Source organism: Theropithecus gelada, chromosome 15 (genome assembly GCF_003255815.1).
Source record: "Theropithecus gelada isolate Dixy chromosome 15, Tgel_1.0, whole genome shotgun sequence".
Taxonomy (NCBI): domain Eukaryota; kingdom Metazoa; phylum Chordata; class Mammalia; order Primates; family Cercopithecidae; genus Theropithecus; species Theropithecus gelada.
The window spans coordinates 49519110-49663288 of NC_037683.1; the positions used below are offsets into that span (position 1 = coordinate 49519110).

General features: G+C 41.1%; 1 protein-coding gene and 1 pseudogene across 4 annotated transcripts; one reads left to right on the top strand and one right to left on the bottom strand.

The window, feature by feature from the left end:
• Positions 1–4603: 4603 nt before the first annotated feature.
• On the bottom strand, positions 4604–72985 carry ACO1 (aconitase 1). Of its 4 annotated transcripts, none has more exons than XM_025359388.1 (22): positions 72853–72985; positions 71170–71238; positions 51565–51683; positions 49730–49898; positions 48198–48335; positions 38584–38653; positions 38270–38453; positions 37591–37730; positions 35427–35598; positions 32753–32853; positions 31509–31625; positions 30239–30398; positions 28798–28933; positions 27074–27158; positions 26013–26169; positions 24720–24844; positions 22750–22854; positions 21881–22023; positions 20192–20339; positions 15938–16060; positions 6335–6520; positions 4604–5436 (listed from the first exon to the last, which is right to left on the bottom strand). In XM_025359388.1, the coding sequence occupies exons 2-22, from the start codon at positions 71217–71219 to the stop codon at positions 5323–5325; spliced, it is 2742 nt and encodes a 913-aa protein (XP_025215173.1). In that variant the 5' UTR covers positions 71220–71238; positions 72853–72985; the 3' UTR covers positions 4604–5322. The 4 variants fall into 4 exon arrangements, with proteins under 4 accessions (XP_025215173.1, XP_025215175.1, XP_025215174.1 ...); XM_025359390.1 differs by having other exon boundaries at positions 71166–71238; XM_025359389.1 differs by lacking the exon at positions 71170–71238 and having other exon boundaries at positions 72853–72979.
• A 57936-nt stretch (positions 72986–130921) lies between these two features.
• On the top strand, positions 130922–132080 carry LOC112608268 (annotated as a pseudogene).
• The last annotated feature ends 12099 nt before the right edge of the window (positions 132081–144179 follow it).

Consider the following 144179-nt stretch of genomic DNA (forward strand, 5'->3'; position numbering starts at 1 on the left):
CTCCTTTACGCACACACTTTCTCTCTCATCTGCTGCCATGTAAGACGTGCCTACTTCCCCTTCTGCCATGATTGTAAGTTTCCTGAGGCCTCCTCAGCCATGTGTAACTGTGAGTCTATTAAACCTCTTTTCTTTATAAATTACCCAGTCTCAGGCAGTTCTTTATAGCAGTGTGAAAATGGACTAATACACTACTGTTTAAGAACTCCAATAGGATGTGTAAAACATCTACCAGAAATAGATTTAATAAGAGAAAAAAAAATTTTTTTGAGATGGAGTCTCACTCTGTTGCCCAGGTTGGAGTATAGTGGTGTGATCTCGGCTCACTGCAATCTCTGCCTTCTGGGTTCAAGTGATTCTCCTGCCTCAGCTACTCCTCCCAAGTAGCTGGGTACAGGCACCTGCCACCACACCCGGCTAATTTTTATTATTTTTAGTGGAGTCAGGGTTTCACCATGTTGGCCAGGCTGATCTTGAACTCCTGACCTCAAGTGATCCACTTGCCTCGGCCTCCCACAGTGTTGGGATTACAGGCATAAGCCACCATGCCTGGCCAAGAAAAGTTCTTTTAGTGTGTAAATGATTCAATTTGGATGAAGGTGAATAGCCCTCTTCAGCCAACTGAGGCAGGCAGACTGAAGTGAAATAAGGAAAACTTAGCATTTCCTTGTTTGACTTTTAATAGAATAATGTCATTGCCAGGCATGGACTCAAACAAAGTAGGCACTTGGTTAACATGTATTGAATGAAAGAGATGAGTAGGTAGGCTTTTAGGAAGTGGATCTCTTGACTGACTCCCAAATGCTGGTCATTGCATTTCTAGACCAAAGGCCACATTTTAGAAACAACTAGGGAGTCTTCATGGACACATGCCCAGCCCCATTACAGCATCCTGGCAGGGTGTCCAGCCATGTGCATGTTTTGAAGCTCCTGTGGTTGAGACACCACCTGTTATACAACCACCACCTTGTTATCTCTGCAGTCCTGGCCTGTGCTGATGCTGTGATATTTTCACCCTGAAATGAAGACTCATCTCAACATCAAGGTCAGTAAAACAATTCCTGTCCTTAAAACTGATTCATTATTATTTGAATTTCAAACAGCAGACCAACCATAGCTCAGTGTTTCTCAAGAGCACTCTGTGGAGCACAGTGTGTGAGACGCCCAGAAGAAAGCACTCTGTGGTCAGGTGGGTTTCTGTGCCATTTGCTGCCACCTTCCCTGCAAACAGTGATTTACAGCACACATTGTTCTTGTGTCTGTTCTGCAGTGATAAAACCTGTTTAACTCAGTGGTTCCCAAATGTACTGACCCTGGGTCTGTTTTACTCAGGGGACACTGTTAACATCCTGTAAAAGCACAGTAGCAGGTATGCAGCCTGCATACGAAAAGACAACCAGAACCAAATTTGGCAGGTACATGCCTGGAACTCTGTTTCATTATAACATAAAACTACGAATTTCATTCAATAAATCTGTATTGAATATGTAGGATTCACTCTTGGGATGTCAACTTTTAAAAATAAGAATATCAGCTACCATTATATAATCTTTTTTCATGATAATTATGCCGTCTGGTTGAACACAAACTGGCTGGATGTTAAAATCCACTTGTGTTTATGACATTTAATAATGTCCTAAGAAGGCAGCCAGGAGAACCTTGGTTACTATTTTTCAAAAGTGGCTCTGCATTGCTCCTACATAACCCCGTGCATTACTCCAGTCCTGTTAGAGCCCTGAAAGGGAAACTGCCAAAAATAAAGTTCTTCATTTAGGTGACTAGGAACTCCCAATATTTTTGCCCTAGGGAATATTGGGAGACAAATCTCCAAGATCACAAATTATTAATGGTTGCCCCAGAACTGCTGGTGGCCATATCCCCTGGCATATGGAAGGGCCCAGAAGAGGCCACTTTACTGCAGAGGCCAATAGAAGGTATGACTGGCAGAGGGATGGGGGGTGGTTGGAGGGGCAAATGGAAGGGAGCTTGAGTCACTAGATCCAATCAAGCTCACAGTCATGGCCACCACTGTTCCTCAAGTTCTATGAGCCAGCTTGTTTTTTTTTGTTTTTTTTTGTTTTTTGCTTTAGCTAATTTCAGTTGTGCTTCTACCACAGCTAAGATTCATGCCTAATGGATCTTTCCCCTAGATTACTCCCGACGTACCATAAAAATCTGGTGGGTAAATAAGGATGAGGGATGCCCTTCGCGTGTATTTGCTATATTAAAAATATTAACTCTTAGCTTGCTGTGGATGCCAGGAATGCCTTTTTCCCTAGGAGGGATCAGGCAGTAATGAATTTGGAAAACTATCAGAACAAACATGGGAATCTTCATTCCCAAAGAATATGGGAGGGAGAACAGCATATTTTTCATTTGGATAGTAAGACGACCAGCCCTTAAAGAACCAGGTAAAAGAAGTTCGTTTATTTAGGCTTGTTAGTGGGCAAGGTTGAGACACTGGCCAAGATACCTTTTTTTTTTTTTTTCCGGGGGGGTGATAGGGTCTCACTTTGTTGCCCAGGCTGGAGTGCAGTGGAACAATCATGGCCTCGACCTCCCAGGCTCAAGTGGTCCTCCCACCTCAGCCTCCTCAAAAGCTGGGACCACAGGTGCACACCTGGCTGATTTAATTAATTAATTTTTTTTTGTAAAGTGTTGCCCAGGTTGGTCTCAAACTTCTGGGCTCAAGCAACCCTCCAGCCTCGGCCTCCCAAAGTGTTGGGATTATAGGCATGAGCCACCGTGTCTGGCAAAGATATTTTTACTGAAAAGGACAGAAGGTATACTTGGAAGTAAGGGACCCAATTCCATTAGTCTAGCCACTAGTCTAGCCACAAGAATCTGTTTCCTCATAACCACGGTCTTTGGTTGGGCTGCTGTAACTAAATATGAACTGGGTGCCTTATAAACAATAGACATTCCTCACAGTTCTGGCCGAAAGTCTAGGTTCAAAGCACTGGCAGATTCAGTATCTGGTGAGAACCCACTTTCTGGTTCACAGATGGTACTTTCTTGCTGTGTTCTCCCATGGTAGAAGAAATGAGGGGGGTCTCTAACTTGAGCCTCTTTTAAGGCACTACCCCCATCCATGAGGGCCTCACCACCATGATCTAATCACCTTCCAAAGGCCCCAGCTTCTATTACCATCACCTAGGGGGTTAAGGTTTCACCACGTGAATTTTGGGAGGATACAAACATTCAGACCATAGGAGCCACTGAATGTGGGGATCAAGACAGCTCCCCAGCTGCTCAGTAATGGAGAGCTAAGAGGGTGGAGGTCTGTTTTCTCAGCCATTCTTAGTGTTTTTATTCTAGGACTGATCCTAACATGAGGATCACAGGCTTTTTGTATAATGGAGTTCTGTTTGTATTTTTTTTTTTTTTTTGAGATGGAGTTTTGCTCTTGTAGCCAGGCTGGAGTACAATGGCATGATCCCGGCTCACTGCAGCCTCTGCCTCCTGGGTTCAATCAATTTTCCTGCCTCAGCCTCCCATGTAGCTGGGATTATAGGCGCCCAACACCATACCTGGCTAATTTTTGTATTTTTAGTAGAGACAGGGTTTTACCATGTTGGCCAGGCTGGTCTAGAACTCCTGACCTCAGATGATCTACCCGCCTCGGCCTCCCAAAGTGCTTTATAGGTGTGAGCCACCGTGCCTGGCTGTTTGTAATTTTTTTTTTATTAATATAAATAAGATCCCCAGGACTGCAAGTGCAGGGATGCTAAATAACCTGTCTTGATCCCTCATCTGGTGAGAAGTAGAAAAAGGATTAGATTCCAGACGTTGTGATGGCCAGGCCATATCCCCTGAGTGCTAAGTTTGACATAAAAAATGTGTTACAAAGATCCTGCCCTCCTGTCCCTGGACATCACAGCTCCTGCTGGTTCTTGGGCATTCAGACTCTGGGACTTACACCAGCATTCCCCATGCCCTTCCAGGTTCTTAGGCCATTTGGACTTGAACCAAGTTATACCACCAGCTTTCCTGGGTCTCCCTAAGAGTGGAACCCTGATCCAATACAATTAGTGTTGCTGTAAGAAGAGACATGGGAGAGCCCATTTTCTCTCTCTCCCACCAGGCACAAACCAAAGAAATGCCATGTGAGAACAAGCAAGAAGGTGGCCATCTGTAAGCCAGAAAGAGTGTCCTCACCAGAAAATGAAGTGGCTAGAACTTTGATCTCAGAATTCCAGCCTCCATAACTGTGAGAAAATACATTTCTATTCTTTCAGCCATTCAGTCTATGGTATTACATTATAGCAGCCCAAACAAACTAAGACATGCCCAGAAACGACTACAGGGGTGAAAATGAGCAGATAAACTTCAGGGCACTAAAAACCGATCATCTGCTTTTCCTTACGTACTCACATCATTGCTACTGCTAGTAGGCTACTCTTCCCTCTTGTCTGCTCCCAAACAGGGTAGAGCATAATGGTTCCTAAACATTTCCATTATACCTGTACAATTCTGATAGAGTTGTAAAAATGGGAGAATATGAAGGTTGTTCAGGCTTCCCTAATGACATAGTCTGGGATTCACTCTGCACTAAATGTCCCAAATTCCAGCCACAAACACAGCAAAACTCAAAGTCAACATGTTTTCATTGAAAATAGATTTCATTTCATTCAAATTAGAAATGTGTTCTGCCAAAACCGCCTCCCAACAAAGGTCTCTGCTTGATAAATGAAAAGATAGTAAAAGAAAACTTCACATTTCTTTTTATGTGGATCTATCAAAAGGTACATAATCAAAAAAACTTCAACACCCGATCTGTCCATGAGGAGTCTAGATGATTCACTCTGAAGGAAAAGGGGAGAGAAGAGAGAATCACTGCTCTGATTTGAAGTGTGAAGAGTTTGTATCTATACATGTCAGTTAACACTGGTATAATATAGAAAGGAAAATGACCTTCAAGAGAAAGGTTTCATTGAGCAGAGGGTAAGAGGAACAATAAGAGGGTAGGAGACACCTCCTGAGAAGGTTTGCTTGTGTTCAGCTGAAGATTAATAGGAAATAGTGAAAAATCAACGTCCTGTGATCAGTAACTTTAAAGACAAGCTTGGTTCTTTCTGACACTACTGACATTCCCACCATTCTAGCTTCCAAATTCTGGAAAAAGAGAAGATTAACAAAAATAGAGAATGTAGAAACTTCTGGTTTTGTGCCTGCAGGATTGGCACCAAAACCCTGGTGCTCACTTGCTCCATCTACAAGGCAGCACCCCTCCCAGGGGCAGCCAGGGAGGCCTCTCCACCAGGGCCTGGGCTGGCTGGTGGTGCGACTTCCTCCCTGGGCGCAGCACCAAGTGCAGGTCTCCTACTTGGCCATCTTGCGGATCATGTAGTTGAGGATGCCCCCATTGAGGAAATAAGTGAGCTCCACATCAGTGTCGAACCTCATGACAACCTGGAAAGTCTTTCCAGTATCCAGCTGCGGCACAAAGAAACAGAAGAATCACTGAGGGAGGCGGCGAGACAGCTCTGTTCAGAGGAGATTCTGCCCAGCCTGCCCCTCAGGTGTGGTCCACACGTCAGCAACACCAGCAGCACATGGGGACATGTAAGGGTGCTGGCCCCAGCCCAGACCCACTAAATCAGAAGATGCATTTCAGCAAGATCCCTGGGAGGCTGCTTTGCCCATTAAAGTTTAAGAATCACGCAGACTGCAAATGATTGGAGGGGAGAGGCATCTAAGAACTAGAAATGGCCTCTCAGGGCAGTAGCTATTAATATCCTTGGGGTGATATTTTCTAAACCTCTGGGGGCTCCCTGTGGACGGAATATCCAATCAGCAGAGATTTCATTAAGGTTGTCCCTTAGGCAGCTGGCCCACCTGCTTATCTGAGACACAGACACCGAATCCCCCCTGGGACCTGGTGCTGGGCACTTTATCTTTACCTTGCCTAGGGATCTGTCAGTTTTACTCTTGGGCTAATCAAAGCCTGGTGCCTATGGGCAGGCTTAGGGAGGAGTGAGTATATCTGTTGCTCACATTTTTATAGTGAAATGTTTTAGGGAATGTGAAATGTAACATTCCTGAGCTCCATCATGATCTTCTGCCTCTGGGCTGAGTGAGACCGGGAACAGCGTACAGTAGGGGGTGGGAGGTAAGAATGGAACTGAGGATAACTCTATGAATAAACAGAGAAATTAATAAATCCATAGGCATCATCCATAGAAAAGGTGCTAGTAGGCCTCCTAAGTCTAATGCAGTCCTACTGAGTGATTTTTTTTTTACCTTCCAAACCTCACTAATTTCCTTCTAACAAGACTGGTTACAAACAAGGGGACCCCTTTTGATGGGGCCTGGCATAGAGGCTCCAGCTTACCTTGACCTGAACTTTCATTCGTGGTTTGAGGTTTTCTGGAATAATGATAGTGTATCGTTCCCGCCCTGTGAGCCCCAGGGCATCTGCATTCTCACCAGGGAGATATTCAAGTGGGATCACCCCCATGCCAACCAGGTTACTGCGGTGAATGCGCTCATAGCTCTCGGCCAGGACAGCTTTGATTCCCTGATGAATAAAAGCAGAAGTTTAGACACAGTTCCAATCTTTTCTTCGGATATACAGATTTACAAAAGACTCTGTGAGAGAGCTGGCATGATGGTCGAATAGGAACAGCTCCAGTCTGCAGCTCCCAGTGAGATCAACACAGAAGGCAGGTGATTTCTGCATTTCCAACTGAGGTACCCAGTTCATCTCATTGGGACTGGTTGGACAGTGGGTGCAGCCCACAGAGGGTGACCCCAAGTGGGTTGGGGCGTTGCCTCACCCAGGAAGCACAAAGGGTCAGGAAACTCCCTCTCCTAGCCAAGGGAAGCCATGAGAGGCTGTACCGGGAGGAATGGTGCAGTCCGGCCTGATACTGCACTTTTCCCATGGCCTTTGCAACTGGCAGACCAGGAGATTCCCTCCAGTGCCTGGCTTGGCGGGTCCCACACCGGCAAGGAGCCCAGAAAGCTAAGATCCACTGGCTTGAAATTCTTGCTGCTAGCACAGCAGTCTGAGGTCAACCTGGGATGCTTGAGCTTGGTAGGGGGAGGGGCATTGGACATTGCTGAGGCTTGAGTAGGCAGTTTTACCCTCAGTGTAAACAAAGTCTCAAACTGGGTGGAGCCCACCACAGCTCAGCATGGCCGATGGCAAATCTAGATTCCTCCTCCCTGGGCAGGGCATCTCTGAAAAAAGGCAGCAGCCCCAGCCAGGCACTTATAGACAACACCCCCATCTCCCTGGGACAGAGCACCTAGGGGAAGGGGTGGCTGTGAGCGCAGCCTCAGCACACTTAAATGTCCCTGCCTGACAGCTCTGAAGAGAGTAGCGGTTCTCCCAGCCCAGCATTCGAGCTCTGATAAGGCCAGATTGCCTTCTCAAGTGGGTCCCTGACCGTGTATCCTGACTGGAAGAGCTCTGGCCGGCAGCTGGTGGGTGCCCCTTTGGGATGAAGCTTCCAGAGGAAGGAACAGGCAGCAATTGTTGCTGTTCTGCAGCCTCTGCTGCTGATACCCAGGCAAACAGGGTCTGGAGTGGACCTCTAGCAAACTTCAGCAGACCTGCAGCAGAGGGGTCTGTTAGAGGGAAAACTAACAAACAAAAAGGAATAGCATCAACATCAACAAAAAGGACATCCACTCAGAGACCCCATCCGACAGTCACCAACATCAAAGGCCAAAGGTAAATAAATCCACAAAGATGGGGAGAAACCAGTGCAAAAAGGCTGAACATTCCAAAAACCAGAATGGCTCTTCTCCAAAGGACCACAACTCCTCGCCAGCAAGGGAACAAAACTAGAGAGTGAATGAGATTGACAAATTGACAGAAGTACCCTTCAGAAGGTGGGTACTAATAAACTCCTCCAAGCTAAAGGAGCATGTTCTAACCCAATGCAAGGAAGCCAAGAACCTTGAAAAAAGGTTAGATGAATTGCTAACTAGAATAACCAGTTTAGAGAAGAATATAAATGACCTGATGGAGCTGAAAAACAGCATGAGAACTTTGTGAAGCACATACAAGTATTAATAGCTGAATCGATCAAGAAAATATATCAGAGATTAGAGAAAAAAGAGTGAAAAGAAATGAACAAAGCCTCCAAGAAATATGGGACTATGTGAAAAGACCAAATTATGTTTGACTGGTGTACCTGAAAGTGACAGGGAGAATGAAACCAAGTTGGAAAACATTCTTCAGGATATTATCCAGGAGAACTTCCCCAACCTAGCAAGGCAGGCCAACATTCAAACTCAGGAAATACACAGAACACCACAATGATACTCAACAGGACACATAATTGTCAGATTCACCAAGGTTGAAACAAAGGAAAAAATGTTAAGGGCAGCCAGAGAGAAAGGTCAGGTTACCCACAAAGGGAAGCCCATCAGACTAACAATGGATCTCTCTACAGAAACCCTACAAGTCAGAGGAGAATGGGGGCCAATATTCAACATTCTTAAAGAATTTTCAACCCAGAATTTCATATCCAGCCAAACTAAGCTTCATAAGTGAAGGAGACATAAAATCCTTTACAGACAAGCAAATGCTGAGAGATTTTGTCACCACCAGGCCTGCCTCACAAGAGCTCCTGAAGCAAGCAGTAAACATGGAAAGGAACAACCGATACCAGTCACTGCAAAAACATACCAAATTGTAAAGACCATCAATGCTATGAAGAACCTGCATCAACGGGCAAAATAACCAGCTAACATCATGATGACAGGATCAGATTCACACATAACAATATTAACCTTAAATGTAAATGGGCTAAATGCCCCAATTAAAAGACATAGATTGGCAAAATTGGATAAAGAGTCAAGACCCATCAGTGTGCTGTATTCAGAAGACCCATCTCAAGTGCAAAGACACACATAGACTCCAAATAAAGGGATGGAGGAAGATCTACCAACCAAATGGAAAGCAAAAGAAAGCAGGGGTTGCAATCCTAGTCTCTGATAAAACAGACTTTAAACCAACAAAGATCAAAAGAGACAAGGCCATTACATGATGGTAAAGGGATCAATGTGACAAGAAGAGCTAACTCTCCTAAATATATATGCACCCAATACATAAAGCAAGTTCTCAGAGACCTACAAAGAGACTTAGACTCCCACACAATAATAGTGGGAGACTTTAACACCCCACTGGCAATATTAGATCAACAAGACAGAAAATTAACAAGGATATTCAGGACTTGAACTCACCTCTGGACAAAGCTGACCTAATAGACATCTACAGAACTCTCCACCCCAAATCAACAGAATATACGTTCTTCTCAGCACCACATTGCACTTTTTCTAAAACTGACTACATAATTGGAAGTAAAACACTCCTCAGCATATGCAAAAGAATGGAAATCATAACAAACTGTCTCTCAGACCACAGTGCAATCAAATTAGAACTCAGGATTAAGAAACTCGCTCAAAACCACACAACTACACGGAAACTGAACAACTTGCTCCTGAATGACTGGTAAAAAATGAAATGAAGGCAGAAATAAAGATGTTCTTTGAAACCAATGAGAACAAAGACACAATGTACCAGAATCTCTGGGACACACTTAAAGCAGTGTGTAGAGGGAAATTTATAGCACTAAATGCCCATAAGAGAAAGAGGAAAGTTCTAAAATCAACATCCTAACATCACAGTTAAGAGAACTAGAGATGCAAGAGCAAACAAACTCAAAAGCTAGCAGAAGGCAAGAAATAATTAAGATCAAAGCAGAACTGAAGGAGATAGAGACACTAGAAGCTGTTCAAAAAATTAATCCAGGAGGTGGTTTTTTGAAAAGATCAACAGACTGCTAGCCAGACTAATAAAGAAGAAAAGAGAGAAGAATCAAATAGATGCAATAAAAAATGATAAAGGAAATCTCACCAGTGATCCCACAGAAATACAAAGTACCAGTATAGAGAATACTATAAACACCTCTATGCAAATAAACTAGAAAATCTAGAAGAAATGGATAAATTCCTGGACACATACACCCTCCCAAGACTAAACCAGGAAGAAGTTGAATCCCTGAATAGACCAATAACAAGTTCTGAAATTGAGGCTGTAATAAATAGCCTACCAACCAAAAAAAGCCCAGGACCAGACGGATTCACAGCCAAATTCTACCAGAGGTACAAAGAGGAGCTGGTACCATTCCTTCTGAAACTATTCCTAACAATAACAATAGAAAAAGAGGGACTCCTCCCTAACTCATTTTATGAGGCCAGCATCATCCTGATACCAAAACCTGGCAGACACACAACAAAAAAGAAAATTTCAGGCCAATATCCCTGATGAACATCAATGCAAAAATCCTCAAAATACTGGCAAACCAAATCCAGCAGCACATCAAAAAGCTTATCCACCATGATCAAGTCGGCTTCATCCCGGGAATGCAAGGCTGGTTCAACATACACAATTCAATAAATGTAATCCATCACATAAACAGAACCAAAGACAAAAACCACATGATTATCTCAATAGATAAAGAAAAGGCCTTTGACAAAATTCAATAGCCCTTCATGTTAAAAACTCTCAATAAACCAGGTATTGATGGAACATATCTCAAAATAGTAAGGGCTATTTATGACAAACCACAGTCAATATCATGCTGAATGGGCAAAAACTGGAAGCATTCCCTTTGAAAACTGGCACAAGACAAGGATGCCCTCTCTCACCACTACTATTCAACACAGTATTGGAAGTTCTGGCCAGGGAAATAGGCAAGAGAAAGAAATACAGGGTATTGAAATAGGAATGTCTCTGTTTGCAAATGACATGATTGTATATTTAGAAAACCCCACTGTCTCAGTCCAAAATCTCCTTCAGCTGATAAGCAACTTCAGCAAAGTCTCAGGATACAAAACCAATCTGCAAAAATCACAAGCATTCCTATACACTGATAATAGACAAACAGCCAAATCATGAATGAACTCCCATTCACAACTGCTACAAAGAGAATAAAATACTCAGGAGTACAACTCATAAGGGATGTGAAGGACCTTTTCAAGAACTACAAACCACTGTTCAAGGAAATAAGAGAGGACACAAACAAATGGAAAAACATTCCATGCTCATGGATAGGAAGAATAAATATTGTGAAAATGGCCATACTGCCCAAAGTAATTTACAGATTCAGTGCTATCCACATCAAGCTACCATTGACTTGCTTCACAGAATTGGAAAAAACTACTTTAAATTTCATACGGAACCAAAAAAGGGCCCACGTAGCCAAGACAATCCTAAGCAAAATGAACAAAGCTGGAGGCGTCATGCTTCCTGCTATCTGACTTCAAACTATACTACAAGGCTACAGTAATAAAAACAGCATGTTACTAGTACCAAAACAATTATATAGACCAGTGGAACAGAACAGAGGCCTCTGAAATAACATCACACATCTACAACCATCTGATCTTTGACAAACCTGACAAAAACAAGCAATGGGGAAAGGATTCCCTATTTAATGAATGGTGTTGGAAAAACTGGGTAGCCATATGCAGAAAGCTGAAACTGGATCCCTTCCTTACATGTTATACAAAAATTAACTCAAGATGGATTAAAGACTTAAATGTAAGACCTGAAACCATAAAAATCCTAGAAGAAAACCTAGGCAATATCATTCAGGACATAGGCATGGGCAAAGACTTGTCTAAAACACCAAAACTATGGCAACAAAAGCCAAAATTGACAAATGGGATCTAATTAAAACTAAAGAGCTTCTGCACGGCTAAAGAAACTATCATCAGAGTGAACAGGCAACCTAGAGAATGGGAGGAAATTTTTGCAATCTATCCATCTGACAAAGGGCTAATATCCAGAATCTACAAAGAACTTAAATTTACAAGTAAAAAGCAACCCAATCAAAAAGTGGGCAAAGGATATGAACAGACACTTCTCAAAAGACATTTATGCAGCCAACATACATATGAACAAATGCTCATCCTCACTGGTCATTAGAGAAATCCAAATCAAAACCACAATGAGATACCATCTCATGCCAGTTAGAATGGCGATCATTAAAAAGTCAGGACACAACAGATGCTGGAGAGGGTGGGAAGAAACAAATGTTTTTACACTGTTGGTGGGAGTGTAAATTAGTTCAACCATTGTGGAAGACGGTGTGGTGATTCCTCAAGCATGCAGAACCAGAGATACCATTTGACCCAGCAATCCCATTCCTGGGTATATACCCAAAGGATTATAAATCATTGTACTATAAAGACACATGCACATGTATATTTACTGTGGCACTGTTCCCAATAGCAAAGACGTGGAACCAACCCAAATGCCCATCAAAGATAGACTGGATTAAGAAAATGTGACACATATACACCATGGAATACTATGCAGTCATAAAAAAGGATGAGTTCATGTCCTTTGCAGGGACAGGGATGAAGCTAGAAACCATCATTCTCAGCAAACTAACACAAGAACAGAAAACCAAACACCGCACGTTCTCACCCATAAGTGGGAGTTGAACAATGAGAACCCATGGACACAGGGAGGGGAATGAACATTACACACTGGGGCCTGTTGGCAGGTGGAGGGCTATGGGAGGGACAGCATTAGGAGGATAATGTAGATGACGGGTTGATGGGTGCAGCAAACCACCACAGCACGTGTACATGTATGTAACAAACCTCCACATTCTGCACATGTACCCCAGAACTTAAAGTATAATAATAAAAAGTAAACACAACAATGAAATACAGCATACAAATAAACAAAAATGTTTGCATATATTTTGTAACCTTTGCCTTGCTACCTCTATAATTCTCAATTTACACCATGTTTTTAGTTAATGTCAGAGTAAAAAAAGTCACTACAATCATACTACATTCTATCAATGTATAAGAAATCACTTCCGTTATAAAACGAAGGATGATAAACCTAAAAATCAGTCAGTGTATGCAAATCTGGAAATACTCTGGAGTTCTATTTCTGAAATATTAGTATTAAATACCAAAGAATTGTTTAATTATCTGATAAAAATAATAAAAAAAGCTTTAAGCTTTTTATTTTTTAAGACTTCCAAGTCTAGAATATTGATAATGAGATGATTCATAGACAGTGATGACAGTAACCTTTTACCTTTGTTATATCTTGAAAAGTCACTTGGTTTTATGGACTTTTATAGGCCCTAATTTCCAGCAATTGTATACTATATTTCAGTGAAATCAGATGTCTAATATCACAGGAGAAAAAGATGCTCCAGCCTAATTTTGCCATACATCTTCTAGACTGAAGGTCACAATGATGCATTTTTTTTTTTTTTTTACATTAACTTTGTACTCTAAGGGAATTACATCTTGAATACATCTAGGATGACAGAAAATGGCGTAATTAATCTTCAGTTAGTGGTCCTTATGTTTGCCTCATAACACCGTGTTTTCTTCTATTATATTGCTTTGTAATTGTCTATTTACTGGTCTGTGCCCTACCCCACATTATAAGCTTCTTGAGCTGGTGATTGTTAAAAAAAAACAAACAAAAGACTTTGTAAGTCAGAACTGTTCTCACACGTAAATTATTTGTAAGTACCGATTAATATTTTACATACAATGTTATCCTCTAGTGATAAATAACACAACAGCTAGTCTTCACTGATTGCTCACAACGTAAAGGCACTATGTAAGCACTTAAATAATTCCTCTCATTCCACCCTCCACTAACCCGGGGATGTAGATGCCCTTATTGTCCCCCTTTACCCAGGGAGTCAGTGCTGGAATCTGGTATTTGGACCCTGGAGTCTGACAAGCGATGTAACATGTTTGAGCAAACTTACATTGTATCTGGAATCCACATCGCAAAACAACATAAAATTTTTCCCTTGATTTTTTTCCCACTATTTTAGCTGTATCAGCAGGCACAGAAAGTTCAATCAAAAAAGCAACTTTCAGAACATACCACAGATAAAGTAAACAATTACCTCTTGTGTACTGCTTTTACACTTTCTGCTTCAAAGACCAAATTGCGTTGAATATAGTCTTGATACTAAGCTTAAAGTATGTTTTACTGGGAATCTATAATCGGCAATATACAGCAATAAAGAATGGTACTCCATTAACTAGAACTCCCCATCAGTTTATTATAGTTAATAACTGTCATATAATATTAAAATACCCTAAGAGGTCTCTTGATATCTAGGGCACACTTTTAATTGCCCAACACCAGGGTCACTTTAGGAGCTTGTTGAAAACATAGATACTTGGGTACTATTCCAGATCTGCTGCACTGGAATGTCTTGCAGGGAGCATGGGTGGGAGGGGACTAGTGATTCTTATAATTTTGAGAACCGTGAACTATAGCGCAATGGTTCTCAACCACTGCTGCATACCAGAATTAGCAGGGGAGGCTTTTAAAATCCCAATGTCCAGGCCTTTCTCCTTACCAATTAAACCAGAATCTCTGGAGATGAGATCCAAGCACAGGTATTAAAACAAAATAATAGTCCCATAGTGTTTCCAAACTTGCGAAGCACTGCTACAGGGAGAGGGCAGATTCTTTGGGGCTGTAGATATTTTCTAGGGTTTTAGGGATAGGTGGATGTATTCTGGGGAAGTAGAAAGCTTTCTAAACACACCCTATTCATGTCACTAGCTCTGTGCAAAGGCCATGCTGCTGTGCTTCAGAAGCTGTAAATCATAGCTGTCCACTGCTCTCTGGTAAGTACAGTCCAGCACGGCTGAGTGGCCCAGCCTGGACAGCTACAGAACAGAAGAACGCATGGCTTCCTGGGCAGCCAGAACTCAGCGGTTCTGTAGAAAAGTCTGGACTCCAGAGAACCCCTGGGGGCCAGTTCTCTTATCCTCTATCAGATCTTAGAGTTCCCTACCTGAGTGCTGACTGCTTGGGTCGCATTTTGGCTACCAGCTCCCAACCCACTTCCTAAAATCCTTTTTCTTCTGCAATTATCTGGATCTTTTCAGTAGTTTCCAGAAAAGACAGGCCTTTGACCTACTACTAACTAATCAGAGAACATTTCTATTTTCCTCAGAGCAAAATAACCAATGAAAATAATAGGTGTGATGTTCAAAGACATTTTCAGAAGCCTGGATGTCTGGAGAACTGCCTGCCAGACGGCCACATTTTTTTTACTGTACTTCTAGATATGAACTTAGTGTTTCCTAAGTGCATTAATTTGCGAGCCATAAATGATTTAAATTGACATCAGGTAAGCCATGTTTACCCCACCCTGAAGATTCAGGCTGGGTGGCACAATTCTTTTCTGCTTTTAGGGCAAGCAAATGATCAAGAGGTAAAAGCTCTCTGCTCCCTGCATGGCCACTTCCATGGGGACACCTCAAGAGGCGCAGCCCCGAGATGGCGGAAGGTTCTAAAGAGCTGCCTGGGTATGTGCAGGGTGAGTTTCCCTCTCTCATGGAGAGCCCATAAACAGATATTCATAGGCAGTGAAGAGCAATTGTAAAAAGTGATTCTCCCAATTTTCCAGGAGACTTAGAACGCATTCTTGCCGAAGTAACTACTGAAAAAGTTCAGGCTCCTTTTCTCTTCTGTGAACCTGACAGACAATACAATAGCTCTGGCTTATTCCTGACATCCACCTGGAACAAGGTACTTGAATAAATCTGGGGTCCTCAGCCTCTGAGAATGTTATAAAAGCCATGACACCGCTCCCCAAGAAAGATATCTGTATACACTTCTGTATATGTTTCAGAGATTTCACAGACCCTACCCCAAAACTGTTCTACAGACACACCCCCAAGGTTCATTAATCAATGACAGATCCAGTTCAACTCTGCATGGCCCTTCACCAAGTAAAATAAATCCAGAGGCTCTAAGAAGCAGGCCAGGAATAAACGCTACATGCTTTTTTGAGCTTGCTCTTTCTTGACATCTTCTTGGAAAGTAAAGCAACAGGATTTGTGCCTGGGGACCCTCACAGTTCAGAGGGGAGCTGCCTCCTCGCTGCTTCATACTCACCAGCAGGAAAGGGCCCTTAGCTGCCCAGTCTCGGGAGCTGCCTGCACCATACTCTTTGCCAGCCAGAACGATCAGGGGAAGGCCTGCCTGCTGGTACCGCTCAGCAGCATCAAACACATCAAGCTGAGGAAGAGAAAAGGAAGTTTTACAGATGCAGGAGAGGCAAAGAGTGGACACAAGTCCCCTGAGCCCTGGTGAGGGCGGGGCCAGAAGGGTCTGCAGATGACCAAATCCGTGCAATCAGACATCTGGTCTACAAATTCCCAATTATCTTGATCTTTCTACTTCTACCAAATCTATATCTATATATATCTATATATATCTATATATATCTATATATATCTATATATATATATATATTTTTTTTTTTTTTTTTTTGAGATAGAGTCTCGCTCTATCGTCCAGGCTGGAGTACAGTGGCACGATCTCAGCTCACCGTAACCTCTGCCTCCTGGGTTCAGGTGATTCTCCTGCTTCAGTTTCCCAAGTAGCTGGGATTACAGGCGCACACCACCACACCCGGCTAATTTTTGTATTTTTAGTAGAGGTGGGGTTTCACCATGTTGGCCAGACTGGTCTTGAACTCCTGACCTCAAATGATCCTCCCACCTTGGCTTCCCAAAGTGCTGGGATTACAGGCACTTAAGCCACTGCACCTGGCCTTAAATTTTGTATTCTTAAAAACCATTTTATATTCTTTTGACAGAAATGCCTAATTGTTGTTGGTTTTATAAAAACATTGGAATCCTAAGGCATCAGGGGACAGAAGGAAACTAGATCAGATTTTTTCTTTTCCATTGACTAAACTATTTTAAAACTCAAAAAACAGAATCCGACCTAAACATTAATTTTGACTTGATATCAGAAACTCACTGAGGTCAGTTGTAAAAGGTAGGAAAACACAAAGAAGGTAACATGTTCTGAAATTATATAAAACGCAAACTTTTATTAGTCACCTTTCTTCTTGAAGGTCAAGGGAAGAGATGCTACAAATGCAAATGGAAGCCCAAGTAAATAAAAGGTAGAAAAAGATTAATATTTTAGTACATGAGAAACATCTTACACAAATAGATTTGTTTTCTCATAGGAAATCTGAATATCTCACTGAACTGAGACTTTACAAAGACATGGTATCATCTCTGCTGATTGAGCAGTACCATTATTTTTCCTGGCTATGTAAGTCCTAAGATAAAATTCCTCAAAGGAGAGACAGGAGCTACAGAAAACTCTCAAACAGATTTTCACAAATTCGTATTTTGGTGTACTGATGGAACCTGTGGTTAATTTCACATGGCATTACCTAAATGTGGATAGGATTCTGTATGTCTTCAGCTAGACAGAACTCATAAATATAGAAACTGTCACAGAAATGGTGAAAACCTTCTTCTGTCTAACTGAACTGTCTGGATCCTTTCAAAGACCAGAAAGAAACAACTTATCTGATATTTTCAGAGATTATAGCTTTGGGTATTAAAAATGTGAAAGTGTGTGCTTTAAAAAGTACTGCAAAGTTGACAGTCTCATGGCAAAGCACGTCATGTTACCCAAGATCAGAGGGACTAAGCAGGTCTAGAACTCAGGTCTCCTGACTTTTCTATTAAATGCGCCATGCTGAGAGCCATCGACAGCTTAGAAAGAAACAGCTCCCTGCACTCTTATGCTCATCTAAAGAGAACACAGCATTTAGCTCTTTCTTCTGTCACTGTGCCTGTGTATCTCTACGTATTATGTTTAAACTACTAGTTCTTGATTTCTCCATTTTTAAAAAATTATCTGTCAATTTCCTACTTTGAGGATTTACTTTTCTTAACAATCTCTCCTCTTCCACACATTTCGCTTCTCCCCAACCTCCCGATACAGTTCTTTTGGTAAGTCAGCATTTGGTGTTTGCATGATTATGATGATGTAAATACTATTTACAGCTGAGCCAGGTAATGTACTACGATTTCCTTTTCTTGGTGATTTAAGACATGTTTCACTGGAGTCAGTAATTTTCATTTTTCCTATGTTTTTCCTGTTTCTATGTCCTTACCCATTAATTAAGCCCTGCAGTACAAATCACCTTTAAAGACATTCAAACACATCAGGCAATTTACCATTTTAAAATCTCTGTCATGGAGCTATCATTCCTGGAGCTCTCAGTCCTGTTCCAACTTGGGCTGACTGCTTGCTCTCTGGGCTTGGTGCATTCCTGTTACAGAGGACTCTTCCTTCACCAGCATTCTGGGGATTCCCTTCATCTGGATCCTATGTCTTCCCCTTTGATTTACTCCCTCATTTTGGTGAAACACGTTGCCAAGTAGCTTCCTAAGGAAGGTATTGAGGGCTATTTTTTAAGCTTTTGAATATCTGAATGTGTCATTACTTTAAGTGCACTTGACTGGTGATCTGATGGGCGTAGATTTTAGGATGCAAATCATTTTCCTCAGTCTAAGTTTCTAGCATCAAGAAGTCTGGAACACGTCTTATTTCCTGTTGTTTCATGTAAGCTGTTTTTCTCTGGAAACGTTGAGATTTCTCCTTTTGTTGCTCTTAATTTCACAATGATATAACTTGGAGTGAGTTTTAAAATTATTTAGATGGGACTTCAGTCGGCCTTTTCAATATGGATTCTCAGACCATTCAGTTGGAGAAATTTTACTTGTAGTTTTTCGTTTTGTTTTGAAATAATTTCCTCTCTTGCATTTTTTTGGTTCTCTTTCGAACACTTCTATTTAGGCAGGTGTTAGGGCCTCCTGAGTTCAGTTCTTACATTTTTTTCTCTTATCTTTCTGTTACATATTCTAGGAAATGTTCTCAACCAATCAACTTCTCCTTTGAATTTTCTTTGTAAATTTAAAACATTTTCTTGTCTTCTGATTGTTATTTCATAGCAACAGAAAATGAACTCTTCTCTAAGGATATAATTTTTTTTCTTTGACTTTTTGCACCTCCCCCCTCATGTCCCTGTTCAAGTCTTGGCTCAAATGTCTATTCATCCTTTATTCTGTCTCATTTAAGATGAGGCTCTAGACATCTGACTAGAAGTTCTATGTCAAACAGGGCTTGTAAATGAGTGTGGTACACTGTGACGTTTATTAGGGGTCCCCCAAAGTCTATAACTACAAGTCTTTCCCCTTGGTCTCTCGGGTATTCCATCATTCAACATGTATCTTTTTTCATTTAATATTCTGTAACCTCTGCTATTCATTGAACAAGCATCTGCTGTGCTAGGTCCTGGTTATCAATGCTTATCTCTAAAGAAAGCATTTGTGTTACAAGAATACAATCAGTTACGAGTGAGGCAGTACGTGTGGTGGTAAAGGGCACTGACTTGAGCCAGACTTGCTGGGTTTTAATTTCAGCTTTTCCACTGTGTGACCTAAACGAGTTATACGACTTCTTTATGCTTCAGTTCTCAATTTAAAGCACAGATAATCATGGTACCTACTTCAAGGGGTTGTTATGAGCATTATATAAATCAATATATGCAAAGAGCTTAGGAGAACACCTGGAATGTGGTTAAGTGCCGCAGACATATTAGCTATTATTATTTTAAAATAAGTCGGCAGGGTTATTTCTCAAATAAGTTAAACAGTTTACAGGCAATTTCACAGCACTCACTGGGAAGGGAAGTGACACTAAGGACCTATGACATGCACCAGACTCTATGCTAGGTTTTATATTTCATTCCATTTTAAGCCTCACAGCTTTCTTCCAAGGTAGGTAGTATTTTTACTTCACAGGTGAGAAAAACGAGGCTCGGAGATGGAAATAACTTCAAGGCCCCACAGCTACTATAACACAGAGCTGGGAACAAACAGTCCCTGCTGCAACACACTGACCATGGTGCTCCCATTAGCACCAAAACACACCTCCAAGCGCCTCTCTACTCCTTCTTTTCATGTGGACTAGACGAATTAAATTACATGCCAATAAAGTCATACAATAACACTTCTTGATAAATACCCTTTAATTTAACCCGGTATTTCCCCTTCAAATACTTTAAATGAAATTTCACTCAAAGCTCAATTCCTAAGAAACGAGACTCGGTGAAACCACGGTTTAGAATCTTTAAGCAACAAGAAAAGGTTTGAATTTGTCAGTGATAGATTCTATGCATATAGACACCTGGCAAGGAGGACTGTAGTTAGTCTGAGGTAGGATGGAGCTGTGAAGAAAAACTAAAACCAAAAGACGAGTAACTGTAAATATCCAACCTCCACCAAGGCTGACAAATGCTAGTGTCTGCAGGAAGCGGAAGACAATACTCACGATTTCCCCAGAAGGCAGATGGATAGTCTGTGGTGCCTGCTTGTTCAAAAATCTGTTTAACAAGCGAATGTTGGCAAATGTTCCCCGTGCCATGACGGCGTCATTACCTCGGCGGGAGCCATAGGAGTTAAATTCTCGTGGAGTTAGGCTAAGGAGGCAAGCAAGAAAGGAGCTGGCTTAGTGAAGCAAGCAAAGATTAACCTTAGCTTACACCAAGAAAAGAAAAACAAACAAACAAACAAACAAAACATAGACCTGGCTATTTCTCTAAATCTCCTAAGCATTGTTCTCCATGGCAGAAAAGCTGTCCCCAAAGCTTCAACGGAGAACAGAGAGAGGTGAGAAGGGGTGGTGAGAGGCATAACTCAGTATTCTCCTGGGTTAACTGTCTTTCAAATCTGGTTAGGAAAATAAGAAGGAAATCTTAAAAAGATATTTTATTTGTTAGTAGGGTAGCCTATAAAGCTTCATATAAGATAAAGAGCTAAAATTAAAAATAAGTGAGAAAATGAAAGCAAAGAGAAGAATTACGGTAGGCAAATCAGATGGAGCCACAGATAGGGGGAAACACAACATACATTCCATAAAGTAACCAGAAATAGTTTCAAATTTGTCCCTGAGTTATCAGGAACTCAATGCAAAGGAAAGACACACAACTGGCACCATAACTTACAACTTCCATGAGAGAAAAATCAAAGCAGTGCCAAAGAGGCAGAACAGTTATTTCTGGTCCCCAAACCAGAGGAAATCTTGTCTGTGGGCCCTCAGTGAAAGGAAACTTTGCAGTGTCAGGAAACATACCTTACAATTAACACAGTGATCAGTTCACTGAGCTGTTCCTTAAAATACTAGGGGGTGGATGTGTTAATATGATTTAATTAATGGTTAGATCGAATTTAAGGACTGAGTTTAATGGGCTTCAGGAGCAGGTGAGTATGTCTTGGAATCCCTGAAACTATCCAAAATGTTGTGGGTATGTGCATTTTTCTGGGAAGGCATTAGATTTGCTTTCATTCAATTCTCTGAAGTGTTCATGCCTCAAAAGGGGTCAAAATTCAATAGAAAAAAGGCATTTGGATTCTGTTCCTCAAATTTGCTCTGGCGAATCGCTGAAAGAGCTGATTCAGGAGATGGGGATAGGAACCAGGAATTTTTATCTCACATGATTCTCGTGGAAACTCAGACTGGGGAACCACTGACCTCGAGTAATATTAATCTATGAGATAGTAGTTGATAATACTGGTATACCTATGAATATCGGCACACTACTGAAGAACTGATAAACAGATGAGTAAGCTGCAAATCCTCCAAGCAGTGCTCTGTAAACATTAGGTTTCTCAACCAGGACCTGGCAATGCATGTCAGGTTCTGCCTCTGCCTCAGGTTAAGAGCAGAGCCTTGTACTTTAAAGATCAGCCACCCTGGGGGCAGGGATGACAGCTGGGCCTAATGGATACGCTAGGTCCCTTTCCCCTTCCCCTTGTTGGGATTCACATGTTGATCGTTTCTCCCATGGAAGCTGTTAAGGAGCAAACAGAAAACGCAATTGGTTTTTAAACCCCAGGGTTAAGCCTCAGTGAACACTGAAGAGTCTGATTCTAAAGGGCCAGGTGAAAAGAGAAACGCTGGCCTCATTTACTCCATTACTCCATTTTTGCCTTTAGTCCTTCCTGCCTCACTCATACTTACCCTCTGTTAGTTAAGTAGCGAGCAGCAGGACTGTTTCTTGCAATATTTCCAGCTGGAGAGATGTGGTCAGTTGTTACTGAATCTCCCAAATTTAGCAGCACATAGGCATCCACTATAGATTTAGGGGGCTGAAGATCCAAAGTCTAGCAAAGAATACAATAAGTCAGCATTGGCCCAGGTTTTCTCAAACAAGTTACCAGATCAGTCTCAACGATGGTGGCCCATGGACCTGAACCAGATGACAGTTCCACAGCAATGCACAGAAAATTCTAGTGTTCTAGTTTTTATCAAAGATGCTAAGAAAAGTAAGGTGAATTTACTCAAAACATTCATATCTCAATCTTGAAGAAAAGGTAAAGTACTGGCAATATCCCCTCAAAAGCAACAGTAATGCAGCTGCAAATGACATTCTCTCTCTTCACATCCCTAGAACTCCTCAGATCCTGAGGACAACTGGAATCCTGACTTCTACTGCATCCCCTTCCCACAGTGACCCACCAGGAGGGCATAAACTTCTAGATCATCAGTTTCAGGGACAATGTCCCTGGTTTTTATGGGTATAAGGTTCACTATGGTGGGCAGTGGGGATGTTCTCCTGGAACAGTCCCTCAGACTCTACTAGGTTTAAGTCCAGGTGATCACCAGGGTGCCTGCGTACATCCACGCAGAACCCCTGCATAGAGAAACTGTAGGCCCATGGTAGCCAAATATCCCAGCCTCCCAACACTTTCCCTGCCAATATCTGCTTGGGTTTGCAAAGGTTTTAATAAAATGGGTAGTCAAAGCAAGAGTATGGGGTAATAAAGTAGATATGATTAGGAAAGAAATCCTTCAAAGAATTCATTTTGTTAAAAAATAAAAAGCCATACCAGGTTTTCAAAGAATGGTGGTGATTTGATATATGTAGATTTGGAATTCCAGAAAAACAGCTTATCTGATGGGGTTGCTAAGGCATTCCAGCTTTCATTCACAGTCTTAAAAAAGAAAAGAAAGGCAGATCTAATCACATCCCATTCTAGAGAAAATTTAATATGCAAACACAAAATATACATTCAAGCTAAAAGGTACACTAAAAACCATTTTTATTCTTAATAGCCACACATAAGAGTTCCTTTATACTAATAGTGTGTCACGCTAAGTAACTTAAAAATCCATAGATACTGTGGGCTGGGTGTGGTAGCTCACATCTACTAATCCCAGTACTTAGGGAGGCTGAGGTGGAAGGATGGCTTGAGGCCAGGAGTTCAAGACCAGCCTGGGCAACATGGCAAAACCATGTCTCTACAAAAATTAAAAAAAAAAATTGGGTGTGGTGGCATGCGCCTCTAGTCCGAGCTACTCGAGAGGCTGAGATGGGAGGATTGCTTGAGCTCAGGAATTTGAGGTGGCAGTGAGCTATGATCACACTACTGCACTCCAGCCTGGATGACAAAGTGAGACCTGGTCTCTGAAAAACAAACAACAACATACATATGCACTGTGATAGGTAGCCTCTGGGATGGCAGGAGGGATCCTGCCTCCCGGGATTCACATCCTTTGTTGACCCCCTCCTGTTGAGTGTGGACTGAAGCTAGTGACTACCTCCTAGATTAGGTTACTGAGACCTGCCTTCTGTCTCTCTTGCTCTGATGGAAGCCAGCTACCATGTGAGCTGTGAAGAGACCCTCATAGCAAGTTGCTGAGGGAGGCTTCTAGCGAACAGCCAGTGAGAAATGGAGGACCTCAGTGCAACAGCCCTTGAGGAACTTAATCCTGCCAATAGCCACATGAGTGAGCCTAAGAGGACCCTTCTCCAGAGACTGCAGCCCCAGATGACAACTATTGGAACCCTGTGAAAGTACACAGTGAAGCTGTGCCTGGATTCTTGATGCACAGAAACTGGAAGACAATATATGTTTGTTGTTTCAACTCTATATTTTGGGGTAATTTGTCGCATAGCAATAGATAACTAATGCATATGCTTATCAATAACTTATGAAATCATAATAATCTAGATTGTACCAAAGGGGAAATTACTCTCTGAGTGTTTTGGGAAGTGGCCTTCCAGGTCACACAGACACTGGGTAGCAAATGACAGCTGCTATGCATTAAAATTGGTTTGAATTCTGTCCACAGGTCCATTAACTCGGCCTTTGGAGGAATGCATTTAGCACAATGCCTGCCAAGCTCCCTAACACCATCTCCCACGGAGCACCTTGTGGAGGATGCAGTGTGTGAACATCACACCCACATCACCCTTTCCCACAGACAGTTCTACTCTCATTTAAACCACCAGCCGCAGTCAGAAGCCCTTGGGTCAGCTGAATGCAGAAGGCGGGGAAAGGAATAATATCCAAGAGTCTCAGAATATAATGCTGAGCCCCATACATTGCCTCCTATTTGTAAAATGTACGGAAAGTTTGATTTTAGTAGCTTGGTACTTATTGAGTGGCCTTAATTTTTTTTAAGTGTGCAAAAATGCATTCTGAGAGGTGCATTCAACCAATGGACTCCACTTAGTGACACAATATAGTGACCACCAGGGGTCCTCGCCACAGCTGACACACACCCCAGGGTGTCCGAGACAGGGGTGGGGTTTTGGAGAGCTGAACCTGAGGCCTTTCTTCTCTAGGCTGTCACTGACTTGTCCAAATCCGGGAACATTTAGGGGAGGTGGGGTTTGTAAAAATGCGAGTCACAGAAGAAAAATGACGGAGAACCCCCTCCCCAGTTATCTGAAGAAATAAATGTTACTTTATATAGTTGATACTCCCATTAGCCTTGAGGTCTGCAGACAGGACACAAAGGGAGCAGCTTTTCCTCAGATCCTCGGGGTGGGGAGGGCAGTGTAGGACCTCACCTCTATTTTCTGATAGACTTCCTTAAACATCCCCGGGATGACATACTGACGCTCCACTGCCTGGATCTCATCTCTAGTCGGCCAGATATCTTTCAGAAATACCTTCTGTCCCTTTGCATTTACTCCTGGGGAAAAATTGTTTATTAATGAGAAAACTTTCTAATATGCAATTTTCATGATTATACAGAGTCAAGCCTCATTCTCCTTGGTAGTTATGTTCTATAAAGCCTGTGTGAATGCTGAATGACTGGATACTGAATCATTGCCACTGGACGAAATACAGGATTAGGTTCCTGGGAGCCTCTGGTCACCAATCAATACATAACCTTGCTTCATGTGAGGTTTATTATTCTCCTTATTCACCTTATTTAATAGAAACTGTTGACTCACTGACATTGAACTTCCAGCCAAAAGCACTATAACTCTTCTGAATGAAGCCTATCTAAACACAATGCACATCACAGTCGGCTTGTGCTTAAGAACGCCAGACAGCACTTCAGGGCTACGCTCAACGACCATTTTGAACAGCGAAATCACCACAAAAAGCACAAAAATGCAAAAAGCACGGCATTAAGTAGACCGAGCAAAGGATCCTTATATATCACATGAGAGCTGAAACAAGAAGTCACAGTGATGCCTTATCTGATCTCAGCATAGAACATGTGTGTTGAGTGATATAAAGTTTTCACCCCTTTGTGCTGATCTGTGAATGACTGTGAACATACTACAAGTATTGATTTGGGGGTTAAAATACATTTTAGTGACTAGGCAAATCTGCAAGTATAGAACTCACAAATAATGAGGATCAACTGTACGTCTAAAGTTACGATTTCAGGGACATTGTTTTCATATTATCTATTTGGCTTAGAATAGATTGAGGCAGTCAGAGCAAGCAAGCTGATCTGAGGAAAGGAGATATTGTATCATTTCTTTGGAATTCTGAGAAGTTGAAATATCTGCAGTATGTTTCTACAGAGTATATATTAAAACAATGCCTATAATTAAAGTGAGAGCTAGAAAGGGAGGAACTACAGAAGAAACCACAATAGCAAGATGTCTATTCCTTTTGGTACCTACTTTTCTTTCGTCATCCTTGACCCTCAGTAGATTCTTGTTTTAACTACTGCAGTTAAGTCTTAGCTGTATACTGGGGAATAAAGAAATGATTCTCTTCTTTGTCTTCTCCCTGGAGGTTCTATGCTTCATTTCTTATTATGGAAAGCGGCAACTTTCTTCCAGTAATATTTCTGAATTCACTGGAAAAAAATTATAGCTGCACAAACAAAATCTTACCCAGTGGTTCTTTCTCAAAGTCAATTCTGATGGTCCCAGCAATTGCGTATGCTATTACTAAGGGGGGAGAAGCTAAATAGTTGGCCCGGGTGTTGGGGTGCACTCGACCTTCAAAATTCCTGTTCCCAGATAGTACTCCAACAGCTACAAGGTCTCCCTGTGTAAGGCAAGAGAAAAATCAGGTCATTAAAAGAGACTGACTAGGCTTCTTGTCTCAGACCATTTGCAAGAGTTTCCACATCTCAAGGATAGTCCTTTAAGCTGCCCTTTCACTTGGTTCTCTCCCACTAGAGGGGAAAAGGGTACATCGGGTGTCCCCGTGGGAGATACTCTGGGTCAAAGGAAGCAGAGACATGTTTAGTGATTTCAGCTCACGAGAAAATACCAGGTAGTTAGAAGGCAACATACTAGTTATTGCTGTCTGGGGCCCAAGAACAGGTGGGAAAGACCTAACAGTTGATAGCTAAAGGAAGTCACAATGACTTACATAGATTCTATAATTAATGCAAAGCAAACCAAATAATATTTTTCAAGGTTCAGCATTTTTGGGACAAAAATCAAGCCAAAACAATTTAGTTTAGATTCATTTGTTTGGAGACTTGTCTCACTTTGAACCAATTTTCAAATTATCCAAGTTGGTGCAAAAGTAATTGTGGCCTTCATCACTGAAATGGCAAAATCACAGTTACTGTTGCACTAACCCAATACCTATAACAAACAGCTGTAGAGCTCTTTGTAGTCAAAACCAGCAAGTACTGAGCACTTACTGGAGTGCCAGACACTGCACTAAGTGACTTATGTTTATCATCATCTTAATTCTCACAACTCTGTAAAATAGATACCATTATCATCTCCAATATACAGTTGTGAAAACCCAGGCACAGATAGGCTAATTAACTTGCCCAAGGTTACCCAGCTAGTAATTTTAGCTAAACTCAAAAGACCACACTCTAAACCACATCCCCTGCTTCCATGGACCTTCCTGAAAATACCAGCATTTTGGTCAAATTACATGAAAAGAAACAACTGCTCTGAAGACCTACAGGCACCTCTGCAATTACCTGTGTGATGGCTTCTACCACAGGTTCAGGTAAAGGCCCACTGTTGCCAATGCAGGTCATGCAGCCATAGCCCACCACGTCAAACCTAGACACCAAGAGAGAAGCACAAAAAAAAAGAGTAACTTGCAGTGAGCCTTTCTGCTGGCCACAGTTTCCAGAGACCACTGTTCAAAAAGGAATTGCAGTGCATGAACGAAGTTCAGTATAGTGCTATTTCTAAAAGTTTCATTCTTGAGAGCATTCTGATACATCATGTAGCATAAGAAAACTATTCATATTTTTTACTTATAAATTGAATAAACAACAATTTTAAGAGTTGAAATCATATATGCCATTTAATATCTTAACTACTGTTATTGTATAATCCCAAGGAGATTTGAATTTTATGAGGCACATGAATAAAATATAAGTCAGGAATAATATGGAAATTGGAGAAATTGGAGAAAGCGTATTTGGCAATGAATACGTTCATGCACTGCACAATGATGTTTCAGTTAGTGACAGACCACATGTACACAACGGAGCTGACAAATTCCTATCACCTAGTGATGTTGTAGCCATCGTGATGTCACAGCGCAAGGCATTTCTTGTTTATGATGATGCTGGTATAAACAAACTCATGCTGACGTTTTATAGTTCTTTTAGAGTGTACTCTTTTTTTAAAAAAAAAACAACAAAAAACAGTTAAGTGTAAAGCAGCCTCAGGAAGTATTCCAGAAGGCATTATTATCTTAGGAGATGACAGCTCCATGGATGCTATTGCCCCTGAAGACCTTCCAGTGGGACAGATGTGGAGGTAGAAGACAGTAACGCTGACGATCCTGACCCTGTGTAGGCCTAAAGTGTGTGTTTATCTCTTAGGGTTTTTTTTTTGTTGTCGTGGTGTTTATTTTTTTTTTGAGACAGGGTCTTGCTGTCACCCAAACTGGAGTACAGTGGCATGATCATAGCTCACTGCAACCTCAAACTCTGGACTCAAGCCATCCTGCAGCCTCAGCCTCCTGAGTAGCTAGGACTACAGGCATGTACCACCATGCCTGGCTAATTGTTTAAATTTTTTTTTTGTAGAAACAGAGGTCTCACTATGTTGTCCTGGCTGGTTTCAAACTCCTGGCTTGAAGCAATCCTCTTGCCTTGGTGTCTCAAAGCACTGATATTACAGGTGTGAGCTACTGGGTCCAGCCTGTCTTGGTTTTTAACAAAAAAGTTTAAAAAGTAAAAAAATAAAAACTTCAAAAATAGAAAAAACCCTATGTAATAAAGATACAAAGAAAATATTGTGGAACAGCTATATGATATGTTTGTTTTAAGCTAAGTGTTATAAGAGTCAAGAGTTTCAATAAACTTAAAAGTTTGTAAAATAAAAGTAAGCAACGGTTAACACTATTGAAGAAAGAAACTGTTTTTTAAATTAAGTTAGTGTAGCCTAAGTGTCCAGTGTTTATAAAGTCAACAGTAGTGTGCAGTAATGTCCTAGGCCTTCACATTCACTCTCCACTCATTCACTGATTCACCCAAAGCAACTTCCAGTCCTGCAAAGTCCATCCCTCTAGGGCACTTACCTCTTTAGATGGAATGTAAGGGTTTAAGTCTAACTACCATCTGATAAATGACTATGCAATTAGATATCAGATAATCTCACATCTGTTACAAGGTGACACAGCAAGATACATGAGGGATAAAATTCAACAAAAGCAATGGTGCAAAAGAAAACTCTCCCTCACCCAAGCTGAGACAGATAAGGCATGACTCCGCTTTCTTGTAGGTAGTAGGTGACCACGCCGCTCCCAGGAGACAGGCTAGTTTTGATGTAAGGCATCACGTTCAGGCCAGCATCCACAGCTTTCTTTGCTAACAATCCTGTGAAATGATAAACACAGATGCAGTGTGGGTGGCTGCCTGCTCTAGGTGCCAGGCACACTTCAGAAAAGAGCCTGATTTTCTTCAGTCTGCATTTCCTGCCACCACCTGACCATGCTCCCTTCCTGTTGGCACTATCTGCTGTTTTTGCTGCCAAACAGAAATCTAAAGGTTCCCTGGCCAACGGTCATTTAGATGTATGCAGTAAACTCAAAACTAGGCAAGGAAATGAAGAAAGACATTTGCTTACCTTTTTTTTTAAAAAGAGATAAATCTAAAACCATTTAGGAATATATTACAAAATGAGTTTTTAATTTTTTTAGAGGGAAAATGATCTTTCTAATTATGTTTGATTTGGATGAAAATCATAATTGAAGGAGCCCTTTTTGTAACTATATCAACTGTGTGCTGGCTGGCAAGGAACAGTCAGCCGAGAAGTAAAAATCGAATGTTCAGATATATCTTGAAGTGGAAGATCTGCTGGACTTTGGCAGATACAGAGACTGCTACTGGAACACTGGGTGCTCTGTCTTAGGAAGTATCACAGAAGTAACAAAAACATGAGCAGTGGGGGTGGGGGCATGAGGGGACAAAAAGCCACAGACAAGCTGGGGACTTGTCCACAGAAGACTGGTTTGCTCCAGACCAGACAGGGAAAGCTTAGGTGGCAATACATGGACTCAGGCAAAGAAGGTTTTCCTAATGCCTGTGTCGGCTTCATAAAAAGGAACTGTTGACACTGTCTGGTCTGTGGATGGATATAAGAGAAGCTTTAGGGATGACCAAAAACTTGGAAACTAAAGAGACCTTATAGTAGGGAAACCGCGTATATAAATATTAACAACTTAACCAGAATTGTAAAACAGGTCAGCTGCCCCAGGTTTTATCAGCCAGTGCCCTGTGCCTCATTCAGAAACACCTCCCAGCATTCAAGTCAGAACTCAATCCTGCTGCTCAGGGCTTTCACGAAGAACAAAGTCTGTGATAACGCTTTATTTTTCTTCCAAAGTCTGACATGAGAATGTAGGCTTTCCCAGAAATCTAGCTTCCTTTGCTTTCCTCTATTTATTTTCTGTGTTAATTCTCAAGACAGACTATTATGCAGTGTGCATTCTATTTTAGAAACTTTGCTTTGGACACTATTTGTTGTGTAGATATTTATGGGCCAATAAATATCTGTATCTGGAAAAGATGAGGTTCAGGGAACTACACACAGAACTCCGCTAAGGCCCAGGGCCCTGTCTTGGGCTATTTCCACCTACACATGTGTATGATGACCATGAGGATGGAGTCAAATGCACTTACCTGCCCCTAACATCACAGATGGATTACTGGTGTTTGTGCAGCTAGTAATGGCCGCAATGACCACAGAACCATGAGCAAGGGTGAATTCAGTGTTATCATAGATAAAGGTCTTATGGTCATTATGATGTTCGGGAGCCACTTGGAATCCTTTAAATCCTTGCTAAAAGAAGAAAAAATATATATTATATAGGAATATGTTTATATAAGATACACATATATCTGGCTAGAGGAAAAAACATACATATAGTCAATGGTTCTCACATTAGAAGAAGGAATACTTTGGTAAGTATAATTTTTACAGAAAAATTACTCGTTTTAAATCTTTACGAAAAGCAGTCATGATATCTGAGTCTTACTCTGCACTGAAATTAGTAACAATTACTTCCTTCCCACCTCAAAAATGTAAATGCTAAAACTACAAATTTAAAGTTACTCTAAATTGAACTCAATGACATTATTGTACAGTTTAATGGATAGGGACTGATTAAGACTATGGATTCTAACCTTAGGGAAATTTAGAAAAAGGTGCTATTTTGACCAGATTCAACTAATCATGATCAACAGTGCAAACAAAGTACAACTGAATATTTGGCATAATACTGGTGTCTCACAGATAAAATCCATCATACATCTTAATCATTCCTTTGGGAAATGTTCATTGAAAATCTACTGCATATGAGATACTGTGCTAGGTACCTTGTGGGCTCCCAAGGTGATTCAGACACAAATCCTGTTCTCAAAGGTACAGTCTAGTAACAGAAATCATACATGCAAATAAAATACCAACAATGTAAGTTAAAGAATATGGAACGCTATCAAAGTATTTCAGACCAAGCACCATGAAGTGTCCAATAAGGAAAGGTGACTTTCTGCTATGAGATTCTGAGAACCCAGTGCAGAGTAGCTGGTATCTGAACAAAGTTTTATGGAGTTCACAGAACAGAATATAATGAGTTGGAGAAGAGACTTTCAGGCAGGGAGGGGCATGCAGAAAGGTACAACAGTTAGAAAACTTTGGGTGAGTAAACAGTGTGGTGAGGGTCCTGCGAAAAGCAGACGTGCTTAAAAAGGTGGGTTGAGTTGTGTTTATGATGGCTCTTGCTGCTTGGCTCGTGGCTAATGGAGGAAGTCATTAAGGACTTCAGAAGGGAGAATAAACACCCTCAAGCGTCAGGCTGTAGGAAGATTCATGTCAAGTGGGATGAAAGCCTGGACACTGAGTAACCGGGGTAGAGTCGAGAGGATTCAACCTCTTCCCACAGGCCCCTACCTTGGCTCCAAGGCAGCTCTCAAAATCCTTTTTCATGTCGGACACAGCAACTTTGTCCTGAGGCCTTTTGGGTCCACTACAGCAAGGCACTACTGTTTTCAAATCTAATTCCACAACCTGTTGACCCCAAAGAAAAGAAATTACAGAATTTACATTATACCCACAAAGAGGAAATCCAAAGCATGCCAGAAAATTTAAAACATCACAACCATAAAAATAAGCAAATAAACTACCACATTCAAAAACAAGGAAGCCAATGTTTCTCTTAATTCTCTTAATTAATCTTAAGCGATTAATTTCACAGGATCATGATGGGCACTTAAGTAGCAGGAGACAGGCAGGCAGCCTTGCCATCTCTCAGAAAGAACAGGGTGGGTGCTGCAGAGGCCCAGTGTCCTCCACTCACCCATCCTTGGAGGCAGCTCATCGCGCTTTGTATGGCTAAGTCAGGTTGAAGGTGGGTTATCTATTGAAATCATACATAAACCATTACACTTCTAAGGTGATTTGGGAGGGATGCAGCCATTAAGTTATCAACGCCAGGAAATGGGCCTTAGTCTAATTGAATATTTCCTTTCCTCAGTGTAATAAGAAACCAAACAAGGGTCGCAGGTCTAGTTTACCTTGTGGTCTAGAAAAATGTGGATTCAGTTTACTGACATGTTTGTACCTTCACTTCTTTCTAGGTCTATAATAATGATGGTTTAGCCTTTAAACAGCTCTTGTTCCACTAGTGAAATCTTTTCATTTTTCTTTATATTTCAATAGATTTTTGAGGAACAGGTGGTGTTTGGTTACATGAATAAGTTCTTTAGTGGTGATTTCTGAGATTTTGGTGCATCCATCACCTGAGCAGTGTACATCGTACCCAATGTGTAATCTTTTATCCTTCACCTCCCTCCCACCCTTTCCCCTGAGTCCCCAAAGTCCATTGTATCATTTTTATTCCTTTAGCAGTCTTTCAGTGGTCTTCCACATTAAGAGTCATGAATCAATAGTTCAAATAGGGGGGGGACACTTAACTTACAATGATTAAACCAGTAGGAATGTAAGAAGTTATATTATTCTGTTATGTTTACAATTTCCTTATCCTTTTGGTTTTTCAACCTTTTAACAGTCCGTTCTCTTGTAATGCCTTGGCAGTGACTAATTTCTTACCAGTGCATTCCCCCAAGAAAAAACACAACTAAAATCGCAGGCTTGCGGAAGAGGAAATACATGCGCAGTGGAAGGCACTCTCATACCTGGGTGAAGTCTGGGTCTTGAGAAGGGTCATTGAAATCTCGAAACATTCCTACAGCCTGAAGATATTTTTTAATGTACTTTACTTTTTCTTTATCACGACCTAAAAGGCATTTTAAGGAGTAACAAGTAACATAGGTTAGTATTTCCTGGTTGAAGTTTATAAACTGATACTTGCATCAGCAATTATGTAAGTATGCAACATATGCTGCACTTACACGCACACCAACAGCTCTGTCGATTTTTCGGCTTCCACGCTAATGGTTTAACTCTCCCCCTGATGCTGCTTTTTATTAGGGGCCATTAATGAATGTGCTGTTCCTATCAAAGTGACTGTTTTCTGAAAAAGATTCTGGTTCTATCTATAGATAACCCCCTTCTTTTTGGGTATAGCCTTTAATTAAGAGAATCTTACACCTGAGCTAATTGTGAAAGCATGCCTATGCATTTGCCTTCAACTGGCCACAAAGACTTAGCATTCCACATGATTTTACTGTTAAAATTAAAACCCATCCCAACCCCACCCGAAACCACTGGCTACTGAGCACTTTCTGGGCACTGTGCCCTAAACCTTTTAAATGTATTACCTCAATCTCTAATCCTTTATCATAGTCTTATGATACAATTATTATTCCCATTTATAGATGAGGAAATGGTGGCTCAAGAAGACTCCCTAAGTAACTTTCTCACGTAACACAGCCAGTAAACAGCAGAACTAAAATCCAAACCTGAGCTTGACCCAGAAGTTCAAAGTCTTAACTCATGATGCTGCATCACCAGGAATATGACCTTGAGCCCTTTGCTATTTACCTCTTATCAAGATCCCGGTGTAGGAGATAATACTCATGAAGTATGACCAACGGACATGCCGTCCACAATTTCTCTGATGGTTAGAAACAGAAGGTTTGATCCTTTGGCCTACCACTGATCAGAATTTTTTGTTTGTCTGCTTGTTTTAGCTGAATTGTAAACGTCATTAGCTCTCAGCACAGGCCTCATAAATGACAGCTGTATGAGCTTCACTAATGTATTTGTATCCTGACCTGTTGTTGAGCCCGCTGTTCACTACACCCCATGCCATGCTCTTCATGAAGATGAACAGGAGAAATGTCTCTTAGGGTTTACTGTGAGAAAGGGCTACACTCTTCTGAAGCAAAATGTTTGTTTCAATTTAATAGATGTTACAAATTTGGCACTGGATCACCAAGAAGTATAATGGCCACCTGCAGCACCACGGGAACTAACCAGTTAACCTTCCCTCTAGATCCATCTCACAGCTTTTGCCCCTCTATCCAGCACACTATCCCTTCTCTTCTTTAGGTTGATTCCCTCAATTATTTATTCCGTTCTTTTAGTTCTTTATCTTTTTCACTTAAAATCCTTTGGGGGAACAAAGATGTATTAATCAATTTCAATTTATTTTTATATTTAATAAAAACTTTTTTTAAATAAACTTTTTCATCACAATCTTTGCTATTTCTAGAGGAATTTCCTCAGTTTATGGGAGAAGACTAAGATTTATTTGGAGTCTGAAAGATTCTCATGAAACCCTTCCAGTGGCTGTCCCTTCACTTCATCCAGACATCTGCGCAAGCACCTCTGGAGTACTTCAGCCACCTCCCCTTTCTTTTTCATTATCACATCACACTTACACATTTGTTCACTTGTTCACTGTCCTCCCCCCTCACTAGAAAGTAAGCTACCTGATGGCAGGGACTTTATTTTATAATCTTGTTCACTGCCATATCTTTGGGAACTAGACCAGATATTAATAATTTGCTAAATGAATGACTGAATGAAGAGTTAATGTTTTTAAAACGAGAAACACATTTTAAAGCTTTCTCAAAGTTAAAAGTCAAATTTCTAAAAATACAGAGTTAAAGATCTGTCAATGATTTAAAATGCCTTCATAAGCAGCCTCTCATTTCTTTTCTTTCTTTTTTTTTTTTTTGAGACAGTCTTTCTCTGTTGCCTAGGCTGGAGTGCAGTGGTGCGAGATCAGCTCACCACAACCTCTGCCTCCCGGGAGTTTCACCATGTTGGCCAGGCTGGTCTCGAACTCCTGACCTCAGGTGATCTGCCGGTCTTGGCCTCCGAAAGTGGTGGGATGACAGGAGTGAGCTACCATGCCTGGCCTCATTTCATTTTTTGGATATCCCTGAGAGGGGTGTTGCAGAGTGCTGTTCCTGTTTGGAGCCAGGCAGTTGCAGGCTTGGCTTCTGACTCTGCTATTTATTAGCCTTGGGGATGAACACTTCTCTGATCCTCAGTTTTCTCTAATGTTAATTAACTAGTCAATCAACCTACCCTACAGATTTGTAAAGAGGTTGACAGCAAATACATACCAGGTGCCTGGTACACAGCAAGTACCCAACAGACAACAGTAACCATTACTAAGATCACTTGTTTAATGTCAAAAAAACTAGTAGTAGAGGACCAGTATAAATATCCAGGCTTCTGTAATCTCTGAGCTCTTTCTATTGGCCATACCATCTCTATCTCATATTAACTCCTTAAATCCCAAAAACCCATTTTGACTCCATGGAGAAAAAAAAAAAAATGTGTAACTGTAACCCAGTGCCTTCTGTTGGGCAGAGGCAGAAGGCAGTGCTCAGATTCTCAGTGTTTCATCGAACTTTTACAAAGAGCCCTGTGCTTTCAGGGCCCTTCACTTACCTGTTTGCACCAGGTATGTGATACTAACTTCGTCAACTGGGAAAAAGGCAGCAGTTGCTCCATACTCTGGACACATGTTAGCAATTGTAGCTCGGTCAGCAATGGACAACCGGGCTACTCCTGGCCCGAAGAACTCGACAAATCTGCCCACTACCCCAACCTGGCGGAGGTGCTAAGCAGCAGAAACAACAGAAAAGTTGGAGATCTGACGGCCCACATTCAAAATGCAGAACTACCATCTTGCACTTCTTATAAACTAGTCTTGTCAGTAAACCCAAAAAATACATTAGCCCAACACATTTGTGATCACTTTCAAAACTTAAAAAGCAATGCCAACTAAATGCAACATGGTATCCTGGATTGAATTCTGGAGCAGAAAAGGGACATTACTGAAAAAACTGGTAAAGCCTGTAGTTAAGAGTACCACACCAATGTTAACCTCTTAGTTTTGATAAACGTGCCATGGTTATTTAAGATGTTAACATTATGGGAAGCTGGGAGAAAGATAACAGGAATTCTCTGTACTCTTTGTACTAACTCTCCTATAAATCTAAGATGATGTCAAATAGTTCTTATTTATAAAAAGAAAGACAAAGTGTGCCCAAAATACAAATGATATTAAGAAAGATATTTCAAAATGAGAAACATTCTCTTTCCCTCTCCAATGAGATCACTGGAAGCATCTGGAAGTGTTACATATTAAATTCTTTCAACCTAAATAACTACTTGCACTAGTTAAGAAAATAACTTTTCAAAGGCATAATGAACAAAATTCATGCTACAAGTATAAGTCAAATGTAACCAAAAGATCCCCATATCTTTTCCACACAAGGCACCAGCCAGGAGTGAGGCCACAGTGACTGACTTAGCTCTGCATAAAGCCAGTTTCTAGCCACAACCACATAGATGGGCTCTTTTGGTTATATGGGATTCTGCCAAATTTTGTGAGGAAGTCCTGTAGTATTCCACATCTGAAGAACAGTGCACAGACATTTGTGATAAGCTATGGTATTCAAATAAATCCAATTCCAAATTTCACAAAAATTAAATCAAACAGAAATGTGTTTTGCACTTTAAAAATAGCGTGTCCATGCAAAAGACCCCAGCCTCCAAACTATAAAAGCAGAAAAAATTATGTTTGTGATCATTAAAAACCATTGCTTTTCCAAGCATCTTCCAAAATGAAATGGCCTTCTTTTTACAAAACAAGTAAATCACAGAAAAAGATGATCTCCTCTAACAGCTACAGAAAAAGCCTAATACTTTCCAGCTTGGTGACATATGTTACAATAATGTAACTTATAATACAGAGAAGAGAATTTAAAAAGTAAAATTCTATTCATGGAACTACCTTGCTATTTGCATAAAAGGAAGAACCATGTGGAAAACATGTAGTGAAAGCATAAACACACACACGGGAATGATTCTTACAACCTCAGGATAGTGATTATTTCTAGAAATGGGGAATGTGGCTTTAGCCACAGATATTACATATTATTTCTTTAAAAACACAGAGAGCTCTGAAGCAACTATGACAAAATGGTATCATCTGTTAAATCTAGGTGGTGGGCATATGAATGCCATCTTAATTTCTGTATCATTGAACTATTTCACAGTTTAAAAATTTTCCTTTAAGAAAAAAGATCAAGCCTGTAATCCCAGCACTTTGGGAGGCCGAGACGGGCAGATCACGAGGTCAGGAGATTGAGACCATCCTGGCGAACACGGTGAAACCCCGTCTCTACTAAAAAAAATACAAAAAACTAGCCGGGCGAGGTGGCGGGCGCCTGTAGTCCCAGCTACTCGGGAGGCTGAGGCAGGAGAATGGCGTAAACCCGGAAGGCGGAGCTTGCAGTGAGCTGAGATCCGGCCACTGCGCTCCAGACTGGGCGACAGAGTGAGACTCCGTCTCAAAAAAAAAGATCGATAAAAATGACAAGCTTTTGGCTAGATCAATGCAGCAATACTAGAAGAAAATAAACATAATTATCTAAACTTAACAAAGAATACTCCCCTTACCTCATCTCCTTTTAAAATCATCAACCTGGTTTTCTAGCATTGCTAGAGCACTTGGAAACCAAAAAAGATTCCATTATTTATTCCCTCCATTGGAAAGCTACAATTGCGACTTTCCAAGACCACAGAAGAGGTTGCATATTGTTACCTTGGTAATGGTGAGCACGATGTCAGTGGATGTTACCAGAGGGTGGGGCTTCCCCATCAGCCTATAGCCAATCACCTGAGGAAGCACCATACTGATTGGCTGACCCAGCATGACAGCTTCTGCTTCAATACCACCGACACCTGCAATGAACGGCATGACCGGAAAAATGCTTTCATCACTCCTTACTCTATCTCTCAGGTATAAATTTAGTGACATTAACAGGTAATAAACCCAGATACAATGTTTAATTGGTACAGAGTTATGTTCCTATAAAGAACAGTTGTTTTTTCTCTATTTTCCTTTATAGAATTTTTAAACAAGTATTTCTCAAAGCATGGTCCCCCAAACACCTGTATCAAAATCCCCTTGGTGCCACATGCAAAGAAGAGTAAGCTTTGGGAACCTCTGTTTTTAATACCCCAGGTGATTTTCATGTACGCTAAATGTCCCTAACCCCTTGCTCCTGTTCATTCTTCCAAGTATAATTACTGAGTGCCTGCTAGGTGCAAAGTGATTCTCTGGGCACTGGAAAAACACCAGTGACAAAACTGACAAAAATACCTCTCGGAAACTTGTGGTCATGTAAATTCATGTTACTGAGATATAATAGAATCAAAGTGAATTAAAGTGCATGCCCCAAAACAGCATATATGGAATAGAAACCTGGAAGAACACTCACCCCAACCAAGAATGCCCAAGCCATCAATCATGGTAGTGTGCGAGTCTGTGCCCACGAGGCTGTCTGGGTAATAATATCCATCCTGATCAAATACCACTCTTGCCAAATATTCCAAATTCACCTGGTGGATGATTCCTGAGCCGGGGGGAATAATCCTCATGTTGTGAAAAGCCTGGGAACCCCACTGGGATTGACAAATGGAAAGAACACTATGAACACGTGAAGTACTTCTACTCAGCCCATCTTCTTGGCATCTCTCCCTCGTACCCCACATACAAAGAAAACCAAACAATGGAACCAGAACCTGCCCATACCTTTAAAAATTCAAATCGCTCTCTATTTCTTTCAAATTCCAGGTCTTGATTCTTCTGTAAACTGTCTGCCCTGTCAGAGAGAAAAATTAAATGTATACAATTTGAGGCTTAACATGTTAGTGGTCAAATTTATTGGTGGTGAAGAAACAAAATGGAATTGCATCTCCTTGCTTGCTGAGTGATAATTTCACTCGTGACTACTTACAGTGTGGAATAGGAGAGGTAACTAGTGAAAGTAAAAAGAGTAATTATTGTTTGGTTCAAGTGATTCCTACAAGGCCTTTAAATATGGTAGGCAGAAAACATGGAACTGACTTCAAGTTAAAACTAATCTAATCATAGTCTGACTCTTAGGAACAGACTCAAGACATTATATGACAACAGCAGCTTGGACATTTAAAGAACTCTTGTTTCTATACTCCTCATTCATGACCTCATTATAACACCTCTCTGACCTGGGCTGTGTCTGGGTTGGCATTTTCATCTCTATGTTGGGAGACAGAAAACTAGCAATGCTGACAGGATCAGTACCTTATAGAATCACAATCTCCTGTGTGTAGGACCAAGGTTTATGAGGAAGGTGGTGTCACCTGATAACGTCTGTGAACCACAGATTATACGCTAAGATTTACTCAAGGTCATTCAGTCCATCAGGACAACATAGGGCACCAGGATGATTTTCTAGGATTTTAAAAATCAAACTGCATTGTTTTGAGTCAAGGTAGAATAAGTCATAGTCACAAGATCGCAGATTCAGCACACAGAATGTGCTTGTAAAGTGTGTATCATAGGATTCAGTGAACACAGGAAAGGCTAGTAAAATTCATAGCTAAGACCAAAGTCAGACTTCATTAAATAATGAAGTACTGGATAACTACTTTCTAGTACCCAGTAGTTAACACTTATTGACACTACTAGGAGCCAGCAACTATTCTAAATGCTTTATGTTAATTTTCTCATTCAGTCTCCATAATATCCCTTTGAGTCACGTACAACTAATAGCCACATTTTTCAAGTGGGGAAACTGAGACATGGAGAGGTTAACAAACTTGCTCAGGACCACAGAAACTAGTAAATGGTGGAACTGGGATTGAAACCCAGGCTGTCTGACTCCCGAGTTGACACAATCCTTTAATCTCTATACCACACAGCCTTCCTGTCATAGTTACAGAGACGGTGGCAGTAATGGTGGCAGTGGTAGTACCACCACCACAGTAACAGCAAGAGCTAAAAGGCAACATTACGTTATGGATGCTCAGAGCTTTACACATGTGAACTCATCATCACAACCCCTCAAGTAAATGCTACTGTCATCCTCAGTGTCCGGAAGCAGCAGCTGATACTACTGTCATCCTCAGTGTCCGGAAGCAGCAGCTGAGGCACAGAAAGGTTAAAATTGTCCAAAGTTAGACGATAAGACGGTACTGTTATCTGAGCCGAGGTCTGACTTGCCCCGGGACTTTCTGCTTTGACCATGATACTCTGTTTCTCACCCACTCTGATCATCCACCCTCCCAGAGCCTGCCATGTGCTACATGCTGAAAATGCAATGGTGCAAAAGCTGTGTGCTCACTGCCCACTACCACACTGAGTTTGGTGAGAGGGCAACTGCAGAAGCATGTAATCATCACTGCCTGGTAGGGTGCCATGGGAGCACGCGGAATGGGCCATGAACTCAGCCAGCAGTGGGGGTTGAGGGGACCGGAATGCTTTCCAGAAGGACATGGTACCAATGTAGTCTGAAGGATGACGGTAAGTCAGCCTGAGCAAGATGGTCAGGCACTCCTTGGGGGAAAAAAGGACTGGAAGCACATGTTATTTACCTCACAGAAAACACATTTGGAGCCGGGCACAGTGGCTCATGCCTGTAATCCCAGCACTTTGGGAGGCTGAGGTGGGCAGATCACGAGGTAAGGAGTTCAAGACCAGGTGGGCCAACATGGTGAAACCCCATCTCTACTAAAAATACAAAAATTAGCCAGGCGCGGTGGCATGCGTCTGCAATCCCAGTTACTCAGGAGGCTGAGGCAGGAGAATCACTTGAACCCGGGAGGCGGAGGTTGCAGTGAGCTGAGATCACGCCACTGCACTCCAGCCTGGGCGACAGAGCGAGACTCTGTCTCAAAAAAAAAAAAAAAAAAAAAAAGGAAAAAAGAAAAAGAAAACATAGTTGGCTACTACACTGACTTTTTTTTATCTTGATATCAGTATTCTCCAAGACAAGTGTTGGTTGCTTTAATAGGATCATTTCCAGAGACTGCCTCACAGGGGTCTACAAACTAGCCCATGGGCCAAATGTGGCCCAATGCCCAGATATGCTTGGCCCTCAAATGAAGGATGATTTTTACATTTCTAAAGGGCTGGGGTGTTGGCGGGGAAGAATATGTGACAGAGACAGCATGTGGCCAGCAAAGTCTAAAGTATTTGCTATTGGCCCTTTCTAGAAAAAGTCTGCAGATCCCTGCCTGAGTGAATGAGTGTCTGTGAATGTATGTACATGTTCGAGAAGAGCAAAAGACAGAGAGAAAGGAGGGACCCCAGGATAGCAGAACAAGGCAGGACACCTGCACTGACACTGGCATCAGCAGACTCTGTGGATCCTCTCGACGAGACACAGCTACTCCTCAAGGTCCTCATCTCGACCTTCTCAATAGAATGCTGAGTGCTCCATCCCTCCAGTTCCCACCTGTCTCTACATCCAGATCTATGTTTCCAGTGTGTTTTGGGCATGCGCATCAAGAATACTTCAGGCACCACAAACTCAACGGGTCAAACCCTGATGCTGGGCTTTCTTTCCTAAATCTGTTCCTCTTCCCTGTCTGTCCATATCTAACAAGCTGTTTTCCCACCACTTAGTACCTATAGCTATCAAGGTATTTATTCCAGAAATAGCCTCTCAACTAGCTGCCCTGTGAGGCCATTTAATCTACGTTTGGTATGGTCACCTGAATCATTTCTAAAATATAAATCATCACAAACCAGTTTGAATCTACCAATGGCTTCCCATTTCCTAATAAAGTAAAAATTCCTTGTCTTAAAAACCCAAGTCCTTCAACCTGACCTCAGCCATCTTTTATAAGCTCTCTCCTAGCCTCCAGTCCAAGCTCTCAGCTTCAGCCACACTGTAGTCAGCATGCTTTTCCCACCCCCACTTTCCTCATGCCTTTGCATGCTCTATTTGCTCTGAGTGGAAGGTCTTTTCCAGCTCTTCTCTCCTTGGTAAACAGGCTTCAGGATCCAGATCAGGTGTCACTCCTTGAAAAACCTGCAGACTCCCCAGATCAGGATGATTTGCCCCTTCTCCGTGGTGACTACACTTACCAACTGCATGAAAGCTGTGTGTTCACTAATTTCTCTCCCCTTCTAAACTATAACCTGTTTCTGGAATAAATACTGGCACGTAATAGATCTGCTAAATGGATTTAATTTTTTTTTAAAAAAAGGAAAGCATCTCTGACGTTGATTTCTAGCACTACAGGTGAGATTATAACCACATGTGGCCCCTGCCTCTCCTCCCCATCTCTTTTGCTATACTGTGAGCACTTATGGACTACTAGTCATTGTCCCTGATCTTCTACCCTCCGGCACCAGGAGGATGACAGAGCTTCTCACAGCAGAAGCATGACTGATAATTGATGCGGGAACGTTTACCCCAGAAAATGCTGGGGATATCAGTTTGATGGAAGCAACATGTTCATAGGACGTGCAGAAGCCAGAAATGCTTAGACTGTTTCATGATACAGTAATTCCAGGTAAAACCCTATTTAATCAGGAAAACAAAACATCTATTATATGGAGCTTGGCTCAATTAGCCTAGTTCTAGTTACTGGAATGGATAAATAGACCTAGCATTCAGAATTTTCTACCACTCAGAACTTTCCTAAATTAGTCTAATCTAGTGAGCTTTTAATAAGGTCTCTAAATGTGAATGGCCTCACAGACTAAAGAGGAAATTTCTTAGTTACTTAATTTGAATTCAGAATTGAATGTAGTTCAGTTTCTGAGAATTACATTTAATGGAGCTCCAGAAATTCACAGACAGTATTAACATGGAGATAGCTTTCACATCAATGAAATCTGGTCAGAAACTGTTATGAAATTCTTTTTTTTTTTTTTTTTTTTGAGACTGAGTCTTGGTGTGTCGCCCAGACTGGAGTGCAGTGGTGCAATCTCGGTTCACTGCAAGCTCCGCCTCCTGGGTTCACGCCATTCCCCAGCCTCAGCCTCCCAAGTAGCTGGGACTACAGGCGCCCGGTACCACACAGGCTAATTTTTGTATTTTTAGTAGAGACAAGGGGCTTCACCATGTTAGCCAGGATGGTCTCAATCTCCTGACCTTGTGATCCGCCCGCGTCGGCCTCCCAAAGTGCTGGGATTACAGGCGTGAGCCACCGCGCCCGGCCACTGTTATGAAATTCTTGTTGAAGGAACAAAAAAAAAAAAAGGTGAGGTAACTTTGTAAAATATCACAATAATGTGTTAAAACTTCAATGTCTAAAGAGGGTGTGAAGCTAATTAGTATTATTAGTATTATTATTAGTATTATTCAAACTAGGCAAAGAGCTTATACACATGTAACTGAGATATTTACCACTCTACCACACTGTACCCAGTTTTTCTCACTCATTTCTAGAAACAGAGCACACAGTTTCACAGAGTTGAGACATCACATTTAATTCCTTACAAAAATGAGGAGAGAGATCATGAGGTTAAACTGCAAAAACCACAACTCAAGAAATAAAAACAAAATACCACCAATAAAAACACTTCTAAAAGAAATGTTCTTTTTTTTTTGAGATGGAGTCTCACTCTGTCACCAGGCTGGAGTGCAGTGGCACAATCTCGGTTCACTGCAACCTCCACCTCCCGGATTCAAGCGATTCCCCTGCCTCAGTCTCCTGAGTAGCTGGGACTACAGGCACGCACCACCATGCCCGGCTAATTTTTTGTATTTTAGTAGAGACATGGTTTTACCATGTTGGACAGGATGGTCTTGATCTCCTGACCTCGTGATCTGCCTGCCTCAGCCTCCCAAAGTGCTGGGATTACAGGCACGAGCCACCACACCCGGCCAGTATTCGCTCTAATTTTATATATATATGTGGTTTTGCTAGATTTGGTTATCAATCTAGGTCAAAGCTCACCCTTGGATTTTGCTGTTTTTGTTTTCAGTACATGATGTAAATGAAAAAGGTCTATAAAAAATTGAAACCACAGTTGATTAGAGTCAAGGTCTAAAAAAAAAAAAAAATTACAGTGAACTTGGTGATGACCCAAGTTTAAGATGTATTAACAGCAATGAGCTCTTTGAATTTTGAGTCAATAGAGTTTAGACATGAAAACTATATTACAATTCTGTCTCTACCTGTACTTTCACCTTTTAGGCGAGCGAAATGAAGGTAAACCCATCAACATTAATGAAAGTCTCCAAGAAAGATGAAATTGGGCATGAATTTATGGCTACTTTCATAACTTCTGAAGTGGGTCTTTATCCTGTCTCAAACAGGATAACATTTTATGCATATATTTTAAACTCTTCCATTTGAAACCAAAACATTAAATGAATTCACGTGATTTAGAAAAAAAGGAAGGTGGGAGAAGACATATTGCCTTAGGAGAGGTTCAGAGTCCAAAGGAAAGGGAAGAGCTGGTGAGTACATGGTCTGTTCCAAGAACCATCAATCAATTCAGGGGACAAAGTAGATTTCTCTTTATCCTGAATTTATCTGGTTTGGATGTTAGCAATATTAACTGGAGAAAGACCATTTTCTAAATTTATTTTGAGGCTGCCTGGAACTCAGTTACATCCCCAGAGAAGCAAATAAAGGTGTTTTTGTTTCCCTTTGAGTGATTTCATATTCTTAAATGACTTAATTATAAAAATAATAGCTTCTTATTAGGAAAATGAAGACAGTTACAATCCCGACGATAACTGCTTTGCAACTTGGCACCCTTTCCAATCTTTTAATTCCTGCATCATTTTCCATGTAGCTTACGTCACTCTACATATGCAATGTAGCATCTGGCTCGTTGAGCTACAATGTGATCATGTTCCAAGTGTTATTAAAGACTTCATAAAACTCTAAAGGTTACCTAATGATTCACTTCAGGGGTATACTATAATTTAATAAGCCATTTTTTGTTGGACATTTAGAATGTTTCTAGGCTTCATTTATAAATAATACTTTAATAAACATTATAGGCCATTAAGCTTTCTCTGAAGTCAGCTATTCAGATTAGCTAGATGTAGTGGTGCATGCCTGTGATCACAGCTACTCGGAAGGCTGAGGTGTGAGGATTGCTTAAGCCCAGGAGGTCAAGGCTGCAGTGAACTGTGATCACGTCACCCTGGTCTAGGGAACAGAGTGAGACCGTGTCTCGAAAAATAAATAAATAAATAAATAAAAGATATAAAGGGTATGCTTGGAAGTAGAAATTCCAGGACAAAGGATACAGAAATTTCTAAGGTCTTAACATATATTGCTTTAATCCTCATTTCTAATTTATAGTGCTATCAGCAGTGTATAAAAGTGTCTCCCTTATAACACCTTCATAATTAATGTTTATTTTCTAATGTCAACTATATTGATAAAAAAATGACATCTCAAATATTTACTTTTTTATTACTTGTGAGATTGAAAAGCCTTTATATACTGTTTACTACCATCTGCATTTCCTTTTATTATGAAATGTCCTCTTCCCTTTGCCCATTTATCTTCAGGGACCTATTATTTTCCTAAATGGATTACAGATACTCCATTTATTAAGTATATTAACAGTTTGCCATATTTTTCAAGTTATTTTCTCTTAACTTTGAAGTAACTAAATCTATAGCTTTTTTCCTTGTTTCATTCGTTGCTTCTAAATTTAGTCTCATCGACATCTGATACACACAGATTTCCTTCTCAAACTTTTAAACATTCATAAGAACTGCTCCCTCCACTAATCAGTTTCTAGCACTGTATGTGAAAAAGTTATTTCTTTTCCCACTGATAGTTGTTTTGACAACTTTAGGTAGTCATACTTCTAGGTTAAGATAATAGCCTCTTAAAAACACCTGATTGCCCTCCCTGTATCAAAACCCTTGCTGTGTAACCTTGCAGTTACTTCCACGGAAGATGGGTGAACTGTATTTCCCCATCCCAGCTTTGGGCTCAACCCTGTGATTTGCTTTGATCAGTGGCACCGTGAACAGAAGCGATGCTGTGCTGGTCCTTAGCTAGGCCTTAGAGATACTGTGTGTTTCTACTTGCCCACTTGAGTCTCTGTGGTCACAAGACAGCGGCTTTCTCCTTTAGCCTGGACCCCAAAAGAAACACACATGGAACAGAGTTGTCCCGGCTGCCCCGCAGATGTATGGTTCAGTGTAAGCTGCCAACCTGGCTACTGCAGGGCAAAGCAGAGCTGCCCAACTGTGCTCACCTAGGTCAGCTGACCTCCCAAACAACTAGAAGACGTGTAAGAAATAAATTCTGATTGTTGCCTGCTGCTGAGATTCTGGGGTTACACAGCAATAGCTGATTTTTTTACACCTGTCTCTACATTGAAATCTTCGTGGTTTTGGCTGGTACAAATTCTGCCTTTTGGAGAAAAGGACAAATGGTAGAGTTTCTTCTGACTTCATTCCCATCTGTCGATTACCATTTTGATCCAAAGGGCAAAGATGACTAGATTCTTTCTTTTTTTTTCAAGTTTAACTTCATCAGGTACTCTTTGTTTTTTGAGACGGAGTCTTGCTCTGTCGCCCAGGCTGGAGTGCAGTCGCGCTATCTCTGCTCACTGCAAGCTCCACCTCCGGGGTTCACGCCATTCTCCTGCCTCAGCCTCCCAAGTAGCTGGGACTACAGGCACCCGCCGCCATACCCGGCTAATTTTTTTGTATTTGTAGTAGAGATGGGGTTTCACCATGTTTGCCAGGATGGTCTTGATCTGACCTCGTGATCCGCCCGCCTTGGCCTCCCAAAGTGATGGGATTACAGGCGTGAGTCACTGTGTCCAGCCATCAGGTATTTTATAGGCCCTATCAAATCACTAAGTGCTTCTCTTAGATTCTGTTTTCTATGCTTTTTTGTATATCTTACAAAAGACTGGGGCTATATAACAATGTTTAACATCCTGATGCCATTTTAACCCAAAGACTCACTCCCAACATGTCCAACTTAAAGCAAAGGCTTTTAGAGAGCAAGATTTAGGGATGAAAGCTCATTAAAATAAACTGAGTCAGGAAAATTGACCATTACTACTTGGCTCCTAATCTCACAAAACTTAGTCATCTCTTCATTGGGCTAGGATTACAAACGGTACATATATTTTGATTAAGAAGTATTCACTTCTAAAGTTTAAGAGGCCAGGCCTAAGTTGCTAGTTCACAACTACAAATTCACATGTTCAGTTCTCTTCTTTGTAAAACATTTTCTTTATTTTATTTTATTTTTTTTAAGACAAGGTCTTGCTCTGTCACCCAACTGGTATGCACGGCCTAACCTCCTGGGCTCAGGTGATCCTCCTGCCTCAGCCTCCTAAGTAGCTGGGACCACACAGGCACATACCACCACACGTGGCTAATTTTTAAAAAGTTATTTGTAGAGATGTGGTCTTCCTAAGTTGCCCAGGCTGGTATCAAACTCCTAGGCTCAAGCGATCCTCCTGTCTCAGCCTTCCAAAGTGCTGGGATTACAGGCATGAGCCACTGCACGTGGCCAATGAAGACATTTTAATATGCACACCTTTGGATGCCAAGGATGTGGGGATGGATTTAAAAAAACAAAAACAACAACAAAAAACCTATTCTCAGAGTTGTTTAGTTTTTCCCCACCTAAAGGTGTTAGACCATTAGGTGTCTATATTCAGGCTTACTAAGATTCTCACTAAATTGAAGAATAATTTCAAGGTCACTCAGTTTAGGACACTAAATGCCTATTTATCTGCTCAGCTCTTGCATTCAGGGAGCTGAGAGTCTATTTACCAAGGCAACTCAAGTGACAATTTCCCTTCAAGGGCTACAGGCCCACTCAGGACACTAAATCATCTGGCAAACTGAAGAACAGGGAGCTTCGTAGGCTGGAAAGTAAAGGATTCCTAACAGAATAAAATATAAGCTGGCCTTAAAGGACAGGTAAGATTTGGCAGGAAGAGAGAAGAGGATATCCCAAACAAAAAAAGAAACACAGAGAAAGAAAGGGATAGGCATTATGGAAACCCACGTGGAGAGGCAGAGATTGCTAGATATGCAACAGTTACTTGGGATCAAAAAAGGAATAAGGTTCCAGTGGATGAAAAAGCTCAAACATATACTTGCATTGACATATACTTGTGTTGACAAGCTCTCAAGGCAGAACTTCATGTGGGTGTGTTTTCACCCCGACTTCAAGCCAGATTCAAATGCAGGCTGCTCCCACCCAAGAAGTAAAAACAAATAAAAAAAGATTAAAAAAAAATCCACCCACTCTTCCCCCTAAAACATCTTTACTGCAAAATCTATATGAAGTTTAAGTTTTTCAGAAGATATCTTCTAAAGATTTTCTTCTTTAACTACATATACACATTTTAAAAAGATTTGTATTCAAAGACTTTGCACAAAGCAGAACACTCAGGTATTCGTTTTAGTCTCTCACCTTCTGTTGAAATCAACCTGGATGGAATGATCTATTACAAGATCAGCAGGACAGACAGGGTTTATTTTCTCTGGATCTCCTCCTAACTTTTTCACAGCATCACGCATTGCAGCAAAGTCAACCACAGCGGGCACACCCCTAAGAGAAGAAAGAGAATAATGCAGAAAATAAGCCTTAAATGTGTGTAACTGGATTTTTCACCTTTTGCCTCCATTGATAATATTGACGAGGCCTTCCCTCATCAGAGGAGCTAACAATGGGTGAGACTTAGAAGAGTGAAAGTTTCTAAGCATATTTCCTCAGGCAGAAATCACATAGACAGTAGGTACCATAACTGGGTGGTCTCTGTATGTACAATGTTATCACTGTATTAAATTTAATAACAGCTATGGTCTAAATAGAGCAACGACGGGAAAGCTGGCACTTAACAACTCTGGAACTCTTACTGCTATGAGTGCTTCCCATTCACATGGTGGCTAGACAAAGACCTGGAGAAGACATTCAGATCACACCCTCAACTTTGACCAGATTTCAAGGAATGGATATAATTCAGAAAAGTTAGCTGTGAATCAAATTCATGTTAAATGAATCTTTCTCTCTTTTTTGCTTAAAAGTATAACGTTTTGGCGCTCTTCCTCTAGAAAAATGAAATTGGGTCTCTAGAAGCAATAAAATAACATCACTTACAAATGGAAATATAGTATCTCAACAAAGATGCTGCAATGGGGAGCAAGGATACCTAAAAATAGCAGGATGAGAACTGAGGCTTAACAGTTATGGTCAAGATTTGTGATGTGAGCTACAACATCTCCCCTTAGCAGACAGCACATCAGTGTTTCAAGTACAAGTATCTGACACCTGGTTTCCTGGGCAATACAATGCGGGAGAGAAAAGATTCCAAGATGGCTCTATTCCATGCTATTTCTTTCTTTCTTTTTTTTTTTTTAGAGACGGAGTCTCGCTGTTGCCCAGGCTGGAGTGTAGTGGCGCGATCTCAGCTTGCTGCAAGCTCCGCCTCCCGGGTTCACACCATTCTCCTGCCTCAGCCTCCTGAGTAGCTGGGACTACAGGCGCCCGCCACCATGCCCGGTTAATTTTTTTGTATTTTTAGTAGAGATGGGGTTTCACTGTGTTAGGCAGGATGGTCTCGATCTCCTGACCTTGTGATCCACCCGCCTCAGCCTCCCAGAGTGCTGGGATTACAGGCGTGAGCCACCGCGCCCGGCCCTCCATGCTATCTCTTTGACCTTTCCCTAGAATACCCAGGACTAGGATCTTTAAGAGCAAGGATAATGACCCTTGCCATTAGAAAAGGTGGGGTGTCTCAGTTTGTCTGAGACAATCCTGGTTTCCTCTTGCTGCTGGGGGCAATGACCCCCGCCTCCTTAGCTTTCAAAAGTGTCTGGATATGGGTATATGGGTAATAAATTATATAGTCATTGCACAGTGTTTTCGTTTGTTTAAAAGAAAACTTTTTTGAAAGGCTAACGAGGGAGGCAGAGAAGAGGAGAGTGAAGTGACATTAGGCTCACGTAAAGTCCTGTAGGATGACACGAGCAGGCTTAAATGGCACTTCTATGTTCTCATGCTGCATGACATTCCAGTGCAGAATATTTTCAATATCGTGTTTCTTCACCAAAAACTCATCACAATTCCGAATGGCTGCTTCCAGAAGAACTCTGATGGAAAATGGTAAGCGCCCTAAGAGTTAAGGAGAAAGCATGACAAAATAAACAAAACTCGTGAGACAACTTAAGAGCACTCTTTAAGGCTAATCTCTATATAAAGTTGATACGAGGCATCAGACTATTCTTCCACAAGTAAAGAGGGTAAAGTGACCAACAGTTTAAAATACATGGATATTTAATGGGTTGAAGAGATATTCAGGGCTGGGCATGGTGGCTCATGCCTGTAATCTCAGCACTGTGGGAGGCTGAGGTGGGCAGATCACGAGGTCAAGAGATCAAGACCATCCTGGCCAACATGGTGAAACTCCATCTCTACTAAAAGTACAAAACTTAGCTGGGCATGGTGGTGTGTGCCTGTAGTCCCAGCTACTGGGGAGGCTGAGGCAAGAGAATTGCTTGAACCCAGGAGGCAGAAGTTGCAGTGAGCCGAGATCCACACCACTGCACTCCAGCCTGGTGACAGAGCGAGACTCTGTTTCAAAAAAAAAAAAAAAAAGAGATATTCAGTGGTAGAAAACACCACAGACGAGGCCAAAATAAAACATTATTCTTTGGTATTAAATGGTTGTCTTGTCCTGGATTCCAACAACAGAAAGTTTCCCTTAAGTCATCCCATCTCACCATCAGTCTAGATTTTTATTGTATTACGTATTCTGTTTGTTTTTGAGACAGGGTCTCACTCTATCACCCAGACTGGAGTGTAGTGGTGTGATCACAGTTCACTGCAGCCTCAAACTCCCTGGCTCAAGTGATTCTCCCACCTCAGCCTCCTAAATACCAGGGACTATAGGTAAGCACCACCACACCCAGCTAAATTTTTTTGTATTTTTTGTGGAGACAGGGTTTCACTATGTTGCCCAGGCTAGTCTTGAGCTCCTGGACTCAAGGGATTGCCGGCTTTGGCCTCTTGAAGTGCAGGGATTACAGGCATGAGCCACCACACCCAGCCTATGTTAAATGTTAACAAGTAATGTATATTTATACATGTACATATACACAGAGTAATAGTTCTTATGAAAACTAATGCTCAAGAAATGAGAAAATAACCCCTTTACAAATGTTGTATTTAAGACCAAAGTATATGCATGTACATCTTTCAAAGGAAACAAAACCCTAAACCCTATGCAGCATAGCCAGTGGTAACTGGAGTTCCTAAAACAATATTAATTCATAAGAAAAATGGTTTTGTTTACTTATAAAAGTTCCATTTTGATATGTGAAAATTACTAAGCAATACTATCTGGAAATGTTATCTGGAAAAGACAGTGCAAAGGCAGAAAAAGGACGGAATTTGGAAGAAGAAAGACTGTTCTTGTCCTGCTTGTCTACAACCCACATACTTGTGATCTGAGCATGTGTCATTGATTCTTGGGCCTTAGCTTCCTCAGGACCTCTTATATTTTATAAACATGACCCAAAGGGTTGTTATTCAGATTAAATGATATGATACAAATGTATACTCTATAAAGTGTTATATAAATGTTAAATGTATGTAATCATTATTACCTACTTAAATTTGACTAATGTAGGAAAGGCATGTGTGTGCTTGTGCACTTAACCCAAGAACATTCAACTATTCTCTGCTACTCCCTCTTCAAACTCTCCTGAAGTATAATTAATTACATAGCCTAATCATTGTGCAAATGAGATTCCAATTGCTATCATAGCCATGTACCTACCATATCTTGGATCCTCCAATTTATTCAAATTGAAGAATTTCTTTCCTGGTTGTACAGGATCCAGCGGCTCAGCAAGGTGTGCAAATGGGTTGCTCATGATGACTGATGGCCACGTATTCCTGAAAAGAAAAGAGAACATTTAAACTCTTCTTTTGAAGCTGGACCTCATTTATACTGACAAGCATTTACCCTTTTCAACAATTTCAGTACACATTCACTTAATTATTTGTTATCTTTTTGAAGTAGGAGGATAGTGGAAGGTAAATGAATACAAGAATGATATTCTTAGCAAGTAAAATGGGCTTGTGAAAAGTTACTGTGAATGCTAGCCTTCACCTCTCAAGACAGCATAAAAACCCAAACTTCTTTTGCCTTATTTCTACAACTTTCCAACATTCTTCCACTGGCAGGAAAAAGTGAAATGAAGGACACATCTCATGGTCAATCTTGAATATATGAACAGACCTCTAAGCTGGTCTCATGTCCTGCATGGCAAGAGGTTACAAGCCCATAGCAGGTGACACTATGCAATTGTATAAAATTTGAACTTTGGAAGTGGGGAGTTAAGAGCAGTCATTTTCTGGTACTGTCCTGTGAATTTCCTGTTGTAACAATTTCTGCAGCATTTTGAATATACTTGAATGTCATAGTTAGAAGTCTTCCCAATTCATTTTTGCAGATGGTGGCAATGGTGCATTGATGTCGGGGAATGTTTAAAGCAGGGGTCCCCAAGTCCCAGACGGCAGACCAGTATCAGTCCGTGACTTGTTAGGAGCCAGGCCATATAGCAGGAGGTGAGCAGCGGGCAGGTGATGCAGCATTAAGGCCTGAGCTCACCTCCCATCAGATCACTAGATTCTCATCGGAGCGCAAACCCTACTGTGAACTGCGCATGCGAATCTAACTAATGCCCAACAATCTGAGGTGAGGTGGAACAGAATAGTTTCATCCCGAAACCATCCCCTACCCACAATCCATGGAAAACTTGTCTTCTATGAAACCGGTTCCTGGTGCCAAAAGGTTGGGGACTGCTGGTGTCACTCGTGTCCGTGTGAAGAGACCACAAAACAGGCTTTGTGTGAGCAACAAGGCTGTTTATTTCACTGGGTGCAGGGGGGCTGAGTCCGAAAAGAGAGTCAACGTACATCCAGATATGTACGTGCAGGTCACAGGGGATATGATGGCTTAGCTTTGGCTCAGAGGCCTGACAGTTGGTTTAAAGTACACTATGATGGCATAAAGGCCCCAACTCCGCAGATGGGTTTGGAGGGGGACCCTCTACCCCAGCTCTGGGCAGAAGTTCTCATGTATCTTTTTATAAACAAGGGAAGATGCCATTCTTTTCACCATATGGAAAAATGACTATTTCAAATCATTTAACTATCCATCTTAGAGCAAAAGACACTGGGGCGGGAGTCAGAAGGCTTGCTTTCTGGTCCTACCTCTTGGACAAAAAATTCTTGTATCAATCGATTCCTCAATATTCTTAATTTTAGGATATATTAGAATAGCTAACATTTCCCTGTTTAATCCCAGGGTTTTTATAAGTAAATATTTAAATATTTAACATGTTTATGAAATGACTGATATAAAATAATATATAACTGTAAAATGAGAAAAAAAAAACCCCACCATGGATAAAGGAAAGGACTGAGGGGATAGAAGGTTGGAAGTGTGCTTTGTCTCTATAGACAGGCCCCTATCCTCACAGGACACAAAACGGACTGGGCTTCTTTTAAGAGGCCTGGGACCTAGAAATCAGGACTGGGAGGAAAGCTTAGTTTTTACTATGTTTCTTTTAGTATAGTTTGCATTTTTAACTATGTACACACTCAACTTAAAAAAAAAATACCTAAAAATTTAAAAGAAATAGACATTTGCACATCTCCTCTGGCCAAAGTCTGGTAGGTAGTAGGTAGTTCTGGGGAGAAGCAGTTGATTGAGAAGCAGCCTGTGTCTTCCTGGATTGCTAGTGCAGGAGGTGGGAGGACATGCCAGAGGTACTGGTAATGGGCGCAAGACACTGAAGAGGAGACAGCCAGGCTGTTTGCCCAGCACCTCTTTCCTGGGAACTGCTTCTCCCACCTAGTCTCACATGCTGTATGCAGCAGCTGCCATTTGGTGGGAGAGAGGAAAGGTGTCTGACCCAATCTGGCCCAATCAACTTCCTTCTCTGGGGGTTCTGGAACTGAAACTAAAGAATGGGCAGCAAAGGCTACTGGAATACACCATAACTGTGTTTATAAAAGTATGTACCTTAGGCCATCTGCATTAGAATTATCCAGGAATCTTTCTTGTGAAAAATATAGATTCCTGACTATCCCCTGCCCACCCACTGAACCTGTTCAAGCATCTAGGTGATTCCAACACACGTTCAGCTTGAGAATCATTGGTGGGCACCGTGGAGTGTCACCAGGTGAGGCACTTAACACTTAATTCAGGAAGCAGAGAGGCAGCACAGAAGATACCGAAAAAGGGAGGGCACATTCTAAAACAGGAGTCACAATCAAAATGCCTCCAGGGCTCAGAAAGAGACCTGTGCACGTGAGGCAGGCTGCACAGGGACTAAACAGCCTGGGTGATCTGTGCCCATCTAAGCGGGCAGAGGCCACCTGGCTCCAGCCGAGAGGGTATGAAGGAATGCTTGCCCAGTGTTGAGAGATCATCTAATTTTCCAAGTGAGACTGGTAATCTAGATTTTTATATGAACTCTTGACTTATAAAAGTTGGCAACTAATTTTTTCTAAACTGTGAGTCTGTGGCATGATGGCAAAACCAAACACACCTGAGGGCCCTGTTCTATCAGCGGTGACAGGTAAGCAGGCGGGCAAGTGCATGGCAGAAACTGAAATGGAAAAAAGGGGTGGATGGATTAAAAGCTGAAGAGGCAAAATTTAGAGAAAATGGCTGCTGGGTGAATGGGAGAAAACCTATGGGGAGAAGAAATAAGGCTGAACTCCAGGCATGGAGGATTGACGGCTATTAGGACTGTTTTGGGAGGAAAGATGGTGGCTTTAGTTTTTGAGGTGAGAGTGCATGTAAGATAAAGTGCCACACAAATTCAAGAGATTTGTGACTAATTCTCACTCAACGAGCAGCCAATCAGGAGGGGGGGAAACCCTGTAAATAAGAAACCTGCTAGCCTGTCCGCAGAAGGAGAAGTTTACAAATCTGTGGGCTCAGAAAATGAAACGAATAATTCCACTGGCTGAAATTCTGAATATACTTAAAAAGGCAACAGTGCTACTCTCCCTTTCATTTGTCACCCATGCTATACTCCCCAGACTTACCTTTTCCACCCTCAAACAGTAGCAACGGCAACAATAAAACTGCTATTTTCCTAACTGGAAAAACAGAAGACTATCTCCACAGAAGCCAGAGTCTCTGCAGGCAGGGGAAGCTGTGGGAAACGCACACGGGACTGAGCAAGATGGGTCAATCACCTCTTTAAATGGCCTTAAGTGTCCGAATCATCCTATCTCTGTGTCGAGTCCTAAAGGAGCCAGATGCCCCAAGTCTGCCAAAATTTTTGGCAGTTGTTTATTTGTACCCATATTTGCCATTATGCAGTGGGGACCAAATGTGTCAATTTACTTCCCTGTAGCTACAAATGTCTGGGCCATAACACAAGAAGCCTCACATGATTCCTGCTACTCCCACCACGCTACAAAGTCAGCTGGTATTTTACGATGGATATAGTGACCAATATGTTGGCTCTTGGAGAAAATGGCTTGTTTTAAAGCGCACTACCATCTGCCTCCTTTTATCCTTGGAAGCTAGATAACTGTCTAGTTTCACTATATTAAGGAAGTAAATTCTATCTGCGGAAGGGAAGAGAAGAACCAGTTAGTTATACCAGCACATGCCAAGTGCTTTACACCGTCTTCTCTACCTGGCAACACCTCCATAAATGAAATCATATCATTATTCCCATTTTACAGATGAGGATACTGCAGCTCAGAGGGATGAAAAACCTTGCCTAACAGCATACACCAAGTAAGAGGCAGAGCTAGGTTTCAAACCCTGGCTCTTTCTGCCACCCTACACCACCTCTCTACCTGCAGCCACCCTGCTCTGACGATGCCTGCCATCGTCACCCGCCAGCCCCTAAAGCTGGGAAAGTCATGGGCAATCCTCGCACAAGAGACTCAGTTTTGAATGCTGCAGTTGCCTTTACTTCTTTCCAGGGGGCCCCCTTGCAATCAGGTCTGAGCCAGGCACTGTCACCTGTCTCCTGCCACTTTGTGCTGAGCCACAGGTCAGTAGAAAGTAACAGCAGCTCCATTTGGGCAACCAAAGACTAACTTTGTTTGGAAAACACTCCCTCCATACAAGCCTAGAGGACTCTGGAATTTGGAGCCACTTTAAGGTTCCACCCATACTATCACTTGTCTCAAATCTCCTGGTTTAGTAACTCCAAGAGAAAGCCAAAAACAATCATGTTTCAAAGAGGTGTGAGAAGAAAGATCTTTGGCTGGGTAATGGGTCTAGATCCAGAGAAGAATCCAGGCATCATGCCTCCTATGCCTGCCTTTCCCTGGCCAGACACTCATCCCATCCCTAATCCTTGAGTATTATCACTGATCCTTCAGGCTCCAAAAATAACCCCAACATCTGGGGTTTCATCTAGGAACCCCACCATTGGCCAGGAAGCCCTCCCTATGTCCCACATCCACATAAAGCACAGGTCCCACTCTTTCAATTCCTTTCTTATCTCCCACTCTCTCCTCCTGCTGCTTTGTTCGTGGCTCTTTTCTATTTTATCTGATCTTCATTCAACAATAAAGGATAGGAATGAACAAACGAAGACACCTAATGTGGATTTTTTTGGAGGTGGCGGGGTATCTAAATATATACAGTGTTTTTCTTTTTCGAAAGAGTGAAGAGTTAGCATATATCACACTATTTGGGGTTGCTGCTTTCTTTGTTCTATAGAATGAGATGATACTGCATGGTGGCAAGAAGAAAAAAGAAAAAAAAAAGGAAGGAAGGAATGGGAAATGGTATCTTTTAAAGTACAAGGTGGGGGCAATTATTCAGAACTTCTCCCTCCGGGACGCTTGTCAGAATGCTGAGGATGGCTGAACACTTGTCCCTGGCCACTGAATCAAGTAAGACAGATGAACAGTTCTTATACAAAAGGAGTAAAAATGGAGCTACTGTATCTGAAACCCTTGACTACATGTAGTTCACATTCTGAAAGTCAAGATAATTATTTGGTAGAGAAACAGTGTCTTTCAAAGCTAACCCATCCTGAAATACTAGCTGGGTGACTTGTACAGGGTCATGATTAGCACAGGTACACTCTATGCATGCAAGAGTAGGGGTAGGCGTGGACGGTCTGAACACCAGATTTTTAAAGGAGGTCACTAAAAAATAACAAATATTAGACAAAGGCAGGCAGAACTAGGGTAAGACATTTAATAAATAAGTCATGCTCCCAGTAAAAGGGTGGGAGGAGTGAAGAGCTGGGGTTCTTCCCCAACCACAGTCTTGCTACCAACTGACCTCTGGCTCAATGGAGGACACTTGCAGGTGCCTTGGTGTGGCGCCTTTTGTGCATACATGGCATGGCACCAACCTGTCACCATTCCCTAGGGACACCTTAACTTTAGGTGCTAAGGAGGTAATGAGACAGAGAATGTTGAGTTTTTGGTAAAGAGCCTTAGCAATCATATAGCATTCCTCCGAGGAAGACAGAGAAGCCCTGAAAAGCAACTGACTGCCTAGGGTCACAGGACTCATAAGTGGGAAAACCAGGAAAAAAAAAAAAATACTGAGTTTCCCTCCAATGAAATGCAAATTTCCCTCAGGGAGAAAAAAAAAAAGCTTAAAATCTTTCATAGGTAGAGTTGAAAAAAGTACTACTTAGGTGTATCACAGTCTTTTGGTGCTTCTGTGATATTAGTTCTACAATCACTCACTAAAACTTCCATGTGTTTCAGAATTCCAGAGAACTGACAGCTAAACTTTGGAAAAACAACTTAAGTTTAGGTTTCTGATGATCTGCCCTGGGTGCCACTTTTTTCCAAAAGACACACTAAGGGCAAATCAATTTTACTGACACAATATTGAATATACAATCTCTTACTCAGATTCAAGATAAAAAATGTTAGTAAAGGTTCACATTAAAGGATATGAGAATTTTAAAGTTGCAAAATAATATATATATGTATATACTAGGATCTGATTTAAGTGAAAAAAAAAACTTCAAGATCATTAGTGTATAGTCATTCATACACACACACCATTGCATATGCAAATATGCAAAAAAGAAAGACATAAAGTTAACATGGATTACAAATAGAATAACACATTGTATATAAGGGAGACTTTAGCTTTCTATGTTTTATACCCCTGTATTATTCAAATTCTATTTTTGATAAGCATGCATTCATTTACTACTTCTTAAAATACTGGAGCAGTCATTTAAACTTTGTACATAAATACCTATATTAGCACCTCTATAAAATGAGAACTTGACTTCAGCAATAACCTTTGAAAGAAAGAATTGTTCATAAAGTTCCTGGAACTACAAATGCAGGTCTTTCTTTAATAATGACTAGTGAAGATGTATTTAAATTTCTGACTATAACTCCAGATAAAGTCCACTTTACTCCCCTCAATATGTTCTTTGATATCCACCAACAGAGAGAAAGAGCTGTGAAGAGAATCCCTGAATGGCTCAAATTTAGCCTTAGATGAACAGTGTCACACCTCATTTGAGTCAAACAGGCTAATCCAAGTGGGGCCCTCCCTTCCCACCCCAACCCCAGCTCCCTTTCCAATCTCACAGCAGGATACCAAATTTGTTACTGAATCACATCTTCTTGGGTAGTGATAACTTTAAAAAATTTTACACTAAGAAATAGATACGGCCAGGCACAGTGGCTCACGCCTGTAATCCCAGCACTTTAGGAGGTCAAGATGGGCGGATCACCTCAGGTCAGGAGTTTGAGACCAGCCTGGCCAATGTGGTGAAACCCTCTCTCTACTAAAAGTACAAAAATTAGCCAGGTATGGTAGCATACACCTGTAGTCCCAGCAGGAGGCTGAGGCAGAAGAATTATTCAAACCCGGCAGGCGGAGGTTGCAGTGAGCCAAGATCACGCCATTGCACTCCAGCCTGGGTGACAGAGCGAGACTCCAACTCAAGAAAAAAAAAAAAAGAAAAAGAAAGAAAGAAAAAAATAAATTGATGCTCACTGTAGAAACAACAGAAAATGCAGGTGAGCAAAAAGAACAAAATAAAATCCTTTGTAATATCATGATTTAGAGTTTCATTTACCATAACTTTTAAATGCATTTGAATTTTTCAAAAAAAAAATGGACTAGACCTCACATTGTTTTGCAAATTGCTTTTTTTCCACTCAACAATAAACCTCAAATATCTTAATAGGACAATCGTGTGATTTTTACAGCACTTTTAACTATACCATAAACATCTATCCTTCAGATATATAACAATTTCCCTATTATTAAAAGACTTAGGTTGTTTCCAAGTACTAGCATTCAAACAATGATGCCTTGTATACTCACATCGTTAGTAGGTCCTTAAATCATTTCTTTTAAACAAATTTCTAGCTTTCAGTTCCTAGAAGAGAGCTGAGTGAAAGGATCTGCACATCACCAGGATGCCTGGAAAAGGCTGTACCAATTTTACGACCCTTCTCCGAGGCAGTGAGCAGAGGTACTCAAACCAGGCAACCAAATTCATATTTACCGTTTGCTAAGTTGAGACATTAAAAAGCCAATCTTGGTATTTATTTAATAGTTAGTTAAATTGAGTAATTTTCCATCTGTCTGTTAGACATCTAAATTTCTTCTTTTGTAAACTGCCTGTCTGCCAGACAGGTCAAACTGAGTAACACTAAGATGACCTCTGCTGATCAAATGTTCTCATCTCCAAGGGGACTTAACTGAGCTATTAATGTGGATGCCTCAGCTCTGTAACTCTGGAGAGACTGAAACTGTCTTTGGCCTCTACTTGGTCTTGAGATATGGTCAACATTTCCCTTTATGTGAATGACAAACAGCCCTAAAATCTGTTGACAATTTGACCCCATGCTTGGGTGCACTGTGAGCCTAGTGAACTATAGCAAGGAAAGGGGATGATTATCTTAAATCATGGACAAAATCCTATTTGGGGCAGTACATTTTGCTTATGAGTAACTCTACATTAAAATTTAAATATTAGGTTGGCAGCTATTTTCTTTCAGCATTTAGAAATATCAATCTGGGTTGACGCAGTGGCTCATGCCTGGAATCCCAGCAATTTGGGAGGCCAACGTGGGTGGATTGCTTGAGCGCAGGAGTTTGAGACCAGCCTGGGCAACATAGCAAGACCATGTTTCTACAAAAAAGTGAAAAAACTAGCCAGTCACGGTGTCCCACACCTGTAGTCTCAGCTACTCGGGAGGCTGAGGTGGGAGGATCACTGGAGCCTGGAAGATTGAGGCTGCAGTGAGCTGTGATTGTGCCACTGCATTCCAGTCTGGGTAACACATCAAGACTGTCAAAAAAGAAAAAAGAAAAGAAAAGAAAAGAAAAAACAAAAAAAAGAAATTCCGAACCCTGGCAGCAATCCTTGCGAACAGGTTTTGTGAGGGAGACTGCACACAGCATATGGATGGATGCTAAACCATCACTCTTGCTAGAAAACCATGTCAGACCATACACCCACCCAGCTGACAGGGAGTGATTCAACAGTAGCATTCAAGAGGAGTGCTATGTGATGATGTTTATCTATCATAGCCAGATTTGTAGAGATGTTTGGAACAGTCAACTTACTTTAAGCTAAATGCCAAGGATCAGAAAAAATAAGATTCTCCTTTTAGGGTCTCCACCCCATCTTTGGAATATATAAGTCTATGAATTTGCTACTTGTGTTATCAAAGTTTAATTTTCCTAAGATAATTAAATATTATACTTAATTACCTTATGATAAAGACAGAGGCATAGATATTAATGGGTCCCACAAGCAAGCGCAGGATTTCCACACAGCAGCAGGAGGATCACAGGAGACGAACAAACCCAGGCAGCAGAACTGTCAGCAGTGGGCTGGAGAGGATGAGGGTTTGTTTTTTTGTTTGTTTGTTTTGGGGGTACATATCAGTTTCCAGGGGAGCTTGTATAGTTTGAAAGAGCCTTCAGACAATCAACTGAGAATCATCTCTCTAAATCTAATCATCTAGTCTAAAGTACTGGCAGCACATCCCCCGATCCTTTTTTTTGGGCTATCTAAAGACACATAAAGAGTGGATTTAAAAAAATCTACACAAACAAAAGAAAAAGATTTCTCCTGTATTTTATGTGGTTTGCCCATCTGTTTTCCTCTCTTCCCACACCTTCTGAAATATACCTGTCTTGAACTGCCATGGCTTCCAACTCTAAAGTCAAAGTACTATCACTGCATCTCTAAGGTTCACTGCAGTTCATTAAAAAGGTTAGCTATATTTCATTTCTGTTTAAACAGAATTAATTGGCCCCACTCCTAAACTAACTTTTGTGTATCTAAACATCATGCTACTTATAAACAATATTTTTGTCAAAAGTAAAATTCCAAGGATATCTATGTGAATATAAACAACACCGAGCTCAGAATCATCATGGCCAGCAATATCACCAAGGCTTGTCAACTGGGTTCTTTCGTAAGAGGAGAGCTAGAAATATTAATTCTTTGTTTTATTTAATGTGGATGCATCTGGGAAACTGCACTAAATATCTCTGAATTTTCCAAGAAACCAGGTCATCTCTTCAATTATTTTAGCTGGTCATAAAACAAAAACCTTTTAAATGTGATACTTGTAACTAGAAAAACTTTGAAGGAGAAGTCATATGAGCAATTATCTATTTTTTGGAGAGAAACTGGGGGGAAAAGAGTGGTGCAGAAAGAATGGATTTAACAATATAACCACCTATGTGAACACGTTTTTCTTGAGCACTAAGTATGTGCAAGGCACACCATATGCTACAGAGAGGAACAAAATTCTGCCTCTATATCAGAAAGCTTTGCCATCTCAGAGCAGCTTGTCTCTTCTTGCTCAAATTTTAAGTTAGTGGTCTATTTTCATTCAGTCTTGTCTCATCCTGGATAACTAACCAGAATGTGCTATATACATGTCAAGATTAAAAAAGAAAAAAACTTAAATGGTCTTTAAATGATGGTTTTATTTTGAATTAGCCATAAAATTTTTCTGTGCCTCAGTTTCCAAATTTATACATAAGGTTGGTTAATGATCTAAAAAGTCCATTCTAAGTGAAAAAAATTCAATGATTCATTCATTCACATTTATGTTAACTGTCTATTATGTGCCAGGAACTGTTTTAAGTCCTGGGGATACATCAGTGAACAACAGAGTCCCTGCCCTCATAGTACTTCCATTTTAATGGAAGGAGACAGACTAAACAAATAAATAAATATACAAACAGAATGTCAGATGGTGACCCATTCTATAGATAAAGCAGGGCAAGAGCAGTAGAAAGTACACGGGCTTTGGGGAGTCAGTGATCAAAGAAGGCCTCATTGATGTTCAGCCACTGTGCCATTCAGGGAGGGGTAAGCTCACGTGCAAAGGTCCTGAGGTGGGGGCATGCCTAGTGGGTCTAAGGAAGGCCAAGGAGACCAGGGTGAGTGAAGGCAAATAAGCGGAAGACAGAAAAGGCAAAAGGTAGCAGCGGCCAGACCACATGAGGCTCTTCAGCCAATTCTGATGTTGGAAATCTATAAGCCAGGTGTACATCTAGATGTTTGTAGTTTATCAAAGTCGCTACTGTAAGGACTTTGATAAAGACAGTAATAAAGTGGCCACAGTAGGGATTTTGATAAAGACAAACTACAAAGCCCTAACTGTACATCTGGTTTGGACTATAGATTTCCAACATTAAAAATTCATTAAAGTTTGATATGAAATTAGCTCATATATGAAAATATTAGATTGCACTTAAAAAGTAGTTACTTCCTCAAGTCTAACCCTGTTTCCCTAAATTTCATTATTAAGTAACACTGGAAATTCTCAGGATGTATCACAAAAATGATCATGACTCACTCGGCAGATGTGCACAGCCACTGCCAAAAACAACAGGACTTGGGGAACCAGGGCCATGCTATAACAACGCCTGACCAGGCAGCCCCTGCCTCTTGAGGGCTCCCCCAGTTCTGGGCTCACTGACCAAGAAGGGGCAGAGCATCACATGCAACTCTTAAAAAGAAAGACTTAACACATACTGTAAGCTCATTTTAAATTAGTTGCAGCAGCACAAACTCAACGGAAATATTCACTTTTACTTTTTAGTGTCACTGTGGGCCAATATAAGCAGAGTTTCATAAAAAGTCTTAGTGAACTTCGACATTTATAAATTCCAGAGACAGGCTGAGAAAGAAAGTCACCAAGGGGTCATGAAACATTTGGCAAGAAAGTAAAGGAAGAAGTGGGGACATTGTCCTGAGAACCCGGCATCTGACCCGGCCCTGAGCCTGACCTCATCCTCTCCTCCTTGAGGTCTTCCTCAGCCCCTTCTCAGAATGTGGGCCCCCTACCCTGCAGCTCCCCATGGTCACCAGTCGGGTGTAGTACATGACACCTGCAGAGATCCCAACTAAGCCCTACTGCATGTAAGTTTTTTGGTTTTTTGGTTTGTTTTTTTTGAGACAGGGTCTCACTCTGTCACCCAGGCTGGAGTGCAGTGGCACAATCTTGGCTCACTGCAACCTCCGCCTCCCAGGTTCAAGTGATTCTCTGGCATCAGACTCCGGAGTTGCTGGGATTACAGGTGCCCACTGCCACGCCTGGCTAATTAGTATTTTTAGTAGAGACGGGGTTTCACCACGTTGGCCAGCTGGTCTCAAACTTCTGACCTCAAGCGATCCATCCATCTCGGCCACCCAAAGTGCTGGGGTTATAGGTATGAGCCACCGCACGCAGCCTGCATTTATGTTTTAAGAGGAGGAGAAGTAGTGGGTGGAGACAGCTATACTTTCCAAAAAAAGTATTACAAAGCAAGTCCAGTTGAGATCCAATCTTTAAGAAAGCTGCATGATTTCCTCAGGCTCCTGAACTTATTTCACAGACTGTGGCAACGAACTTTTCTAACTCGAACTTCAGGAATTAGGAATTAGAAAAAAAGGACGTCACCACAGGAGACTGGGTGTCTGGCTGCCAGAGGTCTTATAGGGCCATCTTTACCTCTGTGAATTCACCAAGTGTCTGAGGCCAACTATCCCCACCCCCTCACCAACCTGGTCTCATCAGGGCTGACTGAACTCAGGGATTATGACTCATGCTAATAAAATTCTCAGAGCTCAATATGTAAACCCATATATTTACTGATTTTACTTAAGAAAGGCAACTGTCAGGAGGACCTGAGGCTCCTATTTCTGACCAGCACATTCCTTCCCCGCAGCAGGATAGAAGGACGTTAGGAGCTGCAAATCTGAAGCCAGATGTAGGCGTGCTGAGAGAGGGAACTGGAACACAAACCCAAGTCCATCAGACTGCAGAGCCCAACTCTGAAGCAGCTGCTTCCATCCCAGTGACTCCCACAATGGCATGGCTGCTCTATTTCATTGGGTTGAAGGAGTGACAAATACTAAAGCAGCATTAGATCTTGATACTTCTGAGACCTGGGCCTTTCTATGTTGTCTGTGGGAAGAGACTGGTGTGGATTCATTCATACACATGACATTTACAGACCTGGAATGAAGGGATAAAGTCCCCATCCTCCTTCAGATGCTCAGACTGAGAACAGAGACTGTGCAGGACAAATCAGAACATCATGCAGCCCATGCTACAGGTGTGGTGGATGAGGGCTGATAAAGAACTGTCAGGGGAAAGCACCTAATCCAATATCAGAGCATCGGAGGGGGAGAGAAAGGCCTCTAGGGAGAGGTGACACCATGCATAAACTTCCCAGAATTACACAGAGGTAGGGAGTCACTGAAAGAGGAAACTGGCAGATGAAACAATACATTAAAGGCAAAAAAGTGTGACACTGCGGGAATCATACAGTTATTGCACATGGATAAGGTACCAGGTACATGTTGGGGAGAGCTAAGAAACAAGGGATCGAGCAAGGTCCAGGTTGCTGCAAGGTTTGAATTTTTACCAAAGGTAAGGAGGCACCCTTAAAAGATTCTGAGCTGTAATCATTAAGACCAGATTTGATTTTCAGAGATCATTCTGGTAGGTGTGTAGACTGACTCAGGGAAAGGATGCCAGACTGGTGTCGGGGATGCAGGTTACGGTGCTATTACAGTCATCGAGACAAGGCAATGAGGAGGTACAGGAGGGAACAAATCCAGGGAGAGTTATGAAAGCAGGACAGGCTGGGGTAGGCGAGGAAAAAAGAGAGGTCTCGAATAGCTTCTATGTTTCTCATTTGGGCAAACTGGCAGAGCCAATGAACAAGATGGGAACTGGGATGTTGGTTTTAGACATGGTGGATCTGGAATAAGATGTCCAGTGGGCAGCGGCATATATGGGCCTGGAACTTAGCAGGTTGGACTGGGACAGAAGCTGGGAAGAACAGCAGCAATGTTTAGGCATTATCCCATGTGTGCCAGGTCATTTTAGAAGCTCAGCAGCCTGGAGACACGTGATGAGTACCTGTGGGGTGCCACGCATCTAATCCAATTCCTCTAATGCAGACCCTTGGCAACTCTGTAACAAGGGCATCACCATCCCATTTTACATGAGAGAAGACAGGATCTGAGGGGTTAAGTATCTTGCCATGGTCTCATGGCTGGTAAGTGACCAAACTGGGAGTCAAACTCAGGCTCCTGATGTCAGAACCAACTCTCTTGCAACATGCTCCTCCCAACAGGCTGCACAAGTGATATCATTTTACAGTCATTTAACATATTGAGATCCAAAAAAGCAAATGCATTTAAAAAAATAAATCTAATTTTAAAACAATCTCCAAGCTCTAAAGCACTTATATGGGGATGAGATGGTAAACCTCATGTTCCCTGAAACATCCTTGATTTTGGCAAAATTTGTATGATAGATAACTTTTAAAGAATGGGTTGATGTAAATAATACAGGTATTATCCGCACTTAGGAAGAGACTGATTTCTTATCTAAGAAAATAAGGGTTTCTGAAACATAACATCCTTAAAACCAATCCTGAGGCTAGTTTTGATTCTGCCATTAATACAAAATTGTACCTTTCAAATGTCTGCCCAGCATAGCTCTTGTACATAGCAGATTCTTGGCAATGGCTTATATATCTTATCTGTTCTAAACCCAAAATTCAAACCTGGTGATCATGTAGGAGGATTCTTTCCTAGACTGACACCTCTTCTTCATAAACTATGCCACAAATTGCAACTTGCTTTGTAATTCCACAATAGCAGTTATAGAAAGGATGATGAGGATGCTGAATAATTACGTGCTCCATACATGTCTGTTTCATGAGCAGTGGCCCAGGCAAGTTACACTATCCCAAGATGGGCTTGCCCAGGATTCTCCTTAGATCAAGACAAGAGAATGAGAGAGAACCACACCAGCACTCATGTACAGACAGCCTTACTAATTCTTCCAAGGTGGATTAATTTTTGACACCAAAGATAACAGAACATGAGGAATCTGAGGAACAACTGGCTTCGAGAGTGTGATATTGTTTCAATAGGCCTATGGCATTAAGGGGCACAAGAACCTGTTCTGTCTCCCAAAGACAGGCTTAGATGCTTTTGCATCTTCACATATTCGCAACATCTAATCCCAAAGACTCTTGGTTTCCAATTGATTCTTAAAGGTCAGTCTTTGCCACCTGCTGCTGAGGGTAAGATTTCCTCTATATTCTTAAACCTCAGTTTACTTCTTTGCAGATTTTAGGTAACAATGTCTGTCTGCACTGCTCTGCCCAGATGACAAGGGCTGCTGGGATCATTAAACGAGGTAACACACGAAAGCACTGCATATTCTGGGAAGTATATCCCCATGAGCCACCATAATTCATGAGATTGCTATTGACTTACATATGATAAGCTCTAAATGTAGCCTGTTTCTTTTATTGAAGATTTAAATATACATTTTAAAACAAGTATTTAAAATACAGTCAATAATCACTCTTATCCATACAAGTGACCCAGTATTATTCAGTTTTATTTTTTTAGGTCTTTCTCCTGGTGGGGGGCGCGAGGTGCGAGAGGATAGAGTCTACGATTAGAGAAGACCCAAAGGTTCCAGATATATTTGTGAAAAAATGACAAAAGATCATTGAAAACGTTTTGTTTTTAGAAAGCTACCTTTTTATATTGGCTTGAATTTAAGACTCAAAAATGGCTCAAATTTAAGACTCTTTTCACCATGATTCTTTAAAATCTTTGAAAATCCAAACAGGTAAAAGAAAATTTTCTTGGTCCAGGTCATATTTGAACATTTTTCTTTTAATGTGAAATAGATTTCTTTTATTCTCAAAATTTTTCTCCAGTGAACTTAATCAACTCAAATTATTTTAGCATGTATTTCTTGAGTATCTTCTTTGCATTATGCATTGCCAAACACCAAAGAAGAAAAAAAGATAGGCACACATTCCTTCTCTTATTTGAAGACTGCAATCTAACAAGGAGACTAAGATAGGCACACAAATACAATAGGATAAGGGGCATAAGAAAACTCAAAGGAAAGAGACAGATACAAGTGGGATTCAAGAAAGGCTTTACAGAGAACTAGGAAGTGGAAGATGAATTTAGATGCACAGGCAGAGTAAAGAGCAAATAACAAAGTAGAGAAACAGGATAGCAGAGCAAGTGTTCAGGGACTGCTCAGCAGTTCAGTATGGCTGACAGCAGGGCAGAACAGTTTTAAGATTTTTGCTACAGCAGTCAATACATGCTTATTCCTAAAAGACCTAATAAGTGATTCTCATTAATTTATATAGTTGCAGATGAAGATGCCAACTCTTGCCAGAGGGAAAAAAAGATGATGTTGAAGAAAAGTACAAGGGAGGGGCCAGGCGCAGTGGCTCATGCCTGTAATCCCAGCACTTCAGGAGGCCGAGGCAGGCGGATCACCTGAAGTAAGGAGTTCGCGACCAGCCTGGCCAACATGGTGAAACCCCCATCGCTACTAAAAATACAAAAATTAGCTGGGCATGGTGGTGCATGCATGTAATTCCAGCTACTTTGAGGTTGAGACAGAAGAATTGCTTGAACCCGGGAGGTGGAGGTTGGAGTGAGCTGAGGTCTTGACACTGCACTCCAGCTTGGGTGACAGTGAGACACTGTCTCAAAAAAAAAAAAAAAAAAAGGTATAGAGGAAACAAAATCAGCCAATTATCACTGTTCACAGTCATTGAGACTGAGGGTTTATACTCTCCTCTCCACTTTGTATGTCTGAGATTTTCCATTAAAAATAGAGAAAAGGAAAAAAAAAAAAAAAAGAAATGAAGGCCAGTTGATCTAGGGAGACGGTCAGCTGATGGGGCCAGTTAACTGAAGTGAGAGGGCAGGCCAAGGTCGGACAGACTCTACAGGGGAAGCAGACACAGCACAATGTGACTATGTGGTCAATGTGCCTGTTTTTTGGTTCCCCAGGCCTCACACTCCTCACATTTCTCACTGCGAGAGAGTAGCTGGGGTCTGCCACCAGGTAAGCTGGTCGTAAGACTGTCTAAGAAAGATGGAGGAACTGTCCTCAACATACCAGGTGTAAACATACTGTAGAGGTTGATTTTGGTAATGACAAATATAGTATTTATTCATGCTTGAAAACCCCGATAAGCTAAAGTGAAGAAAATCTAAAAAGCAACTGTGCTCCATCACCAAGAGAAAAGCACTCAATGTTTTGGCGTATCTGCTGCCTTCATACGTGCAGGGAGGGGCACACGTGTACATATATGCACATGCTTTCTCTACTGAGAAATATAGAATCACAGGGAAATACTGCTGTGTAACATGCTTTTTTAGTTTAAAAACTATACAATAGCATTTTGTAACACCAGTGTAAAGGCTGCATAATAGCTTGCTAAGGAACACTTTGACCTAGTATTTCTAACCCTGGACAAGAGTCAAACGTTAATACTGTTAAATAAAATGTTTCAACTTGAGAGGCTCTCTCTTATTTTGTTAACATATACTAATCTTATGTATACAAGTTCAGAGCTGTGACATGAGAAAGTAAGTTTTTTTTAATTGGGGGAGGAGGATGGTGGCAACATTCCTATCAAATAACTCTATTTTCCTTCCAAAAGTACAGGTTGTTGAGATTTTAGGTTTTTTAGGTTGTAAAAGCAATATATGAATGCTACAGGCTATTCTCCCTTGTAAGATAGGCACACATCTGGTATTACGAAAAGTAACAAAAGTTCTCTGGCTTCCTGCTACCTCATTCCACTGCCCAGAACTGGCTACTGGTCTGTCTTCTAAACATTCATGACGCTACTTTAAATACATGGAATGGAATATGTAATGACACATGCACACAACTTATGTACACTTAGATGTATAAATATGCATACACACAGGTATACACACAGTGTACTCTACAATGTATCATATACATATATAACGAGGATTTTTTTTTTTTTTTTTTTTTTGAGATAGGGTCTTACTCTATTGCCCAGGCTGAAGTGCCGTGACACAATCATGGCTCACTGCAGCCTGGACCTCCCAGGTGATCTTCCTGCCTCTGCCTCCCAAGTAGCTGGGACTACAGATATGTGCCACCATACCTGGCTATTCTTTTTTTTCTGTATTTTTGGTAGAGATGGGGTTTCGCCATGTTGCCCAGGTTGGTCTTGAACTCCTGGGCTCAAGCAATCTGGCCTCTCTGAAAGTGCTGAGATTATAGGAGTGAGTCACCATGCCTAGGCCTTTCCATCCTTTTTTAACATTTCCTTTGTCTCTGCCCCTGGAACCAAGATAGCTCTTAGAGACACTACTAGTTTTTGCATAATAATACGCAAAATTCACACAATGGGTTAGACTGCAGGTCCATCCATCCCAGCATAACATCTGAGATGGCTTCAGGGAGGGAGTTGGGAATAAGACCCATATGTGGCTCTGTCCTCCAAACTTGACCACACTTGGCCTTTCTTTAAACAACCTACTATGGAGTCTTCTATGATTGATTCCAAATCCTCTACAGTTACTACTGCCTGCTATATCCATCTTGGAGACTCAAGTTTCTGGTATTCATGCATAAAGTCCTGAAGAATCTCCTTTTCCATAAAACTATCTCTTTGAAACATGGTTCTTGTTCTGATAGGCTAGGTCAGGAGTCTGCAAACTAAGGTCAGCACTTGTTTTTGTAAATCAAGTTTGATTGGAACACAGCCATGCTCGTTTGTTTGCATATTGTCTATTGCTGCTTTCATGCTTCAACAGCAGAGCTGAGTAGCTGCAATAGAAACTGTATAACCATAACCCAAAAAGCCTAAAATGTTTCACTACCTGTCCCTTTACACAAAAAGGTTGCTGATCTATATTTTAGAATATGATGAAAACATATTTTTTTCTTATCAAAAATTTTAGAGGACTTGAATCATACACCCTATATCTAGGATCTTTGTCTAGGCTAAAGAGTCTGTTTTCTACTAAGAAAACAAACCAAAAGCACCTTAGCTCAGACAATAGCAGTGTCAGCTGGCAAAGGTTTAACAACTTGAATTCCAGGAGGAAAAAAAAACTCTGATGTAGTATTTGCTGATTTCCATGGTGTAATTATTCCCACCATGGCTTATTTCAATCTAAAAAAAGGTGTTGCCACTGAACACGGAATTAGGAAGAGATATGCACAAACGCTAGTATAAGTGCCTTGGGACACTTACTATCAATGGCCTAACTCCTCATTTTAAAGTCAAAGACATTGAGACCCAGAGAAGGTGTCTTAACCCGAGGCTGGCCCAGTGACTGGCACCAGCTTGGAGGTAATTTCCCTGTGAGTCTGGCTGCCTCCCAGGAAATTACTTCCTACGTAGAAGGAAGAGTGGGGGAAAAGAAGGAAAAGGAAGTTCTTTGCAGGTACGTGGTGATACGCGTTGGTTTTTATCATCATCTTCACAGTGTGGGACTCTGGTTTCTTCAGCACATGCCTCTGAGGCACACTTTAGGTAGGGGGTACTGCTCTTCACATAGGACCAGCTTTCATGTACACTCTGACAACAGACTATCTCAATTAACCAGCAGTTATCTAAGCTATCAGACCATAATTGCCAGAAAGACAGGGACTGCATCTTTTGTGCTCACTACTTTCCTGGCATCCAGCACGTAACTGGACACATGAGAAAGAGGTGGCCAATAAAAATCTACTGAAAGAATGAAGGAATGAGACCCCATCACCAAAGTGGAATTTTTTAATACAAAGAACACAGCAGGTGCTCAGAGTTTAGATCCCATTTCCTTCTCCTGTGGAATTCTCCTTCTCACCTGTGGACTGTGCAACACACACAACATGCTCATGTGCATGCAACACTTCTCAAGTATCGGCCGTAGCATTTAAACTAATCCATCAGAGCACAAGAGGCTCTATGGATGAAGGAACAAAAGGGAGGATGGAGTCAGAAAATTTCTTCGTTCCATATATATACACGTAACATCTGTCTTGAACTTGTTCTAACAAGGCACAAAGCTAAGGAAAGAGTCCCATGAAGGACCTCACCTACCACACTGCAGGATGGTGGAAATTGCTTTTTGACAGGGGCTGAGGAAGCATCACTCAGAGTGATACACCTCTGAAAGTGGAAAGTGAAAGAACATCAAGACTGGGAATCATTATTCCAATAAACTCAAGGCTAATAACCATGCAACTGCAAACAGCAATGAACACGTGCAAGGGAAGGCAAAAGCATGCCTCCCTGTTCTTTGGGAAATAACTTCCTGACTACTTGGTAACTATCACACGAACCCCTACGCACTTGGCACGGTCTCCCCATTGGTACTTTTCTGAGCCCACATGTCCTGTTTGCCACATCACTGTTGTAATCCTGATGAACAGACAGGTCAGTTCTGCAGGCACAGAAACAACCAAAGGCATGTGTGAAACCGTGCTGACTTTTCAGGAGGCTGGCAAGGTTCATCACAGCCTCACAGGGGACCTAGTACATGGTTTCCAAAGTGAGATCAAACTTGGTTCCAGATACCAGAAGTTAACACTGTCCATGGCATGGGGTGGTGAGTGTTCCCATTCAGAGGAAGGATCACAAACAAGAAGCAGGCCCAATGAATGAAGCCTCTGAAGCATCCTCAAAGTGTGGTGCAGAGAACTCCTAGGGATCTCCAAGGTCAAAAATCACTTTCATAGTAATAAAACGTTACTGGCTTTTTTTCACTCACGCATTTTCAGGAGTATACAATGGAGGTCTCAAGAGGCTACATGATATGCGATACTGCAACAGACTGCAGAAGCAACTATCAGAACCAGCTGTCTTCAATTATGCTTGACATCAAAGAGATTTGCAAAAATGTAAAACAATGCCATTCTTCTCAATAATTTTCTGTTTTGGAAAATATAGTTCTTTTTCATAAAAATAGGCAATATTAAGATATAATTAGCTCATTATTCTTTTTAAATGAATTATTAAATATAGTAGAAATTTCTGTCTTACACATTATAAATATGGATAGATATAACTCACATAAAAGCTCCTTAAGATACTAATTTTTAAGAGGGTAAAGGGGTACTGAGTCCCAAAAAAGTTTGGGGACTTCTGTCCTAGAGGTTGCCCCCCAGGGAAGAGAATTATGTGTGTTGCAAGAAGGAAGATGCCATTACGATGTGCTAGCTAAACGTGGAAAAAAATGACTCGGTCATAACTGCAACCCAAGCTCCTTTCTGGATCTCTGAATCTATCAGGGTGGGCTCTGTGTTCAAGCCTCCCACGTAAGGGTCTCTTCCCCCTCATCCCATTTTCCCTTTACCCCTTGGAGTGCATTCCCGGATCTGCCCGCACAACTTTAGCAAGCGTTTCCCCACCCAGCTAGCCGGGCCTGGGCGATGACTCTCAGTGCGGGCCTCACAGCCTCGGGGTTAGGACTCCCAGGATCGGCCGCACACCCTAGACAAGGACTTTCAGGACAGCACGCACAGCCAAGGCTAAGAGGGTCTAGGAAAGCCATTTCCAATCCCTGGTCCCTCTCTTCGGCATGACATAGACTGGGGACTGGGGGGACGTCAGTCGCCAGAAACACGTCCCCGATTCTCCTCTCAGCCTCCACAAGCTCGCCTCCGAGTCCCCCGGGCCGCACTGCCTCAGGCACCTCGGTAAAGGCCCGCACCGACTCCCGAGGGATACAGGGTGGACGGCGCTCCCGCCTGGGGACGTGGGCCGGGCAACGTCGGTACTCACCTCCGACTGCACGGTGGGACTCCCGAGACCGGCGCACCAGACCCAACGAGCGGGACGCGTCCCCGTGCGTTGCGCGGTCTCAGCTGCCGCCTCCACGCTCCGCCCCCTCTCGCCCCCGGGGCCGCCGCGCGATGGGCGGAGCAGGGGCGGGACTGGCGGGCAGCGAGCCGAGGAAGGGGCGGAGCCTGCGGGCGCCCTCGCGGGCCCGGAGGACTTCGCCCGGGGCAGGAGTCGAGGGTTGCGAAAGGCTCCTCCGTAGGATGTGGGAGAGCTGATCCCTCCGCCCGGTCCGCTTCTGCCAGCCTGAGTCCTGGGACGAGGGTGTCTTGCTCACTTTGGGGCTTAGCATTCCTAACGTCCAGCCGGCGTTAGGAAGTGACCAAAGGGTAGGGAAGAAATGGAATTATTTAAAAAACATGATTTGGCCATAACTGCAGAGGTTTCATGTACTGCAGAGGTTTCATGCAGAGGTTTCATGTACGTGTGGTCACTTCGTCCGCCTCCCTTCTCACTTTGTCCCTCCCCACCCTACCCACCCTCTCCAACCTCGCCTTAATTCTTTGCGCAAAGCCTGCCAAGTGGGCATCGGAGTCACGCTGTCAGAGTAGGACTTCAGCATTTCCGTGGCAAAAGTTCTATGTGTAGATTTCCTTGGACATGTCACAACACTTTCTAATACACGATATTCCCCGATCTGAAGTCAGAAAAATGGCTGGGAGATGGCACCAGGTGGACTTTCACAAGACCTGCTTTTCATGTTGGTTGGAGTTTTGCCCTTCTGGGTGAATGTGCGTTCAAAGAAGTGATTAGATCTTTCTAGATAAAAGGTGGTGAGTTTTTCCCGCCCAAATTATTTGGAAAGTTACTGTAGTTTTCTGAATAAGCAGCTTATAGGATGAGTAAACAATAGCCAGTACTAATAGCCCCCTGCTACCTTATACTGCCCTTCTACTCTGCACAAAGCCCTGTGATTGACTCTTTCCACGTTACTCAGTTCAGCTCTTCCAACCACCCTACAGGTAAAGAATATTACCCGTCTTTGCAGGTGTGCAATGTGCAACAGCTGAGACTCAGTCCGTAGGTTGATTTGACGCCAAAGCCTACACCTTCCCTGTCATGCTGCACTATAGGGTACATCTATCATCTAGTTATATTTAACTTTGAAATATAAATACTTATATTTATTTTGAAAGAGGAAGTAACTGTATTTCCAATATGAGAGGAGACTTTCTTCCCACCCACTTCCTAAATCCTTTCCATTCACATTAGTAATTAAATTTTCTTTGAGTCTCCATCATATGGCAGAGGTGCACCACAATCTCTGCAAAATCGTGCTCCATTCCCCTTCGGAGGTAGGGAGAGTAGGGCAAGGTGAGAGCGAGTAGAAGGCTGGGGAAGTCCGATGAGGACACATCCAGCTAGATTTCAATTCTTAATGAGGCAGCCATTCGGAAAGCGAAGTATCTAATGTTCAATGATAACATTCGTGTAACTGAGAATCCTTCGCAGTAAATAATCAAATCAGAGCTATGAAGGGAATTCAGATTTATTAGTAAGCATGCTGGCCAAAACCGTGAAGGAAATAGTTCCACATTCCCCCAGTCTGTTGCTCTTGGACGTTGTCACCAGTGACATGCAGATCGTGAATCCCAGGGCCTGTCCTCAGTTCCTGTCCTTACTCACTGCTCTGTGGTATTTGACACGGGCGATTCGTTTTCCTTTAAATGTTAACCTCCTTTTGGCTTTTTAGCCCTCCACTCTTAGGAGTCACCTCTTCCCTCTTTGGCCCCTCTTTTTTACGGTCTTTCATTACACTCTCCCCTCTTGCTTTGTATGTTTCTCCATTTGCTGAGTTTTTCTTCATCTATTTTCTCACTATGCAGACTGCCTGCCACTTCTAGCTGAAGCCTGCTATATGTCTGTCATTGGTCTTACTTAACCTTCTGACCTTCACACTCTTGATTTGCAGCCATATGTGGCAACCCCACCTGGATATTCCAAAGGCACCTGTATTAGACCGTTCTCACGCTGCTGTAAAAACTGCCTGAGACTGGGTAATTCATAGGCAAAGAGGTTTAATTGGTTTACAGTTCTGCATGCTGGGGAGGCTTCAGGAAGCTTAGAATTATGGCAGAAGGAGAAGTAGGCATGTCTTACATGGCAGCAGGCGAGAGAGTGTCCTCTCAATGTACAGTGGTCCTCCTGAATGCTTTGAGGGGACTTTAGAATCCCTACATTTTTCACTGAATATATGTCTTCATACCAGAGAAAATTTGAAATAAATGTTTTGTTCCTCTTTTTAAAAAAGTTATATTCATTACAAGGAGAGGCAGTTCTTAGCCTCATCTTGGCTCCCAGTAAATATCCAACTGCTCTCCCCCATGCCCTCTTCCTACCACACCTACTATACACTTAATTTTCATGCTCTCTTAATTACTGCCTAAGGGCCTGATCCCTGAGCTGCCTTCCCAGGGAACAAGAATCCTCTGGGCAGCTGCTTACAGTTAAGCACCATTTCTCTCAATATAGCTAATAATAAAAATCACCCCCATGATCCAATCACCTTCCCTGCACACATGGGATTACAATTTGCATGAGTACGCAAAGCCAAACCGTATCAGCGAAAATAGGAATTTAGTGTCTTCTCTAACCATCCTATCTCCAACCTGTCCCCTCCTATCCATCCAGTTTCTGTTTCTTCTTCATCCTAATCCCGCATCCTGAAAATGTATTTCATGATCTGTTGGGAAAGCTAAATGTTTAAAGGGTATATTGCTATGGCATATTACTATGCTCTCATAGGGTCCACCTAACAAATATTTCTGTCATGATATAAAAGGTTCTGCTAATGGCCCAGCTGAGGGCATATACTCTAGGGACCTTCAGAGAGGATGTCACCCAAGTATGTAACTGCTGAGGCACCACAGCTCTGCTCCGGGGGCCAGAGGCAAAAGGACCTTCATATGAAGGAACAGCACTGATTTAGGAGCCTTACCTGCTAGAAGGCTCTGCTGCTATAAGAAGAACCATGAAGATTCTGTCGGAGACCTGTTGAGCTCTGAGGAATGCCTCATTATATTCCACACTGACTTCAGTTGCTTGTATATGCTGGACTTCCTCAGTTTATTGAAATGTCCTAGGAACTATCCCCAACTAACTTTGTATAATGCTTTGCAATTTATATTGCACTTTCACATACATATCATGTAATAGGAAGGAAGAGGTGTAAGAGAAAGACAGTCTAGCATAACGCTTCTCAGACCTTGGGGTACATTGAAAACACATGTGCCTGTGTTGTGCTCTTAGGAGGTTGAGTTTGATGCAGGTGGTCAAAAGACCATCCTTTGAGAAACACCAATGTTCTCTGAGTGTGGGTGTTTCTCAGATTCACCAGAGGGCACTGATTAAAAATATAGCCTCCTGTATCCTCTGCCTCCTAGAATGTCTGATTCATTAGGTCAGGGTGGGGGGTCTGTGTTCAGATTCTGAATACGCTACATTTTTACCACAGGTGATTCTGCTGTAGCATGTCCCCAGGTTGGCACCAAGGACCTGTTACCTAGAAATATACGCTCCATGAGGGCAGGGGCCCATGTCAGTTTGTTCGTCATCCCTAACATGGAGTCTAGTGCATAGTAGGTGCTCAATACAAGTTTGTTGACTGACTTACTGTCAGTGTGTTTCTATTGCTTAGCCTTTGCTCTCTGTTGGCCTTTGTACTGTTCAGAGTCCTCTAGCATGGCACCGAGGGAAGACATGTGTTTGGCAATGAATGAAGTATAAAATGGTCCTCCTGAATGCTTTGAGGAGATTTTAGAATCCCTACATTTTTCACTGAATATATGTCTTCATACCAGAGAAAATTTGAAATAAATGTTTTGTTCCCCTTAAAAACAAAGTTATATTCATAGCAAGGAGGGGCAAGTCTTAGCCTCATCTTCGCTCCCGGTAAATATCCAACTGCTCTCTCCTGATGCCCTCTTGCCAGCACACCTGCTATACGCTTAATTTTCATGCTCTCTTAATTACCGCCTAAGGGCCTGATCCCTGAGCTACCTTCCCAGGGAACAAGAATCCTCTGGGCAGCTGCTTACAGTTAAGCACCATTTCTCTCAACATAGCTTATAATAAAAATCTTCACAACCACCTGTTGATGCTGGTAACATTATTATTGCCATAGTTTCACAGATGAGGAAACTGAGATTCAGAGTAGTTAGACAGCATGCTTCAGTCACGAAACTTGAATGGTGATCCCGGGGTTTTAATGAAGGCCGGCCTCACTCCAGAGCTTGTGCTATTAAGTGTTGTGCAACAAAATCATCAGATGTCCTGAAGTTGTGAATTATTTGTTCTTTGCAGAAAAGAAGAGGGACTTAAATGTTCTAGGGAAAAGATTTGTTCTATCACCATATAGTCTGGAATTCCTTATTCACATATTTCCAGGGCTTGTTCTCCCTGATGATAGCACAGAGATCCCTGCTGCAGCCATGTAATGTAGGGACACCTGGGTAAAGAGACTCTTCATTCTGGGGGATGGAGGTGTTGAAAATCCAGGGCAGCTTGAGTATGAATTCCAGGACTGGTACATAATTCCTGGGTGTCTAGTACCATCTTTCACATGTGTTAATTTGCTGGTTACTTTTTGAGTACTTTGTGTTATATATTTTTCAGAATGGAGAGGGAAGTACTCTGCAGGATTGGTCTATTAAATTATTTAGGTATGCACAAAATAAAACTTTTTTTGAGAAAATAATTTGGTAACATTGACAGATGAGACTAAAAATAAAAATTTGTCACTAATGTGACTCATTTATAATTTCAGTTTATGATGAGATTACTTTCACATGTCAGTTTAAGTGCTTTTTTTATTTTCTTCTTGAGACAGGATTTTGCTCTGTTGCCCAGGCTGGAGTGCAGTCTGCAGGATCACAGCTCGGTGCGGCCTCAACCTCCTGGGCTCAAGCAATCCTCCTGCCTCAGCCTCCTGAGTAGCTGGGACAAACGTGTGTGCCACTACACTCAGCTAATTTTAACATTTTTTATAGAGATGGGATCTCCTCATGTTGCCCAGGCTGGTCTCAAACTCCTGGGCTGAAGCAATCCTCCTCCCTTAGCCTCCCAAAGTGCTGGGATTACAGGTGTGAGCCACTGTGCCTGGCTTTAAGTGCTTTTTAAAATGGAAAATCCTCTTTCTCTCCTCCCTTCCTCCATACTTGGCGGGAGGAAACAACAAACACCTGGTCTGTTCCAAGTTCATCCTTGAAAGTACCACGCAGATTACCTTAACCAGACGATGGTGAGCTACTGCCCTCTGTTGATGAGTGTGTGGTAAACACATTGTCAAACAGAAAAAGCTGAGAGGATGGTTAGCATTAAGAGGAAAAACAATTGGGCGACAGAGTGAGAACTTGTCTCTAAGAGAGACAAAGAATAAGTATTAAGAAGACATAAATGGATTAAGAAAGCTACCTTTTGTTCCTTAATTTCACATTTACTGAATGTTCTAGAAGTTAGAGTAGAGAGCAGAAACTTAATCAGTCCACAAACTGGCTCTGCTAAGAACTTGGTGTGATGAGTCCAAAAATGACTATGATTAATTCTTACTCTGAGGGACCTGAGAACTTATTGTTTTATTATTTTCCCACAGCTTTACTGATATTATTTTAATGTTTTCCCACGATAGTACAGTATTCATCTTTCACATATCAAAATCTAATGTTAATTGTTATTTTAAAATCTTTTTTTCCCAGATAATTCCAAGTTCTTACAGCCTCTAACTACATGTACCCTCCTTTTGATTTCTATGTCATTGTTATCTCGTATTTTATAGTCATAGATTGTAACTCTTAAAGGCATTATTATTCCTGTTTTATAGAGTCAATATTTGTTTAGAGTCAAGCATACTTTTACCATTTTTGTTGACTACTTCTTAGTACTTCCTCTCCTCGCTTCTCCCATACTTGGTGGGAGGAAACAACAACAGACAACACAGAAAGATACATTTTGTCTGTTCCAAGTTCATCCTTGAAAGTACCATGCAGGCTAACTAAACCCGATGATGGTGAGCTACTGCCCTCTGTTGATGGGTATGTGGTAAACACATTGTTAGCCGTAAAAAGCTGAGAGGATGGTTAGCATTAGGAGAATCAATAATTGGGTGACAGAGAGTGAGACCCTGTCTCAAAAAAAGAGAGAATAAGTATTAAGAAGAAAACATTGTCTACTGGTGATAAATTTTCTCAGACTTCATTTGTTGTAAAATGTCTTTCTTTTACTGTCTTGTTATAAATATTTATTTATTTATTTATTTTTATTTTTTAATATTTTTTTAAGACAGAGTCTCGCTGTGTTGCCCAGGTGACAGAGTACGATCTTGGCTAACCGCAACCTCTGCCTCTGGGTTCAAGTGATTCTCGTGCCTCAGCCTCCTGAGTAGCTGGGACCATAGGCACCCACCACCATGCCCAGCTAATTTTTGTATTTTTAGTGGAGACGGGATTTCGCTATGTTGGCCAGGCTGTCTTGAACTCCTGACCTCAGGTGATCCACCTGCCTTGGCCTCCCAAAGTGCTGGGGCTCTCACTCTGTCACCCAGGCTGTAAGGCAGTGGCATGAACATAGTTCATTACAACCTTGACTTCCTAGGCTCAGGCAATCCTTCTACCTCAGCTTCCTGAATAGCTGGGACTACAGGTGTGCACTATCATGCCTGACTAATTTTAATTTTTTTTTCTAGAAACAGGGTCTTGCTATATTGTCCAGGCTGGTCTGGAATTCCTGAGCTCAAGTGATCCTCCCACCTCAGCCTCCCAGAGTGCTGGGATTATAGCATGAGCTACCATGCCCAGCCTACTGTCTTTGTTGAATAACATTTTTTCTGGATATTAAATATTAGATTGGCAGTTATTTTTTTCCCAACATTTAAAAGTATCAACCCAGGCCGGGCATGGTGGCTCATGTGTATAATCCCAGCACTTTAGGAGGCTGAGGTGGGAAGATCACTCGAGCCCAGGAGTTCCAGGCAAGCCTGGGCAACGTGGTGAGACTCTATCTCTAAAAAATTGTTTTTAAAAATTAGCCAGGTGTGGTGGGATGTGCATAGTCCCTGCTACTCGGGAGGCTGAGGTGAGAGAATTGCTTGAACCTAGGAGATCAAGGCTGCAGTGATCCCTGTTCTTGCCTGCCACTTGCATTCCACCTGAGTGACAGAGTGAGACTCTATCTGAAAAAAACAAAAAACAAAAAAATCAAGCCGTGTCTTCTGGCTTTGCTAACTTTTGTTGAGAAGTTTGTTGTCAGTCTAAATCTTCCTGTTCTGAAAGTAATGTTTCTTTTTCTCTGGCTACTTTTATAATCTTCTATTGTCTTTTGTTTTCACCAGTTTGAATTTTCTATACATTTATTTTTTTCTGAGATTCATAGTACTTTCTGAATATGTGGCTTAATGTATTTCAGCATTACTGGGAAAAAATTAATTATTGTCTTTTAAATGTTGCTTCTGTCCTATTCTCTGCCTCTTTTCCTTTTGGGATTATAATTTCACATATGCTAGACTGTCTTACTATAAGCTTTATGTCTCTTACGTTTTCCATTCTTTAGTCTCTGTCATTCATTCTGGGTATTTCTTGCTGACATGTCTTTTTGTACTATAAAAGCAGTGGATTCTACAATCTCACTTTTCCTCATCTATGAAGCAGATTCACTATATGCTAAGCATCCCACCTGGGCCCCTACCTATCTCGTCTGTGGGATTTGGTGGCGAGGGGAACTAATGCAACCTTATTTTCATGCTACTTGTTATGCATGTAATCAAGTACTTTATCTCTGACACAAGAGCCTCATGTCTTCTGCCAACATCCATGAAACAATAACAGGTTAAGTTACTAGCTTGTATATAGGGTAAAATCCCAGACCCTGACAGTTTGGGTGACAAGATAGGGTGCTGGCTGAGGTGTGCCTTTCTGGAAGACCCCATGGGCTGTGTTAGTAGGACGCAGTAGCAAATGCCCTCACCAAAGTGGGGAGCAAGGGGGAAAGTACATTTATCTCACTCTCCTGCCTGTTAATGAATGTTTAGAGGCTAAGCAAGAGGCAAGGTTGAAACAGTCTACCTAAATGGTACTTTGATTGTGCTCACTCTCCTCAGGAACAGGAAGAAGGCACTTTATGTGACAATTAGGCAGCAAGAGTGGGGAAGCCAAAAGTGGCTGCATCTGATTGGTCAAGGAGTCCCCGCAAAGCTTAAATAATGATGTCATCTATAAGTAGATAAAGCTTCAGGTGGACCAAAGCCAGAGGTTCACTTGAATGAGCCCAAGCTGCTGGTACCTGCTTGAAATGGAAAGCTGATGCAAACTAGCTTACTGGCCTGAAACTGCTCTTTCCCTCTGCACTTCCTGACCCTTCCCATCCCCTGTACCCCAGCCTCAACTGCTTTAAGGAAAATGCTGAGTATGTGGGGGAACTGGAACGAGGGGAGGAACTCAAATATTTTTAGCTCTGTCGAATATAGGTGCCCAAGTCACAATCTTTCCCAGTCTCATGAATGGAGGGGGTGCTGTGCACAAGGATATCTAAAGGCACTGAGGATTGTAGGGTGCAAGGGAATTTACACTGAGCCTGGTTGGGAGAAACAAAGGATAAGAAAAGCCATCTTCTCCCTGCATCTGCATCCCCCTTCCAGCAGCTATTGCTACAGCCCCGTTATGTCTGTTAGACTTCTTGGTCCATATTTCCATAGGGCAGTGTTTTTCAACGAGGGTCATTTTGTCCTCTCCTCCCACCCAGCGGACATGTGACAATGTCTGGAGACTTTTTTTTTTTTTTTTTTGAGACAGAGTTTCGCTGTTGTTGCCCAGGCTGGAGTGCAATGGCGTGATCTCGGCACACTGCAACCTCCGCCTCCTGGGTTCAAGTGATTCTCCTGCCTCAGCCTCCCGAGTAGCTGGGATTACAGGCACCTGCCACCATGCCCAGGTAATTTTTGTATTATTTATTTATTTATTTATTTATTTATTTATTTATTTTAGTAGAGTTGGGGTTTCTCCATGTTGGCCAGGCTGTTCTCGAACTCCTGATCTCAGGCGATCAGCCTGCCTCGGCCTCCCAAAGTGTTGGGATTACAGGCGTGAGCCACTGTACTCAGCCTGGAAACATTTTTGATCGTCACAAATGAGCCAGGGGACGATGTGGGGGTGTGTTCTACTGGCATCTAGTGAGTAAGGCAGGGATACTGCTAAGTTTCCCACAGTGCTTGGGAAAGCCCCCCGACAAAGAATTAATCCTCAATGGCAAGAATGAACCTCTGCTGTGGGGGAAAAATGTGCTCCAAATTCAGCTGATGGGGTTTGGGCAACGTTTAGGACCTTTAGGGCCAATCCAATGTACTGTTTGCTGTGTCTTTCACTGATGAGTGTGTAATTGGTGTTCACCTTGTATGTGTTTGTGTTGTGAATGCTCATGAGGCCCAGAGGAATCCTTCCATTCAAGGACCGTGGCATGTGGAGGGGTAATCTCTGTCTCTTTCCCAGTAGTATAGCAAAGAAAATATAAAACCTGATAAGAAATGGAAATTACAGCTTTAAAGACTTAGTGGCTGCAGTATTCAGGAGGCAATTTCCTAGTAACAGCTGATGCAAGGACCAAGTAGACCTCTTTTAAAAGCAGGGGCTGCTATTGTCCTGGTTGCTGAGCTATTGACCCATATAGACTTTGGGTCAAGAAGCTGAACTGCTGACCCATAGAAGCTTTGTGACTCTGCAGCCTGATGTCTCCATTTTGGAATGGGTTATGTCGCATTTGACAACCTAAAAGGAAAAGGCCCGATATATCTCAGTTGTCAAATGGAAATTAATATTCAAGGATAGAGTTGGTCTGTTCCCAGTAGCATCTCAGTTTACATGAAAGAGCGGCAGCTATCATTTTAGGGAAACTATTTTCATTACGCTGCTTGAAGTAAGGCCACCAGATCAATAAGGCCCTTGATTCACAGTGTTCCTCTCAATGCCTGGGCCTGGTTTAATGATGGTTTGGCTAAGTTGGAAACCTGTTGGTGTCCATTAGGCTGCTATAGCAGTCAACTGCTGCTCTATACATGGCACCCTGAAAACTGATGTGCTTGTCCACTCAGTGGGAAGAATTTAAGACCATTTTCGTAATTCTGCCCAATACTTCCCACAAAAACTTATATTTTTACTAACTCTTAGGATATTGCCAATGATCAAGCCATTTGGTCTGCTATATGGCCTGTCACTTACAAGCCTATACACTGACAGATTAAAGATACTTCTCTCTCAGGAAATGAACTGTGGAAATAAGCCATTGCTGATGATAAAATACTTAGGCCATTCGTGTTAGATGATGTTTGTATTAAGAACTCATTCTCCAGTGAGACCTACAGAAATCAAGATGTTGATGCAGCCTGAAATGTCCAGCTCATTTCTGTTGCCACCTTGATCTATCACTGTATTAGACATGGCCACATATATATCATCATTGACTTGGCACAAGATAAAGGGTTATATACTTCTAATGTGGAAGCTACCAGTGTGTGCCAGACTCGAAACACCTGTCAAGGATTGGCTGGCTGGTCTTGTGGTGAAGGAGGTTACATTGCACAGGTATGAACTCTGTCCATTCTTGGCACATTGACAATATCAGACCTTTGACCTCCTTTTGTATCTATTGGTGGTGTCTCACTGTTCTTGATACTTTTCCCCAGTCCAATCAGCCAACTCTGGCTATACTCCTATGGCTCATCTTGAGACTAGTCTGTGTTTATATGTTTGATTTTCTGGGCCATTTGCAGCCTGTCAATGGTACCACTTTTGTGACAAAGGTCACCCAATGATAAGCCAATAATCAAGAATTCCATGCTCCATCTGCAGGCATCTGATATTGTTGAGTCAATATTCAACAATATCAGATGATATTGAATCTGAAATGGATTTCTCAAAATTTGACTTAAAAAGATTTCAACTCTACTTTTCTCACCTCCTGCTGTAAAGAGTAGTAAGACAGTATGGTCACTAAATGTGGTTGTCTCCAGAACCATAATGGAGACAAGAAGTGGCCAAGGGGTTATTTTCTGGATACTAATCAAAATGAAAGGACAAGAGTTTATATAAGCCTATTTTGAAAATTTGGAATTCTGTACTAACCATTCTTGGACACAATGGATCTTTCTTTACCCTAGAACAACACTAGACCAGTGGTTTGTACATCCTCCTATCTTTAGCAGTGTAGCCAAAGGGGATACTAAGGAATTAAAATTAATTCTGATTCAGCCATCTGGATCCTCTTTTTGGATTGACATGGTCCAATATGAAGACAATGGTTACCTGGTTGGGTACACTGCTTGCTGAATTCCCCTACGAAAAATGTAATGGCTTAAAAGAACACAAACTTATTATTTTACACATCTGGAGGTCAGAAATCTGAAATGGGTTCCATTGGCTAACATCAAGGTATTGGTAAGGCTGCATTCCTTCTAGAGTCTCCAGGGGAGAATTTCTCTGTCTTTTCTAGCTTCTAGATACCACATGCATTCCTTGGCTGTGGCCCCTTCCTCCATCTGCAAAGCCATGAACATGGCATCTTCACATCTCCGCCTCTGCTCTGTTGTCACATCCCCTTTTCTGACTCTGATCCTCTTGCCTCTCTCTTACAAGGACCTTTATTATTACATTGGGTTTATTCCAATAATCCAGGATATCTTTCCTTCTCAAGATCCTTAATTTAATCACATATGTCGTCCCTTTTGCCATGTTAAGTATGGCATCTTTGCCATCTTTGAAGGCTCATTATTCTGCCTTCCACATCCTTTTTGCTCCTAAAATTTCCAGAGAAAAGGTTTGTAAGTAGATGATTGAAAAAAGGTGAAGTTACAATTACTTGAATGGGACCTACTGATTTCATGGCACAGAAGACGAGCAACTACCGTGGCACCTGGGGCAGGAACACGTTTGACTCTGGAGGTACAGGGGTGGGGGCATTTAATAATATCTTTGTCTCCTAGATCCGACACTGGGGTCTGAGTTAAACAGCAGGTGCAGCTGACAATCTGTAGACATGGTTTCTCGTGAATTATTTTGCTGTGCCTGATGCCATGAATAGCAGCTCTCAACATGGGCCTCTTTTACACACATATAAACACATAGACCAGTACAACATTGTTTCATTGTGTTACAAATTCACATGCTTCTTTGATGCTGAGAGGTCTTAGGTTATGCCTTGTATATAGTAAAGGAGGCTACAACCACTCAGTGATACTGCCCACGTGACTTAACTAAACCAAACCAATGTAATGCTGATCTAAATAACATTTTAAGATAAATCCTAATAGGAGTTACCTGTGCCTGTTTGGGTTATACATTTTATGTGGCTGAGAATGGGCCATAGAATGTCTCTCTACTGGGGATGGTATTGGATTTTTGTTCATTTAATGCCCCTTGTAATTATTGGCAAAGACACCAAAGATCAGGAGGTCAGTGTAAATTCCCTTGCATTGGTTGCAATGGATAACAGACTGGCCATAGGCCAGATTACATCCTGACTGTCCGAAATAAAGTCTCCTGTTCTCCCCTGGGACAGCTGTCTGAGGGCAGAGCCCTGGAGGGAATGATCGAGGCCAATACTGCAGGTTAATTTTATCCTATTGTTTGGAGTCCCTTTGATAGTAACCTTAATTAAATGCTATATGAGACAAATTGAACAAGTTTAGTTCTAGCCCTGATGGTCAAATTAATCCGAGTGACCAAAAGAGTGACATACTTATGTGAAAGTTTATGAGAAGCCAGTACATATAGGGACAGAGGGAGGATTGAAGGGAAAGGCAATCTTTCATGGGCCCTGAGTATCTCTGCACATTTTTGCTGGGTGTGTCAAGAATGCGAGGCCCTGACTGCTCTTTACCCAGGCCATTTCTCAGGGTTGTGTTTTAGTGAGCAACCATGAGGGTTTATATTTTATAAAATCAGGTATTTGCTTGAAAATTATTGCATTTGAGAGGGGGCAAGAAGTGAATGAGTATATAGATGAAACAATATTGTCCAAAACTTTGTAATTGTTGAGTCTGGATCATGACATAATTGTGGATCATGGGTATGTGTGGGTTTAAAGAGCAGGCTTTCTTACCCCTAACTGTGAAAACAGTGAATCTCCAAGCTCAGTGTTCCCTGGCTACAACACAAATCCATTGTATGTATTGCATCCTTCTAGGTCCCTCTGCATCATCCTGGTGGGACTTTGAACGAGGAGACCTGATGCAACATGATGCTTATGCTACTTGCTGTGTCATGAGTAGTGATGGGACTCCTATGAGCCAGGAGTCTTGTGTCTTCTGTCAATATCCATAAAATAGTACAGGCTCTTATTAGATTGTAAGTAGAGTAAAATCCCAAACTCTGACAGGTATCTGTGTTTTGGTGTTGGCTATGGTGTTTGGTTGAGATCACAAGGCACAAATTTGGCCTTGTAGTTTTGTTATTACGTTGAGGAAAAAATCAGCTTATCATGTATCTGCACCAAATTTTACCAACCTGGAAATTTAGAACTTTTCTATTCAGTGAATTAAAAATTTTATTATTATTAATAATCTCAACCATTTACAAAAGTAAAGAGAATATTATAATGAACTATAATAAGACTATAATAATGAACGATAATGAGAATATAATAATGATGTCTATAATAGTTTAAATATTACCCATTTTCAACAATTATCAACTCATGGCCAATTTTGCTAGTTTTATATATGCCTTCCATACCCTGATTGAAGCACATTTATAGTCATATAGTTTTATTTGTTATATATTATGTTTTAAAATGATTGACTAGAGTTTTCTTTGTTGTACAGTATCTGTATTCTTCATGTTTTTCAAGACCTATATTGTGAATAGAATATGTAACTTCATTAATAATACAAAAAAGCATTACAATTCTCCACCTGAAATATTTTGTAGGCAACCAAAGCTGTACATAGCGGCAAATGTATAGCCTTAAGTTCTGTAGCTATTTAAAAAAAGAGAAACTAATGAAGTTAGAAAAATATCTAAGGTAAATATAAATTAGTATCACAAAATATCAATGAAGTAGAAAATATATAGAATTGACACTAATTCTGAGAACAGTATCTTTGGAAAAAACATTGAAATACACAAATCTCTGACAAGCTAAATAAAAATGGGTTACAATATGCAAACATTTATTGAGGTATATAACTACAAATATGACTTAAAAAACTTAATATAATACTGTGAAATACTCTATGCAAATAATTTTGAGACTTACAAGGGGACAGACAATTTCCACAAATATATATAAAACTTATATCCATGGTAGATTCTACTCCTCAGAGATTCAGTTGATTTTGTTTCAAGTGTTGACTTCTGTTCTTTGTTACAATCCAAAATTCTCCTCATGCTTAGGGATTTTGTGTCCTCTTCATATTTTTCTGAGCAACCACATTCCTGCATCCATGTAGGCTGTCATCATTGTCCCAGCAATATCCAACATGGGTTAATCTGTCCCCTTTCCTGGTTCTACCTGGAAACCACTTGTATTAGGCCATTCTTGCATTGCTATAAAGGAAAATCTGAGATTGGGTAATTTATAAAGAAAAGAGGTTTAATTGGCTTATGGTTCCACAGGCTGTAGAGTAAGCATAGCACTGGCATCTTCTTGGTTTCTGAAGGAGGCCTCAGGGAGCTTTTACTCATGGCAGGAGGCTAAGCAGGGGCAGGCATGTCACATGGCAAGAATGGGAGCAAGAGAGAGAAGTGGGAGATGCCACACACTTTTAAACAGCCAGATCTCACAAGAACTCACTCAGTATCACAAGGACAGCATCAAGCACATGGCTCTAAGCCATTCATGAGTAAACCATCCTCATGTTCCAATCACCTCCTACCTGGCCCTAGGACAGTGGGGATTACAGTTCCATATGAGATTTAGAGGGAACAACATCCAAACGATATCACCACTCATATCACAGTAAAGCACTAGAGCAGGGGCTGGAAAACTTTTTCCGTAATGGACCAAATAGCAAATATTTTACTCTTTGTTGGCATTACTACTTCTCTTCCTCCTCCCTTCTCCTTCTTCTCCTGCTCCTCTTCCTTCCTTTTCCTCTTCTTATTTTTACAACCATTAAAAATAGAAAAACCTCTTTTAGCTCTCATGATATATAAAACAGGTCACTGGCTGTATTTGACCTATGGGCAGTAGTTCCTGATTCCTGCACTAGAATATAATGGCTAAAATATAAAGGCCCTACAGCCATGTTGTCTTTAAATCCTGGGTTTGAATCTAGGATTTGTAGTTGTATAGTAATTGTGTCATATGTAAAAAATATTTAACATCTCTGTGCCTTAATTTCCTCATCTAGAAAGCAGTGGTAATAATAATTTTTACCTCATAGAGTTGTAATAGAGATTAAATAGGCTAATATGCATACTATGTTTAGAAGAGTAACTGGCACATAGTAAGTGCTCATTAGATGTTAGTTATTATTGTGGAGCCTTTTATTTCTTATAGACTATTTCTCTTCCTTACAAGAGTAATGGAAAGGGTTTAATCTTGTATTACATAGCTGTCTACCATCTTTTTCTTTCTCATTTCTACTCTCTTTCTCCCTCCTTATTTTCTTTCAGGTGTAACAAAGAAATTCCTGTTTGCTTGTTTGTCTGTTTGTTCTGTTTTGTTTTGTTTTGTCAGGCATGATTGTTCTTTCTGCAGTCAGGCTTGCTTACAGTCTTACATTCTACACAGAGCAGGCCTATTGATTTCATTCTCTAAGAAAAATTCATTTGAATGCATTTCTTTCCTTCACAGGATTACATATAAATTACCAAAAGATGACTGTAGAAGAAATGGAAAACCTGGCTAGTACAAAAATCATGCAAGAAATAAAAAGAATTATTGAAGAGTTACATCCAAAAATGTTTTTAGCTCAGATGATTGAGACTTTTAGATTGACTCATTATTGGAAAATGTCAAACATATAAAAATAATAATTGTATAATAAAGTCCCGTGTATCCATGACTCAGACTCTACAATTATAAACTCTTGGACAGTATTGTTTCATCTATACTCTTACACAATTCTTTCCCCCCACCTGATAATTTTAAATGAAATATCTGACTTTTTTTTTTTTGAGATGGCATCTTGTTCTGTTGCCCAGGCTGGAGTGCAGTGGTGTAATCTCAGCTCACTGCAACCTCCGCCTCCTGGGTTCCAGTGATTCTCCTGCCTCAGCCTCCTGAGTAGCTGGGATTACAGGCACCTGCCACCATACCCAGCTAATTTTTATATTTTTAGTAGACATGGGGTTTCACCATGTTGGCCAGGGTGGTGTTGAACTCCTGACCTCAGATGATCCACCCACCTCAGTCTCCCAAAGTGCTAGGATTACATGTTTGAACCACTGTGCCCGGCCTTGACCGAATATTTGTATCTACGAAAAATTGGTATGTTGAAATCTAACCCCCAATGTGATGGAATTTGGAAGTGGGGCCTGTTGGAGGTAATTAGGTCATGAGGGTGGAGCACTCATGAATGGGCTTAGTGCTTTTAAGATGAAGCCAGAGGGTGAGCTTGTCCTTTTTCTGTCGTGTGAGGATACAAGGAAAGGCTGGCTATCTCCAACCTAGAAGATGACCCTTTGCAGAACCCAACCAGGCTGACACTGTGATCTTGGACTTTCAGTCTCCAGTAATGTGAGAAATAAATGTTTGTTGTTTAAGCCACCCAGTCTATGGTAATTTGTTATGAGAGCCAGAACTGGCTAAGATAATGTGTAATAAACAGTAGGCCCTGGCCCTCTGTATTCATGGGTTCTTATCCATGGATTTTGCATCTGCGGGTTCAATCAATCATACATTGGAAATATTCAGAAAAAAAATGAGTGGCTTTTTTGGTACTGAACAGGACAGATTCTTTTTCTTGTCATTATTCCTAAATAATATAGCATAACAACTATTTATATAGCATTTACATTACATTAGGTATAAGCAATTAGAGATGATTTAAGGTATATGGGAGGATGTGTGTAGGTTATATGAAAAGACTGTAACTTTTACGTAAGTCTCATTTTTATATTAGAGACTTAAACATTCATAAATTTTTATCCAAGGAGTGTTCCTGGAACCAATCTCCCACAGATATTTAGTGATGACTATATTTTATTTTTTAAAATTAAAAAATTTGTTAAAGCCATAACGCTTGTATTTTTATTATGTATTTATTTATTCACTTATTTATTTTAAAGACAGGGTCTTGCTGTGTCACCCAGGCTGGACTGCACAGTGGCACAATCATGGTTTGTTGTAATCTTGAACTCCTGGACTCAAGTGATCTCCCATCTTAGCCTCTGGAGTGGCTAGGACTACAGGTGCATGCCACCTTGTCCAGCTAATGTTTTTGTGGAGATGGGGTCTTGCCATTTTGTCTAGGCTGCTCTCAAATTCCTGGCCTTAAGCGACTCTCCTGCCTCAGCCTCCTGAAGCACTGGGATTATAGGCGTGAGCCACACTGTGCCTGGCCTGTATTTTGTTTTAAAAACATACCCACAATATCGTCACATTAACAAAGTTAAAAAAAATTCTAAAATATCACCAAATACCTTATATGAGTTCAAATTTCCCCAGTTATTTTATAAATTTTAATACTTTTTTTGTTTAAATCAGTATTGAAAAGGATCTATAACCTTTTCTCTGTTAATTTACAGGTTTACATTCTCTTTTTCTTGTTGAATAAATATTCGTTAAGGAAATAAATGTTTGTAGTATAGTGTTCTACCATTTGTATTTTGCTAATTGTGCCTTTATAATGTTATTTAATATGTTCTTCTGTCCCCTGTAAATCAGTGCATGTATTTTGAGACTTGATTAGATTCAGGTTTAATATTTTTCACAAGAATGCTTTACAGATAATGTTGTATAGTTACATCAGGACACACATAATATCTGGTTGTCTTTTTTGTGATCTGAACAAACATTGACGAGCATTGCCTAGACTCATTAATCATTAGGGTCACATTGGAAGATATTCTAATTTTATAATTTCTCGTTTATTTCTTCTATAATTGAAAAGCTTTTCTTCATTAACTACGTGGTTGCCCTTAGGTTTAACTCCCACAGAAAAAGCAAGATAAATGCTTGATTCTACCCCTATTTCTTATTTATTCATTACTAGTTTTCAAAATAAGTTGGGTCTCTATCATTCTTCAAAAAGACCAATTATTTGTTTTTTCTTAATATCATTACAAACTCATAGATTTAGACATTTTCTTTGTCTAAAATTCTTGCATTATATTTATTTATGCTTAAATTAGTCTATCTTTGGTCAGTGGGACGCTCTTCAAGTTGGCTCCTGAGTTATTCTGGCATAACCTAGTTGTCCTTGATAACTTTCTTTTTTTTTTTTTTTTTTTTTTTTTTTTTTTTTGAGACAGAGTCCCACTCTGTAGCCCAGGCTGGAGTGCAGTGGCCGGAACTCAGCTCACTGCAAGCTCCGCCTCCTGGGTTTACGCCATTCTCCTGCCTCAGCCTCCCGAGTAGCTGGGACTACAGGTGTCCGCCACCTCGCCCGGCTAGTTTTTTGTATTTTTTAGTAGAGACGGGGTTTCACCGTGTTAGCCAGGATGGTCTCGATCTCCTGACCTAGTGATCCGCCCGTCTCGGCCTCCCAAAGTGCTGGGATTACAGGCTTGAGCCACCGCGCCCGGCCAAGTCCTTGATAAATTTCTACCTTTTTGGTATAGCAAGAGCTTCCTCACTCATTTTGCATTAATACATTTTCTGCTTTAGACCTAGGACCTGCCATTTCTCAAAGAATCCCTGGTTCTTTTTAGTGATGAATGGTATTTAGAGACTGTGATCCAGGCACTAGGGGTGCTGAGTGCTACTGTGTTAGTCTTTAAAGAAATAATGCCTTTTCAGTGAATTGCTTTTGCTTGTTGATTTCTTTGTTTATAAAATGTAAGATTTCATACCAACACACCTGATTCAAATTTAGGATTTATTTAATTTCAACTTCTTATTACTATACCTCCTTTCTCCTATTTTGAAAATCCTGCTCCCCAATGGTCTTGATATAAATAATCACTACTTTGTACCATATTATGTGCACAACAGTCTAAGAATAGAATTACCATAAATAATGGTGGAATCCCTAATAAGTTACAAGTACAGTAAAACAAATCACATGGTGGTATCATATTGTGATTTTTATTTGTATTTCTCTGATCGTTAGTGATGTTGAGCATTTTTCCATATATGACCATATACGACCAACAATATAATTATTTTAAAAATGCTCCAAATATATTTTTTGTAGTTCTTTTTGTACTTAGGGTATATCCTTCTAAGAATGTACAGCCATAGCTGTTTTATCTTCTATTTTTTTTGAGACAGAGTCTCACTCTGTTGCTCAGCCTGAAGTGCAGTGGCAATCTCGGCTCACTGAAACCTCCGCCTCCCAGGTTCAAGCAACTCTCCTGCCTCAGTCTCCTAACCATCTGGTATTACAGGCATGCGCCACCATACACAGCTAATTTTTGTATTTTTAGTAGAGACAGGGTTTTGCAATGTTGGTCAGGCTGGTCTTGAATTCCTGGCCTCAAGTGATCCACCAACCTTGGCCTCTCAAAGTGCTGGGATTACAGGTGTGAGCCACTGTGCCTGGCCAGCTGTTTTTCAATGTACTGGAAATAGTTTCTCTCTGTATGGTTATGCCACTAACTCAATATGTAGTTATATTAATTTGTTTTATTATACTTGTAACTTATTAGGGTTTCCACTTTTAAAAAATTAATTTTATTTACAATTATATAAATTATTTTTATGGTTTCAAAGTCAAATCTATAAAACAAGGTATATTCAGAGAAGTATGGCTTCTATCCCAATCTTCTTCAACCTGTTCTTTCCTACCTATAATGGATGTCTTTTTTTTTAATCCTTCCATTTAAGTTAACAAAAGCAAATATGTGAATACACTCATATTCTTCCCTTTCATAGACAAATAGCAGCATACTACACACATTCTCTCTCCCCTTTTTTGCCTAATCACCTATCATGGAGATCACTCCATAGAAGTATATAGAGTCATTTCTATGTTCTCTATTATGTGCATTTACCATTGATAGACATTTCGTTTCCAACCTTTGCTATTATAAATAATGCTTCAAAGAAAATCTTAGAGCATTTTTTTGCATTAAGTTTTAGAAATGGTACTGATGAGTCAAAGGGTAAAGTCATATCAATTTTGCCAGATATTGCCAAATTCTTCTCTGCATCAGTTAGGGTCAAATTCAGAAACAGAAACTGTCCTGGTTATTAGAACCAATAGAATTTTAAAATTAATTTATTTTTTAATTTTAATAGGTTTTTAGGGAACAGGTGGTGTTTGGTTACATGAGTAAGCTCTTTACTGGTGACTTATGAGATTTCGGTGCATCTATCACCCAACCAGTGTACACTGTACCCAATACGTAGCTTTTTTATCCCTCATCCCCCCAACCCTTACCCTTGAGTCCCCAAAGCCCATTATATCATTCTTATGCCTTTGCATCCTTATAGCTTAGCTTCCAATTATGAGTGAGAATATAAAATGTTTGGTTTTCCATTCCTGAGTTACTTCACTTAGAATAATAGTCTCCAATTCCATCCAACTTACTGCAAATGCCATTATTTCATTCCTTTTTATGGCTGGGTAGTATTCCATGGTATATATGCATATCTATATCTATATCTGTATCTATATCTATATATCACATTTTCTTTATCCACTTGCTGATTGATGGGCATTTGGGCTGATTCCATATTCCTGCAATTGCAAATTGTGCTGCTATAACATGCATGTGCAAATATCTTTTTTGTATAATGACTTCTTTTTATTTTTTGAGACAAAATTTCACTCTTGTCGCCCAGGCTGGAGTGCAGTGGCACAGTCTTGGCTCACTGCAACCTCTGCCTCCTGGATTGAAGAGATTCTCCTGCCTCAGCCTCCTGAGTAGCTGGGATTACAGGCACACACCACCATGCCTGGCTAATTTTTGTATTTTTGTTAGAGACAGGGTTTCACTATGTTGGCCAGGCTGCTCTTGAACTCCTGACCTCAAGTGATCTGCCTGCCTCGGCCTCCCAAAGTGCTGGGATTACAGGCATGAGTCACTGCACTCTACCAGTGACTTATTTTCCTCTGGGTAGATACCTGGTAGTAGCATTGCTGGATCAAATGGTAGATCTACTTTTAGTTGTTTAAAGAATTTCCACACTGTTTACCATAGTGGTTGTATTAGTTTACATTACCACCAATGCCGTAAAAGTGTTCCCTTTTCACCACATCCATGCCAACATCTATTATTTTTCGATTTTTGATTATGTCCATTCTTGCAGGAGTGAGGTGGTAGCACATTGTGATTTTGATTTGCATTTCTCTGATCATTAGTGATGTTGAGCATTTTTCTATATGCTTCTTGGCCATTTGTATATCTCCTTTTGAGAATTGTCTATTCATGCCTTTTGCCTACTTTTAAAAATGGGATTGTTTGTTTGTTTTTTGTTGATTTGTTTGAGTTCTTTGTAGATTCTGGATATTAGTCCTTTGTCAGATGTATAGATTGTGAAGATTTTCTCCCACTCTGCGGGTTGTCTATTAATCTGCTGATGATTTCTTTTGCTGTGCAGAAATTTTTGAGTTTAATTAAGTTCCATCTATTTATTTTATTTTATTTTATTTTTATTATTATTTTTTTGAGACAGAGTCTTGCTCTGTAGCCCAGGCTGGAGTGCAGTGGCACAATCTCGACCACGGCTCACTGCAAGCTCCGCCTCCAGGGTTCACGCCATTCTCCTGCCTCAACCTCCTGAGCAGCTGGGACTACAGGTGCCCGCCACGGCACCCAGCTAATTTTTTGTATTTTTAGTAGAGACAGGGTTTCACCATGGTCTCGATCTCCTGACCTTGTGATCCACCCGCCTCGGCCTCCCAAGGTGCTGGGATTAGAAGCGTGAGCCACCTCGCCCGGTCTATTTTATTTTTTGTGATGGAGTCTCTCTCTATCCCCCAGGCTGGCTGCAGTGGTGCGATCTCGTCTCACTGCAACCTCCGCCTCCTGGGTTCAAGTGATTCTCCTGTCTTAGTCTCCGGAGTAGCTGAGATTACAGATGTGTGCCACCATGCCTGGCTAATTTTTTATATTTTCTACTAAGAGACAGGGTTTCAACATGTCGGTCAGGCTGGTCTCCAACTCCTGACCTCAAATGATCTGCCTGCCTCAGCTTCCCAAAGTGCTAGGATTACAGGCAAGAGCCACCATGCCCAGCATATTTATTTTTGTTTTTGTTACATTTGCTTTTGGGTTCTTGTTCATGAAGTCTTTGCCTAAGCCAATGTCTAGAAGGGTTTGTCTTATGTTATCTTCTAGAATTTTTATGGTTTCAGGTCTTGGATTTAAGTCTTTGATCCATCTTGAACTGATTTTTGTATAAGGTGAGAGATAAGGATCCAGTTTCATTCTTCTACATGTGGCTTGCCAATTATCCCAGCACTGTTTGTTGAGTTGGGTGTCCTTTCTCCACTTTATGCTTTTGTTTGCTTTGTCGAAGATCAGTTGGCTATAAGTATTTGGCTTTATTTCTGGGTTCTCTCTTCTGTTCACATCTGAGATTGACATGGGGAGCCCTGCGCACTGGGGACTCAGACCTTGAAGAGGAAAGGTGGCCCGCTGATACTAATCTCTCTCTGGGGGATAGGGATTTACAGGTGTAAGAAAAACTAAAAACTGGATATTGTTTTGAATATCTGCTGTGGGCAGATATTGCTGCTGTCAGGGTGAAAAGCATTGCAGGGCTCACTCATGGAAATTGCAAGCAGACATGAAGTCCAAAGGAAACAGAGCGGGAAGAGTAAGTCCCTTTGTCTTCCTCTAGCCTCTCAGGCTCCCTCTGATGCTTCTATAGAAGGAGCCTAACTCAGAGCCATGTGACAAAGCAGAAAGGTAGTTTGAGAGTCCTGGTCCTTACATCAAAAGCAAGAGTATAAACGGATAGATTTGGAACTGAGAGGCAGCAATTTAATAATCTCCATGGACATGTTCTCCAGGGGTGTGGTAGCATTATTTTTTTCAAGCGACAAGTAAAAATTGTATAAATTCATGGTGTACAAATGATGTTTTCATATATGTATACCTTGTGGAATGGCTAAATCAAGCTATTTAGGCATTACTACACATACTTGTTTTTTGTGGTAAGAATGTTTAACGTCACTCTCTTAGAAATTTTCATATGTACAATACATCGTTATTACCTGTAGTCACCATGATGTGTAGTAAGTCTCTTGAACTTATTCCTTCTAACTGAAATTTGGCATCCTTTGACCAATATTCTCCCAGCCCCCTGGTAACCATCATTACACTCTATTTCCATGAGTTCAACTTTTTTGGATTCCACATATAACTGAGATTATGCAGCATTTATCTTTCTGTGCCTGGCTTATTTCACTTAATGTAATATCCTCAAGGTTTATCCATGTTGTTGCAAGTGACAGCATTTTCTTCTTTTTTTAAGACTGAATACTATTCCATGGTGTATATATACCACATTTTCTTTATCCGTTTTTCCACTGATGAGCACCTAAGTTGATTCTTTATCTTTGAGATTCTGATTTCATTTCCTTTGGATATATAGTAGTGGGATTGCTGGATCATGGGGTGGTTCTATTTTTAGTTGTTTGAGAAACCATCGTACCATTTCCATAGTGGCTATATTGATTTACATTTCCACCAGCAGTGTACGAAGGTTTTCTTTTCTCCATGATGTGGTGGTATAATCATGCATGCCCATTACTAAGTGTGAGACTGCCTGTTTCACTACATCCTTGGCAACAGAATGTTTTGTTAAGCATTTAGATTTTTGCCATTAGATGTTTCCTTTAAGTAACAGTTATGTATCATGCCTTGTAAATGGTTCCACAGAATAGAAAAAGAGAAATTATAATAGCGCTCACTGCTTTTACGCTTATCATATATAATGGCATTAATAATGCTTGTAAAACACTTCACAACTATACAGAAATACAACCGACACAGACTAATGAACAACTCTATGACCAAGGATAAATGTTGGTGCAAGGTAGCTTAAACCATCTGTTAGCAACAGTGTTATACTTCCGGGGCAGCCTTTCACTGTTCCCAACAATTAAAGTGGAGAAACTTCTGTATTTTTATCTTCTTGAATTTTATAGTTTGTTTCACTCAGATTTAAGCCTAGAACAGTTTCTGGTATAAAATGAGGCTCCTTGTTAAAAAGTTCTTATTCTTTGCTTATTTTAAGATTAACTATATAAAAATCAATATGTAGAAAATACCCCCATAGGTTGTTTTCATTTAATATGTATTTTTTGACATTCAAAAATATTTTTTACAAAAGTTGGTTTGTCATTTCAAATTTTTATACCTTCACTAATGAGGTAATTGTTTCTTATATCTAGTTTCCTGAATCTGATATCCTTTTTAGAAAACATTTACTTTTCTAATTTTTATTTATATTAGAATTCTAAAGAATTGATTAATTTGATTCTTTATCTTGGCTATTGTTAATAATGTTGCAATGAATGAAGGGGTGTGGATATCTTTGAGATTCTGATTTCATTTCCTTTAGATATATAGTAGTGGGATTGCTGGATCATGGGGTATATAATAATATAAATAATAATAATAATTATTATTATTTTTGCAGTTGCAATATTTAATAGAGTGAAATAGAGTGAAAACAGAGCTGCCATACAAAGGGAGGGGACCCAAAGAGGGTAGCCATTGCTGGCTCGAATGCCTGGGTTTATATCCCGATCATTGTCCCTCCCGCTGTGCTCTCAGGCAACAGATGATTAGCTATTTCTTTACCTCCTGTTTTTGCCTAATTTGTATTTTAGTGAGCTCTCTTTACTATCTGATTGGTTGGGTGTGAGCTAAGTGGCAAGCCCCGTGTTTAAAGGTGGAAGTGGTCACCTTCCCAGCTAGACTTAGGGATTCTTAGTCGGCCTAGGAAATCCAGCTAGTCCTGTCTCTCAGTGCCCCCCTCAACAGGAAAACCCAAGTGCTTTTGGGGAAGTTGGCTGAGGACCTCTCTAACTGCTTCCTGCTGAATTGGGGCGTAGTAGGTGTTGTGCAGTTGAGATTTCCTCGGGAGGGGTGCCTCCGATGTCATTAACATCGAAGCATGGGCTAGCAGGCCGGTCCAGGGGTCTGCAATAGATCTTAGTCATGGACTGCATCTGGGGCTCCATTTGAAGAACGATTTGTAGTTTTACAGCTTTGATTCTGGAAGAGACAAACTTAACAAGGAGGTTAAAGATACAAGGATTGAAATGTATGGCCTGCAGTGCAGGGGATTATTTCTTTGGCACACTTTACAGGCCCTGACTATCTGCTTGATAGTTTTGAAAAGGCCTGGTCCAGTAAAGAACAATTTGGCCATCTGATGGGTGCTGTCAATGCCTAAGTGGAAGGTTTGGTGAAGGGTTTTAAGTAATTTCTATTGGTTAGCTGCAGGCAAAAGTATTTTCCTTCTTTGGTGGCTAGCCATCCTGAGGGGAGGAAAGTATGTCCTCGTGAAGTTTCCTATTCTATTTCTCCTGCTGAGTACTGGGGCTTGGTTTCCCAGAGGGCGTTACCCCATACTAGGGGTCCTTCTATAAGCATTTTTAATGGAGGGTCCTGCCTTGCAGTTCTTTTAGCTTCAATATCCGCTTGGCAGTTCCTTCTATTTCCCTTTCCTTTCCTGTCTGATGACCCCAGCAGTGTAAGACTGTCACCTCTTTAGGTTTCTGTACAGCCAATAATAATTTCCTAATGGCTTCCTGATGTTTGATAGGTGTTCCCTCAGAAGTTGGGAATTCCCTTTCTCTCCATATTGCTGCATGGACATGGAGGACTAGGGAAGCATATTTAGAGTCTGAATATATATTTGCCCTTTTTCCTTCTCCTAATTCTAGTGCCCGAGTGAGGGCTATTAGTTCTGCCAGCTGAGCACTAGCTCCTGGAGTGAGAGGATTACTTTCAAGTATTCCATTATCACTGACCACTGCATACCCCGCTTTTCAAAGTCGTTTTTCTACAAAGGAGCTTCCATCAGTATACAAGTTGAGGTCAGGATCAGTTAAGGGAACCTCTAGAAGGTCCCCTCGAGTGGCATAGATTTGAGCAATTACTTGTTGACAGTTATGTTCTATCTTTTCTTCATTGTCTGGAAGAAATGTGGCTGGGTTAAGAGTTGCACAAGTGCGCCGTCAAAGCACTGGCCCTTCAAGTAATAGAGCCTGATATTTAAGTAAACGGTTGTCTGACAGCCACAAGTCTCCTTTAGCAGTGAGCATGCCGTTCACATCATGAGATGTCCACACAGTAAGATCTCTTCCCTGCATTATTTTAACTGCTTCAGATACTAAGCCTGCTACTGCTGCCACTACCTGTAAACAATAAGGCCACTTTGCCACTACATCAATTTTCTTACTCAGGTATGCCACGGGTTGCAAGCTCATCCCTTCGACCTGTGTAAGGACTCCTAGAGCTATTCCTGTTTTTTCTGTGACATATAAAGAAAAGTCTTGCCCCGTTGGCAAGCTTAAACAGGGGCTTGGGTTAGGGCCTTCTTTAGGGCCTGGAAAGCCGCTTCTGCTTCAGGTATCCATCTTACTAAATGGGTATTGGCTCTCTGAGTTTCCTTAATGAGTGTATATAATGGTCTGGCTATTTCCCCATACTTGGGAATCCATATTCGGCAGAAACCTGTTATGCCAAGGAACCCTCTTAGTTGCTTTAGGGTTTTGGGATGAGGATAAGCCAGTATAAGCTGAATACGTTCCTCACTGAGGGCCCTGGTGCCTTTGAATAATTTTAGCCCTAAGTATTTAACCTGCTGTGAGCAGAGCTGAGCCTTTGGTTTGGAGACCTTGTAGCCACAGGTGGAGAGGAAATTAAAGAGCGCTTGGGTGGCTTGATGGCACAAGGTTTCTGAACGGGTGGCTAAAAGTAAATCATCCATATACCGAAGGACAAGAGTGTCCAGGTATGAGAACTGGCTCAAGTCTTGGGCTAATGCCTGGCCAAATAGATGGGGGCTATCCCTGAACCCTTGGGGTAAAACAGTCCAGGTGAGTTGAGATGTTGGGTTTGAAGGCTCTTCAAAGGCAAACAAGAATTGAGAATCAGGACGTACAGGGATGCAGAAAAAGGCATCCTTAAGATTCAGGACTGTAAACCACTCTGCTTTCTCTGGTATTTGGGAAAGCAGAGTGTAAGAGTTAGGTACAGCTGGGTATAGAGGAACAATAGCCTCACTGATAATCCTGAGATCTTGCACTAACCTCCACTGTCCATTGGGTTTCAGTACTCCTAAAATTGGAGTGTTGCAGGGGCTATTGCATGGTTTTACTAGGCTTTGGGCTTTTGGGTCCTTAACAATTTTTTGGAGTCCTTGTTGTGCCTTGGGTCTAACGGGGTACCTCCTTTGGTAGGGAAAGGAGGTGGAATCCTTTAGTTTAATTTGAACAGGACGGGCATTCTTTGCTCATCCATATTGTCCTTCTGTTGCCCAGACTTCAGGATTAATTCCTTCCTCAAGCCGGGGACAACAAAGGGGTGTTCCTTCTCTTATGTTCAGGTGCACAATGGCCCATGCTTTGGCTAGAATGTCCCTCCCTAACAAGGGAGTGGCGCTTTCAGGCATAATTAGAAAAGCATGTGAAAAGAGTAAAGTTCCCCAGTCACAACTTAGTGGCTGGGAGAAGTATCTAGTGACTGGCAGTCCTAGGACCCCTTGGATAGTGACAGATATGGAGGACAGTCATCTGGGACAGGAGAGTAAGACTGAGAAGGCTGTGCCAGTGTCCAGGAGACAGTTAACCTTCTGGCCCTCAATGGTAAAGCATACCCGGGGCTCTGTGAGGGTGATGGCATGGGCTGGCGCTTGCCCGGGCACCCTCAGTCCTCCTCAGTCCTGCTGCTGGATCATCTGGTTAGTGGCTTCTGACTCAGAGGACCTTCATCCTTTGGGGCAGTGGGCCTTCCAGTGATTCCCTTGACATAAGGGGCATGGATGAGGGGGCGGCTTATTTCTGCTTGGACAATCTTTTTTAAAGTGTCCTTGTAGACCGCACTGGAAGCAAGCCCTGTTAGGCATTCAATTTGCCCAGCTTTTCCCTTTTCCAGAACCTCCAAAGTCTGCTTGCCTGAGGGCCATGACTAAAGCGGTGGCCTTTTAAAATCCCGTTTGTCCCGTTCTGCCTGCTTCTCCTGATCTCTGTTATAAAAAACCGAGGTTGCCAAGTTCAATAGGGTTTTTAAGTTTTGCTCCAGGCCTAAGGTGGACTTTTGAAGTTTTTTCCTAATGTCTGCAGCTGACTGAGTGATAAACTTATCCTTTAAGATTAGTCGGCCTTCAATAGAGTCAGGTGACAAGGAGGTGTGCTTCCTCAATGCCTCCCTTAATCTCTTCAGAACGGCAGTAGGATTTTCTTCCTTTCCCTGTGTTATAGTGGACATCATTGAATAATTCATAGGCTTCTTCTTAGTTTTCCTTAGTCCTTCTAGCACACAAGTTAGCAAATGTCTGTGGCACCAATCTCCATGTTCTGATTCTGTGTCCCAGTGAGGGTCTACACTGGGAACTGCCTGCTGGCCTGTGGGGAATCGTTCTCTTTCCTCTGTTGTCATCCTATCATCGACCTGACTGAGATGCTAGAGATCGCCAAACTCTCGGGCTGCAGTTATGGCGGTGCTTCTCTCATTTGGGGTGTCTGATTTAGCCGTAACATTATATCTCTCCATGTCAGATCAAAGGATTGTCCTAACCCTTGTAAAACATCAATATAGCCATCAGGGTTATCTGAGAATTTACCTAGGTCTGTTTTAATTTAAGCCTGAGAAAGAAAAAGGTACATGCACTCTGGCTGGGCGGAATTCTCCTCCTCCCACCGCTTGGAGGGGGTATAATCGGGGAATACTGGCACTCTTTGGTTCATTGTTTACCCCTTGTCTATCTCCTTTTGGACCGTTTGGGTTGAAGGGGGGGTCCTTATTAGCTGGGGAAGGAGTCGGGGGGATGCCGGGGTTGGGAGGTAGACTCTGAAGGCTTCCTGTAGGGCATAAACCACACTTTTTACATAATCGCAAGTTGTCTCTTAATGAAAAGAAAGTTTGTACATATGGCACTTCACTCCATTTGCCTTCTTTTCTACAAAAGAGGTCTAGCTGTAAGATGGTGTTATAATTTATACTTCCCTCAGGAGGCCAGGTTTCTCCCCCTTGAAGAGGATGTCGTGGCCAGGCAGTACTAAGAAACCCTCAGTTTCTTAGCGTCTGAGGGTCAAATTTGTCCTAATCCTCCAGAATACATCTTAGGGGTGTTTTTATCCCTGGGGGGAATGTTTCCCATCTGAAAAAAGAACATAGGGATGCCAGCACCCCTAGTCATTTTCCGATGAGCATTAGTCCTAGAGCATCCTCTATGCTTCTAATGCTTATTCCTTTCCAGGGACCTCTGTTTATCGGATTAGTTACGCTCACCGGTGTAGCAGTTCTGCACCCCTTTTCCTGCCTTTCTTGACCACAAAGAAAGGGGCCTGAGCTGCTGGATTCTAGTGGTCTTTTACCAGCGTGCTCAACATTGCCTTTGCACTCAGAGGTGAGTTCCTTTCCAGGCTGCGTAACCACCCATGGACCTCTGCTTATCGGATTAGTTACACTCACCAAATGTAGCAGCCCTGCACCTGTTTTCCCGCCTTTCTTGACCACAAAGAAAGGGGTCCAGGCTGCTGAATTCTAGTGGTCCTTTACCAGCGTGCCCAACATTGCTTTTGCACTCAGGGGTGAGTCCTAGAGCTGGGCTGGGTTCCTGAGTATTTCATAACAACCCAGCTGCTTCATCAACATGCATTCCCATAAACAACAGTTCTTATGCAAATTTGTTTCGGAGAGGGTGTAGGTAAACTTTTGAGTCAGGATTGAGATAGTCTTCTTGATTCTGTAAGTACTTTAAGGCTTGGCTGAGTGCAAACAGCTCGCACATTTGAGCAGACCAATTATTAGGCAATTTTTCTAACTCTGCTTCCATAAGAGTCTCCCTATCAATTACTGAATACCCATTGTGGTTTTTTCCTGAATCACCTGGGAGGAACCATCTATCCTCCTGTCCTGAAGGGAGTTCCTCCTAGGTCTGGTCGGACCTTTGTATGGTAATTAAGATTTAAATCCCCTGTTAGGAAATCTTCTGGGTTAAGGGAATTATCAATGGTTGGTGTTAAATTACCTTTTTTTCCTAACAGAATAGCCCCATACTTTACGATTTTTGAGTTAGTAAGCTATCTTTTTGCTTTTTTGACTTAGAATAATTCTGAACTGGTGAGGTGTGCTCACAGTGAGGTTTCCTCTAAAAGTTACTTTTCTACTTTCTTCTGTTAACAAAGCAGTTGCCGCTACAGATTGAATGCATCCGCGGGTTACTGGGTTAAGGATTTTTGATAGGAAGGCTACAGGTGTCAGTGGGTTAGGTGTTCTCTGGCTACGCCCTTGTTTACACTGACAACAGGGTAGTATTGGAGTGTTATAGGGTCACCGAGAAGACCTTCAATTATCAATTACAGGTTTTAAACTTACCCTGGCTTTTAAATGAAAAGGGCACACTGTTTTTTCTTTACTACTTCTATCTTTTTCTTTGTCTCTTTGACTCCCTCTTTCTCCTCTCTGCCTCGCTCTCCTCTCTGCCTCTCTCTCCTCTCTGCCTCTCTCTTCTCTCTCTCCCTCTGTCTGTCTCTCCCTCTCTCTGCCCCTCTCTCCTCTCTCTCTCTCTGTCTGTCTCTCTCTCCCTCTCTCTGCCCCTCTCTCCTCTCTCTGCCTCTCTTAGCCATTACAAACTTGGGGCCTTGGCAAGGGTGGTGGGGAACGGGTCCCACATAACTGCCCATGTTGAGAGTTGTAAACCTAAATTGGGAGGGACACCAGGGATAAGTCTCCCTAGGTTAATAGCCTAGATGCCTAAGGATGCAGCCTAGAGCTTCCTTAGATCCCTTTGGAGATACAACTTGCTAGAGGAAACGAAAGTCTGAACCATTAGTACCTAGGAGGCAGGGATCAGAGGAAGTAGATTCAGAGATAAGGAGAATTTTGGGGCTATGCTTTCAAGAAAGTCGTGGCTGGGACCCAGGAGGAAAGGGTCAGAAGGAAAGGCAGGGCGCACGCATGGACGACTGTTGAGTAGAGACTCTGGCTGCGCCATGATCTCAACCGGCTACTGCTGGGAGTTCGGGACGACAGCTTTCTGCCTCTAGTAGGCCCTCGGCTTCCCCAAGAAAATTGAAAGTGGAAGCTGGCTCCGGGCAGACCAACGTCCCCAACCTGGGTTGTTAGAAAGGCCTTCCCCGGATAGCCTCACACCTGAGTCTTAAGTCCGGTGGCCACAATAATTGTTTTTAACCGGCCGACAGGTGCCTGGTATTTTCCTCCAATTCTAAGGAAGGATAGTACAGAATAGCAAGCGAAAGTGGTCCAATATTACTTACCGCTTTGAAGGTCCCTTCGTGGTCGCCAAAATGTTACTGAGGGGTCCTTGCTTCCAGAGCTGGGGTTCTCTGACCTGGGGTTCTTGGCCTCATGGATTCCAAGGAATGGAATCTCGGGCCATGCGGTGAGTGTTATAGCTCTATTAGAAGCCATGGGTCGTGGAAGAGAACTGTGGAACCCAGTGGCTAGTGTTCAGCTCGATTAGGATGAACCCAGGCACTTAGCCATGCAGGAACAATGGCAAGCCTTTGGCCTGATGGGGAGTGGCAATGGGCGCCTCACTGGATCAGAAGCATGGTGGACATCCTGCTGGATCTGGAGGGAAGGAAGTCAGCGGCGGGTCTGCGATGGCAGCAAGCAGCAGTGGTGGACGGCGAGTGAAAGCTCAGCTCGAGCTGTAACAAACATGGAACAGAAGACTGCAGTTGCAAGATTTAATAGAGTGAAATAGAGTGAAAACAAAGCTCCCATACAAAGGGAGGGGACCCAAAGAGGGTAGCCCTGTACATAATTATTTATATTATTCTAATACAAATAAAATATTAGCTAGGCATCACAGTATTTAAAATATATTGAATATCAAAATATGCTCCCTGCTGGTGAACACCACTCACAGACACATCTCTTTACATTCTAGACACATTCTCTATTGAGTTTAGAAATGTTTGATTGAAATATGTAAAGGTTAAGTCATCGTATTAATAGCAGTGCTATTAACAATCACAAAATTAATGAGAATAATAATGAGCCCTAGTGTGTAAAATGCCATAGTTAGCATAAACACCATAATGCCTCTGCATATGACATTTTTGTATTGCCACAGGGAAAAGTTCTGTGAGCTAGTTCCCTAAGTAGGGCCAATACATTATTACTGCAAATAAACTGCTCATTGTCTAAGATGTTTTGCAACTTTTGGAGAAAGCAAAATGAGGTATTCTTGAAGGAAATATTTGTTGTTGTGTTGTAAAACATAAAAGTGATTTTTAAAGAGGTGAAATTAAGAACAGTTCTATACATCACATTCATTATCATTTTAAAGTAAAAGATATTCACTGCAAAAACTTTGAAAATACACATGTGCACACATACACATCCACCAATGAAAACTACCCATAGTCCTACCACCCATGGATGATCTATCACTGTATAAATTTAGTTCTATCAGTCTCTGTCCTATCTCAATAAGTGGGGAACACACAGTCGGTAGTTTTATATGTTGCATTTTCAAAATACAACATCAAAAACTTTTCTTAGGTCACCGAAAGTTAATTGAAAACATGATTTCAGTATTATTGCATTGTCTTTATTTAACCACTGATAGCCCCTGATTTTTAGCTATTCAAATTGCCCTCCAGAAAACTTTTATCAGTTTAAATTTTCACCAGCTGGGACACAGTAGCTGTCTTTCAGAATCCTTCACAACTCTGGATGTTATCATTTTTTTGTTAACTTGATAGGATAAATCGATAATTGATACTCATTAAATACTGATTTTTTTGAAAACTAATTTGTAAATAAAATTATAAGACCCAAATATGCTTGATATAGCCATAACTGAAATTATAGTTGGAACCAGACAAATGCAAACGTATGCCCATACAAACATTTGGACATGAATGTTAATACCAGCATTATTTATAATGGCCAAAAAGTAGAAACAACTCAAATTCCCACCAACTGATGAATGGATAACTGTGGCATATCCATATAATGAATATTTTTTGGCAATAAAAAGGAATAAAGTACTGATACATGCCATACCACGAACGCACCTTGAAAACATTATGTTAAGTGAAACAAGCCAGTGACAAAGGACTATATATTTTATGATTCCATTTATGAAATATCCAGAACAGTTAAGTCCTGTACAAAATATTAGCCAATTTAATTTATCAATATAGGACAATATATAAAGAACAAAGAGGTTTATCTCAGGAAAGCAAGGCCAACTCAACATTTGAAAAATCAACCAGCATTTCACTATCTCAATAGACTAACAAAGACCAACTATAGGCTGGGCACAGTGGCTCATGCCTGTAATTCCAACACTTTGGGAGGCTGAGGAGGACAGATTGCTTGAGCCCAGGAGTTTGAGACCAGCCTGGGCAACATTTGCCTCTACAACAAACCACAAATTAGTTAGGTGTGGTGGTGTGTGCCTGTAGCCCCAACTACTTGGGAGGCTGAGGTGGGAGGATCACTTGAGCCCCAGAGGTCAAGACTGCAGTGAGCCCTGATTGTACCACCACACTCCACCTGGGCAACAGAGTGAGACTATGTCTCAAAAAAAAAAAAAAAAAAAAAAGAAAGAAAAAAGTAAGAAAAACTAATTACTTCAATAAATGCAGAAAAAGAATCTGACTAAACTCACCTTCCATTCTAATAAAAACTTTAGCAAACTAGGAACAACAGAAAACATCCTCAATCTGAAAAAGGGCTTCTACAATAAACTTAGAGCTAATAACATACTTAATGATGAAAGACTGAAAGTAGGCAAGGATGTCCACTGTCATCACTCCTATTCAACTTTCTTCTAGGTCCAACACAGTAAAATAAGCCAAGAAAAAGGATAAAAATTGGAAAGAAAGAAATAAAACTGTATTCTTTTTGCACATGACATAAACAATAATGTAAAAAATCCCTAATAATTTACAAAAAGATTAGTGGAACTAACAAGTAAACTAAGCAGAGTTGCAGGATGCAAAGTTCACGTATAAAATTAAATTGGGCTGGGCGCAGTGACTCATGCCTGTAATCCTAGCACTTTTAGAGGCCGAGGCTAGCAGATAACTTGAGGCCAGGAGTTAGAGACCAGCCTGATCCAACATGGCAAAACCCTGTCTCAACTAAAAATACAAAAATTAGCTGGGCATGGTGGCACGCACCTGTAATCCCAGCTACTAAGGAGGCTGAGGCAGGAATATTACTTGAACTCAGGAGGAAGAGGTTGCAGTGATCCAAGATCGCACCACTGCACTCCAGCCTAGGCAACAGAGCAAGACTCCATCTCAATATATAAAATTGCATTCTTATATATTGAATGAACAATTGGAAACTGAAATTAAAGACCAGTATGATTTACAAAAATTACATAATACTTAAGGTAAATCTCAAAAAAGTGTAGTATTTATATACTGGAAACTGTAAAACAGTAATGAAAGAAATCAAAAAGAGCTAAATAATGGAGATGTTTATTTATTGAGGGAGAGTGTTAGGAATTTGAAGTCTCAATATTGTCAATTCTTTCCAATTTGAACTATAGAATCAATACAATTTCAATCAAAATCCTAGGAAAATTTTTGTAGAAACTGACAACTCATTCTAAATTTATATGGAAAGGCAAATGAAATAAATAGAATAGCTATAACATTTTTGAAAAAGAACCAAGCTGAAGCATTCATTCTGCCTAATATCAAAACTTACTGATATGATTTGGTTCTGTTCCCACCCAAGTCTCATCTTGAATTGTAGCTCGCAAAATTCCCATATGTTGTGGGAGGGACCCAGTGGGAGATAACTGAGTCATAGGGTGGGTTTTTCCCATGCTGTTCTCCTGCTGGTAAGTCTCACGAGATCTGATGGTTTTATAAAGGGGAGTTTCCTCCACACGCTTTCTTGCTTGCCACCATGTGAGATGTGCCTTTGCTCCTCCTTCACCTTACACCATTGTGAGGCCTCCCCAGCCATGTGGAACTGTGAGTGAATTAAACATTTTTCCTCTATAAATTACCCAGTCTCAGGTATTTCTTTATTAGCAGTGTTAGAACAGACTAATACACTTACTGTAAAACTATATTAAGACAGTGTGGTATTGGCAAAAGAAAAGACACATAGATCAATACAGGAGAATATACAGTGTGGAAATAGACGTGTGTGTGTGTGTATATATATATATATATCAATTGATTTTCATCAAAGGTACAATTGGAATTCAGTGGAAAAAAAGGAAAAACTAGATATCCATATATAAGAAAATCAACTTTGACCCATACCTTGCAACATAGTAAAATATTAACTCAAAATAGATCATATCCCTAAATCTAAAATAAAAAACTACAAGACATCTAGAAGAAGACAGGGGAGAAAATATGTTGAGTATATAATTCTTAGATTCAACTAAAAGCATAAATCATAAAAGAAAAAAATTGATAAATTGAATTTCATCAAAAGTAAAACTTTTACTCAGTTATAAAAATAAAATGGCAAGCCACAGATTATGAGAAAATATTTGCAAAACTTATATCTGACAAGGGACTTGTATCTTGAATACATTAACAACTCTTTCAACTCAATAATGAGACAAACAACTCAATTAAAAAATGGGCAGATTTGAATACACTTTTCACTAAAGAAGATAGATAGATGACAAATAATTACATAACAAAATATATGAGACAAATAATAACATGACAACATTATTAATCATTGGGAAAGTGCAAATTAAAACTATGAGTGTCACAACACAGTCACTAGAATGACTGATATTTAACAAACGAACCATACCATGTTTTGGTGAGCATGAGGTGGACGTGGTTTGTGATACACTCCTGGGGGGAATGTATCACGGCACAGCACTTTGGAAAATTGGCACCTCTTAAATATACAGCCATACAACCCAGCCATTCCACTTCTAGGTATTTACCTAACATAAATGAAAGCATAAAAAGCTTGTGCATAAAAAGCTTGTACATGAATGTTCATAGCAGCTTTAGTTGTAATATCCAAAAACTGTAAAAAACCCAAGTGCCCATTAATAGATGAATGGATTGAGAATTGTGATATGACCATGCAATGGAATAGTACTCAGCAATGAAAAGGAATGAACTATTGATACATGCAACAACGTGGATGGATTTCAAAATAATTATGCAGAGTGAAAAAAGCTAGACTAAAAGTGAATACCTACTATATGATATCATTTATCTAGAATTCTGGGAAACGCAAACAAAGCTGTAGTTAACAGATCAGTGGCTGTCTTGGTAATTGAGGGACAAGAGTGTGACAGAAGGATAAATTACAAGGGGACATGAGGAAACTTTTAGGGTGATGGATACTCCCATTACTTCATTACCTTTGTTGTGATGATGCTTTCATGGGTATATGCACTTTTTTTTTTTTTTTTTGAGACAGTGTCTCACTCTGCCACCCAGCCTAGAGTGCAGTGGTGCAATCTTGGCTACTGCAACCTTCGCCTCCTGGGTTCAAGCAATTCTCCTATCCCAGCCTCCTAAGTAACTGGAATTACAAGTGCACACTATCCAACCTGTTTAATTTTTGTATTTTTAGTAGAGGCGGGATTCAACATGTTGCCCAGCCTGGTCTCGAACTCTTCACCTCAAGTGATACACCTGACTCGGCCTCCCAAACTGTTAGGATTACAGGTGTGAGCAATTACGCCTGGCCACATGCTGAAACTCATACAATTATAGTTATTATGTTTTCAATGTATATAGCATATTGTGCATTAATTGTCACCTAATACAACTGTTAAAAACAGAATCCCAAAATATTTTTTAGTATCTATGAAGCAAAAAATTCTTTTACATGCTTATTAGTCATTGAGATTTCTTCTTATGTAAAATTTCTGATGACTTTTTAAGTGGACAGCTGCAGCACTACAGCCCCTCTCTAAGATATCCCTGAAGGACAGCAGTAAAGGGAAATCTTTCCAGTGGGTGGATCTTGAGCAGTGCACTTGGTTGTGCACTGCATGGAAAGAGAAATGGCCAGATGTGTGATTATATACTGATTAATGGGCTGTAGCCAATGGTTTGGCTGGATGGTCAGGGACTTGGAAGAAGAAGGATTGGAAAATTGGTGACAAAGAAATTTGGGGAAGAGGTATATGGATGGACCTCTCTGAGTGGTCAGAAACCGTGAAGATATTTGTATCCCATGTGAATGCTCACTAATGGGTGACCTCAGCAGAGGAGGAGTTTAATAATCAAGTGGATAGGATGACCCATTCTGTGGACACCACTCAGCCTCTTTCCCCAGTCACCTCTGTCATTGCTTAATGGGCCCATGAACAAAGTGGCCGTGGTGGTAGGGATGGAGGTTACACATGAGCACAGCAACATGGACTTCCACTCACTAAGGCTGACCTGGCTACAGCCACTGCTGAGTGACCAATTTGCCAGCTGGGGAGATCAACACTGAGCCCTCGATATGACACAATTCCTCAGGGTGATCAGCCAGCTACCTGGTGGCAGGTTATGTTGGACCTCTTTCATCATGGAAAGGGTAGAGATTTGTCCTCAGTGGAATAGACACTTACTTCATATATGTGTTTGCCTATCCTGCATGCAATGCTTCTGCCAAGACTACCATCCATGGACTCATGGAATGCCTTACCCACCATCATGGTATTTCACACAGCATTGTTTCTCATCAAGGCACTCACTTTAAGGCTAAAGAAGTGTGGCAGTGGGCTCATGCTTGTGGAATTCACTGGTCTTACCATGTTTTCCATCATCTTGAAGCAGCTGGATTGATAGAATGGTGGAAAGGCCTTTTGAAGTCACAATTACAATGCTAACTAGGTGACAATACTTTGCAGGGTGGGGACAAAGTTCTCCAGAAGGCCATGTATACTCTGAATCGGCATCCAATATATGGTATTGTTTCTCCCGTAGCCAGGATTCGTGGGTGCAGGAATCAAGGGGTGGAAGTGGAAGTGGAATTGGCACCACTCACTGTCACCCCTAGTGATCCACCAGCAAAAATTTTGCTTCCTGTTCCTGTGGCATTATGTTCTTCAGGTCTAGAGGTCTTAGTTCCAGAGGGAGGAACACTGCCACCAGGAGACACAACAATGATTCAATTAAATTGGAAGTTAAGATTGCCACTTGGACACTTTGGGCTCCTCCTAAGTCAACAGGCTAAGAAGGGAGTTACAGTGTTGGCTGGGGTGATTGACCTGGACTATCAAGATGAAATCAGTCTACTACTCCACAACGGAGGTTAAAAAAAAAGAGTATGCATGGAATACAGGAGATCCATTTGGACGTCTCTTAGTATTACCATGCCCTGTGATTAAGGTCAATGGGAAACTACATCAGCCCAATCCAGCCAGGACTACAAATGGCTCAGACACTTCAGGAATGAAGGTTTGGGTCACTCCATCAGGAAAAAAACCACAACCAGCTAAGGTCATTGCTGAAGGCAAAGGGAATACAGAATGAGTAGTAGAAGAAGGTGGTCATCACTACCCGTTACGACCACGTGACCAGCTGCAGAAATGGGGACTGTAATTGTCATGAGTATTTCCTCCTTCTTTTGCTAAAAACATGTTTGTGCATGTATACTCCTGTACTAAGAAAATATCTTTATTTTATTTTCTTTTCCTTTATATGTGACATAAGATTTATTGACCTCATATCAGCATTTAAGTATTGTTAACTTTACGTAACAGTATTCGGTTTGGGGATTGGTGCATTTCTGGTTGTATGAAGGACAGTTGTATTACGTTAGGCATAATTATGACCTTAGTATTATCTTTATTTGAAGATTATGTATGATCTCAGGAGATGTGTATGGGTTCAAGCTGACAAGGGGCAGACTTGTGATGGTTAATACTGAGTGTCAACTTGATTGGATTGAAGGATACAAAGTATTGAATCTGCATATGTTTGTGAGGGTGTCACCAAAGGAGATTAACATTTGAGTCAGTGCTCTGGGGAAGGCAGATCCACCTTTAATCTGGTGGGCACAATCTAATCAGCTGATAGTGAATATAAAGCAGGCAGGAAAACATGAAAACGTGAGACTGGCCTAATCTCCTGGTCTACATCTTTCTCCTGTGCTGAATGTTTCCTGCCCTCAATTATCAGACTCCAAGTTCTTCAGTTTTGAGACTCGGACTGGCTCGCCTTGCTCCTCAAGCTTGCAGACAGACCATTGTGTGTCCTGTGATAATGTTAGTTAATACTTAATAAACACACACACACACACACACACACATATATATGTGTATACATATGACTAGAGAGGGCTGGAGTTTGGCATTCCCTTTCCCCAAGTAGATTAGGTGTTGATAGACCCACAGCAGGTCAGGCTGTGGTAAAATAGTTTCTTCTGAAGGCAGGTTTGCTAAGAACAGATGCTCTGGTCTATTTCAAGTGTTGACTTTCCCCCTCCTCCTGCAGGAAGCAAGAGGAGATTTTTCTCCCATATTTACTGTGAGGATCTGCCAAGGCTCTTGGAGGTAAAACCCATAAAAGTATGAGACCCCTCTTGACTAGTTTCCACTGAAGTCTTTAATTCTCGGACTTGCCCAAACTGAGTCTCCAGCAATTTATCAATTCCAGTTCAGTTTTTCTGCCCTGGCACTGCTTCCCATGGAGGTTGCAGCTGGCAGGTTTCTCCTCTAGCGACATGTGATTCTCTGTATCTGCCTGCCTGTCCCTCCAATTTTTGGGGCAATAGTCGGCCCTGTGACTTAATTCCTCTGACAGATCTAAGAAGAGTTGTTAACTTTTTTACTCTTTAGGAGACAGTGGTGACTTGTAAGACTTGTGAGACCCAAAACCAGACTCCAGGAACTTTTTACTGGTCCTTCCATTCAGTAAAAAGCTGTTATTGCTCAGCTCGAAGGCAGTCCTTCTACCCTCCACCTTGTGTTGCAGTGGCTGGCACTCAGCCCTCTTCATTTCTGCTTCACTGACTGCTCCTTGCAAGGCTTCCCCAGTTGGGGGCACTAGAGGGAGACTGGGAGACTGGAGGAGGAAGAGAGGATCTGCTCCTTACATTTGCTTCCTCTTCCTGTCAGAAGCTTCATAGTCTTCGTCAAGATCCTTATTGTTTCTTGCTGTTTGTGAACCTCCCTGCTTTCAGGTCCTCTTCAATTGTTTCTTAAGGCCAGACATTCCACATGAGAAGGACTGAGAGTTCAAGGTACTTATGGGGAAGTATGACAAAGCCTTTTCTTCGTTTTACAACTACAATTACTATTAAAATCTGCCATTTATTGTCTACAAAGTGCTAAGTACTTCAAAAAATATTACCTTATTTAATCCTCACCACAATCTTACAAAAGAATTACTGTTATTTTCATTTACACATGAAGTCATGAAGGTAAAGGTCACTTGAGTTGGGTTTTAAATGTAGGTTAGGGTAATAACACAAGAGGTGCACATATTAGTGAATTTACTATGGATGTGTAAAGTCCTATAGAAATTGGAACATCATGGGGATTTTGAGAACATTTTATGGTTTTCAAGGATTTTAAAGATTTCAAGGATGATGTGTTTTGTTTAAGAGAAGGTAGGACGACCTTGTAAGATGAAGAGAATTAGTTCCTCTAAGGTAGAGATTTGTTGTTGGGTGAGGAATGGCAAGACTGGTTCAGTCCCAATTTTCAGTATTAGTCAAATAGATACTTATAAAATTGAATGGCCCTTTTGTGTACTCATATGTTTTGTTACTTGTAAGCTATTCCAAAATGAGGATTGAAATGTTGGTGTTTCTAATATTTCACTCAACCCTTAATCATGATTTAAAATGATTATCATATTCTAAGCTGTTTTAGATTAAGTCTTTGCACAATATTGCTTCATATCTTTATATCTTATTTTGGAAAATTTGGCCTGGCTTCCCTTGGGAGGTGGAGATGGTGATCCAGGAAGCTTCTGGAAAGGGTGATGTGTATGAATTTAGTATCTATAAGTTTATTAAATCCCAAAGGCAAAGGGATTAAGGCAAGGGAGATGTATTTAATTATTACAGTGGAAACTTTTTGAGAGGCTTAAAACATCTCCATAGAGTAACAAGAAAACATTTGATTTCAAAATATTTATTATTTGCAATATTAAATCGTGCCAATAGATGGAGAAGTTGTTCCACGTAAATCAGAATTGCCTCCTCTTATGAGGAATAAAGAAATTCAGGTTTCTGGCAAGTTGAAAATGAATTTCCTTAATAAAAATGTGAAGCAGGAAAACTGGGTTACTTATAAATTTTAACAAGACATAATGTTAACAAGGGACAAGAATTTCACTAATTTCAATTAAGTGTACATGAAACTCTTACTGCCTGTACTGTTTTTGAAATTTGGCCATAGCACTTTTAGATAATGTACATTTGTATTTATCTCTGTATTTATACATGGCCTGTACAAAAAGTGTTTTAAATAATGTACAGAACTTTATAAGATAAAAGAGATAAAACATGACTAAATTTAAAACAGTAGAGAAAAAAAGAATGGGATGAAGTTGGGCTACAAATCTGGCCTGGAGCTTCCCAGCAGTCAATGCAAGTAGAGAAACAGGACCAATTGCATAACCCAATGTCCATAACAGAGAAACAAGCCAGGTGTTAGGAAAGGTACCATAAAATATGAAGACTAGGAATTATATCCTTTAGGAAATCATGAAGGAGATATTGTGTAAGGCGATAAGTAATTTCCTTACATTACACACAATGATACTTTTCACATGACTGCTTCCTACAGCTTCAGCTGATAGGTAACACTGCAATGCTATTCTGTCAAATGAGTTTAAGGTGGAGGGGGCAGAGTGAGCACTATGCATCCCAAAACACTTTCTTGGAGTGTAGCTTTCTGACTGTCTAGTTTAATTGAAGGATACAATTTAGAATCCATCAACTCTCCATAAATACTATTTTTCTAACTGAGGGTTTGATAAAGATGGAAGGTTGCTGTGAAGATTAAGTAACATGTTGCATGCAGAACACTTGGCCTGAGCTTTGCAGGTTGTGAAGCCTTATGAAAGCCGTCCATGACCAGCCTGAACTATCTACTACCCTTGGATGAAGGACACATGATACCTCCTCTGGCTACTCTTGGATATCTGTGTGGCCTCTTACATACGTGGTGTATTTTTCGAGTCATTTCAACTGGGCTCACCTTGCCATCCCCCTCTAGTAGGATTCCCTTCAGCCTCATGTTCACTCCTTCTTCCTGTTCCAGACCTCCAACGCTCCTTTGTCCTGTTGGTGAATTTGGGCTCTCTCTTGTCATCTTTTCTTGCTTAGTCCTTTGCCTGCTTTGTTGGGATCCTCACTGTCTCTGATGTTCCAGAGAATATGGCTGCTCTAGACCCTGAAACCCAAACCAGGCTCCCACTGTCTCAACCTTTCTAGAATACTGCTGCCCAGATTGAGTTTCCCTCTCTTTGCAAGAAGGAAGATCTGACCACAGCCATCACATTTTATGGCTTCATTCTTGATCAATTTTCTCTGATTCTAGTGAGTCAGTGACACACGTGTAAATTTCTCATAGCCGCTTCTGGGGCTGGAGGTTTATCTGAGAACATTTCTCTGGCCCTATCTAGCCACCACTTGGTTTATTCACATCCATATTCTTTGCCTTCAAACATGGAATCATTGCACATTCAGGCTGGAAGTGGCAGAGGTCATTGAGTCCATCTGCCCAACCACACAGACAAATGTGCACCTTCCCCACACCCACGCCATCTAACCTCCCTTTGTTCTCCATCGTATTGATTGCAAACTCTATCAAAAAGAATGCTGCAGTAATTTTGCATTCTATAGCCTGAGGATATGCTAAGGGTGTCTTTTTGCCTACATTTCTGCACACTGGTTGAGAAAATGTGCCCTGAATTCTGTTTTGTTTCCATTAACCTTTTTCTGAGAAATTACTGACCCTGAATATTGGAGCCGCAAATGGATTCTCTTAACAAGTATCCTGTCAGGATGCAACCTCTGTGTATTATGTGGCTTTTAGTCAGCAAATGCTTCCTTTCAATGCATCGACTCCCTTAAGAAGTATTTGTTTGAGTTACTTTCTCTGTATGAGGATTTTAGGAATATTTTTATCTCTGCTGTTTTAGGAAACCTACATTCAGAAGAATTTATAGTTCACCTGTTTTTATAGCTGGCCATAGCTATTTAAAAACCTTGCTTGAGATTTTTACTCCTACCTGCTTGAGATTTTCCCAAATCAATGATTTTTCTGATTTCTCCATAGACTCTGTCTTAACCCTGTGCACCCATTCTTAAGTGAGATATTTGTATCCTGACATATTTTGCACATTTCTATCATCCTTGAGAAAATCATGCAAAATTCTTTCCTAGCTCAGTGCAAAGCAGAGTTGTGCCACTATCATTTAGCCTCAACTTAGAGACCGTATGTTGAGACAAAGCAACACAATTTTGATCTTATATTATTCAAATGGGACCTGCATGGCCCATTGCAACACTGTCCTGCCCAAAGTTACCACCAGAAAACAGGCCAGGATTGGATATACTTCTAGAGAGCAAACTCCATGGGTAGCCACAACACGTAGTCTTGGATCATTCATCATTTTCAGGCGATGCTGCCAACAACTCAGAACCCTAAAGCAGCAAGCATGTCAAGACTGGTCTCATGCGGGCTGTTCAGTCCTCCCTTCTCTTCTCTTCTTTATTTTCTATTGTAGCAATTTTTTTTTTAGAAGACCCATTATAAACAATGCTTTGTTTCTGTCAGTGAATACATTTGGAAAATCTTCGGAATCCTGGGCCTACATTTTTTATGTGTGTGCATATGCATGAATGTGTGTGTGAGCGTTTGTGTGCGAAACTGGGGGTCAGGGGAGAGACAGTTGAAGTTGGAGACACTGGCAATATAATCAAACTGAAAAGCAAGTTCTCCCTAAAGCCTTGCTGGAGAGTCAGCCCAGAAAGCAAAAGGAATTGCATTTCAGACCACCCCATCTCACTCTCTAAAATGCTGGCAATGCCCTGAGTTCTAAACCTCAGTTATTTATTTATTTATTTATTTTGAGATGGAGTTTTGCTGTTTTTGCCCAAGCTGGAGTGCAATGGCGCTATCTAGGCTCACTGCAACCTCTGCCTCCCGGCAAAACCTCAGTTATTGGTGACAAGTGAATTAAGGCAGCCTGGTTTCTAGGCCTAGCAGATTGGCCTGCAGTGAAATGTCTTAAGAGTACCTTGACCTTTGTCAGAAAGCTAAGCAGAGCTGACTCCAGATGGTACCTGTAGAATAATTGTGATGTTTTCGCACACATCACTCGTATTTGCATTTGTGGGGTATAATCCAAGTTGTGAAGCAACAAGCTAACAGAGGGGCTGTAGGAAAGACGTTTTAGCACAACAATATCACATTGGTTTTGGCAGCACTGGGAACAGATGAGAGCTGGAAGTCACCGAGGAAGGACATAGATTGAAAGTCATGTGACGACTTTTACATGGCCAAGGGAATGCAGATTGGGTATGGCAATAGCTGGCAGTTTCTTCCAGATGGGATAGTTTTCTACCATCTTTCATTACATGGAGTAGAGATTTGTCAGTTAATGGTGTCATTGGCTCCTCCATATACCAGGAGCGACTTTAAATGAACACGTTAGACAGAGGGAAAAAGCAGAGGACCTATTATATCAGGGTGATGTCTACAGAAAATGAAGCTGAGAAAGCATTCATTGGTTTGCGGGAGGGGGGAGGAACAGGGTGAGATGGGAAAGAGGTGCAGTGAACAAAGAGAACCAAAGAAGAAGGGAGAACAAACAGTGTCTCACAAAGACAAGCAGAAATGAAGATAGAATGAGAGAGATGAGAGATGGGAGAAAAATAATTTCAGACAAGAGACAGAGGGCAGGAAAGAACAAAATTAAATACCTCCAAATAAAGAGATGATATGGTGAATGTGATTTTTTTGTCTTAGCAAGACTGAGATAGTAGCCATGCACCATTACTTAAAAATGATGCATAGTAAGCACTGCGTAGAAAACGGACTAGTTAATACAAAACTAGTCCAGGTCCAGTACTGGGTGTAGCAGGGTAGCAAAGTGTCTGGAGTTGTTGCTGGGAACCCGAAGGCTGCAGTATGGGCACACTGCTCTGCCCTGTAGAGCTGGTCCCGAGAGCTGCCTGGGGACTGTTTTCACGGGGCCATAGTTAGCCTGGTTTGTGGAGATCTGAGAAGGTAACTAGAGCTGTGTTCTATCTGCTTGGTAGGAGGATGGTGTAGGGGAGAAGGAAAAGAAAAGAAGCAGAAGAGAGGCATCATTTAGCTGATCTTATGTCTTTGTATCCTCACTTATAATATGGTAAAATCTAATAGTATCTAACCCAGAGAGTTATTGTAAAGAGTAAGAGAGATAATACAGCAAGGTTGCGGGCTCAATAAATGTTAGCTTTATTTTTTTGCACCCACACATATTATTTTTTAAAAATGTGTAAAATGGCCGGGCACGGTGGCTCATGCCTGTAATCCCAGCACTTCAGGGGGCCAAGGTGGGTGGATCATGAGGTCAGGAGATCAAGACCATCCTGGCCAACATGGTGAAACCCTGTCTCCACTAAAAATACACACAAAAAATTAGCCAGGCGTGGTGGTGTGCACCTGTAGTCCCAGCTACTTGGGAGGCTGAGGCAGAAGAACTGCTTGAACCTGGGAGACGGAGGCTGCAATGAGCCGAGATCACGCCACTGTACTCCAGCCGGGGTGACAGAGCAAGACTTAGTCTCAAAAAAAAAAATGTACAAAATATTATTAATATAGTAGTTTTTATTAAGTAAAAATACCAGTTACAAATTCATTCTCATAATCTAAAACACACAGCACACATGCATTGGGAAAGGAGGAATTGCACTAAAATCTTAACAGTGATTACTTTGGGATAGTGAATCAGCACTACTTTATTGTTTTTCCTATGCTTGTCTGTATTTTGACAGTGAACATAAGCCAATTTTGTAATAAGAAATACATTATTCTTTAAAAAGCTGAAAGAATCAGTCCCAACAAGGTCCATCTCTGTCCTCTTTCCCAAACCTCCCAAAATGTAGATGCAACAAGATTCAGCATCGGTTATTGTTCTGGTCCCTCTGTAAATGTAGATTTATTCTAGGTGGGGGCTTTGATGGTCATCCTACTGGTGCCTTCCTGCCCAGAGAGAAGAGTGCTCGCATTCTGGGTGAAAGGCCAAGGGAAGTTATTCAATCCTGGTTTGTCACTGTGCTTTAAGAAAGGCACCTGAAGTTTATAACAAAAGACTTTATTTGCTTGTAACTGTGCTGAATAAAGGAGCCAGAATTTCAGGCACACCTGGATCTGTCATGACTTTACAAGATCTGCAATAGGAAGCTTAATTATTTGGAGGGCCGTCTTTTTGCATATGGTTTATTAATCTGTGGGCATCATCATAAAAATCTGGTGTTTAGCTGAGGCAACCGGAGGCTGGCTCAGTGGAGCAGCTGGTCTAGACTGGAAAGAGTCCCTCTCCAACTGGGTATGCATATGAGCCACCTGGGGGTAGCTGGGAGTGCCTGAAAGCAAGCATTTGTCAGTGGAGCGGTGCTTTCCCTGGGCTCTGTTTGGAAACGGGAAATGTCATGTTGTGTTTCCATTGCCTCTCTGCTAGAATCCAATGATCAGCATTGTAGGATGTACTGGGATCTGGGTAGTTTCTGGTGGTGATACGGTTTGAAGGAGCAGGAATGAAGATGGGGTTTGAGAAGGAGGTGGGTAGTGATGGGGTATCCAGTTAGGTTGCCACAATCTGGTTGGAAATTGATAGAAACAAAGAAAGAGTTTAGATGTCAGTGCCTATGAATTGCTGTCCACATCAACTTAAGCACTACTTCATATTTTGATCTGCTTTGGCACATTTAGATTTTGGGCAGGGATTTAGCCTTGCTCATGTTGCCAGAGGCTATGTATGTAATAGAGGCATCACATGCAGTGACAGGTTTGCAGAAAAAGCAGCCTTCACCGATACAGATCAAATGAGAGCATTTCCATTGAAAAGTGCAGCACTGGTTGTCTTCCCCTCCCCCTCCACTCCCCCCATCCCCCCACCCCCCCACAATGGTAACATTGCTACTCAGAGGCATGTTCAGTGGCTGTCCAAGTGTGGACAATACCTGTGATGCCGATGGGTGTTGGACCTAAAGTCCCGGTTCTTAGGTTGAGAGGCAGCCTGTGGGAGGAAGCTTCTGGAGCAGGGGGCCTTCAGGACTGGGATGCAGAATGCTGACTATTCCCTGAATACAGAGCTTGAAAGGAGGCTCCCCAGTTTGTTTCAGCCTTGGGCAAGACTCTAATCCTTTGTCAGAAAGTGGCAACCGAAAGCTGAAGCTCAGAGGTTATTCACACCCTTTATTCTTCATTCTTTGGGCTATTGCCAGCTCATCTGAAGGCTTCCAGAAGGCAGAAGGAAGAAGAGGGAGGAGAGGGAAGTCAGTGCATGATTTCCCCTCCTTTTATGTTGGTGACTCTGTTAAAAGGTATTGTGGTGAAGAAACTAAAGGTATGAATAAAAAAAAAGTTTAATAATTTGGGGTTTTGAATGATCTCTCTACTTACATTTCTTCTATGATTTATTGCCCTTACCAATGAACCCCTTTGCATATGTGAGGGACAGGGCCTTTGCATTGAGTTGCATATTTGGTGTGGGAAATTTGAATTAATCTATTTCCATGTTCAATAAGATTGATGAGCAGTATGGCCACTCAATGTTATTCCATCCTGACTGTTGCTGAGGCCCTTTAAATGTGCCGTGAGTCAATTGATTGACAAATCCGTATAAAACATTCTGTGTGCCTGCTATGTACCAAACTTGGAGCAGAGATTCAGGTGACCCAGCCAAGTGCAGTTCTGCTTTCATGGAATTTAATCTAATTTTAGGGACAGAAAATTAAGCAAACAATTAGGATACAATGTAGTAAGTGCTCTGATAAGGAAAGTCCCATGTAAGCATGTAGCAGGGTCCTTGAGAGGATCAAGGAAGATATTCTGGAGAAACTGACTTGTGAATCAAGACCTGACGATAACGTGAAGGTAACAAGGAGAAAGGGTGGGGAGAGACTCATGTTCTAAGTAGGGGGACCAGCCTGAGCAACACCCCATAATCCCCTTCTACTGTGCATATATATTTAGAAAGTCATAAGTGACAATTCACTTATGAATTATAGAAATCAAGTTAGAAGATAGTTATTAATAGGTCTATTATCAAGTAGAACTTCATTTTTCTCCCTCTTACGACGCCTCCCCATTGGAATTTGCATTGTTGCTACTTGTGTGCATCTCCAGAGGACCTCTGCAGGCTCTGGAAGTTCTTAGTTTTCCTTGCATCTCTCGGGTAGTGGTTTTGCACATGGGCCTGTTGAATGTTGAATCAAAGAATAAACTAATTCAGGGCACACTGGAAATAAAGTCTATGTCCTGAAGCCAACAAGGAGGGCAGCTAATCTTAATGTGTGGTCTTAACCCTTCAGGGCCACCTGGATTGGCCAGTGGCCTCGGTGCAGGTGACCTTTCTGAAGGTTCTGCTTCTTGACTACACTCCTTGCATCTTCTCTCCCTTTTTCCATCAGACTGACTAGGCTTAGCCTGGGCTGAGCACACTGACCTATTCCCTCAAATATCTTTCCTTAGCTACATTCAAGTTGTTCTGATTGCAGGCCCATGCATATCCTTTAGGAAAAGTGAATTTTCATACTCCTCTTTTTCCTCTATTTTTTGCTAGCTGAATTTACTGGTTTATGCTCAGCTGGTCAGAAGAACGATGGCTGAATCAGCTCTTGATAGTCACCAGGAATTGATATTGCTGTCATCTATGAGTTTCTTTCGTCTCTCTTTTCGCTGTCTCTTTCTTTCAAGTCCTTATTTCTAGGTTCAACTTGCTTTTCAGTTACAAATCATGAACATTTTTTTTCTTTTTTAGACGGAGTCTCGCTCTGTTGCCAGGCTGGAGTGCAGTGGCGCTTTCTCGGCTCACTGCAACCTCTGCCTTCCGAGTTCAAGTGATTCTCCTGCCTCAGCCTCCCAAGTAGCTGGGATTACAGGCACGTGCCACCATGCCCAGCTAATTTTTGTATTTTTAGTAGAGATGGGGTTTCACCATGTTGGCCAGGATGGTCTCGATCTCCTGAGCTCGTGATATGCCCGCCTTGGCCTCCCAAAGTGCTGGGAGAAAGAATTGTTTTTAATCACAATTTATGTTGGAAATGTGATTTCCTCCATAATTATCCCTTCTCATACAAAATTAAATAGAACTCAAAAAGTTTAAAATAACTTCTTTGCTCCTAACCTAATTAGACCTTTTAAATTCTCCACAATTACTAGTCACAGGCAAACTAAGGATGGTATACAGTTATGATTCATCCAACACATTAAAAAATTCCATTTATTTCAACACATTTGAAAGCTTTGTATGCCCAGACTCTGTGGTAGGTGCTGATGATACAAAGATGAATAAGCAGAACCTCTGCCCTCTGCAGGGGTACAAGTGAGTTAAAGATGGTGGTGGTGGTGGTGATGGTGGAGTGGGGGTGTGTGAATGAGAAGGTCCCAGCATGAAGATTTTTGTGCAGCAGTTCTCTGTGACACCGAAAGGGAATAGGGCCTTTGTTCAGAAATTTCTAAGATAATTTAGATAGAAAATAGGACCCAGTCTTTTGGGAGATTATAAACTGTTTCCCAACTTCCTTTTTTGCAAGTGGTTATGAAGCTACTTATATTCTTTCAGATTGGGTTCTCTTTGGCCCTGGACTGGGTGAGGCTGATGTTAGAGGTTAAACTGGGGTAGGCCTGAGGTATTTGGGGATACTCAAACCTTCCAGATTTTAGACTGGTTCTCAGTGACTTGAAGGAGTTGATATGCCTCCAAAGAGAACACCTGGATAATTTTGCCACTTTCAAGTGGATTTTCAAAATCCTCAATGATTTGGGGTCTATCACTTTGGAATTTGTGGTATTTGGGAACAATTTAGGCTAATTTTTATTGTTACATTCTCTGTGAAATAAGGTACTCATACACAGATAATATTGGAAGTGTATAAAGGATTAATAAAATAGACTGTATTTAGCAATTCCAAAAGCATGTACAATTGACATACTAATTAGAAATAATACCTATCTTTTCATGAAGTCAGCTTCTTAACTAGAATTCATGTTATAATATATAATACAACTCTCTCACTCTCTCTCTCTATATATAGTGCCAGCTTTTCACCACGGAAGACTTAGGGTAACTTGTGCTGATTTTCAGGCTACAAATCACCTCTGTGTTGTGCAAAGGGACAAATTAACCATGACATAAATCTAATGGGTTGTTTATTTCCAGACGTGGCAAAAGCTAGAAAACCATGGCAATCAATGTAGTCAGAGATATGTGAAAGGGACTTATATTCTTGGCAAAAACGAATTTAAAAAAAAGGTGCAGAAAGTCCTGAAACACCCACTAACAGTTCTAGGCAATTTAACTTTTCCTTTTTCACTCTGGTGTGGTAGGTTATTTGTTGCTTCCACTGCAACACTTATTTTAAAGTTCTAAGCTCAGTGGCAGAGGCTCCGTCAAAAAGCCCATGGAATGTTTTATAGAGAAGGCTGTGGTAATGATAGCGTATCAAGAAACTATAAAGAACTCAATGTGTACCATGTGCCTTAAGCCACATACTTTCTTTATGAAAATCATCTCTTAAGATCTACATGAACTCCATTAGGCCACGAGAAAAATTACTGCATCAATTCTATTATTGGCAAAAAACTCAGCTGCTAAAGCTGAGTTTGTGGATGGTGAAATTGCTACTTGACTGTTGTACTGTTTTCAGTTATTTTATAAACCCATTGATGATTAATCAACCAGAGCAATCTGCATCTATTTGGTCAACAAATAATGATGCAAACTTTCTAATTCAAAACAGCTGGAATAATAAAATGTAAAGTATAGAAGTAGCTATTTTGCTGTCTGGTTATTGCTATTGAGACCAGGTGGTTCAATCAAAGGCAGGAGGAAAGGGCTTACCTGTCTCCTTCTTTTCCAGAATTTCCCAGCTCTAATTCATTTCTGGGATAAGGGATTTGTTTCCAAAAAACTCCATTTAAAATGTACCCAAATTCTTGAGCTGAAGTAAACTTATACTTTAAACTATGAGCCACAGAACTCCTGGGCTTCCACCTCTGGAGGAGTGGCCACAGGTCAAAAGGAACACAGAAAGGTGAATGTGGAGGGAAGGTGCAGTGACACAGTAAGCAGTGGTGGGGAAGAGAGCATTGGGAAAGGATTTTGATGTGAGGGCCAGGCACCCTGGGTGGGTAGGTGTGACTGAGGCAGCTTAGGGCAGCCTGGGAGCCTCAAATACCCTTTGATGGGATCTAAGGGTATTAAGGTGTTAGCTTTCATGGTTTTGTGGAGGACTGGCTACAGCACTTCATTTGTGGGCCCCATTGAGGTGTGGAAGAAGGAAAGGAGCTGTTCCAGCTTCTATAGCTGACTAACAAACATCCTAAAATGCACTGGCTTAGAACAAGGACATTTATTTAACTCATGGATCTACAGGTGGAGCAGGACACAGGTGCTATTGTAACTCATGCAAATGCTGATCAACTGTCACTATAGATTAGTTTGTATTTTCTAGAATCTAAAATAAACGGAATTATACAGTACTCCTTTTTGTCTGGTTTCTTCTACTCAGTATAAATATTTTGATATTTATCCATATTGTTGTGTGTATCAAGTGTTCATTCCTGTTTATTGCTGAGTAGTATCCCATTGTATGGATAGACCACAGATTGTTTATTCCCTTGTGGATAGACATTTGGGCTATTATCAGGTTTTGACTATTATAAATAAAGTTGCTATAAATAGTTGTACACAAATCTTTGTGTAAACATGTATTTTAATTTTAGGAGAGGAATGGCTGGGTTATATGGTAGGTATATGTTTAACTTTTTAAGAAATTTCCAAATGGTTTTCTATAGACTAGTTTGCATTTTCCAGAGTTTTATATAAATGTGATCATCCAGTATGTGCTTTTTCTGTTTGGCTCTTTTTACTCAGCAGAATTACTTTGAGATTCATCCATGTTGTTGCATATATTAGTAGTTAGTTATTTTATTGCTGAGTAGTATTCTAATGTATTGATACACCACAGTTTATCCATTTACCTGCTGATGGACCTTTGGCATGCTTCCTTTTTTGGGCTATTACAAGTAAAGCTACTATGAACACTTGTGTGCAGGTTTTTGTATGGACACATATTTCCTGTTCTGTGTGCAGCTGAATCATCTATGGAAAAGGTGAATTCTTCTGCTCTAAACATTGGGACTCCATCTGCCAGGTGCTTGCCACTATTTCTGTCAGTGGCAGGCTGTTAATGATGATCTTTGTGTTAGGGCTCTCTAGAGAGACAGAATATGGATATAGATAGATAGAGATATAGATAGATAGACAGACACATGATGGGATTTGTTAAGGGAACTGGCTTATGTACTTTTGGAGGCTGAGAAGTCCCACAATAAGCTATCTGCAAGCTGGAGAACCAGGGAAGCTGGTGGTGTAATTCTCAGTCCGATGCCAAAGGCCTGAGAATGCAGGGGGCCTCTGGTATGAATCCCAGGGGCCAAGAGCCAGAGACCCTGGAGTTCTGATGTTCAAGGACAGGGTACAGAGAGAAGGAAAGAGGGAGAGAGAGAGAGAAAGAGAGAGAGAGAGAGAGAAAGAGAGAGAGAGAGGGAGAAAGAGAGAGGGGAAGAAAGAGAGAGAGGGAGACAGAGAGAGCAGACAAATTCACCTTTCCTCTTCCTGTTTGCTCTATCTGGGGCCCCAGCTGATTGGTTGGTGCTGCCCACACTGAGGGCCTATCTCCACTCAGCCAATATCCCTCAGGAACACCCTCACGGGCATGCCTGGAAATAATGTTTCATTTTCTATCTAGGCATCCTTTAATCCAGTCAAGTTGATGCCTATTAATAAAATAACCATCACGACCTTCCAAGCATTTTGTAGGCTCAACTCTAACGATTAAAATTTTGTAGAAGGAGTGAGGTAGGGTCCACTTTCTTCTTTTGCCTGTGACTGGCTATCCAGTTGTCCCCGGACTATTTGTCGAAAATCATGTTCTTTTAAAAATACATTTCATGAGCTAATTATGGATACTCTGTTTACTTTTATGTGGTGCTGAAGTCTCTGCTTGATTAGCTTAGTGGCCAGCTATAGGACTGAATGAAGATGTTCTTAAATTCTTTGAGCAATCAATCTTCCACCCTTCTGTGTATGCTTTGGGGCACACTTTCAGTGCTTAGCAGTTTGCAACCCTAACTTAGCTTTCACTGCCTGCTTGCTCAGAGCCTCCCACTCAGCCAGAGGTGGAAGGTTAGGGTTTTCTCAGGTATTTCCTGGGGATGTGCCTGGCCCTGCCTATGTGTGTAGCCTGCTAGATCCCCAGGAATATCTTGTAGCTTTTAAAAGCTCCTCGTGGACATTTTATTCCCAGATTTTTGTTTCAAGGTTTTTGGCCATCTTTTTTTTTTTTTTTTTGATTCAATTAGTTTCACAGCCTCTGGCAGCTATGATGTTAAGCAATTGCGGCTGCTTTTGACAAATGCCCTGAGAATAGAATTTTTCTTATTGAGTGACTCTGAGTCAGGTCAAATAAAGAGAAACCCTATGAATGGGGCTTTTCATTTCTTTTTCTTAACTTTTATTTTAGGTTCAGGGGTACATGTGCAAGTTTGTTATACAGGTAAACTCATGTCACAGGGGTTTGTTGTACAGATTATTTTGTCACCCAGGTACTAAGCCTAGTACCCAATAATTATTCTTTCTGATCTTTTCCCTCCTTCCACCCTCCACCCTCAAGTAGGCCTCAGTGTCTCCCATTCCCTTCTTTGTGTCCATGAGTTCTCATCACTTAGTTACCACTTATAAGTTAGAACATGCAGTATTTGGTGTTCAGTTCCTCCATTAGATTTTTAAGGATAATGGTCTCCAGCTCCATCCATGTGTCTGCAAAAGACATGATCTCATTCTTTTTTATGGCTTCATAGTATTCCTTGGTGTATATGTACCACATTTTCTTTATCCAATGTGTTACTGATGGGCACTTAGGTTGATTCCATATCTTTGCTATTGTAAATAGTTCTGCAGTGAACATATGCATGCATGTGTCTTTAAGATATTCCTTTGGGCCGGGTGCGGTGGCTCACGCCTGTAATCCCAGCACTTTGGGAGGCCGAGCCGGGCGGATCACGAGGTCAGGAGATCGAGACCATCCTGGCTAACACGGTGAAACCCCATCTCTACTAAAAATACAAAAAATTAGCCGGGCGAGGTGGCGGGCGCCTGTAGTCCCAGCTACTCGGAGGCAGAGGCAGGAGAATGGCGTGAACCTGGGAGGTGGAGCTTGCCGTGAGCCGAGATCACGCCACTGCACTCCAGCCTGGGCAACAAAACGAGACTCTGTCTCAAAAAAAAAAAAAAAAAAAAGATATTCCTTTGGGTATATACTCAGTAATGGGATTGCTGGGTCGAATGGTAGTTCTGTTTTTAGCTCTTTGAGAAATCACCACTGCTTTCCACAATGATTGAACTAATTTACACTCCAACCAACAGTGTATAACCATTCCCCTTTCTCTGCAACCTTGTCAGCATCTGTTATTTTTTGACTTTTTAGTAATAGCAATTCTGATTGGTGTGAGGTGGTATCTCATTGTTTTTTTTGATTTGCATTTCTGTAATGATCAGTGATATTGAGCGTTTCTTCATATGCTTGCCGGCTGCAGGGAGTCTTCTTTTGAAAAGTGTCTGTTCATGTTCTTTGCCCACTTTTTAAAGGGGTTGTTAGTTTTTTGCTTGTTAATTTGTTTAAGTTTCTTACAGATATTGGATATTAAACCTTTGTCAGATGCATAGTTTGTAAATATTTTCTCCCATTCTGTATGTTGTCTATTTACTCTGTTGATAGTTTTTTTTTTGCTGTGCAGAAGTTCTTAAGTTTAATTAGATGTGAATGAGGCTTTTCCAGAGAGCTTTCGGATAGGTTAAATAGTGGCAATTCTCTATGGCATTTTAGGAAGCTCTAAACCTGTTCTTTCCTCCCCAGTGGCTGCTAAGCTGCTGGTGTTTATAGTTTCTGAGGCTGCCTATTTTCAAGGCTATTACAGAGCTGGGGAGAGTAGACTAGACAAATTCAAACACCAGAAAGCTCACTCTTTCTAAGTGAGATTCAGCCACTTTTCTTGAATAAATGCTTATTGGATCCTTGCAAGCCTTTAGTTAATTTGTAGAGCTCTAAGAAAATTGATTTTAACTGTTTTTTTGGACTAGTGTTCTTATTGTTTTTATGGAGGAACGAATTTTTAGAGGTTCTTACTCTACCATACTAGAATTACTTCTCTCCAGTCCCTTCATTCTTACTTTGTATGTTTATCAGTATTCAAAGTCAATGAGAAATAAATGGGCTCCTGGGTGCCTACACGCCTCTGCAGAGATAGGGCAATGACAGTGTGTGGTTGTGCAGCATGACTGGTCTGCAGCAGTGAGTGTCTGAGAACCTGTTGTTTCAGCTGGAACTTTTCTTAACCTGGAGAGGAGCAAACAGTTAAGACCTGGAGAACAAAGGAAACAACACTGGTCAACAGCAGTGGTTGCACGTATAGGGCTTCTGGGTAAGTGTTGAATGCAGTAGCCTAAACTAATGAAATATCAAAAACTCAATTGTTACGGCTCACTTTTTTCTCATTTCACAGTAGAAAAAGGTATCAGACTGTGAAAGTTCTTGTCCAGACTTTTGTTTTTAATGTAAAAATGGATGCTTTTTCTTGGAGAGAGAGGATACTGTTCATGTGTTTCCAGTACTTGCTTTCCCTTCTTTGACCTCCTCTTCATTGACAGTGGCTGAAGCTCACTCATTTATCTCTTCCCTTATTCTTCTCTCCTTTAAGACCAGGGTCCATAGCAGTAAATTCAGACAGTATCATGTGAGCTGGGAAATACTTGTGTAGAGGGTTGGTTTTTGCATTTATTAACTTCAGAGAATCAAATGAGAAAGTCTAAACCAAGACTGGGAATAACTCCTTATTTTCAACTCAAATTAGCCTTCTTACATAACTATTATCTCTTGGTCTAGGCTTTGGTTAAACGTTGTGTGTTAGTTAGTTTTAGATAATAGTTGTGTAAGAATGCAAATTTGAGTTCAAAATGAGGAATTATTTTCAAAAACAACAGCTCTAAATCTAGCTCAGTTACCATTTCGTCTGTGAAGTCTTCCTCATTTTCCCCGGCGGAGCAAGTTTTTCCTTTTGTAGCACTTGATACATCTCACCTTTTACCACCTTCTCATTGTATTATAGGTATTCACTTACATGTCTATCTAGTTGAGTGGTTTTCAGCCAGGGGCAATTTGACCCCCCTTTGGATGTTTGGCAATGTTTGGAAATATTTTTGTTGGACACATGCGATTAGAGGGTGGTGCTGGCAGCTAGTGGGTAGAGGCTATGGAGTTGCCAAACATCCTACAATGCACAGATGGCTCTCCACAACAAAGAATTCTCCCTCTCTGAATGTCAGGATTGCTCAGATTCACAAACTCTGCTCTGCTCATGAGATTTGAGGTCAGGGAGCTTGCAGCTACACTTATAAGACCCAATAAATGGTAAACATATCAATCGGTTAAAGAAGAGAGTAAAAAGTCTGTTTGCTTATCGGTCTTGCAGTTACAACTAGTGGCTTGAGGGCTTAAAATGATGCATTTACATTTTTCTTTCCTTGGTTGGTCACTGAGAAGGAAATCCAGAAAGATCAAACAATCCATTTATTCATATGAATAAATGTCAAAAACACATGAAAGATGTCAACCTGAGACGCACTGGGGGCAAGCTAGAAAATGAAATCCTGACATTTCTTCAGAAAGGCATCACTCAGCCTTACCTTAGCTGATGGGGCTGGCACTCCTCATTTGTCAGGATAGGCATGGCCTTTTATCTGAGTTTGTTTCACTCCTCAGTGTGGCTTTGGGATGTGGATTTGATTTGCCATTCTCTGTTATGCACAGAGTCTCAAGATAACACCATGTAGAGAGATGCAGAGAACTGGGCAGCCTGTGCACAGATGACAGAGGGATGGGAGGCAAAACGTGAAGGAGAAACTTTCTGCTTCTATTTATTGCCATGTGAAAAGAAACCATGATCTTGCTTGTTGGAGAGAAAAGATAAAGAGCATGGGGGAAGAGATAGCTTGGCTCTCCAGACTTTGGGGCTCACTTATAGTAGGCATCACTGTGCAAACTGCACTAGGTGGGGTGGCATCCTCCAGACATTGCTCTTGCAGGGAAAGTGAGCCCAGGTCTAACGACATATACACATATCCTCTGTCAGTGTCCCTGTCAGGATACGTGTACACAAAGCAAAAGCACAGAACTTGGAAAAGTTCATCAAAGGGACTTATGTAAAAAGAATTAATGAATAAATGATTTAGGAAGAGACGAGGGTTTTTGTAAAAATTCAAGCAGTTACTCTGCCAGGACTTTTGCTAAATGTTTTCATTTACTCTTCCTTCCTGTGAGTTAAGAATGTTCATCTTTTATAGATTAACCCCCTCCCAAAACACCACCACCACCAAGAACAACAGCTAGTTTGCCTGAGGTTGCGGAGCTTGTGTGGTAGAGTTAGGATTTGAACCTAGGCCAATGATGCATTACTTTAAGGGAAGGGCTTTAGTTCCTTTGAAACCTGCAAAAAGCAAGACAGGCCCCACAGCCTCGGAGTCAAAGCCAGTTCCCAGCCCATTCAAGTCCCTTAGCCACCTGCCTCCTCTTTCCTTTCAACATGATGGATACCACTCTGTCCTTCGCCGAGGACTTCCTGGCAGGTGGTGTCGCTGTGGCCATCCCCAAGATGGCAGTAGTGTCCATCGAGGGGGGTCAAGCTGCTGCTGCAGGTGCAGTATGCCAGCAAGCACATCACTGCAGATAAGCAATACAAAGGCATTATAGACTGTGGTCTGTCTTCCCAAGGAGCAGGGAGTCCTGTCCTTCTGGCACAGTAACCTGGCCAATGTCATCAGATAATTCCCCACCCAGGCTCTCAACTTCACCTTCAAAGATGAATACAAGCAGATCTTCCTGGCTGGTGTGGACAAGAGAACCCAGTTTTGACGCGACTTTGCAAGGAATCTGGCATTGGGCAGTGCCACTGGGGCCACATCCTTATGTTTTGTGCACCCTCTTGGTTTTGCCCATACCTTTCTAGCAGCTGACGTGCGTAAACCTGGAGCAGAAAGGGAACTCGGAGGTCTTGACGACTGCCTGGTTAAGATCTACAAATCGGATGGGATTGAGGGCCTGTACCAAGGCTTTAACGTGTCTGTGCAGGGTATTACCATCTACCGAGCTGTCTACTTCAGTATCTGTGACGCTGTAAAGGGAATGCTTCCAGATCCCAAGAACACTCACGTCATCATCAGCTGGATGATGGCACAGTGCATCACTGCTGTTGCTGGGTTGACTTCCTATCCATTTGACGCTCTTTGCCGCCGCATGATGATGCAGTCAGAACTCAAAGCAACTGACATCATGTACACAGGCACACTTGACTGCTGGAGGAAGATTGCTCGTGATGAAGGAGACAAAGCTTTTTTCAAGGGTGCTTGGTCCAATGTTTTCAGAGGCATGGGTGGTGCTTTTGTGCTTGTCTTGTATGATGAAATCAAAAAGTACACATAAGTTATTTCCTAGGATCATTTTCCCCCTGTGAGCAGGCATGTTGTATTATGTAACATATCTTGAGCATTCTTGACAGACTCCTGGCTGTCAGTTGATCAGTGGGAACTATTTACTGGTTGAAGATGGGAAGCAATAATATTTATCTAACCAGTTTTCTCTTAAAGCCATTTCCATGATGATGATGGGACTCAATTATATTTTGTATTTCAGTCACTCCTGATAAATAACAAATTTGGAGAAATAAAAATATCTAAAATAAAAAACAAAAGCAAGACAGTTGAGAGGTAGAATTCAGTCGGCAAGCACCCAGAGTCCACTCTGTCCAGTAGAAGCCCTAGGAAGTGTTCTTTTACTTGGGTTTTAATGAAGACAACAAAAGAATAAGATGGCACCGACAGAATCCATCCACTATAATAAGAACCGTAGCCACTTAATTATACACATATGGCTTACAACTTTTCAGGCCACACACTGTGGGTGGGGTCACAGACACTGCCACCATCCATATGTTACAGACTAGTCCCCAGGAGCTAATGAGGAAACCCAGCCCTGTGTGAAACGTTGCAAGATTTTCTGAGTCACGGGGTTTCTTCCAGGTCCTTATGCATGTGTCAGACAGCTTGCTGCGGCACCTTTCATTTCCCTCCTCTATCTTTGACCCGACCACTGCCAGGCACCATCAGTGTGGTGCAGAACTTCAGAGTATAGACTCTGGAGTCAGACTCTCACCGATCATGTTCTGCTTCTGCCACTAACTTGCTGAGAACTTGGATAATTAGCTTACACCTACTTTCCTTACTTACAGAATGAGAATAATGATGATTCCTCCATCAACATGTTGTAAGGATTAACTGAAAGATCCATTCAAAGTGCTTAGCATGGTGTCTTGCAAATAGGCCTTCTTAAAGGTTAGCTATTATTATTTTTAATTGCATTATATCTTCCATGAATGATAAGAAGCAGCAGCATTTAGAAGCTGCCTGGGTAGAGCACTCTTTAGAGAACTACCTGGGGACAAACTCCCTTGGAGCCAGGAAGTTTTTGAATACGGAGAGAAAATGGGAGAAGATGGTGACTCCCGGCCAAATAGACTGGGCTCCTCTCAACTCTTTCTCACATCTCCAAGGCACTGTGGAGAGTTTTATTTTTAATCCAAAACCATAGGTTAAAACTTTTTATTAAACATGCCATAATAATATTATGTCTGGCATGGCTAAATATGTAATTTGTGTTATGTAGCTATGATTTTCTGTATATAGAATTTTCTATATATAGAAATTTCTGTATATGTAGATTATATAAAATTCCATATATCTACACCATGTGAATAAAAATTTCTGCATATACCTATACACCTGTATATATACCAGATTTTCTGTATGTTTGCATTTATATATAAATATATACATATATACTTAAATATATATATAATTTGTGTGTGCATATACATAAAATGTGTGTGTGTGTGTATATATATTTGGGTGTGCTGGGGGTAGAGAGCCCTTTTCTGTGATGTTATAAAGAAGCTTGATTTCTTAAAAAATTTAAGCACGAGTTGAAATGTATATTCCTTGACTCTGGATATTATGACTCAGGAGGCTGGGCAAGGCAGAAATAATTTTAAACAAGCATTTCACGTATCTTAGAGGCAGATGGTCCAGAAAGTGCTGGAACACTATCTAAGGTAAAGTTCGTGGAACTAACTTTTTGGGAGAGGTTATCAAAATGTCCATGATGGATGCCCTTCCTGGTCCCTCTGTTGTCTTCAGAGTTTTTCAGCCTCTTTAGTGAGTGTGAGAGCTGGCACCACTGAAATGGAGAGAATTACTCCCCACTCTTTCCAAGTCTTTTGAGACTCTTATTAGATGCTTCACTACACAGTAAAGCCACACCCTTCAAATATCTTGAGTTGCAGAGAAATCTGAGTATGAGGTTGTTTTTGCCTAACACTGGTATCAATGGGGAACACACGGGATTGGATGAAACCTGAATTCACGCTCGTGGGGTTATCCTAAACTTTAAAGACAGTCTCAGTAGAGGCAATACTTAATTCTGCTTACAAGTACCTATCTCTGCCTGAAACAGAAAGATCCTCATTATAATTGACCAGGGTTCTTCACAAATAAGATCATCCACACTACTAAGTCAAAGCATAAGAGGCGTTTGTTAAAAAAATAATTTAAAAAAAAGGTTACAAAACCTCCCGGTAGGCCAGGAGGCTCTGAGATCAGGAACAATGCCCAAATGCATCTCAGGCCTGTTTCAGGGACAACCCTTCTGCACTGCTGTGGGAAGTTCCATTATAGGTTCATCTGATTGTAGAATCTAAGTCACATGTCTGTCCAGCTATATATTGAAGCTGGCTTAAACCAGGTCATGAGAGTTGATTGTTAAGTTTCATATACTTTTTTTAAATTTTAATTTTTTGTTTATGTTTTTATTGATACATAAAAGATGTACATATTTTAGGGGTACATGTGGTAATTTGTACATTCATTTGGTACATTCATATAATCAAATCAGGGTAATTGGGATATCTATTACCTTAAATATTTATCTTTTCTTTAGGAAGATTGGAATTATTCTCTTTTAGCTATTGAAATGTACAATAGATTAATGTTAACTATAGTCACGCTGATGATCCATCGAACACCAGATCTTATTTCTTCTAGCTACTGTATATCTGTACCACAAACCAACTTCTCTTCATTCCCTCCTTCCCCATACTATCTCAGCTTCTGGAAAACACCAGTCTACTCTGTATCTACATGAGATCCACTATTTTTTAGCTCCCACATATGAGTGAGAACATGTGATATTTGTCTTTCTGTGCTTGGCTTAGTTCACGTAACATAATGACCTTGAGTTTCATCCATGCTGCTGCAAATTACAGAATTTCATTCTTTTTTATGTCTGAATAATATTCCATTGTGTATATGTACCACATTTCTTTAACCATTTATCCATTGATGGACACCTTGGTTGAATTCATATTTTGGCTATTGTGAATAGTGCTGCAATAAATATGGGAATGCAGATATCTTTTTAACATATTGATTTACTTTCTTTTGGATGTATACCTAGGAGTAGAGTTGCTGGCTTTCGGCTTATGTCATAACTCTATATTTAGATTTTTGAGGAATTTCCATACTGTTTTCTATAGTGGCTGTACTAATTTACATTCCCACCAACATTGTACGAGAGTTCCCTTTTCTCTGCATCCTTGCCAGCACCTATTATTTCCTGTCTTTTTGTCAAAAGCTATTCTAATTGTGGTGAGGTGATATCTCTCTGTAGTTTCGTTTTGAATTTTTCTGACAATTAGTGATGTTGAACATTTTTTCATATATCTGTGGGCCATTTGTGTGTCTTTTGAGAAATGTCTATTCAGATATTTTGCCTATTTTTGAATCAGGTTATTATTTTTTGCTATTGAATTGTTGGGGTTCCTTATATATTCTAGTTTTTAATCTTTTGCCAGATGGATAGTTTGAAGGTGTTTTTATTCATTTTGTGGATTGTCTCTTCACTTTGTCGATTATTTTCTTTGCTGTACAGAAGTTCTTTTGCTTGATGTAATCCTGTTTTTCTATTTTTGCTTTGGTTGCCTATGCTTTTGAGGTCTCACTCAAAAAATCTTTTATCAAGAGCAATGTTCTGGAGCATTTCTCAAACATTTTCTTATAGTAGTTTCACATGTGAGGTCTTAGATATAAATGTTTAATTCATTTTGATTTGATATTTGCATGTGGTGAGAGATAGGGTCTAATTTTATTCTCCTGCATATCATATTGGTTTTCCCAGCACCATTTATTGAAGAGACTCCACCTTCCCTATTGTATGTTTTTGGTGCCTTTGTTGAAATGAGTTGGCTATAAATTTGTGGATTTATATCTGAGTACTTTATTCTGTTCCATTGGTCTATGTGTTGTTCTTATGCCAGTACCATGCTGATTTGATTACTATAGCTTTGTAGGATATTTTGAAGTCAGATAGTGTGATGCCTGTGGCTTGATTCTTTTTGCTCAGAATTTTTTTTTTTTTTTTGGCCATTCGGAGTCCTATATGGTTCCATATAAATATTAGGATTGTTTTTCTATTTCTGCTAAGAATGTTATTGGTATTTTGATAGAGATTGCATTGAATCTGTAAATTGCTTTGAGTGGCATTGTCATTTTAACAATTTTAATTATTTCAGTCCATGAGCATGGAATATTTTTCCATTTTTTCGTGTCTTCTTCAATTTCTTTCATCAATGTTTTATAATTTTTCTCGTATAAATCTTTCACTTCTTTGGTTGACTTGATTCTTAGGTGTTTTATATTTGTAGCTATTGGAAATAACATTGCTTTTTGGATTTCTTTTTCAGATAATTTGCTGTTGGTGTGCACAAATGCTACACATTGGTGATCATTTGCTGTTGGTGTGTCAATTTTGCCTCGGCTCAAACAACTGATCAGTGCCTGCCTGTCCCAAATTGGGGAGGTCCCAAAGGGGATAGCTCAGCCCTGTGGAAAAGCTGTCTGGGGGTGCATGCCCAGGGGGCCTGCAGAATGTGCCTCCTATAGCTTGGTGTTGCTGAACAGCCAGTCTGATTTGGCATCTTCTTTGGTTGAGTTACAGAGGAGAGTTTCCAGGGCTGGAAATGGTAGTTCCATCTCTACTCTTTCTCTCTGGCTTTCCTCAGGGATATTTTTCCCTTTAGTCACTCATGATGTTTCCCATGAGTTGAGTCAGGAAAGGGTCTCTTGCCAGGGAACCCAAGATGGTGGTGAAGCTGGTTCTCCACTTTAATCTCACTTTTTCCAGTGTATAAACTGTGTAAAGGGAAATTTTCTACATACTTGATGCCAGGCAGATTGGGGTGAGTGATGTTGAGGATATGGAAATCTGATTCTCTTACTGTCTGCTTGGAGTTTTTTTGCTACTTTGTGGCCCTGGGAACCAATTCATCCTCATAGTTTAGTTCTGGGCTATTGTTGATGATAATTTCAGTGCTGTATATTTATTTTGGGTTTTCTGTGTGTGTGTGTTGGGGTTGCATATATGATGACATTTTGGAATTGGAAGACCCCAGTTTCAGGAATTTTAAAAGCCAGTTTTTAAACTGTTGGAAACTTGAAATAGGCCATGGTAGGAGTGTAGGTGTACCTTATTTTATTGTCTTTTACTTTATTGTGTTTTGGAGATACTGTATTTTTTACAAATTAAAGATTTGTGGCAACCCTATATCCAGCAAGACTGTTGGTGCCATTTTTCCAACAGTGTGTGCTTATTTCATATCTGTGTCACATTTTGATAATTCTCATAATATTTCAAACTTTTTCATTATCATATTTGCTGTAGTGATCTGTGTTCAGTGATCTTTAATGCTACCATTGTAATTATTTTAAGGGCACCACCAACTGTGCCTTTGTATTCCCTGAGACAGAACAATATTAAAATTAGGCTAATGAGTAACTTTACAATGGCCTCTAACTGTTCAAGTGAAAGGAAGAGTCTCATGTCTCTCACTTTAAATCAAAAGCTAGAAGTGATTAAGCTTAGTGAGGAAGGCATGTCGAAAGCCAAGGCAGGCTGAAAGCTATGCCTCTTGCACCACACAGCAAAGTTGTGAATGCAAATGAAACATTATTGAAAGAATTTAAAAGTGGTACTCCAATGAACACACGACTGATCAGAAAGCAAAACAGCCTTATTGCTGATGTGGAGAAAGTTTGAGTGGCTGGGATAGAAGATCAAACCAGCCATAATGTTCCTTAAGCCAAAGCCTAATCTGGAGAAAGACTCTAACTCTCTTCAATTTAATGAGGCTGAGAGGGGTGAGGAAGCTGCACAAGAAAAGTTTGAGGCTAACAGAGATTAGTTGATGAGTTGTCTCCAGAACATGAAAGTGCAAGATAAAGCAGCAAATGCTAATGTAGAAGCTGCAGCAAGTTATCCAGAAGATCTGGCTAAGATCATTGGTAAAGGTGGCTTCACCAAAAAACAGATTTTCAATATAAACCAAACAGCCCTCTATTGGAAGAAGATGCTCTCTAGAAATTTTACAGTTAGAGGGGAGAAGTCAATGTCTGACTTCAAAGCTTCAAAAAATAGGTTGATTCTCTTGTTAAGGTATAATGCAGCTGGTGACCTTAAGTAGATGCTTCAATGCTTATTTATCATTCTGAATATCCTAGGGCCCTTAATAATTATGCTAAATCTGCTCTGCCTATGCTATATAGATGGAACAATAAAACCTGGATCATAGCATATCTGTTTATAGTATGGTTTATTGAATATTTTAATCCCACTGTTGATACCTACTGCTCAGAAAAAAAGATTCTTTATGAAATGTTACTGCTCATTGACAATATACCTGTCCACTCAAGAGCTCCGATGGAGATGGACAGGAGATTAATGTTTTCATGCCTGCAAAAACAACATTCATTATGTAGTCTACAGAGCAAGGAGAAATTTTGACTTTCAAATGTTATTATTTTAGAAATACATTTTGTAAGGCTAGGGCTGCCATAGTGATTCATCTGATGAATCTGGGCAAACTAAATGGAAAAGCTTCTGGAAAGGATTCACCATTCCAGGTGCCATTGAGAACATTCATAATCGAGGCTAGGAGGTCAAAATATCAGTATTAACATGAATTTGGAAGAAGTTAACTCCAGTCTTTATGGATGAGTTTGAGGGGTTCAGGACTTCATTGGGAGAAGTAACCACAGATGTGGAAATAGCAAGAGAACTAGAAGGGTGGCCTAAAGATACGATTGAATTGCTGCAATCTCGCAGTCAAACTGTAATGGGTGAGGAGTTGCTTCTTACATATGAGCAAAGAAAGTGGTTTCTTGAGATGGAATCTATTCCTGGTGAAGATTCTGTGAAAAATGTTGAAATAATGGCAAAGTATTTAGAATATTACATAAAGTTAGTTGATAAAGCAGTGGCAGGATTTGAGAAGATTGACTCCAGTGTAAAAAGAAGTAAAAGAAGTTGGGCTGTAAGTAAAATGCAATTAAACAGCATTGCATACCACAGATAAATCTTTCATGAAAGGATGAGTCAATTGATGCCACAAACTTCATAGTTGTCTTAGTGCAAGAAATTGCCATAGCCTTCCCAACCTTCAGCAACCACCAGCCTGATCAGTTAGTAGGCATTAACAATGAGGCAAGACCCTCCACCAGCAAAAGGTTATGACTTGCTGAAGGCTCTGATGATCATTACCATTTTTTAGCAATAAAGTAATTTTAAATTAAGGTATACACATTGTTTTTTAAAGACATAATGCTATTGCACACTTAATAGACTACTATATAGTGTAAACATAATTTTATATACACTGCAAAATCAAAAAATTCATGTGACTTGCTTGGTTACAATATTTGTTTTACTGTGGTGGTCTGGAACCAAACCTGCAATATGCCTGAGGTATAGCTATATTTACACCATGGAAACTGGCAAATGCAATTTCCAAACTAGGGCTTTTTTCTTCCCCGGGAAAGGTGATTGTGAAATATTTAGCAACATATCACTGCAAACGATAATTCAGTCCCATGTCTCCTTTGGGGAGGAGGAGGTCTAATAGTGTATGAAATTTTCTAAACATAGGAATTCTGTTTAAAATATTCTGTGCAGCTACCAACAGCCATTGATTACAAGGTTTCCTCCACTTAACTCTCTTGTCAAAGTATCTTTTGATGGCTGATAATGCAGAGTGAGATAGAACTGCAAATGTGCTTCAGGTTATAGTCAGAATTTACAGCCTTGTTTCCCCTCTATTGGACATTCTTCCAAGCAACTCTGTTTTCCCGGAAATACTGCAGACTGTTTATTTAAGGACAAAAGGGAACCATGTGGGTTTTTGAAGTGTCACTGTCAATCACTGGACCATGACAATTTTGACCAAGTATGGCAGTGTTCTAGTATTAGGTCTCCAGGTATTATTCCCAGGAGGCGAGTAGTCTTCAAAGATAAAATGATGGTACAGATGGTCACACAGCAAATATGAGAGAGATATGCCAAGAGAGACACTCCATCTCTACAAAAAAATAATAAGGAGAAGGCTGGGCATGGAGGCTCACGCCTGTAATCCCAGCACTTTGGGAGGCCGAGGTGAGTGGATCACCTGAGGTCGGGAGTTCGAGACCAGCCTGACCAACATGGAGAAACCCTGTCTCTACTAAAAATACAAAATTAGCTGGGCATGGTGGTGCAGGCCTGTAATCCTAGCTACTTGGGAGACTGAGGCAGGAGAATCACTTGAACCCAGGAGGCAGAGGTTGCAGTGAGCCAAGGTCACGCCATTGCACTCCAGCCCGGGCAACAAGAGCAAAACTCCATTTCAAAATAATAATAATAATAATAATTGTTATTATTATAGTAAGGAGAAACTAACTTGGCAAATTCAGAGATGGGAAATCTTGATATAAGAGTCTCTCAACTGGAAATGAAGGAAATTGGCCAACATTTTCTTCTTCACTTCTCACCTTCTCCTCTAGGTCCCAGGCAGACTCCTGGGATGTCAGGGAAGTCAGGAGAAAAAGTTTCAGTCTTGCCCAGGACAGATAGGACAGAAAGGTCATGTTGACAAGCCAGAGCTGAGGGGGCTGCCACCAGTTAAGATCTTCTCAAGCACAAGCATTCCAGTACTATTAGCCCTCCCTTGGACACAAAGAGTAGTGACCAGACTGGGGTCATGCTCAGCTTGGGGTAGCAGGGATGTTCCTGGTGCCCAGAAGCAGAGAAACAGCTCCAGGCTCCAAGTACAGTGTTTTGAAAAAGATTTTTTTTTGGCGAAGTGTCATGAAGCTCTCTCTCAGCTGCAAAGGACTCTTTATCAGTCACAGCAGTGACAGCAGTGCCTGCAGTGACTGCAGTGATGGGTGCAGGGGATAACCATTCAACCCAGCTGAAAGGTGTGCTAGGGCACCAGTGAGGAGCCCCAGTGAGTAACGGTCACTGCACCCCACAGCCCATTAAAATAAAATAACAAATGTCTCTAATTATAAAAGTAATACCTATTTTTGTAGAAAATTTAGACAATTTTGAGAAATATAAAGAAAAAAATTTAAATATTACTATTATCTTGCCACTATCCAAACGTTTCTTTTTCTTTCAGTCATTTTTTTCTATGTGAGATCATACTGTATATTCTGTAGGCTATATTTTTCTTAACCTCATGTCACAAGTACTAATCTATATTATTATATTTGTAATTATAACCATTTAAAATAATTGCACAATATTCCATTATACATATGTATATGTGCCCACACACGTATCTTATCTGTTATCTATCTATCTATCTATCTATCTATCTATCTATCTATCTATCTATCATCTATCTATCTATCATCTATCTATTATCTATCATCTATCTAATTCATTATTAAAAAGGCTGGAGTCTGGGTGTAGTGGTGCACATCTGTAATTCTGACTATCGCTGAGAGGATTATTTGAACCTGAATTTGAGGTGAACCAGGGCAGGCCAACCTAGTGACATCCTGGCTCTTAAAAAGGTGACTGTAATAAACATCAATATTTATGTGTATTTTTTATTATTTCCTTAAGTTAGATATCCAGCATAGAAATAAAATTAGTAGGCACTTAAAGTCTGTTAATATGGCTTCCTAAAAAGACTTTCCAAATTATTATCTAGTTCCTTGTGTTGGGTACGGTTTAATATTATGTTAAGCATGGGCTTTGAGTCCAGAAAGAAGTGGATTTAAGTTTTAACCCTGCCACTTCTGAGCTGTCCATTTTGGTCCTCTAACCCTCATTTCCTCTTCTGTAGGGTGGGGATAGCAACACCTGCTTTGTAGGGCTATTGTATAGGTTATGTGGAAGAATGTATTTAAAACCCTTAGCCTAGGAGCTGGCCCACAGCAAATGCACCGGACACCTCATGTACCATCACACATTCTTGTGGCAGCCTCACCTGCAGTGCAACATGGTATCACCTGTTCCATACAGGCCTGGCCTGCTTCGTACAGGTGCAACCTGATAGCTCCCTAACATTCTCACTTACTTCACAGGGCTGTTCTGACACCTGCAGTGGGCACTCCTGTGTGTGCAACTCAGAAATGCAAGAGATCTAATATCTTTCTGGGCAGCCCATGACCAGTGGGGAAGGCAACCAATGGATGAACCCCATCCCGTTTCTTTCCTGGATGGATGATTCTGAGAAGCGTCTCATAAGGTCCTGCCTTTCCCTGCTTTGCTAAGCTCCTTTCCTGTTCTGCATTCCTGCTCCCTCAGGTTCCATTCTCAAATAAGTCACCAGCATGTGAGCCTTTGTCTCAGGCTCTGCGTCTGAGGAACCCAGGCTGAAATAGGAAGCATCAATAAGTGTTCGTTTTTATGAACATTATTGCTGATCTTATAAATGCCTCTCATCTAGAATACTGCTGCAGGAAATTCAATCACCTACCAGCTATTTCTAGGGCTTCCTAGAATCCTTATTCCATCCTTGCAGGGGCACAGGCTTTGTTGTTTCTGCCCCTCCTCTTGCCCGCTCTATATTCCTTCCCTATGCTACTCCAGCCTTCCTGGTCTGCTTCTCCCAGAGCTATGAACACGCAGGCTTCCCCCAACCTACCCATTTCCTTCCCCGGGCATGCTTAATCACAGAGATGCATATGGGAAACCCATGGGCACACTCCTGCTTCACCAAATAAGGATATTTCCCTTTTCCTTGGAAAAAAGAATGAACAAATGGTGGTTGTTAAGTAAACATTACTAAAATCGGTGCCCTTTCCCAGAAGTATATCATGCATATTTTAATAAGGCAAGAGAACAAATAACAGTTTCTAGAGGCAGGGAAACAGCTGATTTATCATCCTCCTTTGAGAACTTAGCTCAAGAGACTGGGTTTTGTTCTTGTTTTTGCATAAGTGATCTTAGATCCATCCTCTACATTTCTACTGCTCCCCTGGGCCTTTGCTCTGACTTCATCATTTCCTGAGTGGCTGACTGGTACTGTGCTATAACCACCCTTTCCCTCTGCACTTCCATCAGAGTTGCCCTCCTATACATAACTCACATGTGATTATTGCACTCTACTGCTTAGAACCTGTCAGTGGGTTCCACTGCCCAGAAAATAGTCTCGACATAGACCCAGAGTCCCTTATGATGAGCCCTTACTATTTCTCAGAGTATCTTTCTCCACTACTCTTCCTCACAGTGCACCTAAGCCAGCAGCTCTCAGCTTCAGCATCACCTGCCAACTTGTTAGAAATGCAGATTTGTGGGCCCACTTCAGACCTATCCAATATGAAACTCTGGGGATGAGGCCCAATCATCTGTGCTTTGATAAACTCTCCAAGTGACTTTGACACATGCTAAATTTGAGAGCCAATCACCAAAGTGAAGCAAGTGCAGTGTACGCAGTTTGAAATGCCCTTAACCCCCGAATGCATCTGGAACTTCCTACTCATCCTTCAAAAGTCATTTTGATCATTACCTCTTTCATGAAGCCTTCTCTGCCTTCATCTAACAGTGTTTACCATTCCCTGCTTGGCATCTCCAGGACACTTCCATTGTGAAGTGTAAAACACTGTTTTGCAATTCTTGCAAACTTACTTGTCCATCTCCCTGACTAGACTATGAGATGCTCATGGGAAATACTCTCTAAAAGCTTGTTTTAACTTTTTCTTTCTTGTTGGTCTGTCTCTGTCTTCATGCACGCTTGCATATGGCTTCCGTAAAGGAGACTGCAGAATAGAATAGGGAACCACTGTTTAAAGTACATTGCCCTTTCCACCAATTGGGATCTCATTCTGGCTGCCTTTTTTTTTTTTTTCCTTTATATCCTTAGTCAATAAGCTTTTATTGAATTTTAAGTTTTTTGTTATTTTTTAAACTTTAAACTTTTTTATTTTTAATTTTTATGGGTACATAGTAGATGTATATACTTATGGGGTTCATGAGCTAGTTTGATACAAGCATACAATGTGCAATAATCACACCAGGGTAAATATTCATTATCTCAAGAATTTATTTCTTTGTGTTACAAACAATCCGGTTATAAGCTTAGTTATTTTAAAATGTACAACAAATTATTGTTGATTGTAGTCATCCTGTTGTGCTGTGAAATACTAGATCTTATTCATTCTATCTAACTGCATTTTTGCACCCATTAACCATCCTCACTATGCCCCCTACCCTCCACCTGCTACCCTCCCAGCCTCTGGTAACCATCATTCTACTCTCTACCTCCATGAGTTCAATTGTTTAATTTTTAGCTCCCACAAATGAGTGAGAACATGCAAAGTTTGTCTTCTGTCCTGGCTGCCTCTTTTTGTCTGTCATCACAAGGTGCGTAACTGACTTTGCCCCAGGTATTAAGAAACA

Bases quoted from the DNA above. Each gene is read 5' to 3' on its own strand.
- ACO1 (XM_025359388.1), bottom strand. From the start codon at position 71,219: ATGCTTCCTCAGCCCCTGTCAAAAAGCAATTTCCACCATCCTGCAGTG. The intron at 49,899-51,564 runs GTAGGTACATGG...CTTAACTCTTAG, and splicing joins ATTGGAGGATCCAAGATATG to GGCGCTTACCATTTTCCATC. The intron at 35,599-37,590 runs GTAACAATATGC...TCTGCTGCTTAG, and splicing joins TCGTGCTCACCATTACCAAG to CACCTCCGCCAGGTTGGGGT.